General features: G+C 45.4%; 1 pseudogene; it reads left to right on the forward strand.

Annotated features, from left to right (window-relative positions):
- The first annotated feature begins 7,284 nt into the window (after positions 1 to 7,284).
- On the forward strand, positions 7,285 to 57,832 carry LOC148474641 (DNA repair and recombination protein RAD54-like; annotated as a pseudogene).
- The last annotated feature ends 86,347 nt before the right edge of the window (positions 57,833 to 144,179 follow it).

Genomic DNA, 144,179 nt, shown 5'->3' on the forward strand with positions numbered 1-144,179 from the left:
TTTATTAACCAAAATGCTGGATCAGTGGGGACAGGCGCGCCTAAAATTTGTTGTGAAACGGAAATGACCTCCAACCAATATTTAGATAGCTGTGGACAGTCCCACAATGACCCTGGAGCCCTAAGACATCTCCAGCAACAGTTGGATTTTGTTGGGAACATGGCATGTAATAGTGTAGGGTGTCTATACCATCTCATCAAAATTTTGTATTGCGTTTCCTTGATAATTGAGTAAGTTGAGCTGCAGTGTGCCTTGAGAAATATTGTTTGCCATTCTTGCTCTGTGAGGGTAATGCCTAAATCTAATTCCCATTTTTTAGCCCAAGGAGGTATGATACAGGAAGGGTTGTTAAGGAGTATCTGGTAGATAGCAGAAATTGTGTGGGATGGATCGGTTGGTGAAATGCAAAGTTTTTCGAAAGCAGTGAGATCTCGACTAGAAACATTCATTCTACCCGCAGAGGACAGGTAATGGCGAACTTGCAGGTATTTCCAAAAATCTGAATGAGGTATTGACCACCTTTCCTGGATATCAAGAAATGCTTTGATACCTGACTTAGTCACCAGCTGGCCAGTCCGAAAAAGACCTTCCCGCACCCAGTTAGGGAATTGATTAAAATCAATACCAGGGGGAAAATCCGGGTTAGCCAAAAAAGAAGTAAGAGGTCCAAAGCGTGAAGAAATATAAGGGAGATTTCTTAAAGAATTCCACACCGAAAGGGAAGGAGAAATTGTTGGATGATGGAAATCTAGTTTAGGAATGGAAGGAAGCCAAGGTGTTATTTCAGGGGGAAATTTCATGAAGCGACCTTCAAGGGCAACCCATTGCTTCACCTCTCTATATCTAGTCCACTCAAGAATTCTATTAAGGTGGATAGTGTGATAGTATGCTTTGATATCTGGGAGTTGGAGACCACCCAGTTGTTTTGGTCGAGTTAGAAGAGTACGTTTAATCCTAGGTTGTTTCCTAGACCAAATAAATTGCTGAATTAAGACATTTAGCGAACGGAACCAGGAATCTGGAATCTGAATGGGCAAAGACTGAAAGAGGTAAAGCAATTTAGGAAGCGTATTCATCTTCACCACGCTTATTCTACCCAGCCAAGAAAGTTGTTTCAAATGCCAATGGGAATAGTCCATTCGAATGGAGGAGAGGATGGGAGAAAAATTAATATTAAAGAGATGCGACATGTTTTTAGGAATTTTAACCCCTAGATAGGTAATATGAGAAGGGTGCCAAGGGAATGGGAAAGCCGACTGCAAACCCGAAACTACAGAAGCATGCGCAGACAGATTTAAGGCCCAAGATTTTGTGAAGTTAATTTTAAAGTTGGACAACTTTCCAAAACGGTCAAACTCATGCATCAAGTGAGGCAGAGACGTCACCGGGTGGGAAACAGTAGCCAATAGGTCATCCGCAAAAAGAGCCAGTTTGTGTTCCTGTTCACCTACCATAATCCCAGAAATAAGTGGATTGGCGCGTATAGATCCGGCCAGAGCCTCCATGCAAAGGATGAAAATCAATGGCGACAGAGGGCAGCCTTGTCGCGTGCCATTGTGTATGGAGAAAGATCCAGACAGCTCACCATTGACCCTCACCCTCGCCGAAGGACAGGAATAAAGGGCCAGAATTCTATGCAGTGTCACGGGACCCAATCCCATGTGTACCAGCACAGACCTCATAAAAGACCAATTAATTCTATCAAACGCTTTTTCAGCGTCGGTGGAGAGTAGGATAATAGGGATCTTTGATTGAGTAGTAGCAAAGTGTACCAAATTGAGGATTTTTGTGGTATTATCACGTGCCTCCCGTCCCTTAACAAATCCGACTTGGTCAGTATGTATCAGCTGAGGAATGAGGGGGTTTAGCCTATTAGCTATTAGCTTGGCATATAATTTAAGGTCCATATTTAATAATGAAATGGGTCTGTAGCTCGAACACAGGGAGGGGTCCTTACCAGCTTTGGGGATGACTGAGATGTGTGCCTCTAGGAATTGTTTAGAAAATTGCGATTCCACTGAGATATGGTTGAAAGCCTTCAACATCATAGGGATTAGTTTATTCTGGAAACTCTTGTAATAACCTATGGTTAAGCCGTCAGGGCCAGGGCACTTTCCCGTAGGTGAAGAGGCTAATGCTAACTCTAGCTCACGCACAGAGAATGGAACCTCCAACGCCAGCTTATCTAGAGGTGAGATAGTAGGAAAGGAAATGGAAGCCAAATAATCAAGAACGTTTTGTGAAGTAAGAGGATTAGAGGATACAGGATTAGTATTAGGTAGGTTATAAAGAGAAGAATAATATTGTTGGAAGCATTCTGCAAGTTTAGAGGTTTCAACTTGAGGCCTACCCCCACTATCCTTAAGTGTGTGTATGAATCCACATGCTCGCTGGGCTCTCAGCGCTCTAGCCAAAAGACGTCCCGGCTTATTACCCCAGTGATAAAAGCGACTTCTACACTTTTTAACGGACAACTGTATGTTGTTCGAAAGTAATTTGCTAAGAATATTACGAGATTCCATAAGCTTATGATAGTCCTCTTTAGACATGGTTTGTTTATGCGACGCCTCTAGTAATTTAATTTGTTGTAAAAGGGTCGAAATCTGTGCGGATTTTTGTTTTTTAATATAGGAGCCCAATTGTATAAGCTTACCACGGATAACGCACTTGTGTGCTTCCCATATTGAGATTGGGGAAGTTTCTGGTAAGTCGTTGTGGGTAATATAGTCAGATAGCGCAGTATCGATTTCGGCTTTACAGTATGTGTCCTGTAAGAGGGATTCATTTAATCGCCACGTCCATTGTTTAGAGGAAAAATGTGGAAGGATCAACGTCAATGAGACCGGAGCGTGATCTGACCATGTTATTGGCCCAATGTCAGCTTCAGCGAGCATGTGGAGGTGTCTATGGCTGAGGAATAGATAGTCCAGGCGAGAGTATGTGTTGTGAGGATGGGAATAAAAGGAGTAGTTACGGCCCGTGGGATATAATGTCCTCCAGGAGTCTGCCAGTTGGTAATTATGAAACAAAGTCTTGACTTTTTTGTACTTAGCAAGGGGATACCTAGGCGCATCCTTAGATATATCTAGTGAGGGGTCTAAGGACCAGTTAAGATCTCCTCCCAAAAGAACAATACCCTGAAGTAGGGGGTCAACCATATCCATTGCAGACCGGAGAAAATCATATTGGCCCTTGTTGGGGGCATAAATATTGATGAAAGTGAAGACCTGATTATATATGTGGCATGTAAGTAAGAGGAGTCTACCCGGAATCAATCTATGTATGTTTACATCAGAAATGGGGAGTTTGCGTGAGAAAATAATTGCGACGCCTTTCGACTTCCCCTCTGGGTTATTATTATAATAGGCAGCAGAATAATGTCTATCACACAAAGACTGAGGGCGCGCTGCAATTTTAAAATGTGTTTCCTGAACCAGTGCTACATCAACTCTATTTGCCCATAGAGCGCGCAACATTTGAGAACGCTTTTCTGGAGAATTTAATCCTCGGGCATTGACGGAGGAGATTAAAATTTTAGTAGGCAGGGACATTATGGATGGCAAAAAAATAATGGCATTCAAAGACCCAAGGGAAAAAAAAGAAAAAACAAATAAAGAAAAAAAAAAGAAAACAACATTGAAAAACAGACATTAACAAGATATGCAAGATAAACAATACTGAAAAACCCGCGACTGAAACCACGGAACAACAATTATGGTCCGAAGTCTCAGTAGTAATATACATTAAGCGGGTGAGGGGGCACAGGGGATTGGTGTCAACTTCAACCTCAAAAGGTTAGCAAGGTATAAAACTCTAGATATAAACATCAAGACATATTAAAGTTTAGTGAACATTACATTATGGGAAAATATAACACTGTCAATATTAAATATAAATTAGCTCTCTATAGTGAACACTATCCTAGAAAAGGGAAATGGAAATACACAATCAGGTAACTTCTGCTGCGGAATGATCTGGGGAAAACCTGTTTCGACGTTGAGGATTCCTGACCGTCTGCCAAGAGGAAGGCCGTGATTCAGTTGAGGGCAAGTCCCATTGAGCTAATGGTTCTTTCCAATCAGGAGTTTCAATTTTCGGAAGGCCCAGAGCAGAACAAAAGGATAATAGGTCAGAGGGGTTATAGAGAGTGTGCGATTTGCCCGAGAGAGTCACCTGCAGGTGGAAGGGGAATCCCCATCTGTACTTTAATTGGCGTTTGCGCAACTCATCAGTCAGTGGGCGTAGAGCTCGGCGCTGTTGCAGAGTGTGCCACGATAAGTCCTGAAAGATGTGAATAACATCGCCATTAAAATCCACACCATCTAGTTGCCTGACTTTCCGCATTATTTCCTCTTTTTGGGCAAAGTAGTGTAATCAGCAGATTACATCTCTCGGGCGGTCGGATGAGGAGCCACGCGGCCGCAAAGCTCGATGTACTCGGTCAAATTGTAGCTTGTCGTTTGGGTTATTGCCGAGAATTTCATTGAAAATCTTTGTTAAAGCATCGATTAAGTTTGAGGGGAGGACATCCTCAGGCAAGCCCCTGACGCGTATGTTGTTTCTTCGGCCACGATTGTCCAAGTCTTCCATTCTGGTTTTAAGCGAGAGTAGTTCCCTTGATTGTTGGGCAACTATTGTTGTCAACTTAGACAAAGAGGAATCTGTGTGTTCTTGACTATCTTCTAGGGACGTAAGGCGGTCCGACAGTAAAGAAAGATCTTGCTTAACAGACGCCAATTCCTGACGAAGAGTATTTTGGATGTCTGACTTTGTCGGTAATGTCTTGACGTATGTCAGAAGTTCTTGTATGTCATTGTTGGACTTCGCAGAGGATTGCATTGCTGGGGTCTCCATTGACATAGGGCTAGGAGGATTTGATGGATCTGGTGAAGATGCTATTGAGTCAGAGATAGAGTCTTGTTTAGCAGGAGTTGGCAAGAGAAATGGACGTAGGTCAGATTGAGATGGTTCTGTTCTAGGATGAGGAGTCTCTTTCTTGTGAGCAGATTTCCCGGTTTTCCCCATGGCATATAGGTAGCTGAAAATGTAGGTTAATGATAGGCAGTAAACGTTCGTTTAAATGTTACGATGTCATATGAAAAGTTGAGGCAGTCGATCACCAACCCCCAGAGGCCAGGGGATTATTATATAGCCATTATGGATGTATAACGCCTTGTTTCATGGTAGTATGTTAGAGACAGTCATTGTGGTTAAGAGCCTTTTTTACATAAATATCGCTCAAAAGTGTTGTCGACAAAGGTGAAAAATATAAATCTACTGCCAAGTGCTGTTATGGCATGCAATAAAAGCTATGACCACCGGGGGGAGCACCAGTATCACTGGATCAGAGAACACTGTAATGGAGAATAATTACTGAGTCCAGCACAAGTTAAACAGGATAACGGACACCACAGAGGGTTATACAGAGAAAGAAGGCCCAGTCATCTCTTCAGAATGTTCCTTAAGGCAGACGACTCCCTGGAGACAACAACCCACACTTATAGTGAGTATGGACTGGGAGGGGTGTTATAGGTTTCAGTTGGGGCTGGAGGCTGTGTACATGTAGCCAGGGGGACACATCCGTGCGGCCTGCAGGGCTTTGCAAGACCCCCTTAAATGGTCACCAAGGAGGGCGGTGGGGCAGAGCCCAGTGTTAAAGCCTCTTCAAAGGGGAAAGAGCTGTGGGCTGATGTGTCACCTCACGGGGCCCAGCAGGAGCCAGCGGCGGCGGCAGCCGCGATTAAAACAGCGCTCCTTAAAGCGGTGTCCAGGGGGCTTATAAGACGGAGTGGGAGAGGCACTCACCGGAGGATCCCCACGGAGGAAGGTAGCGGCACACCCCGGAAGATAGCTGGGGTCAGGAGCGGCAACGTTAGCGGAGGCACAACCCGCGGACCACGGAGGCTCCAAACTCGAGGCCGCGGCTTCAGGGGGAGAAGTAGGCCTCAATCGAGCAGGGGGCTCAAATCGCTCCAATAGTCCGGGCTATGGAGCCAGGGTGGTGTGGGCTCCCACAGGTGTCTGAGCAGCGATGTGTCAAGTGGGTAAGACGCAGGCTCTTCTCTATAAAGGACAGGTAAGGCAGGAGCTGTATAAAGCCACGTCTGTCCACTCTGCCAGTTAGGCCACGCCCCCCTTACTTTCTTATGTTTTCTGCACATGCTGTATAATTATAAGAAAGTGTTTATCTGCATATTTGAATTTGTTATGAGAAGCATCAGCCCTAATAATGTCTAGTACAGATAAAAGACGTTGCACATTACCCCCTAGTGGGCAATTTGAAAGATTACAAGATGTTTATAAAGAGCCTTAATGCAGAAACTTATTAATGAAGCGTCTTTTAAATACTAATGCTGCATACACACACAACGATTGCGTTAATGAACGATTTTAGTAAACTATTTTCTACCTTGACAAAATTAACTAAAATCGTTTACTAAAGTTGTTCATTTACTATGTTCATTTAAATGTAATGAACGAGTTTTATGAACTACAAACGATTTTTGCATATTAACTTAATGAAAATCGTTGAGTTGACAAGTCTGACTGAACTACACACTACAAACTACAAACGTGAACGCGCATGAATAATAATCATACATCGTTTGACTCAGAAAGTGAACGATTTTTTCAAACGATTATCGTTAAACCATATCGTTTAATGATAATCGTTCAAAAAATCGTTGTGTGTGTATGCACCTTAATGGTGGGTACACACTACACGATATGCTCCCTGAGCGATATCGTGTAGTGTTGTCCCCGGCAGGCTGTGCTCAATGTTGTTCATGACATTGAGCACAGCCGCTGAACGATATCATTAACGATATCGTTCAGTGCCGGGCACTCTCCCCCATTCCCTGACATGCAGCAACCTGACAAGATCGTCAGGTTGGCCTGCATGTCAGCCCGATGAACTATGATGACGAACGACCCGCGGGAACGCGCATCATCATCATCGTTCATCTTTTTGGTGTTAAAAATGGACGATAAAGTGGACGACTGAACGATAACGATATCGTTATCGTTCAGTTGTCCACTTTATCGCTCAGTGTGTACGCACCATATGGGGTAGATTTACTATCATGTGACCTATGGTTTTAAAACGCAATAGAAATAAATGCTAAATAAGCCTGGTCTATTATTTATTCCTATTGCTGTTTAAAAACTATCAATAAAAGCCGACAGACTGAGCTGAAGCTGCAGTGTGGCTCCGGGATTCCCCGGTGATGACGTCACGTGGCACACGCTCTATGTGTGCGGCTGTGCCAAAGGCTCGGGAAGAAAATGAAGAGCCGAATCCTTTTTACCAGGATTCCCCCTCAAAGAAAGAGGAGCAGTCCGGGTGCCAAAATGAAGGTAAATTGGGCCGGGGAGCGGGTTGGCTGTTGAGGTTACTCAGAGGGCTGGAGGCTGGAATGACAGGTGGCTGGAGGGCACTCAGGAGGCTGGCATGATAGTGGGCTGGAGGGGACATGGGGCTAAAGACTGGAATGAAAGGGGGCTGGAGAGGACACAGGGGACTGGTTGCTGGAATGACAGGGGCCTGGGGGAGACACAACTGGCTGGAGGCTGGAATGATGGGCTGGAGGCTAGAATGATGGGGGGGCTGGAGGCTGGAATGATGGGCTGGAGGCTAGAATGATGGGGGGGTGGCTGGCGGCTGGAAAGACAAGGGGCTGGAGGGGAAAGTGTTGGCTGGAATTACAGGGGGTTAAGGAAACACTGGGGGCTAAAGCCTAGAATAACGGCGGCTTCAGGCTGGAATGATGGGGGCTGGAGGGACACAGGGGGCTAAAGGGGACAAGGAGGCTAAAGGCTGGAATAACGGGGATGGAGGCTGGAATGATGGGGGCTGGAGGGGACACAGAGGGCTGCAATGACGGGGCTGGAGGGGATACAGGGTGCTGAAGGCTGGAATGACAAGGGGATAGAATGATGGGACTGGAGGGGCACAGGGGGCTAAAGGCCAGAATTAAGGGGGCTAGAGGGGACCGAGGGGACTGAAATGACAGGTGGATGAGGGGACACAGAGGGCTGGGGTCTGGCGAGGGGACAGGGCTGGAGGCTGGAATGATGGGGCTGGAGGGGACAGGGGGCTAAAGGCTGCAATGACAAGGGGCTGGATAGGGCAGGGGGGCTGAAATAACAGGGCTGGAGGGGATACAGAGGGCTGTGGGCTCGACGGGATACGGGGCTGAAATGACAGGGGGCTGGAGGGGATACAGGAGACTGGAATGACAGGGGGCTGGAGGGGACACAGGAGACTGGAATGACAGGGGGCTGGAGGGGACACAGGAGACTGGAATGACAGGGGGCTGGAGGGGACACAGGAGACTGGAATGACAGGGGGCTGGAGGGGACACAGGAGACTGGAATGACAGGAGGCTGGAGAGACACAGGGGAACAAGTCTGGGTGAACTTCTGTTGTATGATGACATTGGTCATATTCCTACACAAACAGGCATCTTCCGGACCATGTGATTTTCAATGTGAATAGTGACTACTGATTAAAGACACTGGGCCTGATTCAGACCCGTTGGCTAGCAAGCGATCGCCTCGGAGCGAGCAATGTTTTTCAATGTGTGCATGTGTACGCTTCGTATTGTGCATGCGCGAACTAGTACGAGCGATGGGGAAACTCTCGCTCACCAAGCATAGACAGCCCAGCTGAATGAGTGACAGGTCAAGCCGTCTGTAGGTGGTAACAGGGGCTGGCCACTGGAAATGGGGGAGTGGAGGTGCGAGCGCAGGCATACTTGAGAATTTTAACGCCATTTCAGAGGCGTGCATAATTAACAACCAGCGTCATATGACACGTCACTTGCTTGAAATATACACTGAAGAGCTCGCAGTACTTGCGGCAGGGTATAGTCAACCTTAAGCGCTGCGATCGCATCCGATGGTGCTCGATGTACCAATGGTTTCAAGCACTTCCAGGAGATGACGTGCGCAAGTGGGAATCTTAAGACAGGCTGGTGGGCGTCTTCAAATACAAAGTGATCTCTCTCCAAGACATAGTGGGAGTGCTTATGACTTGCCCTGCGAGCGGCTGTCTTCATGTCACGTAGTCAAATTTCCATACACTCAGAGCGAGCAATCGCATTTAGCGAACGGGTCTGAATCAGGCCCACTGTCTGCCCTGGGAGGATCGATTTCTTCAAAGGTCCCTGTTGCCAAGAATCCACCACATAGGTAAGGTGAACTTTTATTTAGTACACACAAAAGAACAGTATAGTTTTTTTTGTTTGCTTGTTTGTTTTATGGGGGCACCAAAGGAAATTTTCAGCCTTGTCTAGAGCTGGCCCATGATATAACTATATAGGCTTCCAGTTAACATCAGGTCAATTTTTTCAGACACAGTCCTGGTTTACGCACCAATTGATGCCCCCCTGCTGTAGCTCCACCCACTTTAGCCACGGCTCCGCCCACATATGCCTTCCCGACAGGAGTTCCTGAACCTATTTTTCTAGAAAAAAAGCACTTTATATATTCAGCATTCAGTTCAGCACTCTGGATAAATTCAATGGTAATCGTGAGGGTGCCCTCCTAAGTAAGGCATAATAAACAGATTCCCATACTGAGCTGAACAGCCCCTAAGGAAAGAAAACAGGCAGCAAAAAAGTGATATATTATTGTCACAAATCACATAGGTGCTGTTGACGTTTCTAGACCCTCAGGACATATCCTGATAAACAAAAACCAATGGGTCTTGAAACGATGACAGCACCTACTGAGCAGTGCCGTCTGTTTATTTTTTGAGGGGCTGTTCAGCTGGGTATGGAAATTTGGTGTGTGTGTCTGTGTGTCTGTGTGTGTGTGTGTCTGTGTGTGTGTCTGTCTGTGTGTGTCTGTGTGTGTGTGTGTTGGAATTATCTGCTAGGGGGCACCAGTCACAAATTTGCGTAGGGCACCAAATTGGCTAGGGCCGCCTCTGCACATTGTGGCCATGAACACTGCAAGTTTTGCCTCGCACAGTAAGAGGTTTGCAGGAAAAGCTGCAATGTACAGTGTATTGTAAATGGCTGACAAGTGCGCAGCTTTGCATCTCGGGAATGCTCAGCAGCACGCCGCATTGAGCTGAATTGACCCCTCAGGATGTTGATAATGTTGTACATTCAACCTCCACGTTCTCGTCTGCATTTATTACTCCAATGGTTTAACCATAAACATTTTAAATAGAGATACTCCCAGCAAAGTGTGTCCTTGCCTTAGATTGCTATTTATAAAATGTACCTCTCTACATACACATATAATATAATATATATATATATATATATATATATATAAATATATATATAAAATCCAATAAACTTGTCACTCTGGATAAACGGTTAAAGACGGGGTGCCCTCCTATACATAAATAGATCAAAACCCTCTTCTTAATGGTGCATAGCAACACCACCAATAAAAAGGAAAAGGAGGCACTCCCAGTAAAGGTAGAAAAAAAGTGTTTTAAATGAGCATAGATATCGGTACAGATATAATCAACATTTCAAGACCCTAAGGTCTTTTCATCAGGACTGTACATGCAAACAAATGTGAGCAAAATCGTGCTTACCTTATAAAGAAGTGATCAGGTGCTGAAATCAGGAAAGAGCAGCGTTGTCTGTTCCAGCAGCATGGCCAGCGAGACATCCGGCGGAAGCCATGGGCGTCACAAGCGTCTCCTAGCAACCGTAACGCCCGGCGGGCCGCATCATCGGGAAACACAATTCTGCAACAAAAAATGATACATGTTAAATAAACACATAAAGCCAATGTAAAAGACCGCACAAGCGGTGATTGAGTGAATAATGAAAGTTCTGAGATAAAAAAAACATATGTCAGGATCCCGAATACATTTAGCAAACAAGATATAACAAAAGGTTAAATAAATGATATGCTATTGAAAACATGACAAAGTATAATAGAACAGAAGGTAGCAATCAATATGATCCTTATATCTAAAACTGTAAACAAAAATAAAAACACTGAAAAAATGTGAACACTAAAAAAATAGAAAAAGATAACAAACAAATAGAAACAGATGCCGCACAGTCGAAAGAGGCCTCCCATAACTAACGGATTAGACCGACATCCAATGTAAAACAAGACCAAGATAACTTTAATTTACAAAAAAATGTTCCATGTACTGATGTGCCCAGCTATAACGTGGCATCACAGCGTTATCTCTCACGCCACGCATGGCACGCCACACACCACGCCATGAGTCGCGCCACAAAGAAAATTTAGTAATGAAAAAATTCATTACGTGTAATACAACATTTTGCCCACCAGATGTCACTTTTCCTAAACTACATAGCGCATGCGTCTGATTTCATTACGTGTAATACAATATTTTGCCCACCAGGTGTCACTTTTCCTAAACTACATAGTGCATGCGTGTGATTTCATTACGTGTAATACAAAATTTTGCCCACCAGGTGTCACTTTTCCTAAACTACATAGCGCATGCGTGTGATTTCCAATGCACCGTACGGTATGTTCTGTATCACCGCCCGATGATTGTTTGACAGAAGCGGTGATTCGGTACACTATACAGTATTACAGCGTTTTCCACATGGAATCAGGAATGTACGGTATAATAAAGCGGTAGAAGAATGTCTAATCCAGTTTGAAATCATTAAGCTCTGTATTACCCACTGACTGTGCGGTTGAAATCATACTGTGTTTGCGCAAATGTAAATACTGTCGGCACTGTCCCAGACTTAGACATTAGACTTTACAAAGTACAGAACTCTAGTAATGGGTGAAGCGTGTGGCCTAGCGGTCTAATGCCTAGTCTCACTGCTTCTCCCCTCTTCTTGTTCCGTGGGTTCGAGACCTTGAAAATACAGTATGTTTTTTTAATTTATTTTTAAAATCTTCACTTAAAATATTCAGTATTCAATACAGTACATGTGGAGCGCATGCCTGCCCAGTGCTTCGGGAGTCAAACAACGAAAATAGGATTTTTATTATTGTACATACAGTACTGTACCTTAGAACGCAAACTTGCGTCAATGCCGGCGCTGACATAAACGTGGACATTGTAGTGATTTATTATGACCATCAAGTGGCAATGGGCCCTGTTAAAGTGACTGGTTTCTGTATAACAAACTGACTGCGCGTTTAAACCGCAAAATTGCGTCAATGTCTGAGCATGCCCAGTGGTCGGGTTTCAATCACAATGGAATGTGTGCCGCATGTCCAGTGGAGCCAAGCCATACATTAAGTAGCGCTATGCCATGGCGCATGCCCAGTTGTCTGTATTGCTAAGTTTGCGATGCAACGCTATTTTGCGCTTCAAACGCACAGTCAGCTTTGAACACAGAGTGCTCTCTCACAGTCGGAAACCACTCTCAGACACAGTCGAAGGGACGTAGCCATAGTGCGCAAGGCTGAGACCGCATCTACGTTGTCGCATGTTTGCGTTTTGCGTTTTGGGCGCACAGTTTGTGATACAGAGCCCTGTCTCTCATTCTAGACAGTACATTCACTAGCAGTTTCTGCAGTTATAAAATCACTATTCTGTGGTGCTAAATTCCCAAAGGCACCGTTAGTTTTTAATATTCAGTACAGGCACATTCATAGCGGCACACTAGTTGCCCTAGCAGACGGGGGATGGTGTCCTTGGCAATGGTCACAATTCGTACCATTTTTCAGGACACTAGGGCAGAGCCCTCTCTTGGCACTACAGATCCCATTGTAAACCCTCCACTGGCCATGCGCATGAAATCCCATTGCAACCCCTCGAAGCAGACAGCCACCACAGCGCAGACATTGATGAAAGTTTTGCACTATTTAAACACACAATCAGTTTGTAATGTCTTACTTTTAAGCAGCCTTTTAAACAACAACACTACAGTATTACAGTACAGTACAACACTACTAAAGTAGTTTCACTATAGTGTCCAGAGCAGACAGTGACAATAAAAATGAATATACGGTACGGTATATTATTTTCCAGGGATCGAACCCGGGACCATAATTCTACCAAAGTGATCACCTAACCACTAGCCCACACAACAGCTACAGTGAACCGCACAGAGCGGCCTCATCCTTGTGCACTCCTCCCACTGCTGTTTTTAATAAAAAAAAAAAAAAAATTCATACTGTAATTCATCCTATCTCAGTGAAAGCTGTGCGTGCATCTCATTAATCTACAGTATCGGTTATACCGTGACAACAACTCGGGCAACTTCTCTACTATTCAGTTACTGCACCGTACCGTATGTACAATACAGTATGTGCAGTGATTTGCATCCTGTTATAAGATCTCACTGTACGGTACAGTACTATATATATGTATATTATGTGACATTAAAAATACAGTATGGGTTGTGCGTACATGCGAATGCTGTGAATGTGAGATCCATCCAATTTACTGTAAGTTTAACAGTATGGCATTCAGTACAAGGCATTCAGTACAAATTACAACAATGGAGCACTCGCCACCCAGCGGTTAAGCACTGTATTACATGCAATTACAAAAGTGGAGCACTCGCCACCCAGCGGTTAGAATTACATGCCGTAGCATATCCTTCGTTGAAGAATACCACGGTATTCTACAAGTCCATGGCGCGACTCAGAGGCCTGCACGCCACCCACAAGTCCATGGCGCAACTCACGCCACGCCATGAGAAACAAAATAGCTGGGCAGATCTGTATTCTTCTCGATTAATCCCCTTGGGACAATGGTGTCCAATTTGTGAATCCATTTCACGTTGACTTAGATTTTTGGCACGGTCACCACCACGAATGTCTATAGGGATGTGGTCCACAATCTTATATTTCAAAGTAGATAGTTGGGTAACTAGCAAGTTTAAAATGTCTCCCGACCGGTTGGTCCATTTCCTTACCACTTAAGGCTGCCCGAATGGCAGACCTATGGAGCGCCATGCGTTCGCGAAAAGTACGTGTAGTTTGGCCTACATAAAATAAACCGCAGGGGCAGATGATAATATGTATCACAAATTGTGATATACAAGAAAGTACATGATTAATGGAATTTTTGCCCTGTATGCGGATGTTTAAAGTAGTGTCCACTTTCCATGTAATTGCACGTAGTACACGATATACATTTGTAGCAGCCAGGTTTTATCTTCTGTAAATATATTGAAGGGTCTGATGAAGGAGACCGAATGTTGGTTTTAACTAACAAGTCCTTAAAATTTCTGCCTCTTGTATATGCAGGCATCAATTTCTTATTTTAAAAGATTGGTAGGTCCTTATCGCCCGAGACCAGGGCCGGATTAAGGGGGGGGTGACAGGGGCGGTTATCCCTGGGTCCCCACACACAGAGTGGCCCCCACACAGGGTCAATGTGACCCTGCCGAGAACAGGTGCCAGCGGCACCTGTTCCCGGGAGGGCGCTCTGCAGCTGCGGCTATTCTACTGCATGCAGCAGCACAGTCAGTGTTGCTGCTACAGCTTGGGGCAGGGCGGTAGTTTGGATGGCACATAAGAGCCGTCCGCACTACACAGCACAAACACATAGCCGCCGGCGCCGGCAGCTGTGTGTTTGTTTTAGCAGCTAATGAGAGTCAGACAGACTCTCATCGGCTGCTGCGCCCACTGCCGGAACCTCCGTCTTCCGGCTCCCGCAGTGGAGGTTTTTTTTTTCATGTGTGTGTCTGGCCCCTGGGGGGAGACTACTGCTTGGGGGTACTACTAAGGGCACTGCTGGGGTACTACTAGGGGGACTACTAGGGGCACTGCTGGGGGTACTACTAGGGGGACAGCTGGGGGAACTACTACTGGGGGCACTGCACACTGGTGGGACCACTACTGGGGGACACTGCATAGAGGGGGATCACTACTAGGGGTACTCCTGGGGGGACTACTGTTGAGGGGGGACTGCTACTGGGGACACTGCTGGGGCAGACTGCTACTGGGGGCACGGCTGTGCTGGGCTCGGCTTTGTGTGGCTTGATGGGGGCCCCTGCAACCTAGTTGCCCTGGGGTCCCCACAAACCCTAATCCGGCCCTGCCCGAGACAATGGGCCAAAATCCCTTACATGCTCTTGGTAATACTGGACTCTCTAAAGAATACTCTGTAATGAGGATGACCTTCTGTGCAGTGGCTTCCATGGAAGATGATGATATTAAGCACGATTTTGCTCACATTTGTTTGCATGTACAGTCCTGATGAAAAGACCTTAGGGTCTTGAAACGTCGATTATATCTGTACCGATATCTATGCTCATTTAAAACACTTTTTTTCTACCTTTACTGGGTAGAAAAATGGCAGAGAATGGAAAAGTGAGTCTCTTTTTACAGTGTTACTCCAACAGCCCATAAGCTCGCATACACTGAACATTCAAGCCCCAAAGAGGGATTCCTAAAGGGTATTAGGAGATCTCTGGTGGAGGACATACTACAGGCTATTAATTTAGCATTATCTGGTACGCAGCCTCTGTTTGTAATTACTGTACCATTTGTAAGGACATACTACACTATATATACTCTTTCTCCCATGAGCATATACAAGCTCTCTATAAGGTGATCCAGCTGATGACATCCCATTTAAACCTATCCAGTGTGGACTACTCATCCCTGGCGTTCAGATAAGCTAAAAAGTTTTTATTTTTGGTACGCACACCTATTCTTATGAGCACCCGTTAATATTTGATTTTAAATACTACACTATTAGGCGCATGTCTTCTTAAACCTCTTTTCCAGAACCACTTCACCCGTTCCAAAACGGACTACAAGAGGACTGCGGCCGCCTTTTAATTAAGGATTAGTGACGTAAAACAAATCTATCCACGAACCACATATTGCACTAGATGTACGTTTATTTATTCCAAGATTAAGGGAATTAATTTTTACTGTGAGCTGCCCTCACACTCCTTTCACCATATATATATATATATATATATATATATATATATATACACACACACATACAGTGCATCCGGAAAGTATTCTCAATGCTTCACTTTTTCCACATTTTGTTATGTTATAAACTTATTCCAAAATGGAATGAATTCATTCTTGTCCTCAAAATTCTACACAAAATACCCTACAATGACAACGTCGCTATTGTTCAAAAAAATCATTCAGTTTCGGAGTTATAACGATGAACGATTATCGTTCATGCGCTTACCCGTTGAAGTTTGTAGTTCATTCTGACTGACCAACTGAACGATTTTCATTAAGGAAAGTTATAAAAATCGTTTGTAGTTCAAAAAATCGTTCATTACATTTTTTAAAAATCTAACAGATAATCATTGGTAATCTGTGTGTGTGTATGCAGCTTAAGAAATCACATGTACATAAGTATTCACGGTCTTTGCCATGAAGCCCAAAATTGAGCTCAGGTGCATCCTGTTTCCACTAATCATCCTTGAGATGTTCCTACAGCTTAATTGGAGTCCACCTGTGGTAAATTCAGTTGATTGGACATGATTTTGAAAGGCATACACCTGTCTATAATCTATATAAGGTTCCACACTTGACAGTGCATGTCAGAGCACGAACCAAGCATGAAGTCCAAGGAATTGTCTGTAGACCTCCGAGACAGGATTGTTTCGAGGCACAAATCTGGGAAGGGTACAGAAAAATATCTGCTGCTTTGAAGGTCCCAATGAGCACAGTGGCCTCCATCATCCGTAAATGGAAGAAATTCGGAACCACCAGGACTCTTCCTAGAGTTGGCCAGCCATCTAAACTGAGCGATCAAGGGAGAAGGGCCCTAGTCGTGGAGCTGACCAAGAACCCGATGGTCACTCTGTCAGTGCTACAGCATTCCTCTGTGGATTGAGGAGAATCTTCCAGAAGGATAACCATCTCTGCAATAATCCACCAATCAGGCTTGTACATTAGAGTGGCTTCCTTTTTACTAAGGAAGCCACTCCTTAGTAAAAAGCACATGGCAGCCCACCTGGAGTTTGACAAAATGCACCTGAAGGACTCTCTGGTCTGATGAGACAAAGATTGAACTCTTTGGCGTGAATGCCAGGTGTTATGTTGGGAGGAAACAAGGCACTGCTCATCACCAGGCCAATACTATCCCTACAGTGAAGCATGGTGGTGGCAGCATCATGCTGTGGGGATGTTTTTCAGTGGCAGGAACTGGGAGACTAGTCAGGATAGAGGGAAAGATGAATGCAGCAATGTACAGAGATATCCTGGATGAAAACCTTCTCCAAAGCGCTCTTGACCTCAGACTGGGGCGACGGTTCATTTTTCAGCAGGACAACGACCCTAAGCACACAGTCACGATATCAAAGGAGTGGCTTCCGGACAACTCTGTGAATGTCCATAAAGGGCCCAACCAGAGCCCAGACTTGAATCCGATTGAACATCTCTGGAGAGATCTGAAAATGGCTGTGCACCAACGCTTCCCATCCAACCTGATGGAGCTTGAGAGGTGCTGCAAAGAGGAATGGGCGAAACTGCCCTAAGATAGTTGTGCCAAGCTTGTGGCATCATATTCAAAAAGACTTGAGGCTGTAATTGCTGCCAAAGGTTGTGAATACGTATGTACGTGTGATTTCTTAGTTTGTTTGTTTTTTTTAATTAAATTTAAAAAAAAAAATTTTTTTATACATTGTCATTATGGGGTATTGTGTGTAGAATTTTGAGGACAAAAATTCATTTATTCCATTTTTGAAATAAGGCTGTAACACAACAAAATGTGAAAAAAGTGAAGCGTTGTGAATACTTTCTGGATGCACTGTATTTATATATAAGGATGTGATTCAAAAGGTCAACAATGGTCAACACCACTTGGCCAACATCAGAGCCTGCCCTAACCAATTTGGTGCCCTAGGCAAGATTTTGGCTGGTGCCCCCTAGCATATAATCCCACCATACTACACTCTCCACCACCTATTCATACATGATACTCAGTTCACACTCACCTCTTAGGTGTTCCCCTCTGTTCTTTCTTCCTCTTCTTCCTTCCTTAAGGAGTCTGGCAGAGGACATAAAATTGTGATTCATTTGCCCCCATTTTTTAATATATCTATTACCTATCTCTCTCTATAGATAGATACATATATAGCTACATGTACACACATACAGCACACACACTGATCTAGTTGCTGCCCACCTCACAGCACCACATACTGCCCCCTTCACTGCCACCTCACAGCATAGCACCCTTCTCAGCACAACACCCCTGGCCTCATCTAGTACCACTTTCCCAGCACAGCACCCCTGGCCTCATCCAGCTCCCCACATCCAGAATGGTAATGTCTAAATCCCCTTCCTAGAGAGGACCCTGATGTCATCAGCCAGTGTCCAGCATCATTCCCTACCATCCAAGTGGGCATAGAGGGGGAATGTAACCTTGTGGCTAGTGCAGCGAGCCTGCGAGGGGACACCTTTCTTCTTTAGTTGGCCTTAATGGGCATGGAACTGCACTTCCGCCCTCACTCACGTCACTTCCAGGTCCCTAGCATGAAGGGGGAAAAATAAGCTCTACCGGTATAGCTTCCCTGGCCTCATTATGCACCCCTTATCCAGCAGTCAGCACCCCTCAATCATTATGCACTCCTTTCCCAGCACAGTTAGCACCCCTCATTCAGCACAGCACCCCTGGCCTCATTAATTATGCTCCCCTTTGCCAGCACAGCACCCCTTAGTCATCCTGCACCCCTGGCAAGGCTGACCTCTATGCACCCCTTTCCCAACACAGTCAGCACCTCTCAATTCATCCAGAAGCACCTCTCTACTATCTAAGAGCTCAGCTAACTTATTTAGGGCCCCTAAGGACTTCGCTGTACCTCACCAGAGGGTTATGTATTTATAAACACCAGTGGCATTTATGTTTGTCCATATAATGCAGAGAGCGTCACAGTGAGGGCCATGTAATGCAGAGTGCGTCACAGTGAGGGCCATATATTCTAGAGTGTGTCACAGTGAGGGCCATAATATTGCAGAGTGCATCACAGTGAGGGCCATGTAATGCAGAGTGTGTCACAGTGAGGGCCATGTAATGCAGAGAGCATCACAGTGAGGGCCATGTAATGCAGAGTGCGTCACAGTGAGGGCCATATATTGCAGAGAGCATCATAGTGAGGGCCATGTAATGCAGAGTGCATTGCAGTGAGGGCCATGTATTGCAGAGTGCATCTCTGTGAGGGCCATATATTGCAGAGTGCTTCTCAGTGAGGGCCATATATTGCAGAGTGCATCACAGTGAGGGCCATACAATACAGAGTACGTCACAGTGAGGGCCATATAATGTAGAGTGCGTCACAATGAGGGCCATATAATGTAGAGTGCGTCACAGTGAGGGCCATATAATGAAGAGTGCGTCACGGTGAGGGCATTATAATGCAGAGTGCGTCACAGTGAGGGCCATATAAGGCAGAGTGCGTCACAGTGAGGGCCATAAAATGCAGAGTGCGTCACAGTGAGGGCTATATAATGCAGAGTGCGTCGTAGTGAGGGCCATATAATGCAGAGTGCGTCGCAGTGAGGGCCATATAATGCAGAGTGCATCACAGTGGGGGCCATATAAGGCAGAGTGTGTCACAGTGAGGGCCATATAATGCAGAGTGCGTCGCAGTGAGGGCCATATAATGCATAGTGCGTCGCAGTGAGGGCCATATAATGCAGAGTGCGTTGCAGTGATGGCCATATAAGGCAGAGTGCGTCACAGTGAGGGCCATATAATGCAGAGTGCGTCACAGTGAGGGCTATATAATGCAGAGTGCGTCACAGTGGGGGCTATAGATTGCAGAGTGCGTCACAGTGAGGGCCATATAAGGCAGAGTGTGTCACAGTGAGGGCCATATAAGGCAGAGTGTGTCACAGTGAGGGCCATATAAGGCAGAGTGCGTCACAGTGAGGGCTATATAATACAGAGTGTGTCACAGTTAGGATCATGTAAAGCAGAGAGCAGCGCAGTGAGCACCATATAACACAGAGAACAGTGATTAGTGACTCACATATAACTTATAACACAGATAATATAAACACACCCCTAACACACATACACATAAAGTGAAAACACCCCCCCACACACACACCACATTAATACACCACGAGTCCACTACCACCCCACCACACAGAAGTAAAATACACTCCAACTCCCCCCCTTCCCAGAAAAAAATCAAATACACCCCTCCCCATTACATACAGATACCACCCCCCTAGATGACACTGGCACTTATCTGTCCTGGAAGAGGATGTGTGGTCCCTGCTGGGGCTGGGCTCCATGGCACAGGAAGGAGAGGAGTCAAGAGACCCTGTGAGATGACAGGGGTTAGGGGGCGGAATCCCGTGCAGGGAAAGGAGTGTGCATGTAGAATAGACAGGAGGCGGAGACCCGAGGTTAGGGGGTGTGGTCTTGGGCAGGGAAACGAGTGTTCCTGTATTATAGACAGAGTGAGAGGAGGGGACAGGGACTCGGTGGAAGGGGATGGTCTCAGGTACAGTGACAGCCTGGTCAGAGTGAGCATAAGGGGAGGGCCCCCTCCAGGGGCTGGCTGGCAACTTTTGGCCTGGGGGGCAGACACAAGTGTGGCCCGATTTCTCCACCAGCGCATTGCAATGGAGAAAAGACACATGATAATAGTCTCTATAAGTAAGGTGTGCCTAATGTGGGTGTGCTTTAAATAATGTAGAGAGGTTTGCAGTGACAGCCAGGTTAGGGAGCATCGCAGTGACTGCCATATAATGTAGAGAGGTTCACAGGGACCATCAGATCAGGGAGTGTCGCAGATACATTATAATGCAGAGAGGTCGCAGTGAGCGTCAGATCAGCGAGAGTCGCAGTGATGTGCCATATAATGCAGAGAGGTCGCAGTGAGTGTCAGATCAGGGAGAGTCGCAGTGATGTGCTATATAATGCAGAGAGGTCGCAGTGACTGCCATATAATGCAGAGAGGTTCGCAGGGACCATCAGATCAGGGAGTTTCGCAGTGACATTATAATGCAGAGAGGTCGCAGTGAGCGTCAGATCAGGGAGAGTCGCAGTGACTGCCATATAATGCAGAGAGGTTGGCAGTAACCATCAGATCAAGGAGCGTTGCAGTGACTGCCATATAATGCAGAGAGGTTGCAGTGAGTATCAGATCAGGGAGAGTCGCAGTGATGTGCCATATAATACAGAGAGGCCCGCAGTGACCGTCAGATCAGGGAGAGTCGCAGTGATGTGCCATATAATACAGAGAGGCCCGCAGTGAGCATCAGATCAGGGAGAGTCGCAGTGATGTGCCATATAATACAGAGAGGTTTGCAGTGAGCATCAGATCAGGGAGAGTCCTTTAACGGACAAGCCAGCCGGCCTTTTACTTAAGGGACACAGGCGCACGCTTGTTCGCTGCTCCTTCGTTGATGCACATGCAGCCACAGTGCACACAATTCACAAACAGAAAAATATATATTTTTATTTTGTTTGGAGTGCCCTTTGGGGGTTACAGCACCCTTTAACGGACAAGCCAGCCGGCCTTTTACTTATGGGACACAGGCGCACGCTTGGCGCTGCTCCTTCGTTGATGCACGTGCAGCCACAGTGCTCACAATTCACAAACACAGAAAAAAATTTTTTTTTATTTTGTTTGTAGTGCCCTTTGGGGGTTACAGCACCCTTTAATGGACAAGCCAGCCGGCCTTTTACTTATGGGACACAGGTGCACGCTTGGCGCTGCTCCTTCATTGATGCACGTGCAGCCACAGTGCACACAATTCACAAACACAGAAAAATATATTTTTTTATTTTGTTTGGAGTGCCCTTTTTTAGGGGTTACAGCACCCTTTAGCAGTCAATCCAGCCGGCCCTTTATTTATGGGACACAGGCGCACACTTGGCACTACTTTGTTGATGCACGTGCGGCTACTACGCACACAATTCACAAACACAGAAAATATTTTTTTATTTTGTTTGGAGTGTACTTTGGGGGTTACAGCACCCTTTAGCGGTCAATCCAGCCGGCCCTTTATTTATGGGAAACAGGCGCACGCTTGGCACTACTTTGTTGATGCACGTGCGGCTACTGCGCACACAATTCACAAACACAGAAAATATTTTTTTATTTTGTTTGGAGTGTACTTTGGGGGTTACAGCACCCTTTAACGGACAAGCCAGCCGGCCCTTTACTTATGACACAGGCGCACGTTTGGCACTACTTTGTTGATGCACGTGCGGCTACTGCGCACACAATTCACAAACACAGAAAATATTTTTTTACTTTGTTTGGAGTGTACTTTGGGGGTTACAGCACCCTTTAGCAGTCAATCCAGCCGGCCCTTTATTTATGGGACACAGGCGCACGCTTGGCACTACTTTGTTGATGCACGTGCGGCTACTGCGCACACAATTCACAAACACAGAAAATATTTTTTTATTTTGTTTGGAGTGTACTTTGGGGGTTACAGCACCCTTTAACGGACAAGCCAGCTGGCCCTTTACTTATGACACAGGCGCACGCTTGGCACTACTTTGTTGATGCACGTGCGGCTACTGCGCGCACAATTCACAAACAAAAAAATATATTTTTTGATTTTGTTTGGAGTGCCCTTTGGGGGTTACAGCACCCATTAACGGACAAGCCAACCGGCCTTTTACTTATGGGACACAGGCGCACGCTTGGCACTACTTTGTTGATGCACGTGCGGCTACTGCGCACACAATTCACAAACACAAAAAAATATATTTTTTTATTTTGTTTGGAGTGCCCTTTGGGGGTTACAGCACCCTTTAGCGGTCAATCCAGCCGGTCCTTCATTTATGGGACACAGGCGCACGCTTGGCACTACTTTGTTGATGCACGTGCAGCTACTGCGCACATAATTCACAAACACAAAAAAATATATGTTTTTATTTTGTTTGGAGTGCCCTTTGGGGGTTACAGCTCCCTTTAACGGACAAGCCAGCCGGCCTTTTACTTATGGGACACAGGCGCACGCTTGGCGCTGCTCCTTTGTTGATGCACGTGCAGCCCACACACAATTCACAAACACAGAAAAAATATTTATTTTTTTACCACTTGGGGGGACACTGCACAGGACTTTGGAGTGGACACAGCCGCTATGGACAACTGACTGCACAACACAGTCCAGCCAGCCCCTATGGACTTTGAAGTAGTGGACACAGCCCCTATGGACAACAGCAGCACAGCGCAGCACAACACTACACTGCACTACACTACACAGCCCAGCCAGCCCTAACTCCCACCCTCCCTCTTCACTGTCCACAGCTGAGTGAGAAAATGGCGCCGACGCGGGTACCTTATATAGGATCCAAAACCCGCGAGACCCGGAAGGCAGGATGATGACGTTTTGCCTCAATTTCAGATCCGAGTCAGGCGGGAAAAGTCGAGCCTGACTCGGATCGGCCTCGGATCGGGGGGGCTCGGATTTCAGAAATCCGAACCCGCTCACCCCTAGTTGTAATATATGGTTGTTGCTAGAAACCTGTTTAAAATTCCTACTGATAAGTTATTACAGAGTCTGTAGATATTGTTCTCAATTATTACTGAGATTATAAAGTACAGTCCTCTTTATGGTGAGATGGCCCCTGAAGTATATCAGATTGCACATCTCTAAAAAGAGAGAAAGAAAAGGTGTATATTGCCAGTGGCGTAAAACTTTAGGTTCACATTAACAGTATAAATAAGTCCATAAACAACATTAAAAAGAGATAAAGGGGTCACACAGTGCAATTGTAAAAGTGTCTAACTATAACATACTTGCAAAAATGGATAAAGATTTAAATTAATTCCAGAAAATAACTGACAGTGTTGCCCCACAAATACTTTCAAGTGGACCTTTTTACATATAGCTGATTTATTCTTCTGTAGTAACGGACGTTACCCCTGACACCCCTAGTGGCATACCTCCCAACATGACCCTCTCCAGGAGGGACACGATGCTCTGGTCCTGGACTTCCCTGGTAAGAGGCGGGGCTGCAGCACAGTTCAAAATTCAAATAGGGGAACCGCACCAACTGTCATTTCACAGACTGCCAAACATCACTGGCTGGGACTCACTGGCAGTTGGGGTGACTCCCCTATTTGAATTTTGGACTGTACTGTAGCCCCACCTCTGGAGCCTCCACCAATCATAAATCACCAGGGAAGTCCAGGACCAGAGCATTGTGTCCCTCCTGGAGAGGGTCATGTTGGGAGCTATGCTAGTGGTACAGTAGGCACTGAACTCTGAACATTAGTGTAGCCAAGTATACTGTATGGCTAATAAAGAGGGATATATATAGTTATCTACCTAATTATCATTCACACTGCTTAAAAGTATAGGAGGATGTAGTAATTGTTTATTTAGTTATGTATGTGTATTGTTTAATACTATGTACTATGTAAAGTGTTATTTATTCATTTTATGAGGTAAACTTTATTAAATAAATGTATTTAATTTGTATGTAATACAGGGATAGTGTTTATACACTAAGCAGAAGCCATGGCAGGACTTATAAGCATACACGGTATGGGGTTGAGTAGGTTTAGAAGCCAGCCAATGGTGACAGGGGAGCAGGGAGAAATTTCTGGAAGCAGCATGAGCCAGCTGAGCAGGGGCTCATGCTCAGAGCTGGAAGGAGAGAGGGTGTGGCCTCCCGGGAAGGGCTATATAAGGAGAGAGGGTGTGGCCTCCCGGGAAGGGCTATATAAGGAGAGAGGGTGTGGCCTCCCGGGAAGGGCTATATAAGGAGAGAGGGTGTGGCCTCCCGGGAAGGGCTATATAAGGAGGGAGATCTGGCACTATCAGCTGACTGCTGTTCCCCCACGAGAGCTACACACTAGGGACTTGCCAGCACTGCCTAGTCTTAGAGAGGTAGTGGCAGTAGCTGGGAGCCCTGGGTGATTGAGGCCAGGGTGGGCTGTACCTATGGGAAGTGGCAGTGAGCAGCACTGGTGGGAGATTCAGTGTTGCTGTCACTGAGTCCCAGCAGAGGAAGCAGCATCAGAGGTGGGCTGATCCGGAAGTCCTGGCTCCCATCCAAGTGACAGGCAGAGCGAGGGAGAGAGAGAGCTGCAGCTACGGGGGTGTGGCTTAAGGCTGTCATTCCCCTGGTAACAGGCTAAGTGTCTGTGTGCACACAGAGCCTGCCCCAGCGGTGTCTGGATGGAGCTGACACTGAACACTGACAGGTGACTGATGACCCTGTCCCCCTCCCTGCAAGGCAACGTTATCTGGCAGCTGTGAGTAACTTAACTCCTGCACCAACACACTGAGGGCTAATTGTTAAGCAGTTAGCCCTGTACATTAACTAGCTGTAAGCCAAAGAGGGGAATTTACCCCTTAGGTACTGGACAGATACACTACTATAAAGGGAGTCTAAACACTATACCCTTCTATTCAGCATAGCGCTAAGGAGGAAGTCGGGGGAGCAATATTGTCAACTAATAAAAGGAAGGACTTGAAAGGTGTAGAGAACAGGCAACATAACACCCAGGACTGCCTTTATATACCTATAAGCCAAACACAAGTGATAGCGCATCAGCTGCAGTATAAGTCTCAGCAGCCAATGAGACCTGTAATACCATAAGGCTGGTGTTGGGAAATAGTAACTAAGGACCTCATTCACAGCCAGACGCTATTTGCACTCGCTCGTTCAGAAAAAGGGGCCGGATATTTAAATTGAGCGCTCGCTCTTTGCGGTCTGTTGACGCCTCTATGTCTGAGCGAGCGAACGAAATATGCGCTCGCTATTTTGTAAAGACGCCCCCTGGCCGTTCGCATTATACGTCATCTCCGCTATTTATTAGATTCATCGAGTACATCGAAAGGCGTCTGAACTGCTTGCCGTGCTTGTGGTTGGATTTTCCTACCGCAATCACTGCGAGCAGTTCAGGCTAAAAGACAACCAAGTGACGTGGTCAATGACGCTGCTTGGTTAATTATGCACACCCTTAAAATGCCCGTTTTGACCGTTAGGCACGCCTGCGTTCGGATCTCCACTCCCCGTTTTCAAGCACCTTCCCATGTTACCACCCACAAACGCCTCATTCTGTCACTCAAATTAGCAGGCATTCGCTATTTTGCGAACACACGATTTCCGACCGCACTGACTGGTTGGCGCATGCGCATTATGACCCATACGCATGCGCAGATGTGCGAACATCGCTCGGAGCGAACGAGCGGCCGCTTACGAGCGGCTCTGAATCAGGCCCTAAGTCCATATACATAACGTCCTGCTCTGGCTTCTGCCTTATGAACTAGCAGTAAAGTATTAACCCCTACAGCTTTGAAAGAACCCCTAAGTCAAAGTCCACTATAATTTATATGAACAACAAGCTTCAGGCCAAGAGATACAATTTAAAGGAACTTATATCTCTATCCACATATTAACCGGAGGTCAAGATAGCTACTAATAAACTTCAACTAACAAACTTTTCTCAAAGCCAGAAGACCTAGGGACTTACTTGGACTTTTCACTCTAATAGGGCCCATACACCTAAACGACCAGCATAAGATCAGATGAATGATACGTTTTCCCTACGATTCTCCCGGAGCTCCCTGGCAGTCCCTGCAGCATGTTTGTGGTTTTTCTATCACAGGATCAGTCGTAAGATCGATCCTTTGTCTCACGGGCTCATCAGGGGCTCATCAGGGAAACAGTCACTGAAATGACTTGAAATGCCACACGATGGATCGCATGAACAAAATAAACGGCACGATCCTCATATGGATACGATGGGCAAGATGTGCTGCACATATGATCAGCAGACACGATCGTACGAACAGCGGGAGCGCGCATCGGATCGTAAGTTACTAAAAAAAGACACAATTTTCACAAGATCCATCTTATGATTGCATGAAAATCGTGTAATCGTCCAGAAATCGTGTAGGTGTATGGGGGCCTTAAGGACACAAGTCTATTGGATGGCAATATAGGATAAAGTATAAAAGTATAGGTTCCATCTACTAGTTAATAACAATTGTATGTATTAAAGTGTATTGTGTAATGCATTGTATTGAGTGACCTTTATGTGTAATATATGAGAACTAACTACATTTGCTTAGGATAAAGAGAGGAAAACATATCTATGTATTTGTGAAGTTTATTTACCAGGAGGAGTGTCAGTAGAAATCCCGTGTGGTCCGGACCTGTGGAGAGAAGGAAGAAAGTTGGTAAACAAATAAAAAGGTGTAAGAATATATGTACACATAAGCATTGGTGCATAACATAACATCATAGTTGTGTAATATATTATTACCAATTATAGGAATATCAGTATGTTAGGCTTACCCAAGCAAGCCTGACTGAGTAACACTGCACACATAGCTTGGGTGGAGGCACTATTATATTAAACCCTGAATCAGGGTTACATTAGCGTCAGTATACAAAGTAATGGAGTACCGAAGGGTGTTTATATGAACGCATCCCTACTATGAACATATCCCTACAGATGTATCCTCATACACTGTAGCTCAAGTCGCGGCAAATAGCCCCCCTCTCTCACTCAAAATGTACATTTTATTCGTACAAATGAAGCAACTGGTAGCAACAAAAGCATTTTGCTAGCTTTTACTGATCAATGTGATGTGCGACATTTGTACCTCTGTGTGCGGCTGAGTCTGAATCTCTGTACAAAGTGCTACGATGCAGCGGCCGCAGCTTATTCTCACGCCGAGTCCTGTTCTGCTTCATCTGCCACTTTGTGTTTTAAAACTAATTCCTGTGCGGATAAAGTCGCAGCCAGCGTCACTAGTACACTTAGGTGTTTCCCTGCATATGCGAAGCGAATATGAAACACAGTTTAGCGTATAGACTCTTGGTGTATGAGGACACATCTGTATTTTCGGGGGGCCATCAGCGCGCGGATGGATTCGGATTGCATGGGATACTCTTCCCTTTTGGCCTGTCACATGCTCTGTAGGCTGTCACCAAGTTCACAGTGACTCTGGTCTCTCCCACCATTCATGATCATTCTGTACACAACTTCTCCATCTCCTCAATTCTACTTACCAAATCCACTGGGGGATCCCCTAACACCTCAGCATAGTGCCAAGGAATGGAGACGTGGCTTATTTCCAGGAAACATTTATCTGCCAGCTGTTTAAGCTGCCATTTATGCTGTATTTATTCTATAAAAGACAAAGCAATTGAGGCCTGTGCCATGGTTACATTCTATCTGAACTTTCCTTTGCTATGTTGTTGGTGAAGCTGAAGAACCTAATGTGACTGTTGCAGGGTCATTGACTGAAGAACTCCGAAAACCAAACATATCAAGCCCTAAACAGCCTCAAGACCTCTCGGCGAGTCCTCATCTCCGTAACCCCCATTCAGAATGACCTACTGGAATACTTCAGCTTAGTTCACTTTGTCAACGCCGGGATTCAACGCCGGGATCCTTGGTAAGAGATTCCGCAGTCTTACTACAACATTTTCATTGTGTCCTAATACTAAGCACAGTGGACACTGAAATGACACATGCGCTTTGCTGTGGCACGAAATGGACAGGAGGCATCACCCGGTATGCAGTCGGGAAGCCGGCGGACCTAATCCCGACAGCCGGCTTCCCGTCTGTCATATCCCGGCAAGGGTCTAAAGACAGGCGTCGATATGACGACGCCTGTCATTAGACATACGCCGGGAGCCCGACGCCCGGCATCCTGATCGAAGGGACGCCAAGTGCGGATAGCCGAGGGGAGGGTTAGGTTTAGGGTTCCCGGGGGAAGACTTAGGGTTAGGCAGCCCCCCTGGGAGGCAAGGTTTAGGCTAGGGGAAGGAGGGGGTTAGGGTTAGGCACCCCCCGGGGGACTTAGGTTTAGGCAGCGGGGAAGGGGAGGTTAGGCTTAGGCACTTAGAGGGGGGAGGTTAGGGTTAGGCACCCCTAAGGGTGGGTTAAGGGGGGGAATTAGGTTAGCTAATACTTACCTGAGGACGATCAGGATTTCCGCTGGTGTCGAGATTCCAACCGCTGGACATGCATCCAGCGGTAAATCATACTGATTCCCATCACCCTCCCTCTTGGCTAATGCCATTGTTTATACCCTGTCAACAGGGACAGCCCAGGAGTTTAAGAAATGTTTTGAAGTCCCCATCCTGAAAGGCAGAGATGCTGACTGCAGCGATGCCGACCGAGAAAAAGGCGAAGAGAAGCTGATAGAGCTGATTGGTGTTGTAAACAGCTTCGTTATTGTCTATATTCTGATGAAGGTCAGCTTCTTTCCTGATGGCTCTGATCAGGATCGGAGGGTTCTAGGCTCCCACCAGAAATGATAGGTCCCTTCTTTATCTAACCCTCGCTTCCCTATTTCTTGATTTCCCCCAGACAGTATTAGTTCCCTACCCTACCTTCCTCACTTTATTACTGTAATATGTAGTGTGAAGAAAATGTTTTATATACAGCTTCATGCACGTCCTAAAGCCAAGTGTGTGTGTGTATATATATATATACAGTCAGGTCCATAAATATTGGGACATTGACAGAATTTTCAGATTTTGGCCTCTATTCACCACCACAATGGTTTTAAAATGAAACAAACAAGATGTACTTTAACTGCAGACTTTCAGATTTAATTTGAGGGTAATTACATCCAAATCGGGTGAACGGTGTAGGAATTACAACAGTTTCAATATGTGCCTCCCACTTTTTAAGGGGCCAAAAGTAATGGGACTATCAACTCAAAAGCTATTTCATGGACAGGTGTGGGCTAGTCCCTCGTTATTTCATTATCAATTAAGCAGGTAAAAGGTCTGGAGTTGATTCTAGGTGTGACATTTGCATTTGGAATCAGTTGCTGTCAACTCTGAATATGAGATCCAAAGAGCTGTCACTATCAGTGAAGCAAGCCATCATTAGGCTGAAAAATCAAAACAAACCCATCAGAGAGATAGCAAAAACATTAGGTGTGGCCAAATCAACTGTTTGGAACATTCTTAAAAAGAAAGAACGCACCGGAGAGCTCGGCAACACCAAAAGACCCGGAACACCACGGAAAACAACTGTGGTGGATGACAAAATAATTATTTCCCTGGTGAAGAAAAACCCCTTCACAACAGTTGGCCAAATCAAGAACACTCTCCAGGAGGTAGATGTATATGTATCAAAGTCAACAATCAAGAGAAGACTTCACAAGAGTGAATATAGAGGGTTCACCACAAGATGAAAACCATTGGTGAGCCACAAAAACAGGAAGACCAGATTAGAGTTTGCCAAACATCATCTAAAAAAGCCATTACAGTTCTGGAACAACATTCTATTGACAGATGGGACAAAGATCAACTTGTACCAGAGTGATGTGAAGAGAAGAGTATGGAGAAGGAAAGGAACTGCTCATGATCCAAAACATACCACCTCATCAGTGAAGCATGGTGGTGGTAGTGTCATGGCGTGGGCATGTATGGCTGCCAATGGAACTGGTTCCCTTGTATTTATTGATGATGTGACTGCTGACAAAAGCAGCAGAATGAATTCTGAAGTGTTTCAAGCAATATTATATGCTCATATTCAGTCAAATGCTTCAGAATTCATTGGACAGCGCTTCACAGTGCAGATGGACAATGACCCGAAGCATACTGCAAAAGCAACCAAAGAGTTTTTTAAGGCTAAAAAGTGGAATGTTATGCAATGGCCAAGTCAATCCTCTGACCTGAATCTGATTGAGCATGCATTTCACTTGATGAAGACAAAACTGAAGGGAAAATGCCCCAAGAACAAGCAGGAACTGAAGGCATTTGCAGCAGAGGCCTGGCAGAGCATCACCAGGGATGAAACCCAGCGTCTGGTGATGTCTATGCGTTCCAGACTTCAGGCTGTAATTGCCTGCAAAGGATTTGCAACAAAGTATTAAAAAGTGAAAGTTAGATTTAGGATTGTTTAGTTTGTCCCATTACTTTTGGCCCCTTAAAAAGTGGGAGGCACATATAGAAACCGTTGTAATTCCTACAACGTTCACCTGATTTGCATGTAATTACCCTCAAATTAAATCTGAAAGTCTGCAGTTAAATCACATCTTGTTTGTTTCATTTCAAAGCCATTGTGGTGGTGAATAGAGGACAAAATATGAAAATTCTGTCAATGTCCCAATATTTATGGACCTGACTGTATATATATATATATATATATATATATATATATATATATAATATATGACAAGAGCTATATTAAACCCTAGGGCACATGCAAATCACTGAAATATGAAAGAGCATTGTAGCTTTAAAATAGAATGTGTGTAGATTACAAGTTAAAGGGGCAGTGCTACAGTTTATGGCTTACTTGAGCAATGAGCAGCTGAACAATACAGTAACTATGCAAATGAACATTAACTATGTTAATTATTGCTTGGTGACTAGGCTGCGGTCTCTTGTGCCAGGGGGGATACGTTTAGGAAGCCGGTGGCCGCAATACCAACCGCCGGCTTCCCGAATCCTCAATCCCGGCTAGGGTTAAATGACAGGCGTCTAAAATCTAGACGCCTGTAATTTTTCCGATGCCGGGAGACAGGCGCCTGGCATCTCGATCGAAGAGATGCCGGGTGCCGTGAGCGGGAGGGCTAAGTTTTTATCGCACCCAGGGGGGATTTAGGATTAGGCACCCCCCCGGGAGGGTTAGGCTAGGGGGAGGGAGGGTTAGGCACCCCCGGGGGGGACTTAGGGTTAGGCACCCCCCCAGGGGACTTAGGTTTAGGCAGCGGGGAAGGGGGGGTTAGGGTTAGGCACTTAGAGGGGGGAGGTTAGGGTTAGGCACTTGGGGGGGGGGTGTTAGGGTTAGGCACCCCTAAGGAGGGTTAGGGGGGTAGGTTAGGTTAGTTTTTACTTACTTTAGGAACGATCAGGATTTCCAGCGCTGTCGGCCTTCCGCTGCCGGGCTCTGCTCTTTTGTCAGGCTGCCGCTGCCAGGAATCGAACTGCCGGCCATGCGGCAGCCGGTATTTCATACTGAATGCGTGCCAGGGCCTCCAGTCTATGTGTCACTGCCGCTACTTCCTCACCATAGAGATGCCCAAACATTCCTGGGGAGGTGCCGCATAACATGCCAATTTCTGGCTCCGCCTCTAGTGTGTCTGAGCCTCTATCTTTATACAGTCTGGGGTGTTTGCTGTCTGCGTTATATTTGTTGTATCCTATATGATTGGAACATAGATTATTACATGTTCTAGGTGTCTCATAAGAAGAACATCCGATATCCTCTCCAAGTACCTGCCTGTCAAGATAGGGTTTGCTGCAGATAAATATTTCCATGTATAAATCTATCTCTTGTGCCAGGGCCTCCAGTCTATGTGGCACTGCCGCTACTTCCTCACCATAGAGATGCCCAAACATTCCTGGGGTGGTGCCGCATAACCTGCCTGTCAAGATAGAATACGGTAAGTGGTTTGCTGCAGGTAAATATTTCCATGTATAAATCTATCTCTAGGGACAGGCCCCAGTGGGGGTCTGTTCCTGCACACTAGGCAAGGCTCTTGTACGCTCATACAGGGTTGACGACTTTGTGTGTTCCAGGTTGACGCCGCTGCAATCCGAACTATACAAACTATTCCTAAAATAAGCAAAACCAGCAGAGGAGCTGACATCAGGCAAAATGAGCGTCCTCCATCACCTCTCTGAAAAAGCTTTGTAATCGTAAGTACCGCACATAAGAATACACTGTCAGGTGCTTTGTGCAGGAACTGTATACTCCATGTGCAATTCCAGAATAACACACATAGAAAAGTGAGTCTCCGTGTCAAGTGCTTTGTGCAGGAACTGTATTACTCTACACAGCCAGAGGGCCTGATTCTGAGTTGCACGCACTGGTGATGTCGGCCGTAGCTGCGCATGTGTCTTAAGTGGCACCGTGCATATGTCTAGATTGCGTTTGTAAAGAGTCACAGTTGCAGTCAGATGCATACACACAGAAGTGTATTGGACATTCCTGGACGGTGACTGGGAGGTGGCAATATAGACGCACAGGGGTGGTCCGTCCGATGGACATGTTATGGGAGTGTCACGGGTGTATTGGTGGGTTGTGTGCACCAATCGGTATTCAGCATCTACAGACGCGGATAGTGGGTCCTTGCACGTTCGTACACACTGATGTACACTAGGGAAGGGCTTTGTATCGGCCTTTGCATAGTCGCAGACGGGCGACCAGCAAAAGACACGGACGCAGCTGCGTCTGACTCAGACTGGACCCCAGAATTAGTACCACACAAAGAGGATACACTCAGTGTAAGGTGCTGTGTGCAGGAACTGTATATCCCTATTCACAAAGCCAGAATATAAGAACTGCACTTAGAGAATACATTCAGGGGCTGACTTGGAATTGCATGTAAATCTGTTTTGGGGATGGATCTTAGCAATCCTACGTACTGTGCGTGCTCCATAGCTGAGCATACATAACGCCGAGCAGCTACAGGCCATTCAGGGTCATGCGCATCTCCACTTGTGGGTGAAACTGGACAGCAATTGGGCATTCGCATGTAGGCTAATTGTTCCCAGCGAGTGCTGTGAGCGTATAGGCAGAACTGCAGGCTTTTCAGAACTAAGCGTATATCAGACGGCTCTCTAGCCACAGATATAGGACTGGTGCAATTGCGCTGATGGTGATGATGGCGACTCTCACAGGCCGATGGATAGGAACGATGCGGCTAAGTCTGAATGCGCACATTTATTTCTGGGCATGCAGTGTGGCCACATCTATCCGGAGTATCGCACATTAAGAACACACTTAGGGGTATATTTACTAAAGGGAGAGTTTTTAGAAGTGGAGATGTTGCCCATAGCAACCAATCAGATTCTAGCTATTCTCTTTTAGAAGGTGATAGTTAAATGTTAAGTAGAATCTGATTGGTTACTATGGGCAGAAGCAAAGGGAGTGTCTCCGAACAGGCAATTGAATATAATCATAGCCAGAGTATAATATTTCATCACAAAAACGATAGATGAGTCGTCCTATATGTCCAACGTGTGAATACCAGCAACATATAAAGCTGGTGGTGCTCCCCTAGAGTTTGGTAACGATATGGCACAAAGGGGAAAAGAGAACTCTCTCTTTTCTGGGGGCACAAACTTAGTTTCATCTGTTAAAAACCGTTTTTGTTATGTTGCATTATTAAAACAAAACCTATATTTTCAAAATCCCAGGGATGATTGCCCTGGGGAACTGTTATGATCAATTTTTGACGTCCTTTATCATTTTCCTTTTGTGATTCTCTGTATGTGCTTTACATTTTGAAAATATATGTTTTTTTTAATAATGCAACATAACTGTTTTTAACAGATGAAACTAATGGTGCATACACACGGTCAGATCAAACAACGATAAAGATATTGTTTTCTGATCGTTATCGAACATCCAGGACAGCACCAACCCCTAAATGACTAAACGGTTGATCGCGGGTCCCTATAGTAACCTGGTCGATATAGCCCAGGTTGGACTGCATGCACGGGCGATGGTCGCTATCGTCCATCCGTGCCCGCGTATCGTCCGTCGTTTGGGGGTTGGTAGGGGCTAAAATATGGACGATATAAACGATCAAACCATAACCTATTTTGTTATCGTTTATATCGACCAGCTAAATATGACCGTGTTTGTGCCCCCAGAAAAAACGTTTTCTTTTTCCGCCTTTGTACAATATGGTTACTATGGGCAACCTCTCCATTTCTCAAACCTCTCACTTTAGTAATTATACCTCTTAGTGTAAGCTGCTGGGTGCAGGAACTGTTTCCCCCATCTGCAGTGACAGGACGTGAGTACTGCACATAGGTAATACTCGCAGTATCGGGTGCTGTGTGCGTGGGAATTGTACCCTCCATCTTTACCTCCTCATCTGCGTGCCCAGAATGTGATTCTTGCATATAGAGAGTACACCTGGGGGCTGGTGCATGGGCACAAATTATTCCTTTAAACAGTGCAAGTAGAGAGATCGTATTTCCACCCATATGCAGAGTTCAGGATGAGTTCAGGTCGATAAAAGTAGCATATGCGTTTGGATTACGCCAGGAAAACAACACAGACCCGAACGTTCCACTTATGCCCAGGTCATAAACCTTTTTCTTTTATGTGGAACATATGCACTTACTATTAGATATCAATGAAACTGCTGAAATCTCTCTAATACAGCAGAAACCAGTCCCTATCTAGAGAAAAACAAATATGCTTAAATGCCCTCATATGCAATATCCATGCTCTAGTGACGAAGAAAGCACCAATCAGTGTTAGAGGAGTGTTTCCTAACAGCCAATCATGAGTGTTGTGCTAGAGCCAATGACCATCATCATCGGGTAATAGCACCTGACCCCCCGCAAATGACCCGGCTTCTCCAGGAACCATATGTTCAGATTTATGTGAGCACGCCCTTACTGTACGTGGCTTATGTTAGAGCGCATATCCAGGAGCAGGCCACCGCAGGCAGGCATATGAACGTCATGGGTGCATGCACATTAGCACGTGCAGAGGGATTCCATGCAAGATACGCTACGATGGTATAGTACTCTGGGCCTGATTCAGACCTGCTCACAAGCGCATTGTGCTCGCAAGCGGGTCGATGGTGGCCCAGTGCGCACGCACGGCATGTGAACTGCGCGTGCGCGAGCCCCGGAGCGAGCGCAAAAAGTGTCTCGCTCCGGGACTCACTACAAAAGGGGCGGCTGTCGATGTTGATCGACAGCTTGCCCCATTTTGTAGGCGTGGCGGGGGGATGGCTTCACAGACGGAGTCGTTCCCATGCGAACGCCTGCCGTTTGTGGGCGGCCCCACTGACATCACCAGTGATGTCAGTGAGAGAGCTTCCAGCTCTATTTGAGCCAGAAACTCTCTGGGGCTTGTGGCCACGAGACCCTACCACAAGGGTCTCGTCGCAAGCCTGATGGTCGCAATGGTCAAGACCATCGCGACCATCATCGTGGCCGCTTGCAATAGCTGTGGGTGTTAACCCACAGCTATGCGAGCGGCCAAGAGACCACAACTAAAAAAACCTGCGCCCGCCCTGATTCAGAGCGAGCGCTCGCTTTTTGCGAGCGCCTCTGAATCAGGCCCTCTGTTTAAGCTCCTTGGTGTCAGATGCTGTGTGGAGGAACGGTCTACCCCCATCTGCAGCAGCAGCATTTTCAATGGGGGTTTGTCCACAAATGATCGTTGTGTTTACTTTGCAGACCCCGCTCTGATCTATGACAAGTGTGTGGAGGAAGAGGACGGCTTTCAGGGGGCTCTGAACTTCTTCCCCCCTGGATACAGCACAAAGGCTGTGGAGCCTCAGCTATCAGGTGAGCTGAAGGTTTGCTTCCGCCTTCTTCCATGTGAGCAGCGCCGCTCAGAGGTTGTACATTCATACTGGAATCAGGCAGAGTAAATCTAATTATCTTATTATCAGACCCAGTAACTCAGGTAAGTGTTTTATTTCCAGGTAAAATGCTGGTGTTGGATTATATCCTGGCTGTAACCCGGAGTACAAGCAGCGACAAGGTTGTCCTGGTCTCTAACTACACGCAGACACTGGACTTGTTTGAGAAACTCTGCAGAACGAGGAGGTAATAAAATGCCACCCACTCTCCTCCTTTTCCCTGCTAGCATCCGTTAGTGGACTGCACCTCTGACAACTGTCAGTTCGAAGGGAAAGATGCAAAATGTGTGTGCACAGTCTGTCTGTACTATGGCCCTCATTCAGAGCCGTACGCTCTGAGCAGAGCGCACGCTCTGAATGAGGGCCATCCTCCATAACTATGGAGCGTCCTCCTGGACGCTCGTATAGCTGTGGGTCACCACCCACAGCCTATACGAGCGTGCAGTTTGATGGCCGCGATGGTCTTGACCATCGCAACCATCGAAACTGCGAGCCGGAGCCTGCGGTTGAGGTTTTCAACCGCAAGGCCCCGAGTGATTTTGGCTCTATCAGAGCCAAAATCACTCCCACTGACATCACTAGTGATGTTAGTGGGCCGGCTTCTGGCGGTAGGCGTTCCCTTAGGAACGCCCCCGTCAGGGAGGCACGCCCACCAAACGGGGCGTGCTGTCAATCAACATCGACAGCATGCCCCCTTTGATCAGACACAACGAGCGAAGGAAAGTCCTTCGCTCGTCGCGTCTGGCGCATGCGCACGACGGAGCTCCCTCCGTCGTGCGCATGCTCAGTGCAGAACATCGACCCACTTGCGAGCGGACAGCCGCTCGCGAGTGGGTCTGAATCAGGCCCTATGTGTGTACAGTCTCTGTGCCGTGTGTTTTTGTAAAGTCGCTCTATGGTGCGTGTGAGTGTGTGTACAGATGCCCTGGGCCAGGTGTATGTACAGTTAGTCTGTGCCGCCAGCGCACTGCAGTTCACACTCTCTGCCCCAGGAACTGTCTGATCGAAGGGAAAGATGCAAAATGTGTGTGAGTCGCTGTGTGTGTACAGTCTCTGTACAGTGTATACAGCCTGTCTGTTCCGTGTGTACAGTCACTCTATGCCATGTGTGTGTATAATCGCTCTGTGCTTTGTGTGTGTGTATGTATGTGCAGTCACTCTTGTGTATGTGTACAGTCGAGCTGTGCAGTTTGTGTACAATCTGGAGGGCCTGTGTGTACAATTGCTCTGGGACACCTGTGTGTACAGTCTCTGTGATGCCGGTGTGTGTACAGTTGCTCTGTGATGCCCTACGTACAGTCTCTGTGATGTGTCTGTACAGTCACTCTGGGACACCTGTGTTTACAGTCTCTGATGCCAGTGTGTGTACAGTTGCTCTGTGACGTGTGTGTACAGTCTCTCTGTGATGCCTGTGTGTACAGTCGCTCCTATGAAGTGTGTGTACAGTATCACTGTGACGCGCGTGTGTACAGTCTCTTTGTGACGCGCGTGTTTACAGTCTCTGTGACGCCGGTGTGTGTACAGTCTCTGTGACGTGTGTGTACAGTCGCTCTGTGATGTGTGTGTACAGTCGCTCTGTGCCATGTCTGTGGAACAGTGAGCACATTGAGGGACACATGCCAAATACTTTGAACTTGTTTTATTTGGAGTTATCCTTCTGTGAATTAACTTTAAGCGATATCTCTGCTGTCCAGGTATTTGTACTTACGTCTGGATGGAACAATGTCTATTAAGAAGCGAGCAAAGATAGTGGAGAAATTTAACAACCCCTCGGTATGTCCTGTGTGTGATATTTGGGTTGTGGCGCTAGAGATAAATTCAGGCCCTTTGACTGATTCATAGATGTTTGTAAAATATTTGGGCACTGGCTACGTTCTCTGACTTGTGGGTCAACAGGGGGCGGTCTCCCTAGTAAGAACTAATAATCAGGTGACCCACATGTCATGACTTATTTGTGTCACAATATCAGGCTGGATGTGTCTCAGAATATACAACTGTGATTATTGTGGTATATGGGACCCTGTGGGTGTCTGTCACCCAATCTGATGCACTGAGGCCCTGATTCAGAGCCAGACGGTCTGACAGAGCGCTCACTCTGAATCAGGGCCGTCCCTCTGAATTTAAGAGCGGCCTCCTGGCCGCTCGCATAGCTCTGGGTGACCACCCACAGCTATAGCGAGCGGCCAAAATGATGGCTTGCGACGAGACCCTTGTGGTAGCGTCTCGTCTGCTGCAAGCCCTGGAGTGTTTTTGGCTCTATCAGAGCCAAAAGCACTCCCACTGACATCACTAGTGATGTCAGTGGGGCCGGCCCCAGACGGTAGGCATTCCCATGGGCAATCACCATCGACAGCACACCCCCTTTGGTGAGAGACCTATAACGACGGCTTGGCCGTCGTTATTCGGGTCTCGCGCATGCGCACGATGGAGCCGCCTCCGTCGTGCACATCGCACTTGGCCAACATCGACCCGCTTGCCAGCGCTCAACGCTCGCGAGCGGGTCTGAATCAGGCCCTGAATCCAGTATTCTCCCCTCCTGTGTTACTTAGTGTAAGCACTGTATTCTCCCCTCCTGTATCATTTAGCGTAAGCACAGTATTCTCCCCTCCTGTGTCTCTTAGCGTAAGTACAGTATTCTCCCCTCCTGTGTCACTGAGTGTAAGTACGGTATTCTCCCCTCCTGTGTCACTTAGTGTAAGTACGGTATTCTCCCCTCCTGTGTCACTTAGTGTAAGCACGGTATTCTCCCCTCCTGTGTCACTTAGTGTAAGTACGGTATTCTCCCCTCCTGTGTCACTTAGTGTAAGTACGGTATTCTCCCCTCCTGTGTCACTTAGTGTAAGCACGGTATTCTCCCCTCCTGTGTCACTTAGTGTAAGTACGGTATTCTCCCCTCCTGTGTCACTTAGTGTAAGCACAGTATTCTCCCCTCCTGTGTCACTTAGTGTAAGTACGGTATTCTCCCCTCCTGTGTCACTTAGTGTAAGAACGGTATTCTCCCCTCCTGTGTCACTTAGTGTAAGCACGGTATTCTCCCCTCCTGTGTCACTTAGTGTAAGCACTGTATTCTCCCCTCCTGTGTCACTTAGTGTAAGCACGGTATTCTCCCCTCCTGTGTCACTTAGTGTAAGCACGGTATTCTCCCCTCCTGTGTCACTTAGTGTAAGTACGGTATTCTCCCCTCCTGTGTCACTTAGTGTAAGCACGGTATTCTCCCCTCCTGTGTCACTTAGTGTAAGCACTGTATTCTCCCCTCGTGTGTCACTTAGTGTAAGCACTGTATTCTCCCCTCCTGTGTCACTTAGTGTAAGTACGGTATTCTCCCCTCCTGTGTCACTTAGTGTAAGTACGGTATTCTCCCCTCCTGTGTCACTTAGTGTAAGTACGGTATTCTCCCCTCCTGTGTCACTTAGTGTAAGCACGGTATTCTCCCCTCCTGTGTCACTTAGTGTAAGTACGGTATTCTCCCCTCCTGTGTCACTTAGTGTAAGTACGGTATTCTCCCTTCCTGTGTCACTTAGTGTAAGTACGGTATTCTCCCCTCCTGTGTCACTTAGTGTAAGCACTGTATTCTCCCCTCCTGTGTCACTTAGTGTAAGCACTGTATTCTCCCCTCCTGTGTCGCTTAGTGTAAGTACAGTATTCTCCCCTCTTGTGTCACTTAGTGTAAGTACGGTATTTTCCCCTCCTGTGTCACTTAGTGTAAGTACGGTATTCTCCCCTCCTGTGTCACTTAGTGTAAGCACGGTATTCTCCCCTCCTGTGTCATTTAGTGTAAGTACGGTATTCTCCCCTCCTGTGTCACTTAGTGTAAGCACAGTATTCTTCCCTCCTGTGTCACTTAGTGTAAGTACGGTATGAATATGTGGTGAATAGGTCCTATGCTATTGCTTATTTGCACTGGTATTTATTGTAATCCATCTATTGTGCCAGCTTGTCCTGTCTGCCAGGGTACATGTACTATAATTGAGAATGAGTCCGGCTCTGATCCCATAACTTTATGTGATTTGTTTTTGCCAGAGCCCGGAGTTTGTCTTCATGCTGAGCAGTAAGGCCGGGGGTTGCAGTCTCAATGTGATTGGAGCCAACAGACTGGTGATGTTTGACCCAGACTGGAACCTGGATAATGATGAGCAGGCAATGGCGCAGGTGTGGCGAGATGGGCAGAAAAAGACCTGTTATATCTACCGGCTGCTCTCGGTAACATCACTGTCTCCTATATCTGATTTACAGCTTATACACTGATCCTTCAGACAACTAGATACTAAAATAAAAAAACTCTTGTGAATAAAATTTGCCTCATTGGAGTTGGGCTGAAGATTATTGCACATTTCTCCAGCCGAGTTGACTTAAGTGTTCCCAGTCCTACCATAAATGCACCATACAAGAGAATGAATTTGCCTGTTCCATAAAGTCAGCAAAATGTGAATTCACAAATAATGCAGAACGGTAAAAGCTGGGAACTAATAACCGTGACCCACATGTCAGAGCTTATTTGTGTCACAACATCAGGCTGGATGTGTCTAAGAATATACAACTATGATTATTGTGGTATATGGGACCCTGCGGGTGTCTGTCACCCAATCTGATGTGCTGGATCCAGCTCTGATTCCACATTACAGTAGGATTGGCATAAGCTGTGGCACCATGTTCCTAAGGATGGCGGCAGCATAAGCTTTGGCACCAGTGCTCATACTTAATAATATATATATAAAGCTAATTTTAAGAGTGTAGTAATGATAAATGGTCCTAAGTACTATCGATACCTAATTAAAACCTCTATGCAGTCCTGTCTATACCTTCTAAAATTGTTGCTATTTAGCGTAATGAGTCATACAGTAAATAAATGCTTTCAGACTTTGAATGTGGTTCCAAAGCACAGAAAGTTATTATTCAATATAAAAACAGATGGTTACATGCTGTGATCTAAAGACAATTAGCGCAAATAAATCATACAGACCCAAGGTACAGTTGTTATATACACACGCGCTGTGGGCCCAGATACCGGCATCAGCATTAGAAACCTCCGTCAACAGCACAGCAAGAAGACTCAAGACTGGGGTCAGAGAGCGCACATATATACTCTTACAGGGATAGGCAATACAATAGACAAGTTTGACATGATTCCATTGGTTCTTCTTAAAGGTGCTTCTGTTACAGGATAGTTCATAGGTCAATTCGAATGGACACAAACAGCCTCTAACAACCCTTTGTGTCCTTTTTCCCCGCTGCATGCTAATCTAAGCTGCTAACATTACAGAGTACATTTTAATGTTTTAACTCTCTACAGTCCATAGTTTGCAGACGCATGTTGCGATCTTCTCACCGATGATACCGGAAATCTGTGGAGACACAGTGGATCAGTACAACACCAAACACGGTCTGCTTACCATGTACTAAACCTTAGATATCAAATAACCTTTATTACACAACATTAATAATTACTGCATAAACCTTGGATATTACACTTTAATGCTAGGGAACCTTTTATGTAAGTGTGCAGTGTTTAAGTATCGGGGAATTGGGAAAAGACGCTAGTTAGCGTTGTGAGATGTGTTTTGTGGAGTACACCGTGGTACGTGTTTTGCAGGGATAATCATTTTATATGTTTTAATGACTGTCTGTATTTACATGGTGAGGACTTTTAACTTCTTTCTATTGCGTGGGAATCACACAACGCTAAATAATAGCATCGTTGTATGTACTTATAATGGCGAGTTTCACTAAAATGGCGCTGGGCGGCCAGTCGCAAAATGGCGTCACCCCGATCTAATTTTAAACCGATCCTGTCTCAGCCAATTATCCGGCTTCGACAGTCCACCCTTTGATAGCAAACAACATGCTATCATACTCTGATCTTAAAATTAATTTAGGCTTACATTTAGACATATTATTTAATGTTATATTATGGGATGGCACAAGGTGGTTCTTAATCCATCAATAATGTGTCTCTAGGAGGGGACATAAAAGTACCCCTCTACGCACACTGCGGATCTTGGGGGACCATGGGAAAGATGTGGGGATGCACCAATCCTATAAAGGAAGTCTTGAGTGGGAATAGGAACTTACATTATTTAAAATAACATTTTAATAACACATTTTATGCATGTCTATATATTATACATATATACGATGGTACCTTCTAGTTCAGGGTTGTATAACCTTAGCACAGTACCCTTCTGATATTCTACCAATCATTTCTTTGGTGTTACTCAGTGTATATTTATACCGGAAGTGTCTTCCACCTGACCTAATTTTGCGTAACAGTTCATAATTCACGGTCAGCTCTTTATGAGAAGGTCATCGTGTGGTTATTCCCAGTCACTTCCCAACTTCCTGGTTCATTGCAGTTGGTGATGTTTAAACATATAAGTGTTTTATCTGCCTGGTACTGGTGGAGTTTAAAATGGGGTGGTTTGGTATTAAGAAATTTTCCATCCAGTGTCTTCCCTTTTTGCAATTCTAAAATTTCAGAGATATTTAATGGGAATGGCACTAATCCTACATTATGTTGTCCTTGGAGCACGTGAGAGCACACCCAACAGTCGGTTTGGTTCAAAATTTAGCCCACCATGGTGTGATAATCCTCTAAAGGATACCCACCCCAATACTGGTTATATTTAGGTTGACACTGTTGGATGCATCTCTTGTTGACTACGGACCCACAGAACTCACACATACAATAATCCTCAGATGATAGACCTTCACACTGTCTCTGAGTATCCAAAATAGCAGATCTCTTTATAATTACAGTACTAAGATTGGTCAGACACTCCCCTGATTGGCATAGCACTCCTCCTCTCGACTCCACTCCATCAATTCTGCCATTAGCTCCCATCTCCTCTATCGGTCCCCCGTCACAGAAACCAGAGATCCCTGAACAAACCAGGATGATGGAAACTCTGGAAGAGAATACAAATGAACACAGCAGACCAGTCCATTGCCGTAGCAAGGGCCTGCAAATTTCTTTAGTTCAGATATCTCACTGCAACCTTTTAACCATCCCGGAACAAGCTCACGATTGACAGCTCCATGCTATCAGCCTCGTCCCCACCTTGTTTCTCCACCGGTTGGTTGGCCTTCTTGCACTGAGTTGACTGGACCCAGGTATCTCTCTCGGCCACCTTTAAAGATGTGGTACTCGTCAGCAACACCTTATACGTACCTTCCCAATGATCAGTCAAACAACCTGAACGCAATAAATTTCTGATCATAACATATTCTCCAGGTGCAACATCATGACAGTTTGTTTAACAAGGGACAATTTCAGTTTCTGCTGTTGCTGTTTTAACTGTTTACTCATTGATATAAGATACCTTACAGTTACCTCGTTGTTACCTTTCAAATCTTCCTGCGGAATTATAATCAAATGAGGTTGTCTACCAAACAGTATTTCAAAAGGGGACAGATTTAGAGGGGGTCTAGGAGTGGTCTTTATGCTATGTAGGACTAACGGTAATGCCTCTGACCATCCTACTCCAGTTTCTGCCATGATCTTACTTAATTTATTTTTAATAGTGCCGTTCATCCTCTCCACCTTGGCACTCACTTGCGGTCGGTAGGGGGTATGAAGTCGACTATTAATACCCATCAGTTTACACATATTTTGAAAAACATCACCTGTGAAATGAGTACCCCTATCACTCTCGATAATTTTAGGGATACCGTATCTGCATACAAATTCCTGAACAATTTACTTGGCAGTAAATGCAGCAGTATTAATGGCAGCTGGGTATGCCTCAACCCAATTGGAAAACACATCAGTGCACACTAATACATACTTGAGATTCCTGCAGGGTGGTAATTGGATGAAATCAATTTGTATTACCTGGAAAGGTCCGTCAGTCGGAGGAATGTGGGATGGTTCGGTAGGGATCGTTTTCCCAATGTTTTTCCTCAAGCAGGTCAGACAGGACATTGCTCTCTTTTCCACTTGAGAAGAAAAACCTGGTGCGCACCAATATGCTCTCACCAATTTACACATACCTTGCTTTCCCAGATGAGTCAGACCGTGCGCTGCCTCAGCCAGGCTTGGGTAGTATGCCTTGGGAGCCACTGGCTTACCTTGTCCGTCTCTCCAGAGTCCAGAGGACTCTTGCCCACATCCCTTGGACCTCCAGACTGACTTTTCCTGGATAGAACACAAATTTTGCATCTCAATTAATTTCAGCATATCAATTGTTTGAAAAGTAATGATTTGTTCAGTTGGTACATTCATTTATATCCCTGCTTCCCATTTTGCAGCTTCGTCTGCCCTGTTGTTGCCCAGTGACACCGGATCATCCTCACATGTATGGGCTTTACACTTAATTACTGCCACTGCCTTTGGCAATTGGATTGCTGTTAGTAGTCCTTTTATATGTTTGGAATGTGCAATTGGTGTGCCTGCTGCTGTCATAAATTTTCTCAGACCCCATAAGGCACCGAAATCGTGTACTACCCCGAAGGCGTACCTAGAGTCAGTGTAGATATTAGCAGATTTACCTTCCGCTAATTCACATGCTCTCTTTAGTGCCACCAGTTCCGCCACTTGGGCCCGAGTGTGGTGGGCCTAAAGGTTCGGCTTCTATAACATCCTCATCATTTACCACAGCATAACCTGTACCTAACTCTCCAGTGTCAGTTTGTCTATGACAACTCCCATCCGTGTAAAATGTCACAACTACATTTTCTAAAGGTGTATCCCGTATGTCAAGTCTTGCAGTAAAGGTTTGATTCAGATATTCCATACAATAAAGTGCATCAATATACCTGCAGAACACACCTGTTGCCAGCGGCTCACCTCTCTCCACCCTTTGTGCATCATGTTGCACATATGGTAAATACGTAGCTGGATTTAACGTACTGCATCTTTTGATGGTGATGTTTGCAGGTGCTATTAAGGCTAGTTCCCATTTTGTGAACCTAGCTGAGGAGACATGTCTGGTTTGGGCAGAGTTTAGCAAAGCAGATACAGCATGGGGAGTATAGACAATCATATCATGGCCTAGTACCACATCCTCACTCTTATTGACCAATAGAGCAGTTGCTGCTACACTTCTTAAACATGTTGGGAGTGATCTTACCACAGTGTCCAATTGTGCACTGTAGTATGCTACGGGCCTACTGGCTTCACCATGTTTTTGTGTGAGGACACCTGCTGCACAACCATTGGCTTCCGTACAATACAAATCAAAAGGTTTTTCATAATCAGGTATTCCCAATGCAGGTGCTCTTGTCAGACTATCCTTAAGATTAAGGAAAGCCTGCTCTGATTCCTCTGTGTTTATGACACGATCGGGCTTTGAGGAAGAGACTAAGGACCTCATTCAGAGTCAGTCATATGGGAAAATGATGCACTCGCAAGTTGCGTCCTTATTATTGGATCGGTAGCTGGCCGACCAAGGGGAGGAAGCGGTCGGAAGTCCAAAAAATACGCCCCCTTCTCGTATGCATTACATGTCATCTCCGGGCATATAAGGATTAATCGAGACCATCGGGAACCATCGGAACTGGTCGTAGAGCTTAAGGTTGACCATACACTCTCTTAAGCACTGCGATCAGGTCAGTGTGCAAACCACCCATGTCACGTGTGCCATGACACTACTTTGTTAATTATGCACTCCCATAAAACGTCGTTCGCATAATTAGGCATGCCTGCGTTCGGATCTCCACTCCCCCATTTTCAAGCACCTTCCCCTGTTACCACCCACAAACGCCTCAATCTGTCACTCAAACTACCGACCTGGCTGTGTTCAAGTAGAGAGAAATTTCTGATCGTAGCAGCTAGTTTGCGCATGCGCATTGCGAACTTTACGCATGCGCAGTTTAGCGAACATCGGTGGCATACGACCTTGCGCCTGCAACGACCGACTCTGAATGAGGTCCTAAGTCCTGTAATGGCATGGCCAAAATAGAAAAACCTGGGATCCACATTCTGCAGTATCCACACATTCCCAAGAAGGTACGAATTTGCTATTGGTTCTGCGGCAGTGTCATGTTCTGTATGGCCTGGATTCTGTCATTTGTGAGATGTCATAACCCCTGAGTTAGGCAGTTTCCCAAATATTTAACCCTGGACTGGCATGGCTGTAGTTTGTCCTTGGCAACCTTGTGTCCTGTTTGCGAGAGATGAAGCAACAAAAGTTTAGTATCATTTAAACATGACATAAACGAATCAGAACATAACAATAAATCGTCCACATATTGTATTAGAACAGATCCATTGGCAGGTTGAAAAGATTGTAAACAGTCGTGTAAGGCCTGGGAGAAGATACTGGGGCTGTCTATGAAACCCTGGGGCAATCGTGTCCATGTGTATTGTACACCCCTGTATGTGAATTCGAATAGGTACTGACAGTCAGGATGAAGAGGTACAGAGAAGAAAGCAGAACAGAGGTCAATGACAGTGAAATGGGTTGCATTGGGTGGGATCTGCATAAGAATGACAGCTGGATTTGGCGCTACGGGAAATTGGCTCTCTACCACCTTATTAACCCCTCTAAGGTCTTGTACCAGCCTATAACCCCTCCCACCACTCTTCTTTACAAGAAAGGTGGGACTGTTGGCTACACTAGCTGTATGAACTAAAATTCCCTGCTGTAATAATCGCTCAATTATGGGATAAACCCCTAATTCTACCTCCTGTTTTAATGGGTACTGGGGAATTTTAGGAGCTTGCTTACCAATTTTTAGATTTACCATTACGGGACTTACGTTTGCCATTAATCCAGTGTCCTGTCCATCCTTGGTCCACAGTGAATCTGGAATTTGGGATAACATTTGATCTACCTGAGATGAATTTTTACTTAAACCAGTAGAGTGATACATTATCCTTTGTGGAGTGTCCAACATATCCCTCACCTCGTGCGCAACTCTCTCTGGGATATCTAGAAATACACCATCAGGGGTACAATATATGACACATCCCATCTTACATAACAAATTCCTTCCCAGTAGGTTAGTAGGAGCCGCTGCTGCCAGGAGGAAAGAATGCCTGGTATGCAATGGCCTGATAGTGACCTCTGTGGATTTTGTTACAGGATAATGTTACACTTTACCCGTTACACCCATTGCTGGTACTGTCTCGCTAGTCACCTGTAAGCTAGCAGGAGATTTTATCACTGGCCTGGTCGTCCCTGTGTCTACAAGAAAAAGATATTTAGTACCAACTGCATCAACCATCATCACTGGTTCTTCCCTAGTACTTCACATTAACCTGACTATCTGTAGACTACAGGTATGACCTGACCCCTAGCATTGACTCTCACTCTCCAATACAGCATTTACGGCCACAATTGGAGCTGGTGACTTTTGTGGGTTTCCTGTACTCTGTGTATATCCCGTATGGGGATATCCAGGTACTCCCTGGTTAGGGGGTCCTACCTTCTTCACCCTGCAGTTCCTACTTACATGTCCCACTTGGTTGCAGTTAAAGCACCTTCGTGGGTGGGGTGGGTGAAAGGATTGCTGTGTGGGTAGAGCAGAAGGGAAAGATGGTGGGTGTGGGTAAGGATATTGAGGGAAATATGGTGGTTGTGGATAGTATGGGTTTTGTGGCTGTGTGTGATAAGTGGGGTGGGGTTGTGTTTGAGGTGGTGCAGGATTGGTGAGAACATGTAGCTGTGCAGGTGCATGTGTGTCTGTTGGCTGTGATGTTATAGTCATTCCTTCTACAGCTTGAATACTAACAGCCATTAGCTTCTCGCTCTGGGTCTCTCTCTTTTTAAGGATGTTCTTATCGTGTTCAATAGCGGATTCTATGAGGGTGTCTACAGTGACTCCCCTCCAGCCAGGTAGTGAGGTCTGAACTCGGGTCTTTAGATTCTCTTTTAGACCATCCATAAGTACAGTGATGATCATTACCCTGTGATGTGTGCTATCTTTACTATCCTCTAACCCAGTGTACTGGGTGATAGCCTGCAGAGCTCGGTTACAATAATCCTCTGCAGATTCACTCGGGTAATGTTACCTTGATTACTTTCGTCTCTTATGGGAACATCTCCATCCAATACGCAATCCGTGATAAACTTTTTCACGTCGGTATTGTGTGGAAGACAAGCCCTTAACACCACTCGCCAATCTTTATTGGTTGGCTTGTGAGCACTACCCAAATTCTTTAAAAATCTTTGGCATTTGGCTAATTCCTTCTTAGGGTCAGTGAAATCATTCATTATGGAATTTAGCTCCGCTCTTATCCAGGGACAATGCATTGCTACTTCCCTTGTGGGCACTACACCGTTCGCATCCGCATTCCCATTCAGAACAGTTATTGTCCGGATGGGATGCAGACCGGCCGCACTGCTACTTTTGACCTTGTTACCTGGCTGGGGATTTAGTCTACTACTGCTACATATGTGGTTACCAACTTTCTCTACGGGTGCAGTGGATGTTAACACTTCCTGTACTATCACTGATGAAGATGGTGGCACCACTTGTGCTTGTTGTGGTGGAGCTTTTAAAATGTGTACAGCATGGGAAATGGCAGATATAACAATAGGCTCATCATCCGCATCATAAACATTTTCTTTATGATTACTTAAGAGAGGGTACAAGTTACTTGTTTCATTTTTATGGGTTTTTTCAACAACTGTACCTGCACCCCCATCTGCATAGGGCGGCGGTGGTGCGCGTGAACCACTGGCAATACCTTCCGCAATGCTACTTTGCTGTATGTGCACGCTATCTCGCATTCTGGGAGAAGCTTAAGCTTTTCAATGGAGATTTAAACTGGCGAAAGACAATCAAGATACTTTCACTTACCTGTGGACGTCTTAACAGGATGCGCCCACAAACCTCTGGAAGACTAACCAGGCTGCTTCCACGCACCTAATCCCTTTTTGACTACCTTTCAACTGCTAGCATGTAGGCATTCTAATAACACCTACCCTTTTCAGTGATTTCGTCCACCCTCTACCCAGTTCACAATCACAATTTAGCCAAAACTGTGCGGTTCAATTACAATGCTCAAATAACCCTAACTGATCACTGAATACTGTAATCACAATGGGAGCCAAACCTTCAACAAAGACAACAACTACACCTGCTTATGTGTTAGAACAGTATCTACTACCAAGCTACTAGGTCGACCCTTGCGCCTAGTCCTTAAGGGTCCTACGATACCCTTAATTAGGGAACTGTTGTCCCTACCAACAAATACTCACTGTTACTCTTTTCCTGTGCAGAAAACTACATGTTTTCCCAGACTATGGCAATACTGATCAATGTATTTACAACAATGCTATCTATCAATATCACCGTGCACTCTCAACGGCTTTGTTTAAAACACGTGGCAGCAATACAGGAAATACATATACGCTATTGTGTGACTAGTCGCATACACAATAATGCGACTTCCCCTTTTTAACACAAAAATAACTATCGATGAAGGAAAACAAACTTTTTCCTCCCTCATCCCTGGATTCTCAATCAGCGCTCCTAAAGCCACAATAACAGGGCGGACTCTCAGCAACAAAGTGGTAGCAGATTTCGAAGGCACAATGCGTTCTCCTGCTAGGCGCCTCCACCCTTTTGCTGAGAGATCGCTACCGAGTGTTACCTAGTGACCGGTAGCATGATTTCACACTGCGAGCCCCCAACTATCGATACCTAATTAAAACCTCTATGCAATCCTGTCTATACCTTCTAAAATTGTCGCTATTTAGCGTAATGAGTCGCACAGTAAATAAATGCTTTCAGACTTTGAATGTGGTTCCAAAGCACAAAAAGTTATTATTCAATATAAAAACAGATGGTTACACACTGTGATCTAAAGACAATTAGCGCAAATAACTCATACAGACCCAAGGTACAGTTGTTATATACTCACGTGCTCTGGCCCAGATACCGGCATCAGCATTAGAAACCTCCGTCAACAGCACATCAAGAAGACTCAAGACTGGGGTCAGAGAGCGCACATATATACTCTTACAGGGATAGGCAATACAATAGACAAGTTTGACATGATTCCATTGGTTCTTCTTAAAGGTGCTTCTGTTACAGGATAGTTCATAGGTCAATTCGAATGGACACAAACAGCCTCTAACAACCCTTTGTGCCCTTTTTCCCGCTGCATGCTAATCTAAGCTGCTAACATTACAGAATACATTTTAATGTATTAACTCTCTATAGTCCATAGTTTGCAGACGCATGTTGCGATCTTCTCACCGATGATACTTGAAATCTGTTGAGACACAGTAGATCAGTACAACACCAAACACGGTCTGCTTACCATGTACTAAATCTTAGATATCAAATAACCTTTATTACACAACATTAATAATTACTGCATAAATCTTGGATATTACAGTTTAATGCTAAGGAAACTTTTATGTAAGTGTGCAGTGTGTAAGTATTGTGGAATTTGGAAAAGACGCTAGTTAGCGTTGTCCGACTATGTGTTTTGTGGAGTACACCATGGTACATGTTTTGCAGGGATAATCATTTTATATGTTTTAATGACTGTATTTACATGGTGAGGGCTTTTAACTTCTTTCTATTGCGTGGGAATCACACGACGCTAAAATAATAGCATCGCCGTATGTACTTATAATGGTGAGTTTCACTAAAATGGCGCTGGGCGGCCAGTTGCAAAATGACGTCTCATTGCCATTTGCAAAATGGCGTCGCCCCAATCTAATTTTAAACCAATCCTGTCTCAGCCAATTATCCTGCTTCGACAGTAAAGATGGATAGGGTTCATCATAGATGGAGGCTGTGTAAGATGTACATTAAAGCAGCGAGACCTCATTAGTCGGCCACCCTCTGAGTCCACAGCCAAATAAGACAAGGGCAGCACAGCGTCCGTATTTATAGAGCTCTATTGACACAGTGGGGTAAAATAGTCGTATGTTTTAGCTTTCCCTCCCTAAGATATGACAGCTTCTAAAAACAGGTGCTGAGAAATTATTTGGTTTATGATTGATGTGAATACAGTATAGTGGAGCTTAGACTGTAAATTGTACAGTCTATGGAACCTGTCACAGAGATTGTCATAAACAGCCATTGTCTAAGGAGAGCCCATCTTATTGGACAGGACTACCTACCATTACTGCACTGAGTGAGGCCTCTTCCTCACTCCCTAGACCTGGGGAACCACATTGAGGTACATCAGGTACTGCTGAGTGTGAGTGAGCTGCAGTGAACATGAAGGTTTTGGTTATATATCCATGGTTTTCCTTTTCCAGACTGGGACCATTGAAGAAAAGATCTTCCAGCGCCAGACACACAAAAAGGCACTAAGGAGTTGTGTGGTGGATGAGGAGCAGGACGTGGAGAGACATTTCTCTGTGGGAGAGCTCAAGGAACTCTTCACGCTCAACGAGGACACGACGAGTGACACACACGACAAGTGAGTGCTAGGCCCATTGGGCTATAGACAGCTTTTTGAACAGTGCATTGCATTCAGCCTTTCATACATTCTCATACCGTTCATCCCCCCTTCCTGATGGTGACACCATTGGTCTTCTGCTCACGGCTGATAACCAGTCATTCTCTTTACGGTCCCTGGCAGAAAATGTCATTTACACTCATCTTTGTATTGATAACCAGAAATAATTATAAGTTATCATTAGGTCCCCTCCAAAGTCAGCAATTCTAGTTTTCTAACTCCTTTTATAATGTATTCCTTCCAGTACCTTTATTCTTGTAGCTTCTTCACATTTATTCTTTGTGCTTCTTCCAGTCATGTGCCCAAAGCTGTGCCCCATATTTAGGGTATAACTAGTATCTTCCACAACAGTATTACTATGTTTGCCCAGACATTTATCTCCCTATTAAATGTATCCAGGATTTTATGCTCCTTTTGCATTTCACATCTCCAGTTTCCAATAATATCACACTGAGGGCCGGATTCAAAGTTGGGAATAAACACATTTCCTTAATTCGCATGCAATTAAAATGCATCCCTCGCTAGATTCTTAGAATTGTGGCCCCTTGGGGCAAGCGTTATCAGCAGGAGGGGTGTGTACAGGCAGGTGTAGCTCTATGACTGAATATGCAATCTAATGAAATCTGACTATGTCCCTGATTCGATCAGACTGATTTATCTGAGATAAATGGAGATTGTACTTGTGCACACATTATACAATCCTCTATCAGATCATACAATTCTCAGATCTGACAGATTTGTACAATGTGTACCCAGCTAGGAGCGATATGTTTTACTAATATCTTTTGCCGGTACCTAGGGAACTGATGTAAAGATATGTGAATGATGATACCAGTAGTACTATCTAGCCTCTGATTGCATAATGATCCCTCTGTCTATTTATGTTTCCATTTTGATTAATGCAATAAAGACTGAGAACGTGAACCCATCTTGAAATTTCTTTTTCTGGCTGCTGGGGACTCCTTAGACCTATTCTGTCTTCGGCCTGGGTTAAAAAGTTGTTAAATGGTCAGAACTGCTTTCTGAGCGCCTTCCCTCTGGCAGATCAAGGACAGAACATTCGACCATTGCGGATAATGGAGGCATCCCGGCACTTAGGTGATTCAGCCTTGGATGCTGGCCTTAGGGGGTCACTCAGACCCGCTCACGAGCGGCAGTACGCTCGCAAGTGGGTCGATGTTCCACACTGCGCATGCGCACGACGGAGGGAGCTCCGTCACGCGCATGCGCGAGACCTGGTGAGCGACTGGCTTTCCATCGCTCCGGGTCTCGCACCAAAGGGGGCGTGCTGTCGATGTTGATTGACAGCACGTCCCCTTTGGTGGGCGTGCCGGGGGCGTGCCTGCCAGACGGAGGCGTTCCCATGGGAATGCCTACCGTCTGAAGCCGGCCCCACTGACATCATTAGTGATGTCAGTGGGAGTGATTTTGGCTCTGATAGAGCCAAAATCACTCCAGGGCTTGTGGCAGGGAGACCCTACCGCAGGGTCTCCGTCGCAAGTCTGATGGTCACGATGGTCAAGACCATCGCGACCATCTTTTTGGCCGCTCGCATATGCTGTGTGTGGTCACCCACAGCTATATGAGCGTCCAGGAGGACGCTCCATTTTCATGGAGGAGGGCCCTGATTCAGAGCGAGCATTCTGCTCAGAGCATTCAGCATTCAGCTCTGAATCAGGCCCTTAGTGCGGCCAATATTTTCACATCAATTGTAGCAGCCCGATGGACTCTCTGGCTCAAGGCAAGGAAAGCTACCCCACAATACAAGATAATTCTAAAGTACAGTCTGTACACAGACAATGTCCTCTTTTTGACCCGAACCTGGAAAAAATTATCAGTCATGCCACTTAATGGTCCAAAATTGAAAGGTCCTAGGTTTTGGTGTCTTTATCCTTCCAGTAAATCCAGATTGGTTTCTCTTATTAATTAATTCTCCACTCCCTGTGGAGGTCATCAAAAGGGATAACAGGCTTGTTCAGATAAAAGAATAGAAGCCAAATCTCCGGATAAACACTTGCCATGAGGGACATTCTATTTCAACCATTTCTTAGTCCAGAAATCAAGTTTTCTGCCAATTTTTAACATCAAACGCCTGAACTTTCATCTTCGAGGCAGTACTTTTTAAGATAGTCTCTTAGATCAGTAATAAACAGCATGAAAGTGAATAGATTTCTGGTGTCCATAGATATAAGGAATGCATATTCATATGTCCCAATCTGGAAAGGCCAATAGTGCTTTCTCCAATTTGCTGCCCAATCTCTGCATTATCAATTTTGTGTCCTTTCTTTCAGGCTAGCAGCAATGTCAAGGGGCTTTAAGAAAAATGATGGTGGTTCTCTTAAGAACCAGAGGTGTTAGTCATCCCTTATCTCTGTCTGTTCTCTGGGTTCCATATACAGTTGACTTCCCAGATTTTACAGTCTCATAGTTGGCTCGCTTGGAGGGAACTCTAAGGAATTATTGGAAGATTATAGTCAATGCACACACACAGGGCCGGATTAACGGGGGGCGACAGGGGCGATCGTCCCTGGGCCCCAACACGTTAAGGGCCCCCACACCAATCGGGGTTAAAGAGGACCGGAGGAAACGGAACCAGTTCCGCCTCCTCTGGCCAACTTAACCCCGGTGCCGCATAGAGGCTCCATTTACCAGGTGCCCGCTGTAAACAGCGGGCGCCCAGCTCCCTCCCCTCAGCGGCAGATGGAGTTGGAGGCTTGAGCTCAAGTGAGCTCCAGCTTCTGGCTCACGCAGTGCACTATCGTCTCTGCCATAGTGCAGAGGAGCAGTCGAGCGGACTGCAGCGGACACGGTAAGTATGAGATTTATTTTATTTTTTTTAGTGCAAGGGCCTACTGGGGGCATTACTGGTGGGGGGCATTACTACAGGGGACATTACTCGGAGGGGAGTATTACTACTGGGGCATTACTCGGGGAAGGGGGAGGCATTACTACTGGGGGCATTATTGGTGGGGGGGCATTACTACTGGGGGCTTAACTCAGGGGGGAGCATTACTACTGGGGCATTACTCGGGAAGGGGGAAGGCATTACTACTGGGGGCATTACTGGGGGGGCATTACTACTGGAGGCATTACTCGGGGGGGAAGCATTACTACTGGGGGCATTAATCAGGGGGCATTACTATTGGGGTCTCTACTCAAAAGGGAGCATTAGTATTGGGGGCACTAATAGAGGGGCATTACTACTGGGGGTATTTCTACAGAGGGCTCTACTAAAGGGGCAATGACTACTGGGGGAATTACTATTGGGGGCACAACTACATGGGTATTACTACTGGGGGATTTATACAGGGGGCATTACTACTAGGGCATTACTATTTGGCACACGCCCAATTACTACTGGGGGGCATTACTATTTGGGGCACAACTACAGGGGTATTACTACTGGGGGCATTTATACAGAGGGCATTACTACAGTGGGCATTACTAATGGGAGTATTGCATAGGGGGCACTACTACTGGGTGCACTGCATATGGGCACTACCACTGTGGGCACTGACACTACTGGGGGCTCTGCATAAGGTCCCCATTGCGCATACCCCCAGTTTGTCACATTTAATAGGGGCCCCCACAGACCTTAATCCGGCCCTGCACACACCCACTATGGATATGTAAGATAATTCAAACCAATGGCACTGCACTTGGAGCAGCAAAGGTAGTATACTAATAAGTCACCAAACTTATAACAAATGATATAATCAAAAGAAAAAACAAGCAACCTCTCTTGCGCTCCAAACTTGTTCAACTTCAATTATATGGCAGTTTTCTTCTCTTCATCATTGACTAATGCACACACACTGGTTGGGAGATTGAGGCCGAGATTTTCTTTCTTGACTGTTCGGATAATCGAAAGAATGCATTTGTGGGCTTTTTTTTAACAGATTTATCTACAAAATGCCAAAATGATCGTTTATATACGCTATGCAATAAATCAGACAATTACCTGATTATTGGCAAAACTGCCCATTAATTGTACAGTGTGTACCTAGTTTAACTGAAAGACAAGATTCTCTAATTACAGCGAATAATGAGGTCTTTGTTGGCTTTCAGATAGATCTCTGTGCTTCTAAGCATAAAAGTCCTAGGAAAGATGGTATCAGTCTTTCGAGGCGGTTTAATGTGTTCATGATGACTCTAGGAGGTTCCAGATATAACAAATCGCACTTTAGGCTATCTAGACCATTTCATCAGGTTGCAATTGTCATTTCTTTGGTGGCTGAGGACCAACAACCTCAGTAGAGGTAGTCTGTTCACTTTAGGGATTATGGCAAAGTCAAAGATAAAATTAATGTTCTGGATTTAAACCCTTTTGCAAAAGTGGAGCTTTTTTCTAACAGGAAAGCCAATAAAGATTAAATACGACAGTGCCACAACGTTGGCACACATCAACTACCGGGAAAGCACATAGAACTCACTGGCGATGAAGAAAGTTCAAAGAGATCATGCTCTGGTTGCAACTAAACGTTCCGCCCAGCTTAGTGGTGGTCTTCACATTGGATACTTGAGTCAGACTTTCTCAGCAGGAATGTTCTACATCCAGGATAATGGTGCCTTCATCGAGAGGTATTGGCCCCTACACACTAGACAATATTTTGAACGATATGGTTGTTTCCGACGCATCATAATGACTAATCGTTCAAATAGTCAAGTGTATGCAATATGCGTGCTCCCGCGGCGTCGTTTTGTCGCATCTTCAGATCTTTTGTACATGCAGGAAGATCTGTCAATCCCGGATTAATTGGCCAAGAGCGGTATTTAGAAGCCACACCGACACCACCACAGTACACCTTGAAAAAGATCCTGGGCCGGGATCGAAACGCTTTGGTGGAGTGGAGGCCAGTCCATGATACAGGAGTGTTGTTTGGATTACAAGAATACTCACTTACCTGTAAGTGCTATTGTCCAGACTTTCCATTCTGGCACCAGGTTGTGATTACTCTTCCAATGAGACGTTTTCTGGGACTTTAGCATTCTATTTTTATATTTTTTTATTTCTGACACATGTCTTTTTTGTATGATTAAATTATTTATGATATTCACCGGGAATTCTCTGTGTCTACATTTACTTGCTCCGTTGGAGAGACTGGTGATAGGATATCCCACAAAGAAACGTTTATGAGATTTCCTACGTCTTATCCCTTGTGAGTAAGGGTACGCCCCACATTGTATTTACCTGATGACGCTAGTACTTGTGCACACTTATGTGTAAAAGATACCTTTATACACGGATACTTTGTGCCCTTATTGTGAGTTGGGTATGACGTATTTCTTCAGTGCATGCCTGTATGTCGGTGTTAAACACTTCTATGGATTAGTGACAACTTGCTATCGCGTGAAATATGTCCTCCTGCATGTGAAGGGCAGAGATATTATTCACACTATTGTTTCCACACCCTGAGAGTGTACATCAAGTATCATATATACTACACTATCAATATTTTTCTGTTTCCTTTCTATACATACGGCGAATAATTGAAAGAAGAAACAGAGAAAGAACAAGAAAAATTCTGAATACAGAGACACATGATAAATGTAAGTATTTTTATTTGAAGCGCCGTTATCCACTGTCCATATTTTTGTATGTATTGTATTATCAAGCCTATTAGATGGTGCTTGTTGAGAGTGTGATTTAGGCTGCATCACGTGCGCATATTTGAGTGTCATATTTCTATATTGATGTATTAAACCTTGTAATGACGAAGTGGAGCTGTTTCCCATAGCAACCAATCAGATTCCAGCTATCATTTTATAGATTATACCTGATAAATGATAGGTAGAATTTGTTGCTGTAGGAAACACCTCCCACCTGTCCTCTTTAGACGCTTGATACATCTCCCCCTTTATCTGTAATGTGTCTGAGCACGGCATTGTGGGCCCTTATGCCTGGTGATGTGACTTATTGAATCTGATCCCCTTTCATTCTTTTCCCATTTAGGTTCAGATATCGTTGCTGCGTGAATAGGCGTCAGGTCCGCCCTCCCCCCGATAACACTGACTGCACGTCTGATCTCTCTCAGTGGAACGATAAGCGCGGCTTACAGGACCAGGTGCTGAACGCGGCTTGGGATGCTGCGGTTACGTTTACATTTCACCACCGCTCCCATGAAGAACAGAGGGGGGTCCTATAGCTGTTCAGTAACTGTTAGAAGGGATCAGGGAGCCACGTGACAAGAAAATAACATCTCCGTCTTTGGAGGTGGGAGGACAAAGTGATAACACAGGACGGCAGGAAACCAGCTGCTAATCTCCAGCTGCCACCTAGTGGAAATATTTCCGTGCTTGTATGACGGATTTGTGGGTTACCAGGAATATTTGCTGCTGTGTGAGATGTTTACGTCCAATTCTCCTCAGTGATCTGATACTAAAGACATTGATGATGGAGGATATAACTGTGCTGCCTCATGTTATAATGTGGACACTAAGTAACCTGCTTCCTGCAGTGTGGTCACATGTTCTGAGTGTGACAAATGGTGGAAGATACTGAAGGGAGTTTGTACATAAAACGTCTGCATCTTGGTGACCAGAGCCAGTCACTCACTGTGATTATTCTATGAGGTGGGAGGAAGATCCCGTCACATCCCGCTTCTGGTGTCAGGTGCCCGGACCTGGTGAGATCTGGGGAGCCTCTCAGTTTCCAGAGCTATGGTGATGCTGGATTATTAATATAATATAGGATATCCTGACACCCTGGAGTGTTTGCATAATTTTCTGCATGAGAAAATACTGATATTGCTGCGGCAAAGACTGTTTTGTTTTCTAATTCCAAACCCTAAATTAAAATTCCCCTTAAAAAAAATAAATCTACAAATATGTATGTTGTGTGTGTGATTTACTAAGCATGCTAAAGGTGGTCCTGTGTAATCCTGCAAGCCTACAATGGGAGGTCAACCGAGGACCCTACACCACATTTAGGGCCTGATTCAGACCTGCTTGCTCCCAGAATATGCAAATTCAGCTAAGTGACGTCAAGGCAGGCGATCACACGGCAAGGCATAAGCACGCCCACTATGTCTTGGCGTGCGACTACTTTGTGTATGCAGATGCCCAACAGCCTGTCTTTAGCCGCCCACTAGCGTACGTCATCTCCAGGAAGGATATACAACCATCGGTATATCGGGTACCATCGAAACTGACAGCAGCGACTGCGGTTGACTGTACCCTAACGCAAGCACTGCGAGCACTTCAGTGTATCATTCATCCAGGTGATGTGTACTATGACGCTGCCTGATAATTATGCACGCCTCTGAGACGGCGTTGAAACACTCAGGCACCCTCGTTCGCACCTCCACTCCCCCATTACTACTGTCCTGCCCCTGTTAACACCCACAAACGGCCTCTCCTGTCACTCATTCCACTGGGCTGTCTTTGCTGGGCGAGCGAGCGTTTCCCGATCACTCGGACTAGTTTGCGCACTGTGATGCATGCGCAATTGCATAACATCGGCCAGGAACGATCAAGCGGCTGCTTGCGAACGGGTCTGAATCAGGCCCTTAGTCCATAAGCCAGTAGATGGAAGAGATGGCATACCATATATGCCATGTGTCCCTAAGTCCAAAAGTCTAAGCTACAGACCAGTCCTGGGTACAACTGTCCAACAAGTGACCCCCTAGGCTTGTGAGATGGGTGCAGTAGGCAGTCATTTCTCCATTTCTTTGGGTGACGGTGACCGCAGGGTTCAGTAGCGCAAAGCGTATGTATCGGCCGTACTATTTTCATTGCTTTTTATTCTAATTGTTAAAGCTTTCCCTGTTTACATAAATAACTTTTGTGCTTTGGAACCACACGATTGGACTGGAAAGCGACTAGCAGCGCTAAATAGCGACTATTAGGTATCAATAGGGGTAAAAAAAAAAATATAGGGAACACACTTCTAAAATAGCCAAATTAAATTTAGAGGGGTTCCCAAGTATGCGGCAGGTGTTTTCTTCATTGTGGGAGTAGTGGCAGGTGCATTTTTGCTGAATTTTTAAAAATACTTTTAGGGACTAAAAAAAATGCTTACCCCCCATTTTCATGTACCCCAAATTTGACAGATTTTTTTTTTTGTAAAAATAACCATTGCTAAGTGCTATTCCTCACCCCTTCTTCCTAGCCGCAAACCCCAACTTCCTTCAGCAGGTAAAAATGGGGGTACCCTCAGTGATCCTCCATGTCTAGACATCTTTAGGGGTTCCCTTGAATATTTCCCCAAAAATCCAGTTTTTTGGCGATACCTTTCCGCTGGCTCCTGTTTACGTTGATTTCTAATTGAATACTGGGATAAAGCAGGCACGCGCCCGATACTTTATCCCCGGAAAACCTGCGATGTCCAGCACAGACTTTTCGCTCCCGAATTGAATATGGCCCTTAGTCCCAGAATATGCAGCAAACCTGATTGTGTTGATATACAGTAACTGACATAGGTTAAACATGTAATTTTCTCTTTGTAAGTCTGTAACCACATTTTACAGCAACCAAAGATTTAGATTAAACGTTTGTTTATTTTACAGAGATCTGGAATAATTGTATTTCTAGAACACGCATTTATGGACTCTGGATTTGTGCCAGATGCCTCTGTACAGTATCTAGATTTGTGACACCCTCATATGCCTGAGCAGGTGGAGCGAGGGTGGGCAAGCATAAGAAGAGTACATGTAAGTTTCCTTTTGGACTTATATAGCAGTATATGGTCAGAGTGTAACGTGCATTACACAGTAAATGAGACTCTTTATGTGCATGTTTACAATTCAGTATGATTTACCGCCGGCCGCATGGCCTGTGGTTCAAATCCCAACAGCGTGAGCCCGGCAGGGGTGAAAATCCCGATTGTCCTAGGTTGGTATTTACTAACCTAATTTTACCCCCTAATCCTCCCTTAGGGGTGCCTAACCCTAACCTCCCCCCAAGTGCCTAACCCTAACCTTCCCCCCAAGTGCCTAACCCTAACCCCCCCATCCCTGCCGCCTAAACCCGGGGTGGGCGCCTAACCTTAACCTCCCCCCGGGAGTGCCTAACCTTGACCCCCTTCACCTAGCCTAAATCTAACCCCCTGTCCTTGCCCTGTGCCCGGCTTACCTTCGATCGGTAAGCCGGGTGTCGGGCTCCCAGCGTAGGGAAAATGACAGGCGGTGGGATTTCGACGCCTGTCATTTAACCCTTGCCGAGATTAGACATGCTTCCCGCATGTTTATGTGTATGTTATATTTGCTTTCAGAATGAATACACGGATGGCGTTACCAGGAAATGAGGAGTCAGCACATCCCCATGTGAATCTTGGTCTCCAGTTGAGTCCTTACAGCTGTGGGACTAAGGATAGGAGATCGGAGCATATGTGCATCTGCACTGTGGTTCCAACTATGGGAGGAACCCCAGTTACAAGGACACATGACTAAGTTACTTCTTAACAAAAGACGAGTTGCAGACCAGCAAATACCGTGGCCCGTATTAAATTTGAAGCGAAAAGCCGAGATCGGCGAAAAAGTTTCACCGATGACGTCATTTCACCAGGCGGAAAAGTATTTCCCGTATTCAATTTGAAAGACTTTCCACCTAGGCGGAAAGTCAATGCAATGTAATAGGCGAAAAAGTTTCTCCTATGAATGGCAGGCTGAAAAAAAGGGCAGCATTGGGGTTTTGGGGTACAACATTGCGGTAACCCCCGTGCAGCCTTAAGACAGTCCCCCAAAGGTAAACTACATCAAAAAATAAAAAAAAAAACACTTAAGAACACCCAAAAAAATCACTTTCATTTTGGGGGCGAAAAAAAATAATTTGGGGGACAAAGTTAAAAACCAGCGAACTAGACTACAGGGGTGTCCCCAAGTATGCCCCAGGTGCTTTTTTCATTGCAGGTGCTTGTGGCAGGTGGATTTTTCATGTTTTTTAAAACTTAACTTTAGCAACTTTTAAATATGCTGTCCCCCATTTCCAAGTACCCCAAATTTGCTGGGATAACTCATTTTCTGCAGAAAAAACTCCTGAATACTATTCTTCACCACTTATGCAAAAACACAATGTTACAGCTATTGAGCGCGTTTAAAAACACCAAATACCTTCAGCAAGCCAAATTGGGGGGTACCATAAGGAACCCCCATGTCCGAGCATCTTTTGGGTGGTTTCAGGCTGATTTCCCCAAATCTGACAGTACTGTCCGTTTGTTTCAGTTTTGCCGGGTCCCATTTTCAGGTACTTTCAAATTGAATACGGGGATACACGGGCACGTGTGCGATACTTTTCCGCATGCAAAACAGGCGAAGTAGGTGGAGAGTCTGGGGAGTCGAAAAAGTATCGCTGGTCTGCTCAAATTGAATACGGCTCTATGTGTCAGGACATACAAGCTCTTCTATTATGCTTTGTCTAATCATCATGACTACAGATGCACCACGCAAGCTACTGTACTTATTGCCAATCAGTGGCGTAACTACTGCCCCCGCAGCCCCCACGGTGGCTTGGAGGCGCTGGATAGCTTGGGGGCGACGGGGGCAGTAGTTACACCACTCAGTGGCGTAACTCCCATAACTATGGAGGGTGCAGGGGTTGTGGTCGTACCCCCTGCACCCTCCAGATGCCGGGCGCCCGCTGAGTGTGTTGCCATATCATATTCAAACCCCCGGCGGCAGGTGGAGGATGGAGCTCCCTCCATCTTCTGGGTCCCGCAGGGCACTATGGGAGTGACGTCACTCCCATAGTGCCGAGGGAGTGAGCTCCGTCTTCCGGGTCCCGCAGAGCACTATGGGAGTGACATCATGACATCACTCCCATAGTGCCAAGGAGCGGACGCCGGGGTATGGACGGCAGCAGCACTGGAGCGGGGATAAAGGTAAGTGTTTTGTTTTTATTTGTGTGTGTGTTTGTGTGCGCAAGGGGAGCAACTACAGGGGGCTAACTACTGGGGGCAACTACAGGGGGCTCACTACTGGGGGCAACTACAGGGGGCTCACTATTGGAATCAACTAGGTGCAACTACTGGGGGCTCACTACAGGTAGCTCACTACAGGGGCAACTACAGGGGGCTCACTACTGGGGCAGCTACAGGGGGCTCACTACTGGGGGCAACTACTGGGGGCTCACTACTGGGGGCAACTACTGGGTGCAACTACAGGGGGCTCACTACTGAGGGCAACTACAGGGGGGCAACTACTAGGCACAACTACAGGGGGCACTACTAAAATGGGCACTACAGGGGACACTACTAGAAGGAGCACAACTACAGGGGGCACTACTTGAAGGGGCACAACTACAAGGGGCACTGCATATGGGCACAACTACAGGGGGCACTACTTCAATGGGCACAATTACAGGGGGCCCTGCATAATTGGCACTACTTCAGGGGGCATTGCATAAGGGGCACTATTACAGGGGGCATTGCATAAGGGGCACTAGTATAGGGGGCATTGCATATGGGGCACAACTACAGGGGGCACTACTTTAATGGGCACAACTACAGAGGGCCCTGCATAATGGGCACTACTACAGGGGACATTGCATAAGGGGCACTATTACAGGGGGCATTGCATAAGGGGCACTAGTATAGGGGGCATTGCATTTTGGGGCACAACTACAGGGGGCACTGTATAAGGGGCACTAACTTGATATACACAGTTTACAGGTTATAAACTATGGCCCTCATTCAGAGCCGTACGCTCTGAGCAGAGCGCACGCTCTGAATGAGGGCCGGCCTCCATGAAAATGGAGCGTCCTCCTGGACGCTCGTATAGCTGTGGGTCACCACCCACAGGCTATACGAGCGTGCATTTTGATGGCCGCGATGGTCGTGACCATCGAAACTGCGAGCCGGAGCGTGCGGTTGAGGTTTTCAACCGCATGCTCCGGAGTGATTTTGGCTCTATCAGAGCCAAAATCACTCCCACTGACATCACTAGTGATGTCAGTGGGCCGGCTTCTGACGCCCCCGGCACGCCTACCAAAGGAACTTGAGAGGCCTCTTTGTATTATAGTCTAATAAACATCCAACTGATCCAAGTCCGTTTGACGCCCATGTGGTAAATGGGTGGCCAGCCTGACCTCGTTGAAACTCAGGATTAATCACAAAAGAGTTAAAAGTTGATCTGTTAGCATTTAAATTTGATTTGAGCTCCTATTCTTTTATCCGCTGTTTCTGGTGTGTATTCACTCCAACATGGATATTCCAGCATAATATTCAACAGATCTCACAGTGTATCATTAGCTATTTGATGTTTGACATTTAAAAATAATCACAAAGAAATCGCTACAAAAGTGTAATCTCAGGAGAGGATGTCACTTCTGGTGAGCGCTTGTGTCACTATGCCTCTGAGGAAGGTCCTGTATGAAATGCATTAGGTGTGTGACAAAGATTCCCTATGGTAACACTGCTGGAAGGACGCTTTACACCTATCTTCTCTGTGCAGTACAGTGGCCGGTACCAAGACCACGCTATCCATTACCATCGGTGGGGACAGGTGAAGTAGGACGGCCCAGCAGGGATCCTTAAAGGGATAATAACCAGGATTAAGCAGTTATATGTCTGTTTTTATATTATGAAATGTGAGTGTAATGTTGAAATAAATTGTCAACATTTTTCCTTTCGAGATTACACTATTGTGGTGATTTCTTTGTGTTTATTTAATTTTAAGTGTCAAACATCCTATCAAAATGGCTAAAGAAACACTATGAGATCTTTACAATATTATGCTGGAATATCCATGTTGGAGTGAATACACACCAGAAACATTTCCAGGTCTAATCCAGAATTTCAGGATTATGTTACTTAATTCCCCATTATTTCCCAGTTTACATTTGTTCTTTGTTGCACACGGTCCCTGCATCTAACACCCGTCACACTGTCTTACACCCACAAACCTGTTTATTGTTCTTTATTTTGTAGATGTATGCTGTATGTGGATGGCAGAAGTTACATCATTGCCATCCACTTTGTTATACAGGAACTGCCTCCAAAGCTATTGTTCAGCATTACCTCAGCTAGTAAAGACGCTCTTCTGCTGCTCTCCATAGTCCACTGGCGATTTGCACACAGACCACGTTACAATGCCTTACATTTCTATCATTGGGAACTATACCAGTAACACCTGCTAGATGAAAGCACAGTAGCCATCAGAAGTTGGGTGCAGACAGCTGAAGAAGACAGAAGTGGAAGCAGCACTGTAACAGGATGGCAGTGTTCTCTGTGCCTTCCCACACCCCCTAAACCTATGACATAATGACGTCATGCCTACGGGGGTGGAGAAGCCGGCTCTGGAAAGTAGAGCACTGACTACAGGCTGCATGCCGGAGGTTCCCTTGGATGCCCTGGCCGGCACTGCGGAAGTACTAATGGCTGCACAGAGGCCATTCCAAGCACCCTGCAAGTCAAATGCAGGTGCCGTGTAGCAGAGATTGTGCTGCCTCCAGGGCCCTGCACCCTGTGCCCCAGCACTGCTCACACATCCCTAGTTATGGCACAGAGTGAACTTTAGGGCCATCCTAAGTTGGGAACCCCGGAATGCTCTCCATGGAAAGTGATCCTTAGATATCTCTATTTGAGATTCACTCTACTTCTCTGTGACTGCAACATTTTACTACTACAGATTTATTGTTATATAATATGATATATTGTTATATATTGTTTCCCCAGTCTGTCTCTTGTATGCTATGAGCTATATACAGGGAATAGATATAGCATGCACTTTTTGCTCTTGTTTGTACATACATGGATTATATACAGTAAGTCACCAATACAAACACTGGTTGATATAGCTTTAAATAAAATAACTATTGTTAACATTTGAGAAGTGTCTTTTTAGGAAAGTATTAGCTATGATATGTTTCTGTTATATTATGTCTGAATGTTTTTATTGTATAATAAATTGTTAATATAAATGTAATTTTTTAGATTTTATGAGCTTCATATAATCAAGTGTAGCGATATCAGTTCATTTATCCTCTAATAGTATAGTCTAATGGTGCATGCACACGGTCAGATGTGTCAGATGAGTGATTGAACGATGAACGATTGAACAATTTTTCCAATGATTTGAACGATATCAGATAGTATTAAAATGAATGAAATCGACCAAATCTGTCTGCAAACACATCAGATGTCAGATATAATTATCTGACAAACGGGAACGCGCATCGCTCATCGTTCTAGGGACACATGTCAGATTTTCTTTAAGATATGAATAATTGAACGATTTTTAAAATCGTTATCGGTCAAATCTGAAGGAAAATCTGACCGTGTGTATGCACCATAAGGGCTGCTTAGTGTCTTTGTGTATGAAATATCAGTCTCAATGGCTGCTGTGGTCTATATTATTTATTGTATTTATTGTATTCTTTTCATACACATTTCTCTATATTCAATTTGCTGTTATCTTACATTGGTAGGATTATATTGTTTATTACACACACACATAATTAAAGTCACAAGATTTACCATTGTAATAGCTAAACAGTATTTAATAAAATAAGTTTCTTATAAATACCTAAACTAAAAGCTTTCATAATTAAGCAGAATGAAAGTGATGACAAGAGAATGAACTACTTAATAAAAAGCTTCTGAACATCTACTGTATGTAGTTTAAGAATGAAACACTTGTCATTGCTGGTGCCATCAGATGATCATACAAACTATAGGTCCAGGGGTAAATGCAGGATTTGCAAGGGGAGGTTTAGATATAGATATATAGCACACATAAATATAAATAACACACATACACACACACACATAAATATATATATACAGGCCCGCCAAGAGCCGCGGCAGGCCCGAGTAACAGGAGGCGTGGCCTAATCGTGGGAGGTGTGGCCACGCCCCCTTCCCGAAAAGAAAAAAGTTTTGCAGCGCCGTGAATATGTGCTGCGCGTTAGTGAGGGGGGGCGCTCTGAGCCCCCTCAGCCCTGCTCAAAGCCAGGGGGGCTCGGACAGTATGATTGCTCCAACCCACTGCAGCTCAGCACACGCTGTGTGCTGGGCTGCTGTGAGGAAGGGGGGGTGGCACCGGACCCGGGCCCCCACCGGGCCCCTCAGGGAGCCCGGGCCCGGGTAATCTATACCCACTCCCCCCCCTCTCGGCACCCCTGTATATATATCTATATATAGATATATATATATATCATAATAACCAAGGAAAGATGAAGCAGCTCTTGATGGGGACATGACTGGGTACATTCCCTCATTAGGCCCCGCACCCTCTCGGCATAATGCCATTTCCCAGGTGTATAGGAAATAGTAGAAATCAAAATGATATGATTAAAAGCATCCAATTACAGTTCATGGGGGGGATGGACTGAATAAAGCGAGATCTTTCCATGTAATTGAGGACGCTGGGACATCAGCTCCGATAGTATCCTATGATTAAAAATTCAGAAAGTTCCAGTAGCCCATAGACTACAATGGGTTAAAAGTAACATTATCTCACAGGGCCAAGCTTCAAAAAGCTAAACTATTGTGAGCTTGATAAATTGGGCTTTTTTGTAGTCCTCAGGAAAACCCCCTATGGTGACTACTCTTTCAATAGTAAAGAGGGGACCGGAGCTTATGTCTCCAATATCTACTGCCAACCCATAACCCCTTGTTACATCGCCCAGTGTGTGCCACTGAGGTCATATAGTATTCACTTACCAACTCCAAATGTGGTGTTACTCAGTAAGTAGTCCATCTGGCTAGTTCTAATAAGCTACTTGGGTGCCTTTTTTATTCATTTTAATGTGCTCTTTTATTTCTAACAGGGTTATAAGTACATCTGAGGAAATAACTAATGGATGGGCTCATTTATTCCAGTGCTTCTACATGACAAATAGTCTAACTACATTTCAGTGTCTGAGTAGAGTGAAATAGTATTGCTAATTTATAAGATTAACTATCTTAATCTTTCACAGATTTCATAGATTCACCAGAGAAATTGGTGATTTCCATCAGTTTGGGATGTCTGGCAACACAATTTGGTTGATTTGGAAAACTGGTGATTTAAAAGTCAATTTCTCTAATAGATGCAAAGATTATGAAAAATATTGATCTTCAAAATGAACCTTAATGTTTATGGTGCATATGTATCAAACCTTGGAGAAAGATAAAGTACTAACCAATCAGATCCTGTCATTTTTCAAACACAGCCTGTACAATGGCAGTTAGAAGCTGATTGGTTACTTTATCTCTCTCTTCTTTATCTCTCTCCAAGTTTTGATACATCTCCCCCTATGTCCTTTAACTTTTGCCCTCTCCATTTTCTCCATCTTCCAACTGAAAATAAGCATAACATTATATGAATGTCTCCTGAGTCTCTGCATCAGGTAATGGCAGTTGGTGATGTCACAGTCAGTTAGCAAACACATTATGACATCACACACGTGATATACACGGCTGCTGCCTTGGTAACCTCACTTCTCAATACGAGTTGCTTTCCTGAGGTAGGTTTTATTTGTGGCTCTAATAATGTCTATTATTTGTTTCTGTGTACTCCAAATTTCATCCTCAATTGGGCCTATACTGTATCTACTTTCTCTTCCTAAATACATTATCCCATTTCCCTTTTATAATTCTTTAATATTATCAGCAAAATTATAGGTAAATTAAGCAATTGGCTGTATCATTATTTATCCCAGGTAGGACAATCTTGAAATGATGGCTTGCTGGAGGAAGTAGTATGGAAAATGTTCTGTTATCTCCATTTCTCTGCCAAAAGCTGTTTGTGCTCATATTTTATATAAATACTGTATAACCATTTCACTGGTTTATGTGTAAATACTATGAGATTAAGTGATTGGAAATAATGACTGATATTCTAATTTGTGGCTGGAAAAATAATGTTTAGATAAGACATATTTTATGCTATATTTATGTTCTTTTTGTAAATATCCCATTTATATTACAGGAGACTTATAGCAAGTTGTTGTAATACACCAGCATATTTTGGAAATCCAGATTTAATGAATATACTGGATCTAGAGTACATCTCTATATCTAGATTGTTACATTATGGTGGGTAATTTGTCATGCTGGGTCTGTATCAGACCTGGTAACACTATGAGCATTGTATAAAGGAATAGTCTTATCAGAAATGAATCTTCTTACTCAAAGCTGCCATCAGAAATTGTGGGGCCCAGGACTGACAGAATAAGCAGGGTCCCTGGAAAGCCAGAGTCAGTCATTAGTGTTACTATCCATATGTCAGCTACAGCCAGCTCTCACCAACCATAACACATGTTGCTTTGAGTTCCCCCATGAGGATACCTAGGCAATATAATCTCTCTCATACAATGTTTCTAATGCCTCCATGGTACCCCCTCATTGGGTGCCAGCAGCTGAGACCAGAGGAAACAGCTGGCAGCTTCCTGTTAAGCTCTCATCTGCTAGACAACAATCAGGGGCACTGAGAGGTGGTACAAAATACCTGGGCCCAGGCATATCTAGGGGCCCAAGAGTGGCATTACTACCCCCTCCCATAAAGCTGCGACAATGGCCGCTCTGTCAGTGGCATGCACCATAGGGATATTCCATGATGGGACTTAGAGATACCACCTCTAGCAGCCATTTCCACCCAAGTACCCAGGCCCGCTCCCTCAGCCACCCAATTCACAAGGTCAGTTTTCTACTCATCGACCAGACTCCACGCCCGCATTTTATTTTTAGACTCTCAGGACTTACTTTGCTCCCGGTACGGTGCCTGCCATGGTTAGCAGACTCCTCAGGTCCAGGACTCCAATGGCCGCTGCAGGGTCCAGTCAGCAGCCAGCCTCAGCCTTCTTTGAACAATACAATACAAGTGCGAAAGAAAATCATGACATCACGTCTCCCGGTCCATACAAACCAAAGTAGCCGTGTCTAGCCATAGCACAAAATGCAGGGCGTCCATATATGTTATATGTAATATGTCATGTGAACGTCTGTATTTTATAACATTTTATATTTTCTACTTGTAGAAATGTCTCAAGAATACTACGCGATGTCTGATGAACCAGAGATGTGGTAATTATATTATTGTAAAACTTGTATAATCCATGTCTGATAAAACCACATTAATATAAGGCACATATATACTAGCTGATTTTTCTGATATATTATTATGTGATTATTTTACTTGAATAACCTCTGTAAGCTCAGTGACAATGTTCCCACATTTTGGGCCTTATTATAAACTGTGGGACCTCTCACAGCCAGATTTGTATATTTGGTCTCCCCATGGCCCAGGCCAGACAAGAACTAATCCCCCAACTGTGTCTCAATGTCAGTGGGCAAACAAGGCCATGGCCTTATGTAAAAGGGAGCGTCATAGGTAGATTAGGGTGATGTCTGCACGGATAGGGGGCAATGACTAATGTGTCCAAATTTGTCATGTAGGGAGGGAGCCATTTTGTCATTGTAAAGACAATGGTGGGGAAGATAATGCCCATCAGTTACTGTTTATACAACTCTCCACTTTCCTTAATAGTGTTAATCACTTTAATTTGGTTTCATATCTTTAAGACAAATGGAAATTTGATTCAATTCTAATGACTTTATTCTTACAGTCAGTGATTATAGGTCTGTGCTGTAGTATATGAAGTCTTATGACTGTTTGTAGAGGGTGGCACAGTAGTCAGCATTACTGTGTCACATTGCTTGGTTCTTTGGGTATGATTCCAACCTGGACACAATATGTGTGGAGTTTGTATGATCTCACTGTTCTCCGTTGGGACGCCTCTAGGTTCTCTTGTTTTCTCCCCACATTGAAAAGGTATAGGGGCCCAATTATCATGAACTATTTGTGGCATATTCCCTGAAAAACACCCGCTTTCAGGGGATATCCTCAAATACTTAGTATCCCTGCAATGTATTATGGAGGGACCACAGCAGATATCTCTGAGGTTCCTCTCCTGTGTCGGTCTCTAGGTTTCTATGGGGGATGCGATGCTGTCAGATTTACCAAGTGTATTCCAGAGCTTGGCCCTAGCAGCTACCACCAACTAAAGATGGCGCTGTGCTTCTGTAACCTATGGACTACACATCACATGCATGGTCTGAGCCCAGCACAGGAGTGAAGAGATGGTCTCTGCACTCTGACCATCTTGTAGGGACCGGCCCCTTTCTGAGCCACTGTCCCTGCGGGGGCTCTTTAATACATGCCGGTGCTAAGATCGCATCTTGCAATGCGATCACGGGGTGCTAGTAATGCGTCCAAATCACTTTGCAAAAGCGATTGTTAATAAATGGGCCCCATGGTGGTAGGTTACTTAGTGACCCTACAGCAGTGTGTAAGAGAATACAGACTTATGGTGCATACACACGGTCAGATTTTTCCTTCAGATATGAACGATAACGATTTAAAAATTGTTCAGTCGTTCATATCTGAAGGAAAATCTGACATGCCTGAATGATGGACGATCAACGATGCGCGTTCCCGTTTGTCAGATAACGATATCTGACATCTGATATGTTTGCAGTCAGACTTGGACGATTCCATTCATTTTAATGCAGTCAAAAATCGTTCAAATCGTTCAAAACTTTGGTAAAATCGTTCAATCGTTCATCTGACAAATCTGACAAGTCTGACAAAACTGACCTTGTGTTTGCTCCATAAGGGCGAAAAGCCTCAAATTGAATATGACGTAATTTTCGCCTATTTTAATTATCCCTGTATTCAATTACAAAGACTTTTCGCCGATGCAAAAATTCTTTAAAAAAAAATGGGGATAAGTTTTCACCACAGAATAGGTGGTGAAAAAAAGTGCAGAATTGGGTTTATTCGGTGCAGGCTTTAAAAAAATAGCTTGAACCCCTGGGAATGGCCCCTAAAAATGATCTGTGTCAAGAGAAGTAAAAAAATAATAATAGGGACACCCCAAAAAAATAAGTGAAATTTTGGAGTAAAAAAAAAAAATTATGGGGAACAAAGCCTAATGAAATTAATTCAGGGGGGGTCCCCATGTATGCGGCAGGTGTTTTAAAGAATGCGGGTAGTAGCGGAAGGTGCGTTTTTGAAGAATTTTAAAAATGCACTTTAGGGACTTAAAAATAGGCTTGCACCCATTTTCATGTACCCCAAGTTTGATGCACCTAGTTTTTGTTTGTAAAAAAAAAACCTAAGTGCTCTTCTTCACCCCTTCGTCCCAGGCAGAAAAAAAAACCTGCCACGGCGATTTAACACAATGCTTACCTTCCATAGGCCAAAACAGGGGTACCCATTGTGATCCCCCATGTCAGGACATCATTAGGGGGGTCCCTGGATGATATCCTGAAAAATCCCTATTTTTTCCCGATACTTTCCTTTCCGCTGGGTCCCGTTTTTGCTGCTTTCTAATTGAATGCGGAGCTAAAGCTAATCCCTGCAAAACCTCCGATGTGGAGCAAATGTCCAGCATGGGCTTTTCCCTCCAATATTGAATACGGGCCTAAGTTAGACAAAAAGCTGCAGCTTGCAAAATCCACCACTTCATAAATATACCCCCTGGTGTTTTCTACCTAAATCGATAAAATCTTATAGGTGCCCATTACATTTACCGACATGTGTTTATACACCAGTATTTCCCAACCTCCATCCCCAAGGCACACTATGGGGTATATTTACTAAAGTGAGAGTTTTTAGAAGTGGAGATGTTACCCATAGCAACAAACCAGATTCTAGCTATTATCTTTTAGATTGGTTGCTATGAGCAACAACGCCACTTCTAAATCCTCTCACTTTAGTAAATATGCCCCTAACAGTCCAAGTTTTAGTTATAGCCACGCTTGAGCACAGATGGTTAAAGCAAAATAACTTAGGGACTAATTAAGATACTTGTGCTCAATTATGGCTATCCTTAAAACCTGGACTGATAATGTGCCTTAAGGACCATGGTTGGGAACCTCTGGATTATGCTGTATACTCAGGGGGCGATTCAATTGTTTTTTTAAGGCATGATAAGTAATGAGTGCCCAGTGTTGCAATTCAATTGTTCTGGGCGCTCATTAATTATCGCCCACTTTGCCCCAGGTTTAGCGATGTAAAATGGCTAAACCAGTTCTGGTTAGGGCGCACTAACTGCGGTTAGCGCGCCCTAACCAGGGGATTTCTCACACATTTCAGCTTGCCCCCTCCTGAGGGTGCGAGCAGAAATACCGGCGGCGGCAGCTATCGCGCCCTAATAGAGCAACAATTGAATTGCTCCGTTGGGCGTCTTAGAAAAAAAGCTGCCGGCTAAACAATTGAATTCCCCCCCTCAGCGTTTTATGTCATTGCTCAATACTGCTCTGTTATACTCTGTGCATTGGATACATTTGTATCCCAATCACAGCTTTGCCGTGTATAGCAGCAAAACTACACAGCTCTGCCGGATAATATAATGATATGGCTAAAAACGACAGAATATATGCAGAAATATAAAGCAATGTATGTATGTACCTATAGTAATATATGCAGAAAGAAAAGCAAGTAATCTAACACATTATGAAGGTGAAAACTCCTTTAATATTTATTGTTTAACTGTTTATTTTTCTAACAGCCTTGAAATGGATGATTACATGAGGTACATCCGATACCAGTAAGTACCTACATGCTTTATTACTCATTTATTTGTATAACAGATCAGTCACATATGATCCTATAGCTCTGATTACTTATCTACTACTAGATAGAGAGAGAGAGAGACTTCCTAGCATTATACTGTACATATAATAAGCCGCCCTATAGAAGTTGCAGGCTGATTGTATGTTCCAACCAGAGGTGTAGCTAGGAGCCATGGTGCCCGGAGCAAGAATATGTTGCGGCACCCCCGTCACCTGTACTGGATTGCGGACGTGGCCACATGTGGGGGCATGTGAGCATTTGTAAGAAAGAAAAAAAAAATGAACAACAGAGGCTGATTTAGCTTGGATCGCAATTCTGCGTACGTACACAGTTCAACTGTAATAGCAAGCCAAACCTCTGCGATTACAATGCAATCTCATCACCACATAAGGACGCCCACTGTACCATACACACATCCGTAATACTTAGCAGAATAGTGAAACCATCGCTGCAATCGAGTACCATCGGAGCCATGTGCACACTTGCATGAGCCGTGACCTTACTCAGGAATTGCTAACAGCCACTCACGCTAGGAGACCTCACACTGCGTATATGGGATCGCAGGGGATAATTTATGCACGCCCCTGCAACGGTGTTGAAACGCACTGGCACGCCTGCGTTCGGCTGACCACCCCCCGTTACCACCCACAAATGGCACTTCACGTCAATCACTATGCAATGGGTCTGAGTGGAGATTGCAGTCCCCATTGAAGTTGCCGGTTCACGCACGCGCACTGTGATGCATCCACATGCGCAGAATGCAACAATCAGCCGGTTGCATGCGTATTAGCAACTGCGATCCAAGCTGAGTCAGGCCCAGAGCCCATTCTGTTGTATTATTCATAAATAGATAGTGAGGCGTTGTAGTATATATATAAATATAATCCTCAAAAGCCGGCACTCCAATAACAGGAAACTAGCAGCCACGGTGCTCCACTCAGTAGGTATGTCACAAGGGCACAGATAGTGGCACTCAAATATAAAATACAAAGTACGCGGCTCTCCTTATCGATACAGTGCTCGAAGTGGGAATGTTGAAGTGGGGGTATGTACATTTTAATTAAACCCCCCTCCCCAAGCTTTAGGGATTTTGATAATAAGATTCAGCCTCTGCTTCTATCTCAACCCCTGCACCTCTCACTGGATACTATTTTCTCCCACACCCTGTACCCCACACTACCTACTCCCCACTCTCACATCCTGCACCCCTCTCTCACACCCTGTACCCCACACTACCTACTCCCCACTCTCACATCCTGCACCCGTCTCTCACACCCTGTACCCCACACTACCTACTCCCCACTCTCACATCCTGCACCCCTCTCACACCCTGTACCCCACACTACCTACTCCCCACTTGCACATCCTGCACCCCTCTCCCACACCCTGTACCCCACACTACCTACTCCCCACTCGCACATCCTGCACCCCTCACTCACACCCTGCACATGGCATTGCCTACTTCCCTCTCCCACCCCCTGCATCTCACACTGCCTTAGTCCTCCTCTCACCCCCTATACCTCTATTTCTTTGTCCGGAGTCGGTGCTGGCAGAGACCGGCTTCTCCTCCCTGTCCCCCGGCTGGCAGAGGGCTCTCGCAGGTGGCGCATCACTAGGCAGGGACACTGACTGCTTTGAGTAATGCTGGGATGGAGAGCCGAGGAAGTAGCTAGCGGCCAGTGCCAAATGTAAAAGGCCACCACCTTCAACTTTTTATTTGTCCGCCAGTCTGTGATTGGCTCACTACTGGGGTCGGGGTTGTGTACTGCTGCCGGAACCGCATCTGTCCTACCGCCAGCCCACTGGGAGCTGTCACCCGATGCTCAGCGCTGATTAGAGATGTGTCCTTCATACACACAGGTATATATAATATATATATATATAGATATATATATATATTAGTATGTGCATGCATACAATGCATATATTTTCATATATGCATATATATATCTGGAAAATGGGGTGGAAAGGACAAGCGCCAAATAGTGTGATAAATTAATGAATAATGGTGCCCGTGCTCAAATAATAATGTGCGTACCAAAATATAATTCTTTAAAGCTTATCTGTAAATCATGTTGGTGGATGACATAGAGCTGGACCCGGGTTACTGGTGCCAATTAGGACCTTGATAAGAAGAGGCTCTTTGCAGAGCCAAGTGGAGAAGAAAAATAATATAGTGTAGTATTTTCAGAATAGTGAATCTCGTGATAAATGGTTATGCGTACCCAATAATTTCTCTCTCTCCTCCTCCGGGGGGAAGTGGTGACCGCTGCTGTGTAACGGGCTGACCATCACCACAATATGTGGGTACTTTCTGGGGCTGAAAAATAAAGAAGAAACTTGGATAAAGCTACCAAGGTTATCAATACATGCATTTACACAAGAAATTATTGGGTACGCATAACCATTTATCACGAGATTCACTATTCTGAAAATACTACACTATATTATTTTTCTTCTCCACTTGGCTAAGCAAAGAGCCTCTTCTTATCAAGGTCCTAATTGGCACCAGTAACCCGGGTCCAGCTCTATGTCATCCACCAACAAGATTTACAGATAAGCTTTAAAGAATTATCTTTTGGTACGCACATTATTATTTGAGCACGGGCACCATTATTCATTAATTTATCACACTATTTGGCGCTTGTCCTTTCCACCCCATTTTCCAGATCACTAATTCGTCTGACTGCCATACAGACCTACGGAAGGGACTGCTGCCTCCTTTTATTTGAAGGATTTAAGTGGCCGATTAACTATTCATATGTATGATACCAGCACTTCAATATTACAATCAGGATAATACACTGTGCGCGATCCAAGAACTACTATTTCCATGCATATATATATATATATATATATATATATACACACACAATTATATAGCAAGAGCAGTCAGCACTTACCTCATTTCTTTCTTTTTTTTAATTGTGGGCACCGGAACAACCATGGCACCTCTCTTAATTCAAGTACAGTACTTGGCATCGGCGGCTTTGGTCTTAAGCCCCACCCCCAGACTTAAGCTCTGCCTCACTTTACCGCTGATTTAAGCCCCGCCTCCTTATGATGTAAATCTCTGGGAAGATAGGGAGAGGGCTCGATAGGTGGAGAGGGAGTGACGCTAGTTAGTAGCGTCACTACAAGGGGGCGTGGCTTTGTGGCTTGCGTGATCGCACTCCATCCATGCCGCGGAGCTGCCGGCCCCAGAATCAGGCTTAAAGCCAGCTCCTTCTAACCTCTTCGGTGCCTGGAGCTTTTGCTCCATCGTCACCACCCTCCCTACGCCCCTGGTTCCAACTAACATGATACACATGGAACAGTGAGGACCACGGGCACAATCTGGAGTTTGTAAGTTCTCATTGTCCTACTATGAGACTCCTCCAAGTTCTCTTGTTTTCTCTCCACATTAAAAAGACATATAGGGGTATTCAATATGGGAGCGAAAACATCGTTTTTGCGTTAATATCGCACCTATGACGTCATTATCGCAGGTTTTAGTTTTACACCGTATTCAATTTCAAAGACTTTTTGCAGGTTCGAAAAGTCTTTGAATAAAAACGGGGATAACATTTCACCACTGAATAGGTGGCGAAAAAAAGTGCAGAATTGGGGTTTAGGGGTGCAGGCTTAAAAAAAAGTAGCCTGCACCCCTGGGAATGACATTTAAAAGATAACTGTGTCAAAAAAAGTTTTTTAAAAAAAATAGGGACACCCCAAAAAATAATTTTAAAAATTGGGGTGAAAAAAAAAAATGGGAAAAAATTGTTTAACAATAGGGAAATAGGTTCAGGGCTATTCTGCAAGTATGCGGCAGGTGTTTTCTAGAATAGATTTATAGCGGGAGGTGCACAAATGCAGAATTTTAAAAAACTTACTTTAGGGACATCAAAATATGCTAGTACCCATTTTCATGTACCCCAAATTTGAGGGGACCACTTAAAAACACAAAAAAAATAACTTAAGTGCTCTTCTGCAACACTTCTTCAATGTTGGGAAAAAAACACCTGCTGCGGCTATTTAAATCCCCGACTTTCATTTGCAGGCTAAAACGGGGGTACCCATAGTGATCCCCCATGTTTTTACAACTTTAGGGGGTCCTACAATTTTTTTAAGGGAAATTTCGTAACTTTACGCAAACCCCACTTCGCCAGGTCCCGTTTTCGTTAGTTTCATATTGAATACGGGGATAAGCGGGCGCGCACCAGATACTTTATCCCAGGTAAAATCTCCGATATGAAACGTAAACTTCGACAGCGAAGTTTACGTTTCATATTGAATTCCCCTCATAGTGGTAGGTTACTTAGTTTTGGAACAAAGTGATCCTAGTGTGTAAGAGAACATGGGAGCTCATTCAGACCTGCTCACTAAGATGCATACTCTCGCTGCTGCCAATGGTATGCAATGTGTATGCATTGTGCGCCTGTGTATACATCGCAATGTGCGCATACCTTAGCGAAAGTTCACAATGCATTCGCTCACTGCGCATAGACAGCCCAGCAGAGTGAGTGACAGGGGAAGCCATTTCTAGGTGATAACATTATAAATTGAGGAGTGGAGGTGCAAACGCAGGCGTGCCTGAGCATCTCAACAGCGTCTTAGAGGTGTGTATAATTATAGGACAGCATCATAGTACACATCACCTGGCTAGTTTTTACACTGAAGTGCTCGCAGTGCATGTGGCAGGGTATGGTCAACCTCAAGCGCTGCGATAGCATCCGATGTACCGATGGATGCATACACTTCCTGGACATGATGTGCACAAGTGGGTGTCTTAAAACAGGCTGGTGGGCGTCTGCATACACTATGTGAGCGCTCTTAAACAAATACTGGGTGTGCTAATGCATTGCTGTGCGGAAGCGCTGCCTACGTAATTTGCATACACATCGTGCGAGCGATCACATCTAGCAAGCGGCTCTGAATCAGGCCCATGGTCTGTAAGTCAGCCAAGAAGCTGCAGCTTAGAAATTATACCTCTTCATAAATATACCCCCTGGTGTGTTCCCCCAAAATTGATAAAATCTTACAGGTGCCTCACAGGATATTACATTACTGACGTGTTTATACTGTATAGCCAGGCAGTGTTGTTTTATTTTGTTGCTGTAGAATACAATACTGCTCTGATGTGCTCTGTGCATTGGATACAGTTGTATTCAAATCACAGCTTTGCCTTGTATCACAGAGCAGCAAATATACACAGCACTGCCGGATAATATAACGATATGGCTCAAAAATACAGTATAAATGCAAAAAACAAAACAAAACAAGGTTTGTAGTAACAGATGCATAAATGTAATGCAAGTAATCTAACGCACACTGAGGTGGAAAACCATTGTAACTTTTACTGTTTAACTTTCATTTTATAACAGTACTAAAACCTTTAATGGACTCTTCAGTTCCGAGTAAGTACCTATATTCTTTTTACTTATTTAACAGATTAGTCAAATATAATCCTATAGCTCTATTCACTTATGCACAATGTATATACATATTTCCCAGCATTACACATATAGAATCTGACTCAGAGATGTGCGCTAATGTAATCGCAACTGCATTATCTCACGGATCGCTGCTGCTAAAATATGCTAATGACTTTCCAAAGTAGAGCCGAGCAAAGGGACGCCCACTGCTAGCGTCTGATATCCATCTGACGATGTACAACAGCATAAACATCGGTAACATTGATGTAGATCAGACAGCCATGCAGCTAGTCTCACCATGCAGCTCTCTTGACACGCTGTGTGCTCTCATGTTGCAAAGGAGAGAGCAATGGCTAATTTATGCACGCCCATTAAAAGGCAGACGCCTGCATTTTTCGAGCCACCCCTGTTACCTCCCCCAAACGCCAACTACCTGTCACTCACTTTGCGAATGGATCCTCTGTGCGGGTGTAATCGCAAAACAATCGATGCACATGTGCAATGTGGCTTACATTCATTTACAATGGAAAACGTTCGCTGGATCTGCATAAAAATCAGTATTGTGTATATCTCTGAATCAGACCCAAAGTCTCCTTACAGAATGATACAGATAGTGGCGTTACTACTTTCCCTTCAGCCCCCGTAATGGTTTAGGGGTGGCACTGAATGAGGGCAGCGCTGGCAACAAAGAAGTGAGGGGAGAGAGGCAGCCGCACTGACTGCTGTACCTGCACTGGAGTCACTGTCAGGCGGGCCGCAGGTGCGTGGGAGCCGCGAGCTGGCAGTGATACAGGGGCTGCTCCTGGCTGTGTGTCAGTCACAGTATGTGACTGTGAAGACAGTCAGTGCTGCTAATCCTGAGGTGAGTACCGCGGGCGGCCTGCGGGGGCGGCGGAGCCGTGAACCGGTTAATCACCGGTGGTGATACAGGGCTGGGCAGCTGTTGTGAGATACCTCTGAGGAAACGACCAGATCACCAGTGCCGAGAAACGCGTTAGGTGCTCTCATCTACATACATTTTTCTGCTCAAGGTCCCACTGATCATGGCTGAGAAGCTTGCTTACCAAGAAGCGGTTATAATACCAGCGGTTACAATACCAGCCAGCGGCTTTTCTCAATATATGCTCCGCTCTAACCTTACTGATTCCGGCTCCTCATGCTGCGGCTGACTAAGAGGTGACTCCGGATGGTCAGCAACAGCTAAGCGAGACGTCGCTAGCTGTAAGAGTTACATACTCACCAGCCGCTCGGTGTCACAGAGCCGCACCGCCAGTCCACACTGTGGGACTCCGCTGTCAGCTGCTCTCCTTGCCGGGACTCACGAGCAGAGACTCTGTCCAGATCCTTTGCCACCGATTGCCCACATCACTAACTGTATTGAACGGGTAAGCCACTGGAAATATCCAGCACGTTTATTTGGCTTTATTTTTATATCAATATCTGGCTATTGGATTCTGGACTAATACTAACATCATCTCCTTTTTTTCTAAATCTCCACTGCACACAGTTCTCTCCTTTTTTTGTCCATTTTAGGACCTACTGACTTATTTCATCGTTTGGTTTTCTATTCATCAGGATATCCTCTTTCAATAAGGACATATATGCGCATTTTTTATTTTTTTATTTTTTATTTATTATTTTTTGCCACATGTCACAATTGTTTTAACATTATTTCATGTCTATTTTACAATCTCATGTTTATGAACAGATTCTTTTCTGATTTATATTTGTGTATCTGCATTAATAAATGTGTTATTATCCATCCATCACATTTTATTAGATTCATTTAATGATACATTGTTAGCGCTCCCACACCTGTTTTTTTTCTGTTGTGAAATGGGGCTGGGCAGCGGCTGTGAGACAGGGCTGGGCATTAAATACTGTTTCATGGACGTGCATAAATTAGTCATTGCTCTCTCCTTTGCAGCATGAGAGCACACAGTGTGTCAAGAGAGTTATTTTGTCAGACTTGCTGCATGGCTGTCCGATCTGCATCGATGTTGCCGATATTTATGCTGTTGTACATCATCGGGGGCACTGCATTAGGGGCACTACTACAAGTGGCATTGCATAAGGGGCACTGCTACAGGGGGCAATGCATTATGGGCACTACTACAGGGGGCACTGCTACAGGGGGTATTGCATAAGGGTCACTGCTACAGGGGACATTGCATAAGGGGCCCTGCTACAGGGGGCAATGCATTAGGTGCACTGCTACAGGGTGCATAAGGGGCACTGCTACAGGGGGTATTGCAGAAGGGTCACTGCTACAGGGGGCATTGCATAAGGGGCCCAGCTACAGGGGGTATTGCATAAGTGTCACTGCTACAGGGGGCATTGCATAAGGGTCACTAGTACAGGGGGCATTGCATAAGGGACACTACTACAGGAGGCACTGAATAAGGGGCACAACTATAGAGGGCCTACTACAGTGGGCACTGTATGAGGGGCACTAACTTGATACACACAGTTTACAAGTCCCGGCTGTGAGGGACCGCTGTTCAATATCTGACTACAGCAGAACAATAAATTCAAAATGATCAGGAAATGTATCTTACTATGCAGGGACCCAATGGCATCACTACGGAGTGCGGGGGGTTGTGGGCTGCACTGGATGACACCATCCAAGGGGGTGACACCAAAATAGCAGAGCTGCTCTATTTTCATGTCATCCCCTTGGACAGTGTCACCGAATAGTGCAGCAGTGGGGTGATGGATGACACCCATGTGCATATCTCATCCTCACTGTACTGAGGGAGGCTGGGGGCTTACCAGCAGTTCCCTGAAAACTGGGCAAGCCCCCACCAGGGGCCCCCTTTGGACACGCACGTGAGTGACCCACAGGGTATCACCACACCCATTGAAGCCTCTGCAGGGACCTCAAATCAGCAGTCAGCATCCCGCCACATACCCCAAGATCAAGTAATGACCCTCAGTCCAGATTAGTTCATGGCTACCCCCAGTCACTGCATGCCCTGAACTCATACTTACCAACTCTTATAGTCCCATCTCCAGGAGAAGCTCAGAGCAAAGATGCAGGGTGGCACCTGATGGGAGTGGGGCCTTTAGGGTCCTCACTATTCATCTCCTCTCAGCAAAATGCTATGAATCATGCATTAAGAAGAGGAGGTGGGGCCAAATGATGCGATCATTGTAGAACCATGCCCACACTATGGGCCTAATTCAGAGCCGCTCGCTCTGACCAGAGCGCTCGCTCTGAATCAGGGCCCTCCTCCATTAAAATGGAGCGTCCTCCTGGACGATCGTATAGCTGTGGGTGACCACCCACAGCATATACGAGCGTCCAAAAAGATGGTCGCGATGGTCCTGACCATCACGACCATCGGACTTGCAACGGAAACCCTGCGGTAGTGTTTCCCAGCCACAAGTCCTGGAGTGAAAATCACTCCCACTAACATCACTAGTGATGTCAGTGGGGCCGGCTTCAGACGGTAGGCGTTCCCATGGGAACGCCTCCGTCTGGCAGCCACGCCCCCAGCACGCCCACCAAAGGTCACCATCGACAGCACGCCCCCTTTGGTGCGAGACCCAGAGCGACAGCTTGGCTGTCGCAGTCCGGGTCTCGCACATGCGCACGATGGAGCTCCCTCCGTTGTGCGCATGCGCAGTGGGGACCATTGACCCACTTGCAAGCGTACTGCCGCTTGCGAGTGGGTCTGAATGACCCCCTATAATCGCCAACATACAAGTGTCAAGGACCTTTTGGGCTCCCAGAATGTGATGGATATGGGTCATCAGTACATACTGTGAGAAGGGTATAGATGAACCCTCATCTGGTGGATAGCCGCCCTACCCCCATAACCCGGGGGGCTCTCCACACACCTATATTTGTATATTCATATGTAGATGGATGCTCCCCATCTTCTTTTAGCAAATTTGGGGGTGCCAAATAAAGATACAGTTAGGTAATGTCAATGTAGCTTGTAAAAAAGACCTGCATGCTCCAATCATGATAGAAATTAAATAAGTTTAATCAATGTTTCAGTCACCTGATACTATTTTCAATGGCACAGGGTAACAACCCCTTGTAGGATTACAAATACCCATAGCTAATTATCCTCATAACACCTACACCACTTCCATTGTGACTACCAATAAAATCGTGTAACAAGCATAAATAAATATACCTATAAAGACACACAAACATAACAGTATATGACATGTAACAGATAGTTTTATTGCAAATCTTTCATAGTATTATGATTAATTTCAGTATATAACAATAACAATTAGCTGAATAGTGCAATTATGTTATAGATCCTATATGTGTAATGCTGTATAGCTCACTGTAATATTATCCACTCACTACTATAGCCATTGGGGATTGGAGAGGAAAATAATTTTGCACATGTTTAACCATGTTTTACTAGTCACCATACAGCCGGGATTTCATCCATCGGCATGCCATACCACACCCCTTCAGAGCTGTGGAAGATATTCACCAACAAACAAACAAACTTCTTTTATATATTTAGTAGATATGACCTAAAAGTACATAATAAAGGCAGAAGAATAAAACATTGTATGTAATAAAAGATGTAGAAAGTTATGTAAGTTACCTAAAGCAAACTGAATGTGGAAAACCCTTTACATTTTCTGTTTAACTTTTTATGTTTCTAACAGTGATCAGACCGTCCAATATTAGTAAGTACCTACATTCATGTTTACTACTTTACTTTTGTAACAGATCAGTCACATATGATTCTGTAGCTCTATTCACTTATGCACCATGAATATATATATTTCCTAGCATTATACATACAGATGTGTCCATGTACATTTATCCTCTGTGCGCTATAAGTTGCGTTACACATAACACATGAGCGCCGTATGACTCGGTAGCGCAGAGCATCTTTTAGTGAGACTTTGTCCCTTCAAATACGCCTTAGTCACACAGTGATGTAAATAGGATGCACAAGCAGCTTCTGACGAGTAAAATGATATACAGCCTATATTCTGAGTGCGCCTGCGGGTGTCTCTGCATGTAGAATGATATGGGGTAAATTTACCAAGATTGAATGAATTTGAATTCGGCAAAATCGCACGGAAAATGCATATTCGCAATTTACTAAATGCTAAAATCGGCCGAGTTTGTTCCATTCGAACAGGAAAACTCGGTCGAGAAATGCAAGTAATAAATTGTAATACAAAACAAACAGAGCCTAAACAGCATCCCATGTATCTAGGAGTTTATATATAGTCAGACGTTAAGTCACTGTATTATATACTGTATGAGGGGTGTAGCTGCTCCTTTATCTATCGAAATGCCTTCTCCCCCCATAACCCGGGCCCAACACAACTCTGGGCAGTTCCGCACACACTTATATAAGTATATATGTAGGTACATGGCTGAACATCCCCTTCTCTTTATTCCCTAGCAATTTAGGGGTGCCAACTGAATATCATGTTATCTTACTGCAATGTAGCTCATAAAACAAGACCAGAACGCTCCATTTATGCTAGAAATGAACCCGGCATAATCAACATTTCAGTCTCCTGACACTATTTTAAAGCCACACAGGGTAACAACCTAGTAAAGAACTACAAGTACCGACAGCTAATTATCCTCTTAACACCTGAAACCACTCCCATTGTGTCTACCCATAGAATGGCGTAATAAGCATACATAATTACACCTATACAAAACAAATATATATATCCCTGTAGTCTGGAAAGGTCCTGGCTATGAGGGACCGCTGTCCAATATCTGACAGGAACAGGATACGGAATGGTATTGAAATGCTGGCGGCTGTTTAGTACTATTACCCTCCCTTGTCCTCCCTAACCCTCCCCCTAAGGGGTGCCTAACCCTAAAACTCCTGGGGTGGTGGCTAACCCTAAGTCCCCCAGGACAATGCCTAATCCTAACCCCCCTTCCTATACCCTAAACCTAACCCTCCCGGGGTGGTGCCGATCGGACATATCATCTAATGTGTACCCGGCTTAAGTTTAAAATAATCAGGGAATGTATCTCGGTGAGCAGAACCTCTTAACTTGCAGAGACAGTAGCCCACCCCTGTGATGCGCTATCCTCAGGCCCGGCGCTACCATTAGGCAACTTTAGGCAGCTGCCTAAGGGCGACGGTCCTTGGAGGGAGCCGCTGAGTCTAGCAAACCAAAAAGAAGGATGTCTCTGAAAGCGAGACATCCTTCTCTTACACTGCACTGGTGTGGCTGCTGGTCTAATCATCCGACAGCCACCGATACCTGTCCTCCTGCACTGACTCCAGGCTGCCAGTCTCTCTGTCGTGGCCCCTGGGCTGTCAGTATGTGTGTGTGCTGTCTGTGTCACTGTGTGCTGAGAGGGAAGGGGTGGCCACCACACTGCCTGTATGTTCCCAGTCACTGACTGCAGAGAGTGCAGGGCAGGTTTGTGTCGGGGGGAGGGTGGGTGGGAGTTACGAGGGGTGATATCAGAACTACTTTCCTGTCTGTCATGTATCTGAATTCAGTGGAACATGCAGGCAGTGTGATGGCCACCCCCTCCTTCTCCTCGGGTCTTCTCCTAACCTGGGAGTTCCTGCCTGTCAATCACAGAAGGAGCTCCGCCCCTCCAGACTACACGAGGAGCGGCTGTCACATTACTTGGTGAGGAAAATGTATATGTATGTGTGTGTGTGTCTGTCTATGTATGTGTGTGTCTGTATATAGGTGTGTGTGTGTATAGGTGTGTGTCTGTATATAGGTGTGTGTCTGTCTATGTGTGTGTGTATAGGTGTGTGTCTGTATATAGGTGTGTGTCTGTGTATATATACAGTAGGGGGTATATTTACTAAAGTGAGAGTTTTTAGAAGTGTTTTAGAAGAGATGTTGCCCATAGCAACCAATCAGATTCTACATAACATTTAACTAGCACCTTCTAGAAGATATTAGCTAGAATCTGATTGATTGCTATGGGCAACATCTCTTCTAAAACTCACTTCTAAAAACTCTCACTTTAGTAAATTTACCCCTAGGTGTGAGTGTGTATATGTATATAGGTGTGTACCTGTGTGTGTGTGTAAGTGTGTGTATATAGGTGTGTGTCCCTGTGTATGTATGTGTGTATGCTATGTATGTATGTATGTGTGTGGATATAGGTGTGTGTATCTGTATGTGTGTCCCTGTGTATGTATGTATGTATATAGGTGGGTGTATGTATGTATATATGTACTAGAAATGTGCGCCGAACCTCGTGTTTTGGTTTTGGATCTGGATCTCCCCTGGTTTTGGATATGAATCTGGTTTTGGATTTTTTGTTCCTTGGTGTTTTGTTTTCGTGTTTTGGTTTTGGATCTGGATTTTTTTCTTAAAAAAACTTAAAAACAGCTAAAATCACATAAAATGCGCCTGTTTTTGTTCCTACAGTATAATTAATCTCAATAACATTTATTTCCAGTAATTTACAATCAATTTTGACCACTTCACAATATTACTTGCTTCATCTATTTAAGGCCAAAAGGTTGCATCCAGCTAGCTGGCTGACTAAGCTAAGTGACACAGTGGGCGGCACTAACATGTGGCAGTTCAGCTTCTAATTTCCAACACAGATACTGGGTCTCATTCAGACCCACTCGCAAGCACTAAGCGCTCGCAAGTGGGTCGATGGTTGTGCATTGCGCACGCACGCAATGCGCGTTCGCAACCACGTAGTGAGTGAGAAATGAACTCGCTCCGGGGCTCACTACAAACGGGGTGGCTGTCGATGTTGATCGACAGCTCGCCCCGTTTTGTGGCTGGACAAACGGAGGCGTTCTATTAGAGCCGGAAGCTCACTGGGGCTTGCGGCAGATGAGACCCTAACATAAGGGTCTCGTCACAAGCCCGATGGTCGTGACCATCGCGAACATCACCTAGCCACTCGCAAAAGCTGTGGGTGGTCACCCACAGCTTAGCGAGCGGCCAGGAGGCCGGCTTTTAAAAAACAAAGCAGCCGTCCTCATTCAGAGCGAGCTCTTGCTTTTTGCTAGTGGCTCTGAATGAGGTCCACAGTGTGTTATACAGTGTGGGTTGGATACACCAATAGTGCACTTACTGTGATAGCAGTGTCGGCAGAGCGGGATTGCTGACGGTGTCCTCCGTACATGGAATGGCAGTCCTATGGTGCTGGTAGTGCCCTCAGTGAAGGGTACCAGTGATGTCGGCAGTGTGGGGGTGCCAGCGGTGTTTTTAGTGCAGGTTTTCTGGCTGTGTCGGCAGGGCGGAGGTGCCAGCGGTGTCTTTAGTGCAGATTTGCTGGCTGTGTTGGCAGTGCGGGGGTTGCTTGTGGTGTCCTCAGTACATGGAATGGCAGTGCAGGGGTGCCAGCAGTGTCTTTAGTGCAGGTTTACTGGCTGTGTCAGCAGAGCCGGGGTGCCAGCAGTGTCCTCAGTGCAGGTTTGCTGACTGTGTTGGCAGTGCAGGGGTGTTGTCAATGCAGGGTGTCAGGAGAGTGGGGGTGCCAGCTGTGTCCTCAGTGCATGTGTGCTGACAGTGTCGGCAGTGCTGGGGTGCTGGTGGTGTCCTCAGTGTGGGAGTGTTGGCAGTGTGGGGGTCGCTGATGGTGTCCTCAGTACGTGGGGTAGCAGTGCACTAGTGTCGGTAGCTGTGGTGTCGGTAGCAGGGAATGCTGCCAGTGGGGGTGCCGGCGGTGTCGGCGATGAGAGTGCCGGCGGTATCAGGCGGCGGGTGATGGCGGGCGGCATTTTTTTCTCTCAACTAGTGCATTTTCAATGGGCTTAACGCTGATTGGCTGAGAGCCATGACAGGATGGCTCTCTCAGCCAATCAGCGTTAAGCCCGCTCAAAACAAAACCTTGCGACCCGACAGCGGGGTCGAGAGGTTTTGCCTCGGGTGAGGGATCCGGGGTTGGGCAGGGAGATCCGAGCTACGCTCGGATCGCCCTGGATCCCCAAAATTTGGATGGGTTTGGATTTCTGAGATCCAAACGCGCTCATCTCTAATATGTATGTATATATGTGTGTGTATATGTTTATGTATGCATGTGTGTATATAGGTGTCTGTCTGTGTATGTATGTATGTGTATGTATGTGTATATATAGGTGTTAGTGTATGTATATGTGTATATAGGTGTCAGTCTGTCTATGTATGTGTGTGTGTGTATATACTGTAGGTGTGTCTGTGTATGTATGTGTTTGTGTATATAGGTGTGAGTCTATGTATGTATTTGTGTATATATACTGTAGGTGTGAGTCTGTGTATGTATCTGTTTGTGCATATAGGTGTGAGTCTGTATGTGTGTATATAGGTGTGAGTCTATGTATGTATGTGTATATAGGTGTCAGTCTGTATGTATGTGTGTTGTGTATATAGGTGTGAGTCTATGTATATATGTATGTATGTGTGGGTATATACTGTAGGTGTGAGTCTGTATGTATGTGTTTGTGTATGTAGGTGTGAGTCTGTGTGTATAGGTGTGTCTGTGTATGTGTTTGTGTATATAGGTGTGTCTATGTATGTGTGTATATAGGTGTGAGTCTGTATGTATGTATGTGTATATAGGTGTTAGTCTGTGTATGTATGTGTCTGTATATATAGGTGTGAGTCTGTATATGTATGTGTGTATATAAGTGTTAGTCTGTGTATGTATGTGTGTGTATATATAGGTGTGAGTCTGTGTATGTATGTGTGTGTATATATGTAGGTGTGAGTCTGTGTGTGTGTGTATAGGTGTGAGTCTGTTTACATATGTAACCCCACACCCTAAACCTAACCCTCCTGGGGGGGTACATATCCCTAAAGTCCCCCCAGTGGTGCCTAATGCTAACCCCCCTCTCCCACCCCTAACCCTAACCTTCCCTGGGGGGGTCCTAACCCTAAGTCCCCATAGGACATGCCTAACCCCCCCCTGCACAATTGCTGTGGGTAGCAGTGGTGGTAAGGTCAATCTTTGCCTAGGGCCCCCAGATACCTTGCACTGGCCCTGTCTATCCTATGGTCATATGGGATGGGTGGTGTCTCACAGTATAGCATAGTGACTATTCATGCCCTTCCACATCAATTCTTGTCCATCTCTAAGGTCAAAACCAATAACCCCAATACCAAGTAATGACCATTAGTCCAGATCAGGTCATGGCTACCCCCAGTCACTGCATGCCCTGTGCTCATACCAACTCTTATAATGTCTCCTCTGGGAGAACCCCAGAGAAGAGGTGCAGGCAGTATCGGTTGGTGGTGGGATCTGACCATTTGTATCATTAGAAGTGATAAAGAATAAGTATGCAAAATCCTGCACAGCAGCCTGGGGCAATAATACTGGGGGTATCCCCGGATCCCCTAATAAATAGATATACAGTAAGAAAATCATAGTATAGAGCCCTGGGCACTAGGACAGGGGGAGGAGAGACACAAATAGGAAAATAAACAGTATACATCTCTTTAGATATCATTATTTTTTCTAGTAATGAAGCGTTTCTCAGCATAGAAAAAGTGGAAACACAAAACAGTATAATCCTGTAAGTGGTAACACTTGATTTAAAATATAGTTACTGTGATATAGATCATTAAAAAAAGAGCATTTTATTATACAAATACGTAATTGAGTCCAACTTTAGAAACCGGTGAACCAAAAAATAAAATATACATTTTAAAACCTTTTATAATCCATGCATTGCCAGCAAAACTGAACTCAAAGTAACAGAAAATAACTGTATTACAAAGAGATATTGTAGATATAATGTAATTTTGATTTTTTTTTTTTACTCTGTGTGTAACAGTAATGGAGATGAAGAGGAGGAAGAGGAGGTGATGGCGGAGGAGGAAGAGATGGCGGAGGAGGAAGAGGAGGAGATGGTGGAGGAGGAAGGGATGGCGGAGGAGGAAGAGGGGGAGATGGTGGTCGAGGAAGGAATGGCAGAGGAGGAGAAGGAGTTGATGGAGGAGGAAGAGATGGCGGAAGAGGAGGAGATGATGGAGGAGGAAGGGATGGCGGAGGAGGAAGAGGAGATGGTGGAGGAAGGGATGGCGGAGGAGGAAGAGGAGATGGTGGAGGAGGAAGGGAAGATGGAGGAGGAAGGGAAGGAGATGGTGGAGGAGGAAGGGATGCTGGAGGAGGAAGAGGAGGAGATGGCGGAAAAGGAAGAGGAGATGATGGAGGAAGAGATGGCAGAGGAGGAAGAGGAGATGGTGGAGGAGGAAGGGATGGTGGAGGAGGAAGAGATGGTGGAGGAGGAACAGGAGGAGATGGTGGAGAAGGAACAGATGTTGGAGGAGGACGAGGAGGAGATGGCGGAGGAAGGGATGGCGGAGGAGGAAGAGGAGGCGATGGTGGAGGAGGAAGGGATGGTGGAGGAAGAGGCGGAGATGGTGGAGAAGGAAGAGATGGTGGAGGAGGAAGAGGAGGAGATGGCGGAGGAGGAAGAGGAGATGATGGCGGAGGAGGAAGGGATGGTGGAGGAGGAAGAGGCGGAGATGGTGGAGGAGGAAGGAATAGCGGAGGAGGAAGAGATAACAGAGGAGAAAGAGATGGTGGAGGAGGAAGAGGAGGAGATGGTGGAGAAGGAAGAGATGGCAGAGGAGGAAGATGTGGAGATGGTGGAGGAGGAAGGGATGGCGGACAAGGAAGAAATTCCAGAGGAGGAAAAGATGGCGGAGGAGGTGGAAGAGGAGATGGCAGAGGAGGAAGGGATGGCGGTGGAGGAAGAGATGGTGGAGGAGGAAGAGGAGATACCAGAAGAAGAGGAGAATATGGCAGAGGAAGAAGAGAAAAAGTATGTATATCATTGTAAAGTATTATATTATTGAATAACATCTTGTACTGTAGGACTCTAGTCACAGTAATCATTACACCTCCATCCAACCTTCTATCAAAAAGGCTGTACAAATATCCCATTCCCCTGCTTGTCACCCCAAAATCTCCTAACAGATAAAAACACATTATCTATCTGTCTACCTACACAGAGTGCTACACATGTACTATGAAGAAAAGACCAATGAGGCGCTTAATAACAGCAGCTATAATAACAGCAGCTATATATATGTGAGAGAATAGCACTATTGGGAATCAATCACTATTCATTTAAAAACAAATTAGTGGATGACCGATTTAATAAACATTAAGATATACCAGTATTTATAGTGTATATATATATATATATATATATATAAATGTAATGTGCGGGTACAGTTTTATTCAGTTCTTATCACCAAATTAGAGCAAGTTTGTATTTATTTTATTGACTATCCAAAACACATGAGAGCTGGATATAATGCTGTCTTGAAATGCGAACATGTCAGAGTAAAACCGGATCCGCACAACACTAATATATTATATATATATATATATATATATATATATATATATATATATTACACACACAATATATATATTGTAACAGGGCTGGGAAATTGGTAACATCCCATGGGGTAGATGGCAATGTGCAGCAGCTGAGAGATCACACAAAGTTCATTGATCTGGTACAACTGACCTTGGCCAGTTTTATTATAAGGCAAAAACAAATTAACAAAAATAAACACCTTGCCATCCAGCACTAACTAAACACAGAATGGTCCTAGCTCACTAATAAAAATACAAGGATTTTTACCAGGCATAGTTCACTTTGTTTCAGCAGCATGTTTTCTCTCATAGAGACACCATAACACACAAACACAGCAATTATAATTATAGAGTAAAGTGTATGTCCTGGATCTCCTGTAGGAACCTTTCATGGTCTCCAATAAATTGGCAGAAAAGAGGAAACAATAAATAGTGTTGTACCGTATGTGATGAATAAATGCAGTAATATATGTTAGATTTTGTATTATAAGGATAATAAATTGATGCTTACCTGTGTGTATTATAGGCATCATCTCCCCTGATGAAGTCTATGCAGAGACTGAAACGCTTAATGTACAACACTACACTTTGTTGTTTGCTCTTGTCTCCATATTTCTTGTCATCCAAGAAAGGTCCCCACAGTCCCTCTGTAATAGAGGAGCTTCATTTACATTTTCTCTTTGCCATGTTATTAAATTCACTGAATTGTATTTACACACTATTAGGCTCCTGTCTTTTTATACCTTCCACAGAATTCTTCATATGACACCATTCACAATCCCAAACATACTGCAGACACCTTATATGAATTAAGGGTGGGTATATTTGGACAAAGCTATCCCCCTGTGGCATTATCCAAGCACTCCTGTAGCCATTGATCACTCCCGTAGATAATATCACCCTGTAGCATTATTCACTCCTGTACAAACTGGGAAAGGGAGAGGAAACCAGTTCTTCATATCGGTGTTTAAATTAAAGAAAATCCTGGGGTCAGAGGGGAAGCTGAAAATATTAGGTTGTGATTGATGGTGCAAACTTCTACCACATGCCATTGACTTAGCACTCAGACCTCCCCACATTCCACTTAGTCCTCTACATATCCCCCACATGCCACTCAGACCTCCCCACATTCCACTTAGTCCTCTACATATCCCCCACATGCCACTCAGACCTCCCCACATTCCACTTAATCCTCTACATATCCCTCACATGCCACTCAGACCTCCCCACATTCCACTTAGTCCTCTACATATCCCCCACATGCCACTCAGACCTCCCCACATTCCACTTAGTCCTCTACATATCCCCCAAATGCCACTCAGACCTCCCCACATTCCACTTAGTCCTCTACATATCCCCCACATGCCACTCAGACCTCCCCACATTCCACTTAGTCCTCTACATATCCCCCACATGCCACTCAGACCTCCCCACATTCCACTTAATCCTCTACATATCCCTCACATGCCACTCAGACCTCCCCACATTCCACTTAGTCCTCTACATATCCCCCACATGCCACTCAGACCTCCCCACATTCCACTTAGTCCTCTACATATCCCCCAAATGCCACTCAGACCTCCCCACATTCCACTTAGTCCTCTACATATCCCCCACATGCCACTCAGACCTCCCCACATTCCACTTAGTCCTCTACATATCCTCCACATGCAACTCAGACCTCCCCACATTCCACTTAGTCCTCTACATATCCTCCACATTCCACTCAGACCTCCTCACATTCCACAGTCCTCCACACATGCCCCACAAGCCTTTGCACATGCCTCACCTCCCCATAGGCTACATTGCTGGATTTACTCTGATCACAACAACGTTCCTATTCCAGGTTCTCTATATTATAAAACAGACAGAACAGTAGTTTCTGCCAAGCACATCTGGGTCCCCTTTATTAACTTCATCAACTATTTATATGTGAAACACATACACAGTAACTTACACACAAAGGAAAATGCTGCTGTTCTATAGAAAAAAAACTTTAATATCATCTGTGTAGAACCAAAACCCTGCCCCATGCACTAACATATGTTGTTGGGGGGTTTTTTTGCAGAAAGAAGCCAAACAAATTTTTAAGGTGGCTACGGTCCTTATGCTGCTGCTGGTCGGCAAAGTAAGTAATTATACTTTCTAATCCATTATATATTACAGTATTGAGGGAAATGTAATAGGGTTCATTCTTGCAAAGTACTGATTTGTAGAGTCTGTGGGGAGAAAAAGAGCAAAAGTGTGTGTGTGGGGGGGCACTATATATATATATGCAGCTTAGCATAAACTAATTATGAAATATACAAAAGTCATATAATTGGGAGAATGCTGGCAGCTTGGCAATGAGGTCTGTGTCCCCAAAGTTTATCAGTAAAACAAGAAAGTACTTAGAACACTCCTCAATTACTTACTTTTGACATTAGATAGTATATATTTCTTTAATAAAAAATATTCAAATACATACTGTACATTTCAATGACAGACACCCCGTATACATGTAGTAAATACAAAATGGGACTTATTCCCAGGAGAGCCAAGAAGGGGGGGAGCGAGTACTAGTTACCTGGGCCCGAGCTTGCTTGAAGGGCCTGGCAGGGGCCCAGACTCTTACATCACATCAGCCCATCACACGCTGCTGTGTGCTGGGCTGCACTGGGAGACTGCTCTCAGCTGCTAAGTAGCAGCCACAGCAGTCTCCTATGCCTATGGGGGGAGCGATCACACTGGTAGTGCCCCCCATTGGCTACACAGTGAGCTGAGGGGCTCACAGAGCCCCCCTTAGGGCACTGCAAAATATGTTTTGTTTTTTTCCTCCCAAGAGAGCATGGTCATGCCTCCCACAATTAGGCCATGCCCACTTTACCCCGGCCTGGCGTGGTTATTGGCACACTTGCTTACCCCAGATTATAAGAGATGGGGCCTGTGTGCAGTCTCTGTGTCCCTCAACGCCCCTTCTTGCCAGTGGAGTAGTCTCTGGCACTATGCTAAAGGCTACCATGCATGGACAGGTCCCCATGAGCATGGCGTCCCTGCCATATTCCTGGTGATTTCTCTACTATGCATTCACAAATCTTTGGGAAAATTACAGCTATAGTCAGGGGCATTGCAAATTTTCACATTTGTGAGGTGGCAAAATGGGCTTCTATCCATCACCCACCCACATCAATTCTTGTCCATCTCTAAGGTCAAAACCAATAACCCCAATACCAAGTAATGACCATTAGTCCAGATCAGGTCATGGCTACCCCCAGTCACTGCATGTCCTGTGCTCATACCACCTCTTATAATGTCTCCTCCGGGAGAACCCCAGAGAAGAGGTGCAGGCAGCATCGGTTGGTGGTGGGGTCTGACTATTTGTATCATTAGAAGTGATAAAGAATAAGTATGCAAAATCCTGGGACAATAATACTAGGGGCATCCCCGGATCCCCTAATAAATAGATATACAGTAAGAAAATTATAGTATAGAGCCCTGGGCACTAGGACAGAGGGAGGAGAGACACAAATGGGAAAATAAACAGTATACGTCTCTTTAGATATCATTATTGTTTCTAAGTAATGGAGCGTTTCTCAGCATAGAAAAGGTGGAAACACAAAACAGTGTAATCCTGTAAGGGGTAACACTTGATTGAAAATATAGTTACTGTGATATAGATAATTGAAAAAAAGAGCAATTTATTATATAAATACGTAATTGAATCCAACTTTAGAAACTGGTGAACCCAAAAATAAAATATACAGTTTTAAATAGGCTCCATACTATGGGCCGGGATGTAGTCGGTTTCCCGGCGTGCGGGATGCCGATGGTCCTAATACCTGCGCTGAAATCCCGACAGGTCAGGACACCAGTATCTCGTACCGTCAGCATCCCATAGATAAGTATTGGGGTGCACGGGGAGGGAAGGGTTACATAGCGGGGTTAGGGTTAGGCACTAGGGGGAGGGTTAGGGTTAGGCATTGGGAGGGGAAGGTTAAGTTTAGGCACTAGGGGGAGGGTTAGGGTTAGACAACGGGGAGGGGAAGGTTAGGGTTAGGCACTGGGGGGGAGGGTAAGGGCTAGGCTCAGAGAAGGGTGGGTTAGGGTTAGAGTAGGGGTTAGAAAAATACTTACTACTCACTTCAATGGATGTCAGGAATCTGCCTGTCAGGATGCTGCTCTTGGTATTCTGACTTGTGGCATCCTGACAGCCGTACCCAGCCCCTATGGCCCAATAGGAATATACAGAATATAATCTGCAATGCAGCTATAAAGCAAAAAACATATGCACACGTGTATAGTCAATAGTATATAATTCTGAAAGAGACAAACAGATATAGCCAAATAGGCCCCGTGCCAGATACTGTAGGAACTTAATGTCCAGCGTTGGTTATCACACAGTGTAAATTGGGACTTTGTCTGTCTGGTGTAGTCCTTACTGGAAACCAGTTTGTAGATAGCTGGCATAAGCACTGACAGTCCAGCCTGTTTAAAAACTATGTATATTTTATTTTTTGGTTCACCAGTTTCTCAAATTGGAGCTAATTACATATTTGTATAATAAAATACTTGTGTTCTAATCACCTACATCTCAGTTGCTATATTATAAAAGTAGTGTGTTACCACTTACAGGATTACACTATTTTCTGTGTTTTTCCTGTGTCTTTTCTGTGTTGAGAAATACTCCATTACTTATAAGATAATAACATCTGACAAGAAGTATACTGTTTATTTTCCTATTTGTGTCTCTCATCCCCCTGTCCTAGCACCCAGGACTCTATCCTATCATTTTCTTACTGTTTAGTTGAATCATTAGTCCCCACAATTATCACAGACTTATGTCCCATTGCCCCACCCACTCCCGACAGCCTGGATTCCCGACATTATAATTAACATTGCTACATCACATTGGTGGGGCCGTGGGTTTCATTCCAACCAGGGCACAGCCACTATCTGTGTGGAGTTTGTATGATCTAATTCTCTTCTTATGGGACACCTACAGGGTCTCTTCTTTCCTACTAAAGTTCAAAATATATAGTGGTAGGTTCTGGAACACAGTGACCTTAGTTTGTTTGATATAGATTTTAGATGAAGTGATGTCTATGAGCTAATATTCTATATAAGGTGCAATATATTAGCACTATTTAAATATAGATTAATAAAAATTAACAAGCAATAATTCAGCCAACTGAGATACATTACAACCAACCTGAATGTTTTACATTTTAAAACCTTTAATAATCCATGCATTGCCAGCAAAACTGAACTCAAAGTAACAGAAAATAACTGTATTACAAAGAGATATTGTAGATATAATGTAATTTAGATTTTTTTTTTACTCTGTGTGTGACAGTAATGGAGATGAAGAGGAGGAAGAGGAGGTGATGGCGGAGGAGGAAGAGGAGGAGATGGTGGAGGAGGAAGGGATGGCGGAGGAGGAAGAGGAGGAGATGGATGAGGAGGAAGGGATGGCAGAGGAGGAGAAGGAGATGATGGAGGAGGAAGAGATGGCGGAAGAGGAAGAGATGATGGAGGAGGAAGGGATGGCGAAGGAGGAAGAAGAGATGGTGGAGGAGGAAAGAATGGTGGAGGAGGAACAGGAGGAGATGGCAGAGAAGGAAGAGATGGCAGAGGAGGAAGAGATGGTGGAGGAGGAAGAGGAGGAGATGGTAGAGGAGGAAGGGATGGCGGTGGAGGAAAAGATGGTGGAGAAGGAAGAGGTGACAGAGGAGGAAGAGATGGTGGAGGAGAGGAGATACCAGAAGAAGAGGAGAATATGGCAGAGGAAGAAGAGAAAAAGTATGTATATCATTGTAAAGTATTATATTATTGAATAACATCTTGTACTGTAGGACTCTAGTCACAGTAATCATTACACCTCCATCCAACCTTCTATCAAAAAGGCTGTACAAATATCCCATTGCCCTGCTTGTCACCCCAAAATCTCCTAATAACATCAGCTATATATATTTGAGAGAATAGCACTATTGGGAATCAATCACTATTCATTTAAAAACAAATTAGTGGATGACCGATTTAATAAACATTAAGATATTCCAGTATTTATAGTGTGTGTGTATATATATATATATATATATATATATAATGTGCGGGTACAGTTTTATTCGGTTCTTATCGCCAAATTAGAGCAAGTTTGGATTTATTTTATTGGCTATCCAAAACTCGTGAGAGACGGATATAATGCCGTTTTGAAATGCGAACATATCAGAGTAAAACTGGACCTGCACAACTCTAATATATTTATATATATAATATATATATATATATATATATATATATATTACACACACAATATATATATTGTAACAGGGCTGGGAAATTGGTAACATCCCATGGGGTAGATGGCAATATGCAGCTGCTGAGAGATCACACAAAGTCCATTGGTCTGGTACAACTGACCTTGGCCAGTTTTATTATAAGGCAAAAACAAATTAACAAAAATAAACAGCTTGCCATCCAGCACTAACTGAACACAGAATGGTCCTAGCTCACTAATAAAAATACAAGGATTTTTACCAGGCATAGTTCACTTTGTTTCAGCAGCATGTTTTCTCTCATAGAGACACCATAACACACAAACACAGCAATTATAATTATAGAGTAAAGTGTATGTCCTGGATCTCCTGTAGGAACCTTTCATGGTCTCCAATAAATTGGCAGAAAAGAGGAAACAATAAATAGTGTTGTACCGTATGTGATGAATAGATGCAGTAATATATGTTAGATTTTGTATTATAAGGATAATAAATTGATGCTTACCTGTGTGTATTATAGGCATCATCTCCCCTGATGAAGTCTATGCAGAGACTGAAACGCTTAATGTACAACACTACACTATTTGTTGTTTGCTCTTGTCTCGATATTTCTTGTCATCCAAGAAAGGTCCCCACAGTCCCTCTGTAACAGAGGAGATTCATTTACATTTTCCCTTTGCCACTTTATTAAATTCACTGAATTGTATTTACACCACACTATTAGGCTCCTGTCTTTTTATACCTTCCACAGAATTCTTCATATGACACCATTCACAATCCCAAACAGACTGCAGCCACCTTATATGAATTAAGGGTGGGTATATTTGGACAAAGCTATCCCTCTGTGGCATTATCCACGCACTCCTGTAGCCATTGATCACTTCTGTATATATCAACCCATTCCAGTAGTCATTGATCAGTCCTGTAGCATTATCCACCCAATTCAGTAGCCATTGATCACCCCTGTAGCATTATGCACAACTGGAGAATGGAGAGGAAATCAGTTCTTCAGATCTGTGTTTAAATTAGAGAAAATCCCGGGGCCAGAGGGGAGGCTACAAACATTAGGTTGTGATTGGTGGTGCACTAAAAATTCTACCATGCCACTGACTTAGCACTCAGACCTCCCCACATTCCACTTAGTCCTCTACATATCCTCCCACACGCTGCTCAGTCCTCCACATATGGCCCCCCCCTCCACATTGCAGGCAGACCTGGGCGATCACACAGTGCCACCCCATAGAGGGCGCACCCCTCCCAACCATTCCTGATTTCAGTGGGACAGTCACGTTTTTCGGGCTATGCCCCGCTGTTCCATCCACGGGCCGAAGTTTCCTGTGGGCGGTCGTGAGGTTGGGCACAACAGATGTGGCAGTGCCGGACCCTGGAGAAGAGAATGGATGCCGCGTACATTCGTGTGTGCAGGAACTGATGGAGTGCTGGTCTTGGCCCCAGCCTGACGTTAAACGGGAGGCGTGCCATATGGGCACCCCCCCAAATTATGTCATTTATGGGGTATGGCCTATGGTAATTAGGAAGCAACCCAATTTTCAGACGTGCGCAGGTGCCAATCGCTAGGTCCCGTTCTGCGCAGGGTGCGGCTCCTCCTGGAGCCGGCCCCGACTCAAACCTCCCCACATTCTATTTAGTCCTCCACACATGCCACTCAGGCTTTTGCACATGCCCACTATATACATCCTGCACCTCCCCATATGCTACACTGCTGGATTTCTCTGATCACCACAATGTTCCTCTTCCAGGTTCTCTATATTCTCAAACAGGCAGAACAGTAGTTACTGCCAAGCACATCTGGGTCCCCTTTATTAACTCCATCAACTATTTATATGTGAAACACATACACAGTAACTTACATACAAAGCTTCTGTTCTTCTGAGTGAAAATGCTGCTGTTCTATAGAAAACAACGTTAATATCTGCGCAGAACTAAACTCTGCCCCATGCACTAACATATGTGTTTTATTTGCAGAAACAGATTCTTAAGATTTCTTTGCTGCCTTTGCTGCCTAAGATCGGCAACGTAAGTTACTATACCTTACAATCCATTATATATTACAGAAATTGAGGAAAATGTAATTATTATTATTATTATTATTATCCTTTATTTATATAGTGCCACAAAGGTTCCGCAGCACCTTACACAGTACATAAATGAGCACACAAGAAAAAACAGTAATAGTAGTACAAAACAATACAGGACAAGGACATGGTTTATAAACATTGATGCATACCACAAGCAGCAGGGCATAAACAACCAAGTGTTAGGTGACAATTGGGGAGTTAGGAGTACATGATAGTATAAGTAAGGGAGGAATAGCACATGAGGGATGAGGGCCCTGGCTCGTTAGAGCTTACATTCTAAAGAATAGGGTTCATTCTAGCAAAAGTACCAATCTGTAGAGTCTGTAGGGAGAGTTGCCATGCACAAGTTTAATAAGGAAAATATATGGTTATATAGTTTAACTAGAATTAAACTATCCCGAATGTATATGCCAGGAACTAGGAACAGGTGATCTGGTGGTGCTCCCCTTGAGATTGCATAGAGCAGGGGTTTCCAACCATGGTCCTCAAGGCACACTAACAGTCCAGGTTTTAGGGATAGTCATACTTGAGCACAAGTAACTTAATTAGTGCCTCAGTTATTTTGATGAAAGCATCTGTGCACAATCATGGATATCACTAAAACCAGGACTGTTAGTGTGCCTTGAGGACAGAGGTTGGGAATCACTGGCATAGAGGAACAGAATGAGAAGAAAAAGAAACTTTGTGTGGGGGCCACTACTTATCAATGGCTGCTGCTAAAGTACAATTTTATTATAAAATCACAAAAAATGTAAACAAAGGACATACACACACAGAAACAAGATCCCAGATGAGTCTTTATCTACACACAAATATAAATTTGAAACATCAAACCCGGAGCGTTATTTTGTTTATTACCAGTTATTTATATAGCGCACACATATTCCGCAGCGCTTTACAGAGAATATTTGTCCATTCACATCAGTCCCTGCCCCAGTGGATTTTATGTAGCATCCTCTGTGAGGGCGTCAGCGAGGACTTCTTCCAGTTGATCAATCAACCGTGGCTTTGTAGCACTGCTATTGTCAGCTGTAGATGCAGAAGAAGTCATTCCAGAGACCTGGCTAGCAATAGTAGGTCAGGTAGGGCAACAGACGGACCCCCTGCAGCCACAGTTGGGCCGCCATTACTGACGTAAGTTTGGTGAACACCCTGGCTGCCGTGGACAGTCCAAACGGCAGGGCCTGAAACTGGAAGTGTTGTTGCAACACTGCGAACCTGAGGTACCTCTGGTGAGACGAAGCTGTCAGGACATGCAGGTAGGCATCCTGAATGTCCAGAGACACCATAAAATCCCCAGGTTCCATAGCCAGTATAATTGACCGCAGGGTTTCCATTTTGAACCGAGGCACTTGGAGAAACTTGTTTAGGGACTTGAGGTTTAGTATAGTCCTGTATACACCATTCATTTTTGGACCCAAAAAGAGTGGAATAATAGCCCATTCCCCTCTGGGGAGTAGGTACCGGAACTATAACTCCATGTAGGAGCATAGAGTGTATAACTTTCTGCAGTTTCAATGCCTTTTCCTGATCCATCTGAAGTCCCGTAGAGAAGAATTGATGAGGAGGTCTGGAAGGAAAGGACATACCCTTGAGAGACCACTTCCTTACCCAAGTGTCTGTTGTTTTATGCCACCAACACTGGGCGAACTGAAGAAGTTGGCCTCCCACCTTGGGGTCCCCCAAGGAGAGGCCCACCCAGTCAGGCTGAGGGTTTAGCATCGGGCTTGGCAGCTGGACGCATGGTACTCCAAGCCTGCTTCTTGGGCTTTGTGACCTTCTTAGCTCCTGAAGGTCTGGGAAAGGACTGAACCTTGGCCTTACCCTGAGGATGGAAAGTCCAAAAGGACTGAGCTCCAGATCCTGATGGCATTGGGGCCGAAGCTAAACAGGCAGACTTGGCAGCAGCCAAAGTGTCCACAATTTTGTCCAAATCTGGCCCAAATAAGACCTGGCCATTAGAGGATAAACCTTCTAACCCTTTCTTGGAATCAGCATCAGCTTTCCAAGATCGCAACCAGAGAGAGCGCCTAGCTGACACTGCAGCCAATGAAATGCGAGATGTTAGGAGACTAACATCCAAAGCAGCCTCATTCACATATGTAGCCGAGTCTCTGAGGTAACCTACCAGTTCAATTTGTTCACTGGTAGCCTCTACAGACAAGAACGCTTCCAAGGTATTTGCCCAATGTTCCATGGCCCTGGCCACCCAGCATATAGCCATAGATGACCTAGCGACCCCCCCCTGAGAGGGAATAAATGGACTTTAGGCACACCTCCACTTTTCTGTCCATAACATCCTTTACTGATGACATGGACAGCATAGGAAGTGTCGCACTTTTGACAAGGCGTGTAATATGAGAATCCACCTGAGGAGGAGTTTCCCATTTAGAGAAATACTTCTTCTCGAATGGATAAGTGGCTTCCAACCATTTATGCGGTTGAAACCTCCTGCCTGGAGTTTTCCAGGCTTCTTCCAGATGTTCAACTAACTGATCCAACAGGGGAAAAGCCATCGCTGAACTTTTCACTTCCCTAAAGAAAGCATGTTTGGATTTGGCTGTTGGGGTATCCTCATCAACAATATCCATAGCCACACGGACTGTACGAATGAGGCTGTGTACATAAATTTTGGACTTAAACTCCGCCTCCTTTTGAGGGAGCTCTGTATCAGATAAGTCCTGAATTTCCCCATCATCAGTCGACACATCATCTTGATAATACATGGACTGGGAAGACAGTACCTCCTTCCTAGCAGGGTGCTGGAAAGACTCCCCCTGTAAAACCTCCATCAGGTTTTGCACCATATTGGAGAGAGTATTAACCCAAACAGGATCAGTCTGGTAGGGAGTAGGTTGTAAGGGCATATTATGAGCCACAACCAACTGTAGGCGAATCCCCTGTGACGTAATGGCATAGCAACCTGCGGAGCGTACCTTAAGTGTGGGGCCACTGGAGGTGCAGCAAGCCGACCCATCAGGGTAGTTAGTGCTTGTGCAAAACAAGCTCAGGGTGGCTCTTGAGAAGAGCTGGGCCCAGCAGGTAATCCTGCATTTCTGGTACACAGGGTACACAGGACCTTATTCAGAGTCGGTCGCGAGCGCCGATGCGCTCCTAACCGACTCGATGGTTAGGCCTGCGTATATGCAGCGGCCACACTGCGCGTGCGCAAGCCCCGGAGCGACAGAGAAACTCAGGGCCTGATTCAGACCCGCTCGGGAGCGCAGGCCGCTCGCAAGCGGGTCGATGGTGCCCTGATGCGCATGCGCACGACAGAGGGAGCTCCGTCGTGCGCATGCGCGAGACCCGAATAACGATGGCAAAGCCGTCTTTATGAGTCTCGCACCAAAGGGGGCGTGCTGTCGATGGTGACTGACAGCACGCCCCCTTTGGTGGGCGTGCCGGGGGCGTGGCTGCCAGATGGAGGTGTTCCCATGGGAACGCCTACCGTCTGGGTCCGGCCCCACTGACATCACTAGTGATGTCAGTGGGAGTGATTTTGGCTCTGATAGAGCCAAAATCACTCCTGGGCTTGCGGCAGCGAGACCCTACTGCAGGGTCTCGTCGCAAGCCCGATGGTCGGGATGGTCTTGACCATCGCGACCATCATCATGGACGCTCACTATAGCTGTGGGTGGTAACCCACAGCTATGCGAGCGTCCATGAGGCCGCTCCATTTGCAGGTAGGAGGGCCCTGATTCAGAGCGAGCGCTCTGGTCCGGCTCTGAATCAGGCCCTTTGTCGCTCCGGAGCTCGCTACCAAAGGGGCGGCTGTCGATGTTGATCGACAGCTGCCCCCATTTGGTAGGTGGGCTGGGGGGGTGGTTTCCAAAATGGAGGCGTTCCTTTACAAACGCCTACCATTTTGTGGGCAGCCGCACTGACATCATCAGTGATGTCAGTGGGGAGGTTCCTGCTCCATCAGAACAGAAAGCTCCCTGGGGCTTACGAGTGCCCAGACCAAACTTTAAGGTCTGGTCGGAAGCCCCGATGGTGATCACCATCGCAACCATCAACCTGGTCGGTCGTTAAGCTGTGGGTGGTAACCCACAGCTTAATGATCGACAAGGAGGCGGCCGTTCAGGATGCAAGCGGCCGCCCTGATTCAGTGTGACCGCTTGCATCTAACAACCGCCTCTGAATGAGGGCCACAATCCTCCCACAATAATCTCTCCCTCCTTTTGTCCAGCAAAGCACCTGTTGCAGGACTGTGTAAGGGGGATATCAGCCTGAGCAGAATCACTGCCAGACATAATGAATGTATGTGTCAAACTCTTCAGCTCAACTTAGGCTCCGCCTTCACCACTGAACTGTGAAGGAAATTTGAACCCTCAGCAGTACTGTCACTGCAAGGGCTAGTGAAAGAGAAAGTACAGGGATAGCTAAAATGGCTGACAGAGAAAAAGAGTTTTACAGACAGACAGCGCTAGCAACAGACACATACAATGCCAGGAAAACCTGCACTATTATCAACTAACTAGACCTTGTGTCTAGTAGGAATAGTGCTACATACACCGACCTGCTTAGAGGAGGGATATGTAGGGGGACCAAAGCTCCGCAGCTCCCTGTGAGACTAGCGTTTTATGCACATTAAAATGGCCACCGGAGGACTCACAGGGGGCATGCCTGAGGGAGGAGAGCTGCTTGCAACTGCCAAACCGCTGTGGAGAGGCGCGCAGTGCAACGGGGGAGGGGGCTGCTGTGCCATACAGGGAAGGCCCGCTCCCCTGGCGTACTATTAACCCCTGGGATGCCACAACATCCACACGTTGTGGCCCCCTCTCCCTGGTGGTCTAGTGACAGCGCAGGCGCTGTGCCTGGTGCCACACGCAGCCTCTTCCCAGGGACCCCCCCAGCCCTGGGAAGTAAATGAACTGTGTTATCAGCAGGCACCCGCCGCTTACCTGAATGTCCCCCGTGACATCCAGCCACAGTCCTGGGTGTCTGGGGGTTTTTGCTAGCCAAAACCCCAGACACCAGGTGCGATCCCTAGCACAGTGCCAGCGTCTCGCGCCGGCGGGGTGTCGGAGTGGCAGCATGGGCGTCCGCTGGACAGCCCATGCTGACCACTCTGCAGTAAAAAACAACTATTTTCTGGGCTGTCAACGCAGCCCCTCTTGAAATGACCCGACTCGCACTTATATATTTATTAGAGATGAGCGGGTTCGGTTCCCTGAGCACCAAACCCACGCGAACTTCGGGGATCCGGCCCCGGATCCCTAATCGAGGCAAAACCTCTCAATCCTCTGTGTCGGATCTCGAGGTTTTGCCTCAAGCGGCCATTTTTAAAAATGCCTTTGCCTTCAATGGGTACAGCGCTGATTGACTGACAGAGCCGTCTGTTACGGCTCGCAGCCAATCAGCGTTATGGTGCTCTTTTGCATATAGCACGGACTCGGGAGATCCATGCTACATGCATCTGTGTGATTGACACAGAGCACTGATGGGTCCCCCCCAAAAAAAGAGCAACCAGCCCCGGGAATTAGTGACCCAGTGCTGGGTGTGCTTAAATACAGGGGACAAACGATTTCCAGAACTCGGACCGGATCAGAGCCCAGTGCTGATTGCGCAGAATACGGGGGACCCCTACGTCGTTTGTCCCCCATATTTTGGCAACCAGGGATGGTTCTGACTAGCCCGGTGCTGGTTGTGTTTAAGTACAGGGGACCCCTACGTCATTTGTTCCCTGTATTTAAGCACACCCAGCACTGGGTTACTAATGCCCGGGGCTGGTTGCTCTTTTTTTGGGGGGAGTGGGAGGGGCACGCCATTTTTTTTTTTTTACACAGGTTTTTTTTTACCGCAGCAGCACAGAAGGGTCTCACGGACCCGTCAGTGCTCTATGTCAATGACACATAGATGCAAGTAGGAGGGATCTCCTGAGCCATGCGTGCATCTGTGTAATTGAAATACACAGCAGCACAGACAGGTCTCACTGACCCATCCGAGGTCTGTGTCAATCACACAGATGCGTGTAGCACGGATCTCCCGGGTCCGTGCTACATGCAAATGGGGACCATAACGCTGATTGGCTTCCTCTCTGCCACTGCAGTGCCACTCCTTGATGGGCCAGGTGTTTGTGCTTCCCACTTATGTCGCTTAGCATAGTCATCCAGCTACCTCGGTGCAACCTTTTGGCCTAAAAACAATATTGTGAGGTGTTCAGAATAGACTGGAAATGAGTGGAAATGAATGTTATTGAGATTATTAATAGCGTAGGAACAAAAATAGGCCCATTTTATGTGATTTTAGATTTTTTTTTATTTTTTAAGAAAAAATCCAGATCCAAAACCAAAACCCGAAAACAAAACACGGAGGTGAGGTTTTGGCAAAACCAATCTAGATCCAAAACCAGGGGAGATCCAGATCCAAAACACGAGGGTTGGCGCACATCTCTTATATATACACCCCACCGCACAAAATACTACTGCACAAACCCCTTAATACAACAACCCACCTCACGCCCCCAAATATTATTAGCATGCAAAACCCCACAATACATTGCTACAGCCCCCAACCTACCTCACCTACCAAATAATATGTATAATATGTTTACACCCCTTAATAATTTACATCTCTCAACCCACCTGATTCACTTACCCCAGCTAGTATAAGTATACACCCCCCATAGTATGAATACAGAGCTATTCGTAGACACCTATGTTTGCAGCATTGTAGGAGGCTCTGGGGGTCATTCAGACCCGCTCGCGAGCAAAGTTCGCTCGCTAGCAGGTCGATCTTGTGAGAATGCGCATGCGCACGACTGAGGGAGCTCCGTCGTGCGCATGCGCGAGACCCGGCGAGCGACAACAAATACGTCGCTCGGGGTCTCGCACCAAAGGGGGCGTGCTGTCGGTGACTGACAGCACGCCCCCTTTGGTGGGCGTGCCGGGGGCGTGGCGGCCAGACCGAGACGTTCCCATGGGAACGCCTACCGTCTGAGTCCGGCCCCACTGACATCAGTAATGATGTCAGTGGGAGTGACTTTGGCTCTGATAGAGCCAAAATCACTCCTGGGCTTGCGGAAGCGAGACCCTACTGCAGGGTCTCGTCGCAAGCCCGATAGTCTTTGACCATCGCGACCATCATCATGGACGCTCGCATAAGCTGTGGGTGGTAACCCACAGCTATGCGAGCGTCCATGAGGACGCTCCTTAAACAGGTAGGAGGGCCCTGATTCAGAGCGAGCGCTCTGGTCAGAGCGTTCAGCTCTGAATCAGGCCCTCTGTCTTGTCTGTCTTCCCTCACACACTGGAACCTGTCTGCAGGCCAGGAAGAAGAAAAGGAAGGGCAGTCCTGGCAGAGAAGGAAATGGGCGGGGCCTCGGGGTAGGAACTGGAAAGGGGCAGGGAGATGGGACTTCACACTCTGCTTTCTCGGGAGGATGGGCAAAGCAGTAGGGGACAGGGCCAGGGGGGGCGGGGAGGGGGGATTTAACTGCTCATCTCCCCTGCAGATGAGAAATATGGCTGGCCATGTCTGGCAGGCAGAGACACTGTACAGTTGTGGAGTTCTGCAGCTTCTGCTTTACCCCACACTGAGAAGGGGCCTCGCATCTGCCACTTGGCAGTAGTCTTAACAGTGACAGGAGGGCCCGCAGCGTACTGCTGATCCTAACAGCAATCAGCTTTTTTACTCACAGGCAGACAATTCAAAGGCAGGATCATCTGCTCTCTGAGGGCCCCTACTGAGCCTACGCCCGGTACATTAGTGCCAGCTGTACCATACCCTCCAACATTTTAGAGTATGAACCCGGTACATGGGGGCGTGGCCACAGATAAAGGGGCGTGTCCACGGGGCTGGAGGCATCGGCGCTGGCTGGTTTAAAACTTGCTGTATAAGTGTTATACTGCAACTTCTATATACAGGCGCTAGCGACGGTCAGGGCAAGCTTTAGAGGAGGAAGGAGGACTGAGAATAGCCGGCTGTCACTCAGCAGCGCTGCGGGAGTCCTGTGTCCCAGCAGCGCTGCTTAAGAAATCGGGTGATTGTACCAACCCAGTACAAAACGGTACAGCCCCTGTTGCCGGTACAGACCATTAAAAAACGGTACTGTACCGGCTGAAACGGTACAGTTGGAGGGTATGCTGTACCCCCCTGATGGCGCCCGGCGCTTGTCCTCAGAAAACAGAGGATAGACCCAGCACATAAAGGGGGTGGGGCCACGAGTCTAGACTCTGCACTATTCCTCTGGCAAAAGCTCACCCATTCTGCAAGGACTAGCGGCCGGCCCAAAGTGCTGAAAAGGGACCAGCCCGGGGGGACATCTGTCATCCTGCCCCCAGGCCCAGACCTCCTCTATGCAGCTCCCTGGTGGTCACTACTCGTACGGGTCGGTAGTGCAGCTCCCCGCGGCACGGTCACTCTGCTCTTCTCCCCTCCCCTCTCTCACCTCAGCGGTCTGCAGCACTGGTTCTCCTGCTCCGGCAGCGCCCAGCTCCCCACCCGCAACTTACTACACTCCACGGTCTCCTCTATCCCTGCATTGTGGTCTCCATGCTTGTGAATGGGTTCCTCCGCTTTACAGCCCCCACAGGGAGAAGAGCGGCGGCTTGGCTCAGCCGTTAAACCTCTGAGGTCTTCTTAAAGCTGGGGGAGTAGCTGGGGAGCAGCGCGGACATGGCAGTGGCTGCGGACTACTGCCACTGTGCCCTCGATAACTCCGCCCCCCCCGCACAGAAGTCCTGCTCTGCTACATCAGTGAGACGCCATCACCGTTATAAGCAGAGCGCGCCGTGACTTTGTAGGACATGTTTAAAAGGGCCGCCGGCAAGGGATTGGCTATAGTGGTGCGCATCCCCGGGGAACCACCCATTTCTAAAAACATGAGTCCCCAATCCTCAAAAGTGGGTAAAATACGCGCTATAGCACGTATTTGCGAACACTGTTGATTACTATTATATAAGGGAATCAATAAAAAGAGGAAAAGTGTGTGTGTGGCATTATATATGCAGATTAGCATATACTAATTATGAAATATACTAGAGTCATATAATTGGGAGTGTGCTGGCACAGCTTGGCCATGAAGTCCGTGTCCCCAAAGTTTATCATTAAAACAAGAAAGTGCTTAGAACACTCCTCAATTATGTACTTTAGACATTAGAAAGAGAGTATATATGTATATAACAATAAATATTCAAATAAATACAGTGACAGACATCCCATATACATGTAGTAAATACAAGATGGGACTTATAATCAGGGGTGGATTTAGAGACCGGGCCTGTGTGCAGTCCCTGTGCGCCCCACCACTCCCTTCTTGCCGGTGGAGTAGACTCTGGTACTATGCCAGAGGTTACTATGCATGGACAGGTCCCCAGGAGCATGGCGTATTCCCGGCGATTTCTCTACGACGTATGCACAAATCTTTGGGAAAATGACAGCTGTAGTCAGGGGCATTGCTAGACATATGGGGGCCTATTAGCACATTTTCTATCCTCCTCCATAGTCACTGTGGGCCCCATAGCAACTGCACCCTCTGCACCTACACGGGGGAGGTTAGGGTTGGCTGTGGTGAAGGGGGGTTGGGGTTCAGACACCAGGGAGTGGGCCCTGCAACAAGCCGGGTAATTAGTACTCACCTCCCCTCTCGGCACCCCTGGAGGTAACAGACCACCCAAAAAGAGTTTGTTGACAGATCATTATATCAATATATCATCCAAGTAGACATAATGAATGTTGACATGGTTGTTAACATGCCGACATGCTGCATGGAACAAAGGTCTTGACTTCTGGATTCTCTCCCTTATAAGCGGACGCTGGACCCAAGAGTCCCTATGAAAGCATTAGTAGTTCTGGAGCAGGGTGAGGCAATCTGTGGCACTCCAGCTGCTGTGGAACTACACATGCCAGCCACAGCTGTAGCATGGCCTCACAGCAAGACTGTGGCATGTTGGTATGTGTAGTTACACAGCATCTGGGGTGCCACAGATTACCTATACCTCTTCTAGTAGCAGTGCTCAAATTAGAGGATTGTACCTTATCTTTAGAATTGGTTTGTGAAGGCTCCTGCAGGGGCGCTTGAGTCATCTAGAGATAATGATTGCCCAACTTTCTACAGTAAGTCTACAGCTGGAGCTTTCCACACACATGTCTACCTGATGGCTACAGTATTATACACCACACTTTCCTGTTCTGCTGTCTGAGGGAGCCCGATCCCCAGATGTTCTAGATGTTATGACAATTAGATCTGTCTATAGGCGATCACAGTCTTGAGGTGGCAAATGGGCTTCTGTTCATCAAAACACCCACCCTATATAATGTATTTTTATTGCAGTTAAAGCAGTGTTTCCCAAACTCGATGCTCAAGGCACACTTAAGGTGCCCATCCACTTAAAGATCTGAAAACAACTGCTAAATTACAACATTGTAATCGTGCAGTCGTTTGCCAGTCTGTGATGAGTCTGCACTGAACAAGCAGTCGTTCAGTGCAGGCACAATCAATCATCTGGTAACACGTTATCGTCAGGTTGACCAGCATGTTTGTAAGATGATAGATGTCTAAATGACCAGCGGGCACGTGCATCGCCGGTCGTTTTAGACACTTTTGCAAACGACTGAACGATCGTTATTGTTCAATCGCTCAACTTAATCGTCTACTGGATGGGCACCTTAACAGTCCAGGTTTTAAAGATATCCATGCATAAGCACAGATGGTTAAAACAATAACTGAGGTACTAATTAAGTCATATGTGCTCAAGCATGGCTGTCTTTAAAACCTGAACTGTTAGTGGGCCTTGAGAACTTAGGTTAGTCAAGCTAGCTTGTACAAACTAGACTATATATTGGACGATTTGATAAAAGTACAATTCTGAAGTAGAATTTGAAATTACATTTCAAAGATGTCCAAGGTTTTAATTTTCTCATTAAATAAAAGGGATGAGCTATAAAGACACATGGAAGACTACAAACTTGGCTTATTTTATCTTCTGTTATTTCAGGTGTTAATATTAATAAGAAAAAATCAACCTGAAAAAAAAAACAACAACTTCAACAAAAGCAACTTTAACCAAACAACTTCAACAAACCAACCAACTTCAACCGCAACTTCAACCAACCAACCAACTTCAACCACAACAACTTCAACCACATTAACTTCAACCACAACAACTTCAACCAACCAACTTCAACCAACCAACTTCAACCACAACAACTTCAACCACAACAACTTCAACCACAACAACTTCAACCAGGCAACTTCAACCACAACAACTTTAACCAGCCAACTTCAACCAACCAACTTCAACCACAACAACTTCAACCAGCCAACTTCAACCAGCCAACTTCAACCACAACAACTTCTACCACAACAACTTCTACCACAACAACTTCTACCACAACACTTCAACCAACCAACTTCAACCGCAACAACTTCAACCGCGACAACTTCAGCCACAACTTCAGCCACAACAACTTCAACAACCAAAAACTACCTCAACAACACAAAACAACTTCAACAACTTCAACAAAAAACAACCTCAACAACCAAAAACTACTTCAACAACCAAGAACTACCTCAAAAAAAAAAACTACCTTAAACAACAAAAAAAACTACCTCAACAAAAAAACTACCTCAACAACCAAAACCGACCTCAACAACCAAAAACAACTTCAACCACAATAACTTCAACCACACCAACTTCAACCACACCAACTTCAGCCACAACAACTTCAGCCACAACAACTTCAGCCACAACAACTTCAACAACCAAAAACTACCTCAACAACCAAAAACTACATCAACAACACAAAACAACTTCAACAAAAAACAACCTCAACAACCAAAAACTACTTCAACAACCAAGAACTACCTCAACAAAAAAAACTACTTTAAACAACAAAAAAAACTACCTCAACAAAAAAAACAACCTCAACAACCAAAAACGACCTCAACAACCAAAAACAACTTCAACCACAACAACTTCAACCAGCCAACTTCAACCAGCCAACTTCAACCAACCAACTTCAACCACAACAACTTCAAATAGCCAACTTCAACCACAACAACTTCAACCAGCCAACTTCAACCAACCAACTTCAACCACAACAACTTTAACCACAACAACTTTAACCACAACAACTTCTACCACAACTTCAACCAACCAACTTCAACCACAACAACTTCAACAACCAAAATCTACCTCAACAACACAAAACAACTTCAACAACTTCAACAAAAAACAACCTCAACAACCAAAAACTACTTCAACAACCAAGAACTACCTCAACAAAAAAAACAACCTCAACAACCAAAAAACGACCTCAACAACCAAAAACAACTTCAACTAGCCAGCTTCAACCAGCCAACTTCAACCAACCAACTTCAACCACAACAACTTCAAATAGCCAACTTCAACCACAACAACTTCAACCAGCCAACTTCAACCACAACAACTTCAACCAACCAACTTCAACCACAACAACTTTAACCACAACAACTTCTACCACAACTTCAACCACAACAACTTCAACCAACCAACTTCAACCACAACAACTTCAACCACTACAACTTCAACAACCAAAAACTACCTTAACAACCAAAAACTACCTCAACAACACAAAACAACTGCAACAACTTCAACAAAAAACAACCTCAACAACCTCAACAACCAAAAACTACTTCAACAACCAAGAACTACCTCAACAAAAAAAACTACCTTAAACAACAAAAAAAACTACCTCAACAACCAAAAATGACCTCAACAACCAAAAACAACTTCAACCACAACAACTTCAACCACAACAACTTCAACCAACCAACTTCAACCAACCAACTTCAACCAACCAACTTCAACCACAACAACTTCAGCCACAACAACTTCAGCCACAACAACTTCGGCCACAACAACTTCAACAACCAAAAACTATCTCAACAACAAAAAACTACCTCAACAACACAAAACAACTTCAACAACAACTTCAACAAAAAACGACCTCAACAACCAAAAACAACTTCAACAACTTCAACCAACCAACTTCAATCACAACAACTTCAACAACCAAATACTACCTCAACAACCAAAAACTACTTCAACAAAAAAAACTACCTTAAACAAAAAAAACTACCTCAACAACCAAAAACTTCCTCAACAACCAAAAACTTCCTCAACAACCAAAAACTACCTCAACAACCAAAAACTACCTCAACAACCAAAAACTACCTCAACAATAAAAAACGACCTCAACAACAAAAAACGACCTCAACAACCAAAAACTACCACAACAAACAAAAATTACCTCAACAAAAACTTCCTCAACAACCAAGAACTACCTCAACAACCAAAAACTACCTCAACATCAAAAAACTACCTTAACAACAAAAAACTACCTAAAAAAAAAAAAACTTGAACAATTACTGTAAATTAATAAACACATTGAAATATCTAAAATTGTCATTTACAATGTATCAAATTTATTTTTTATTGAATTGAATTATTCAAATAATAGTAGGGCGGTGGATTAAAAGAAAGAAAAAAAAAACAATACAATCACTTGCATACAACTAAGGGCCGTATTCAATTAGACGCAATAAGTCCAAATTTTGCGATAAATTAGTTTTCACGATACTTTTGAAATTGTGCAATTATTGCATGTGCGATAATTGCATAGACAGAAACATCATTTCAGAGCAGGTGAAAAAAAAAAGCAAAATGCATATTTTTGGCTAAAAATGTGGGGATTTGTTCCATAACCCTATGGCTAGCCCTCCTTAATGATAAATTAGCCAAAAAGTTTTTTTAAATTAGCGTAATTTGGTAAAAAATTACATATCAATTTTGGATAAAAAAAATATATAAAAGTAGTGGAAAATGGTCAGGTATGTTTGTTGGGGGAGTGTATGGATGGGACAGGAGTTTTAAACATTGCAGGTAGCTGAAGCAGGTGTATTTAAAAAAAAAAAATTAAAGTGCATTTTATAGACACAAATATACTTGCACCGATTTTAATGCACCCCCAATTTAATCTAGCAGTTATTTTCTTAAAAAATATTGCTTATCATTTTTCAATAGTACTTATGCAATAAGCATATAACAGCTAATTGATGCAATTTTAGTAGCTAAAATACTTTTATTAAGCCCATTAATACACTTCCATATTGATTTTTTTTCCTATGTAATTTAGGCTTGTTTTTGGGGTACAGACTGATTTTCCAAACTGTGAAGATATTTTAGCTGGTTTTGCCATGAAAAATTATTGCATGTATGCTTTTTCACCTACCTGTTCGGCAAAAAACGGGAGCACACATTGCCGGAATAGGCAAAAATATCACAACAAAACCGGCGGTAAGTGTGATAAATTCACCGGCGATGATTTATCGCTTTATCACAGCTAATTGAATCCAGCCCTAAATGTTAGGACTCACTAATTTAGGAGTCATTTCAGACTACCCTTGCAAGTGTGTTTCAACAGAAGCAAATGCACAAATTAAATGAAAACAGCAGATTTCACACTTCTGGGAGAGACAGACCAGATTACACTGGATATACTTTAGTTCAGGATTCAAACAGAGGGCCTGATTCAGACCCGCTCGCGAGCGCTGAGTGCTCGCAAGCGGGCCGATGTTGCCCAAGTGCGCATGCGCACGACGGAGGCAGCTCCGTTGTGCGCATGCGCGAGACCTGAATAACGACGGCCAAGCCGTCGTTATGGGTCTCACACCAAAGGGGGCGTGCTGTCGATGGTAATTGACAGCACCACCCTTTGGTGGGCGTGGCTGCTCAGACGGAGGCGTTCCCATGGGAACGCCTACCGTCTGGGGCTGGCCCCACTGACATCACTAGTGATGTCAGTGGGAGTGCTTTTGGCTCTGATAGAGCCAAAAGCACTCCAGGACTTGCGGCAGCGAGACCCTACCGCAAGGGTCTCGACGCAAGCCCGATTCGCGATGGTCTTGACCATCGGGACCATCATTTTGGCCGCTCGCTATAGCTGTGGGTGGTCACCCACAGGTATGCGAGCGGCCAGAGGCCGCTCCAAAAAGGAGGAGGGACGGCCCTGATTCAGAGCGAGCGCTCTGTCAGAGCGTCTGGCTCTGAATCAGGGCCAGAATCAGGATACTGATCACACAATATAACAGAGTCAAGATTTGGCTTGTAGAGCAGGATAACTAGGTAGCAGGTTTGGCTGACAGTGTAGGATAACAACTTTGGCTTGCAGTTCAATATGACAAGATAACAGACTTGGGTTATAGGGGGGTATTCAATTTGGAGCGAAAAGTCTGTGCTGGACTTTTCACTCCACATCGGAGGTTTCACGGGGATAAAGTAATGGGCGCGTGCCCGCTTTTTCCTCGTATTCAATTAGGAATCAGCAAACACTGGAGCCGGCAGAGAGGTAAGTATCGCAAAAAAACAGGAATTTTCGGGAAATGTTCCTGGGACCCCCCTAAAGATGTCCAGACATGGGGGATCACTATGGGTACCCCCGTTTTGGCTGCTCAAGGGAAGTCGGATTTTAATTAGCCGCGGCAGGTGCATAAGTGCGCCTGTGAAGAAGTGATGAAGAAGAGCATTTAGGAATTTTTTTGGGGAAAAATAACTATGGCTATCAAATTTGGGTACATGAAAATGGGTGCAAAAACTGCAAACATATTTTTAAGTCCCTAAAATTATTTTAAAAATTTGTTAAAAATGCACCTGCCGCTACTAGCCGCAATGAAGAAAACACCTGCTGCATACTGGGGAACCCCTCTGGAACCTGTTTTGCTACTTTAGGATTTTGTCCTCCATATTATTATTGTTTACCCCAAAATTCAAGTTCATTTTTTCGGGTACCCCGAATTATTTTTAAAACTTTTTTTGACATAGATTATTTTTAGGGGACACTCCCAGGGGTGCAGACTATTTTTTTTTAAGCCTGCACCCCTAAACCCCAATTCTGCCCTTGTTTTCGCCATGTAAAACATGGTGAAAAGTTATCCTCGTTTTTTAACAAAGACTTTTTTGCACCGGCGAAAAGTCTTTGAAATTGAATACGGGAATAATGCAGAGGCGGAAATGACGTCATCATTGATAAATTATCACCGATAACGAGTTTTCGCTTCAATTTGAATATGGCCCTTAAGGCCCCCATACATCAGCAATTGATTGCAGCAATCGTGCAATTTGCAATCGATTGTGTATAAAAATCTTTCCCTTTTTCAATCGATTGTGGCAATTCTGCAATCGATTGAAAAAGGGATAGACTTTTATACACAATAGATTCCAAATTGCACGATTGCTGCAATCAATTGCTGATGTATGGAGGCCTTTATGATGATTAGTGCTATGTAATAAGCGGGAGTCACAGATGCATCTCACTAACCAATTGCCTCCAGCTGCAGAGAGACAACACATGGAGTCATGGAGCACCAGCAAAAGTGTTACTGCAGGAATCAAGACTTGAATAGCACCAACACTGGAGGAAGAGTGGTATTGCCACAGATCATAACACTAAATCACAGGTTCTCAAACTCGGTCCTCAGGAACCCAAACCATTAGCGGATTTACCGCTAGGCAATACAAGCATCCGCTTAGGGCCCGGTGGGTCCCAGTGGGCCCACCTACAGCAGACCCTCCAACATGACCCATTCCATTAGGTACAAATTGCTCTGCTCCTGGACTTCCCTCTTAATTTATGATTGCAGCCACCTGTGTTGAAACACCTGTCTCATCAATTACCTAGCTCAACACAGGTGACTGTAACCATACATTAGGTGGGAAGTCCAGGAACAGAGCATTTTGTACCTAATGGAATGGGTCATGTTGGAGGGTAGGCTACAGGGCTATATAGTGGAGGCTTTTTATACAGTTTCAGCTCCGGCAGACTGTCAGCACATTGATTGGACAGCTGCCGGGTGCCACTGTGTCTCACAGAACTCCTCTCCCTGCTCTGTGTTGTGCTGCGTGTAACCAGTGCCCAGTAACATCACATGCACAGAGAGAGGAGCCTAGAAAAAGTTGAGGGGCCCCCCATGTACAACAGAGTCAGGGCCGGTGCTAGGGTGTTCAGCGCCCCCCTGCAAACTATACATTTGTGTCCTTTCACCCATATTCTATAAAGATACAGCACGCCCAAAGAGGTGTGGTCTCAGAAGGAGCTTGACAATAAATTTGGGCTTCCAATTTAAATTACGCCACACAGCGCACGTAGTGCCCAATTCACATTACACCATATAGTAGTATCCCTTATTCACATTATGACACATAGTAGTGCCCCTTATTCACGTTACACTACACAGTAGTGCCCCTTATTCACGTTACGCTACACAGTAGGGCCCCTTATTCACGTTACGCTACACAGCAGTATCCCTTATACACATAATGCCACAGTAGCAGTGCCCCTTATACACATGCCACAGTAATAGTACCCCTTATACACATAATGCAACAGTAGCAGTGCCCCTTATACACATAATGCCACAGTAGCAGTGCCTCTTATACACATGCCACAGTAATAGTACCCCTTATACACATAATGCCACAGTAGCAGTGCCCCTTATGCACATAATGCCACAGTAGCAGTGCCCCTTATACACATCTCACAGTAGCAGTGCCCCTTATACACATCTCACAGTAGCAGTGCCCCTTATACACATATCACAGTAGCAGTGCCCCTTATACACATCTCACAGTAGCAGTGTCCCTTATACACATCTCACAGTAATAGTGCCCCTTATACACATGCCACAGTAATAGTGCCCCTTATACACGTGAGTGGTCAGTGGTGACAGACAGGGTGGGAGAGAGTGGGCAGAGACTCCAGGTGAAGGACAGAAGAATACAGTCACAGAACAGGGTAGTGACAGGGTATGATAGGAGGGGTGGAGACTCGGGGGGTCTCAGGTGAGAGGATCACTGGGACATCGCACTGAGCATGAACTGGCAGCTGTATGCAGAGCCAGCCCTAGCCAATTTGGTGCCCTAGGCAAGATTTTGGCTAGTTCCCCCTAGTAGGTAATCCCACCACCAATCTTAAAGCCCCTACTTTCTAGATGATTTTGTTAATGATTTGGCCGATTCCGATACATCAGAATGACAAATTGTTAATATTGTCCAGTGTTTATGCACTAAATCATGTAGTGCGCGCTCCGGTGGGGTCGTCAGGCGCATCGCCTTATCTTTTGTACATGTAGTCCAATCAGGCGATGCAGCTGACGATTCCATGCAGTGCTATGCAGTGGGAGCCGGCATTTTGGGTCATAGGGCACCGGATCGCCCAGTGTGTACAGACCACACGATATGTCGGCCCATTAGCAGGGGGGTCATGTGTCGCATCGCTGGGTACACACGTCAATTAGTGTGTACCCAGCTTTAGTGCTTATACATGGACAGCAGGGATATTATATAAACAGGTAACAAAACTGCTCAGTCAAGGCAGTGTCATTAGACACAATTTAGTAATCTTTTGCATTCATGAGTGCTAGATCCCTACAGATATATATATATATCTATATATTTCATCAGCATTGGGGTTCACAACAACGGACCACCACAGTAACCCAGTATTTACAAAATCCCAAAAAACACTATTTGGAAAAGAAGGCACTCACCAAAAAAGTTTAAGAATTTTCTTATACTTCATCATAAGAACAGATTCTGTCATACATTCAATTGGTCGATGTTTTGAGTCTGACAAATCATTCTCAAGACCAGCACAGCTACAAGCATCAGGGCAACAGATTCACATACACCAGGCTGTATGTAAATCGGAATGTAGTGATATTGCTGGCGGACGGGAAGCCGGCCGTCGATATACAGAGGCCCGAATCCCAGCGCCCAGCATAATGCCGATATTCCAAATAAGATCAGGATACCGGTGTCGAAATCCCAAACATCTGCAGCTGGGTATATATTGGCTTGCCCCTGGGGAAGGGGGGGGGGTTTGGTTTAAGCATTCCCCCGGGGAAATTAAGGTTAGGCACCCCCCGGTATTGTTAGTCTGCAGACAGGGGGGTTAGGCACCGTTAGGGGAATTAGGCACCCCCCTGGGTGACTTAGGTTTAGTAGGGTGCGGGTTAGGCACCACGGGGGGGGAGGATAGGGTTAGGAACCCCCCCAGGAAGGTTAGTGTTAGGCACCACAAAGAGAGGGTACTCTGTGCTGGTCTTGAGCATGATTAATCTGAATAGAAGGGGTCTCTCTCCCTCTCCGCCCACGGCTAGATGTCGCAATTCACACTGAATAGTCTAGAGCACAGGTTCTCAAACTCGGTCCTCAGGACCCCAAACAGTGCATGTTTTCCAGGTCTCCTCACAGATCACATGTGAAATAATTAGCTCCACCTGTGGATCTTTTAAAATGTGTCAGTGAGTAATGAATACACCTGTGCACCTGCTGGGTGACATGCAAAACATGAACTGTGTGGGGTCCTGAGGACCGAGTTTGAGAACCACTGTCTAGAGGAGCTCACAGACAGCAACTCTTGTTGTTGGGCATAATACAATCAAAATTGTTCTCCCGCACCGACGGAGTCCAATTTTCAGATCGGGACAATAAAGACCATAATACATCATTATCAATCGTGGAGAGGGCGCACCCCGCTGATATAAAATATCCCATTCACAATTAAAATTATGTTCTTTTCTCCAAAGCAAAGAGATATACCGCTGCACCACCACCACCACCCCCAAAACAGCGATCGCAAATACACACTACAGCACATATTTTACCCAATATATAGGACCAGGGACTCCCTGCTGCGGCCAATCCCTGACAGGCTGTTGGTCTGCGAGCTCCGATTGGCTTGTGATCGGCACCAGAGGTGAATGAAAGCGGCGCTCGGCTGAAGTGGCAGTGTGGCAGCAGCTGGCTGCTGATGCAGGCGTGGGGTGAGACAGCCTGAGAGTGTGCTAGATAAAAGGCTGCTTGGGAGGGGATAAGGGGCATTACTGTGTAGCATAATGTAGGGGGGGAGCATAATGTATAAGGGGCATTACTGTTTGGCATAACTTTGTAAAGGTCATTACTATGTGGCATAAATGTGTAAAGGGCAGTACTGCATGGCATCAGTGCTCGAAGCATGTCGATATAAAATGGTGTCATATCGCCTCTCCACTTCAGCACCCGGCTGGCGGTGGGACTGTCACTGTCAACAAGCGACTGTTGCCAGTTTAAGTTTGGCTCCGACTGTGATTGGCTCGCAGACCGCCAGCCAATCATGGGCGGCCATGTGGCCGCCTCTAATTGGCTGCCGGTCTGTGAGCTGTCATTAGTTTGCGACCAGCACTAAAGTCAAAATGCCACCGAGGAGTGAGGGGAAGGGAGCACCACGGTCACCGGAGCAGAGCAAAGCAAGGTGAGGTGGGGTGCAATGCTATGAGGGGAGTAAGTGGGGGTATGGAGATATCAGGGGGGCTCAGGATTTGGGCATACCTAAGCAAAGCCCCCCTGATATATAAATGGGTAAAGGGCAAAACTGTGTGGCATAAATGTGTAAAAGGCATTACTGGTACTTCTGGTTCCGGCATGTGAGCAGCAGACGGGATCAGCTCCGCTACCGCCGATCCACGCACCCTATTTCACGGCCCCACCTGGCCTCCATAAATCACCAGGAGTGCAGAGCAGCCTCCCATGACCACAGTGAGGTTTATGGAGAGGTATTTCCTGCCTCTCATGCCCCGCAGAAATAATAGGCAAAGCCGGAGGGAGGAATCCATGACGGCGCCGGACGCTGGGGAACACAGCAATACACCTTCCTCATCCCCTGATCGTGCCTCCGCAGATAGTGGGCTGAGAGAAGCAGATATTGGAAATCCTGACAGTGCTCCGTTTACCACGTCCATACCAAATCAGGTACTCCCTACCTCCGACACACCAGTCACATATGGGGACATGACAACAGCTATAAGGGATGCTATGGGTCCTTTACTGAAAGCACAGACTGCTAGCATAGTAGGATACAGGGCCGGATGAAGGACTGTGGGGGCCCCTGGGCAACAAATGTGTGGGGGCCCCTATCGATAAAAGTTGTGTGTGTGTGTATATATATATATATATATATATGTATATATTTTAACACACACATATATATATATATATATATATATATATATATATATACACACACATACAGTATATATATACATGCATACATACACCCACACACAGACATTAACACAGATACACATACTGTACACTATATACATTACTGCTACTTACTTCTGTGGCAGCAGAATGAGGGGGCGGAGCCAAATGCAGGGAGCGGGGACAGAGGGGCTCCCTATGTGTGGGGGCCCCAGGTCGGCCGCCCCTGTCGCCCTCCCTATAATCCGGCCCTGGCAGGACAGATCTCACAGCTTACAAAGCAGTTGCAGCACACTGAACACAGAGTGGGGGAATTATTTGCTGATGTTTCCCAACTGAAACATTTCAAGCCACCCAAATTAAATCACAATATCAGATCTGGAACAAACTGGATGACCTGGAAAATAGGTCAAGAAGGAATAATCTTAAGGTGCCCACACACATAGCGACATTTTACACGATTTGGCCGATTTCGACGAATCTTGACGACAAATCAGGTAAAAAAAAGTACAAATCGTGAGTTTATACTCACGAGCACGATGCCGATGTGCGTCCCCGCTAATCGTATATATCGCATCTTCTGATCTGCCGAGCTGTAGGGCAGATTAGCCAACCATGAACCCGATGGACGCCGATCGTGAGGGTTTTTTTTCCTCACGATGAATCATACGATTCATCACACAATGCGGAATTTGACTGACAGAAGCCTGGACACGCCCCATCGCCATCTTCTGCAGCATCGTGTATGGAGCAAGACAGTCGCACTTTGGGAGCCTGCACACTGAAGTCTTGTTTTGTTGGATATTTGGTGAGTATTTGTACAGTTTGCAACCACACTGACCACCAATATGTGCTCCCCACTGCCCACCAATGTATGCCCCCAGGCAATAAATGCATGACCCAGCCACCGCCCGCCGTATTGAGGCGGGCGGTGGCTGGGTCATGCATTAAGCTCCCCCACTGCCCACCAATGTGTGCCCCCAGGCAATAAATGCATGACCCAGCCACCGCCCGCCTTATTGAGGCGGGCGGTGGCTGGGTCATGCATTAAGCTCTCCCACTGCCCACCAATGTGTGCCTCCAGGCAATAAATGCATGACCCAGCCACCGCCCGCCGTATTGAGGTGGGTGGTGGCTGGGTCATGCATTAAGCTCCCCCGCTGCCCACCAATGTGTGTAATAGCTCAAATAAATAAATAAACACATTTTTACAAAAAAAAACACCATACATTACATTTAAAAACACACATTATTTCAAGCTGGGGGTCTTCTACCTTTCGGTCTCCAGCTGTTGTGGAACTACAGATCCCAGGATGACCTGCCACCCACCTTTGAAACTGTTTTTAGGGCATCCTGGGATCTGTAGTTCTACCACAACGAGAGGCCCAAAGGTGGAAAACAAAGAAAAACATTATATTACCAAGCAATAAACACATAATATTCCTGTAAAAGAAAACATGATTAGAATACCATAACAAACCTTTAAAAACCTGTAAAAAAGAAAATATTAAAACATTAAAAATGTGAACTATAACAACATTACATTTTACAAAACTATATACACAAATATTTAAATGTCCTTTTTTTTTCTTATTCATAGATAATGTCCATGGATTCAGAACGTGAATTCGTTACAGGATTCATTGAAATCCTGCACTCGAAAGACTGTCTGTGGAAGATCAGTTCTCGGAAGTACCACAATAAGTCGCAGAAGTTGGCCGCACTCGAGGAAATGTTGGTGTATACAAAAAAATACATATCTGATGCAGACCTGAAAACTGCACGGCAAAAGATACAAAATCTCAGGACAGTATACATCAAAGAAAAAAAGAAAGAGGATGACTCCAAAAAATCAGGAGCGGCTACAGATGAAATATATACTCCTGCGCTGTGGTACTACCAAATGATGTCATTCATCAGTGAACAAGAGCCTCAAAGGGAATCAATCATCTTGATGTCTGAGCGTGAGGGAGATGAGGAGGTTGCAGAAGTCTTGGTAAGTAGTGACACAGTTTAAACCAAAGTCCTTAATGTTTTTGTTGTTAAATCCCAAATGTCCAATTTAGTCAGTAGTTCACAGACAGTCCTCCTGCCATGGTACAGCACCTGGTCCATTGAAATAGGTCATGTACTCCTCCCTCACTTCTTCGGCACGTGCGGTGGATGTTGTTGTAGTTGTTGGTGCAGACACAGATGTCAAATGTCCAATGTCCTCCAGGGGTCCTACATCTTCTGGTCTAGCTGGGACTGGTCCTCGTTGAGTAGATTTTCTTTGCAGAAAGTTGTGCAGCACACAGCACGCCATCACGACCCAGTCTATCTTCTCCACATGTAGATTGATGGTGGTGTGGAAAATGCGGAAGCTGTTTCTCATTATTCCAAACGCATTTTCCACAATGCGACGTGGCCGGGATAGACGGTAGTTGTATATCCTTTTCTCTCTGGTCAGGCCCCTGTGTGCAAATGGCTTCATCACATGTTCATGTAATTCAAAAGCCTCCTCTGCAACAAAAACGTAATTTAGGCCGTGCTTTGTCTGGTCCAGTAAGGGCAGGTTGAGGGTTTTGTTGGCGAGTCTCTGGTAGAAAGCCGTCTTTTTGAAGGACCCACCATCCGAAGCACGCCCATTCTTGCCGAAATCCACAAACAGAAATTCGTAGTTGGCATTCACCACTGCCATGAGAACGATGCTGAAGAATCCTTTGTAGTTGTAGTAATATGATCCGGTGTTGGCAGGTGGGTTGATGCGGATGTGTTTCCCATCGATGGCTCCTCCACAGTCAGGGAAATTCCAACGTTGTTCAAAATCTTCCGCGATGCTGGTCCACTCCTCCACGGTGTTAGGAAACTGTAAAAATAGGAAAAAAGATGTTAAAACATGACTATAATATTTTTTATATCTTTTTTCCCTATATAGACTCCCACCCAAGACCCTGATTTAACATCAACACCGGACCTCAGTCTGCTCGGCGGCGACAGTGATCCGGAGAATAGCACACAAGTGGAAAGTCAAGTTCTACCTGGACCCTCATCTTCGCAACAACCCCAAAAAAAGAAAAAAAAAGGCAGAAAGGAGAATTTTACAGAACGAGAGGACCATTTTTTACAAAACGTAGAACGGCTGCTGCAGAACCCCCCAGATGCAATTGATGATTTCACAGCTCATGTGAACAGCACATTGAGAAATCTGGATACAGATATCCAACAAATTTTTTAAGGTTAAACTACGACCTCTTGAGTCGCTGTATGAGCAAAAATATCTCAAATTCGACATACATTGCAGATCCAATGCTATTTTCCCCTGCCCCAAATAGGTATGTCCGCCCCCCCCTGCCCAGTTAGATATTACTCCCCCACCAAGCACCAGCACCACCTTGTATAATGCTCTGCTGGATGCAGCAGATGAGTCGCCCCAATATACACAGATGTAAATTTTTTCTATATTGTAATATCACCAAATTTTATGAATTCCAATCGGTGCTTGCTGCATGGGATAGGGTGGTGATGACGCCATTTGAACAAGGTCACTACGCACATGGCACAAGTACACATTGCTGGAAGCCGGGGCCACAATGTATACTTGTGCCATGTGTGTATTCGCCTGTTCAAACTGGCGTCTGACCCACCCTATCACATACAGCCGGCTACCTATTGGGATTCATAAAATTTGGTGATAATGTTCTTTTGTAAAGTTGTAATAAAAAAGTATTTTGCACACAATTTAGTGCACACTTTCAGTTGCCTGCAGGTCAGTGCACATTGTACTTAATGAAGGCTATTTTTTTCTTTGTTTTAGAAAAAAAAAAATAATAATTTTTCTTTACACAAGAAACCAATGTGTGGTGTTTTTTTTTTAACTTACCTTGCAATACTGGTACTGTAGCACTTTTACGATGGCTTTGCAGGTCTCCGGAATGATGACGCCCAAGGACTGAGGTGAGATGAGTGTCCCAAACTTCAGGTCTTCCAGTGACCTTCCTGTAAGCCAGGTACCTCAGGGTAGCCACCAGTCTCTCTTCAGCAGGGATTGCCCTCCGCCACCTTGTGTCCTATCTCTTGATGTGGGGGGTCACCAGATGCAGCAATTCTTGGAAGCTGGCGTCATCCATGCGCAGGTAGTTCCGATAGTCCTCCGGGTTGTTCTCCTTGATCTCTATCAGCAGGGACATGTGAGAGCGGGTATCCCTTTGTAGCAGCCACTCCATGGTCCAGCATGCTCTCGTCCTTCTTCGCTGGGCCCTCTTCCTAACCTCCCGGACCCCGGCTTCAGCGACCAACACTTTATACTGATAGGGACGCATCAGTACAGAATTCAGAAACAGGATAGAATGCAGGTAGGTAGCACACACTTGCAGGTAGAATAAACTTTGTATAAGGCAAGCCAAATACAAAGAGCACAGTAGCAATGTACAGGATTCAGCAGGAATACACCTAGACTCATCTAGTAGCAGAGCAGAATGTACACAGAGTTTAGGGTGTCTGCTTTTTTTATACTCCCAAGCTAGCCCCTCCCATTGTTATGACTATTTAAATTTCCCTCCAATAGTCAAGAGCCTGTTTTAATTTTTTTTTCAACTCACGATTTGTTATGTCCAATCTCACGATGCGTACGATCCGATAGATCGTGAGATCGTAAGACAGATTGGGTGTCTTTTTTCCAAAATCGTGATCACGACGGCAAGGGAGCTCCCGTGAAAGTTCATGAGGAAATTGGCCATAAAATCGTATCGTGAGCACATCGGTATATGTGTGGGCACCTTTAGACTTGTCGGTCTTCCTGAGTCAGTGAAAGGTCCTGAGTTACTTGACTTTATTGGTAACACGTTGCCAGCACTGTTACAAATCCAAGAGGCTTGCAAGGACTTAGTAATAGAACGTGCGCACAGAATTAGGCCGCAGCGCACGCAGGTAAATGTCAGACCCCGGGCGGTGTTGTTCAGATGTATGAACTATTTACATAAGGAGACTTTCTGGAGTGCCTCTCGCAGACAACGCACCCTTACATGGGATAGTAATAAATTATTCTTATTCCAACATTATTCTGCGGAACTAACAAAGGCGAGGAAGAACGTCTCTCCTATCTGTACACAGCTTATTGAACGTGGAAGAAAATTTGCATTACTCTACCCTGCTCGATTACGTATCTATAATGGATCCTCATTTATAGATTGTACGACCATGGAAGACGCAAAAGTGTTCCTAGAGGAAGAAGAAGCTGCAGCTGTATTGTGCTACTTCTAATGTGCCCTAATATACATGCTACATATTATCATAGTAACCAATCCTATGCTATATTTACTGTGATACAGTGTTTATTGCCGTGTTATTCTCATATAACCACATGCTGGGATTTGTGTCTCAGTTGCTGTTTTGTGTGTTCAACTCTTCCTGTTATATTGAGGAGATCTTGCTGCCTCCAATAATGTTTTTTCCTATCTCAATTGTGATGCTATTCAGTTGTATGTTTCTATGCTACTGGATCGGTGTAGTTCTGGGGTATGTGCCGATTTGTTTTGAGAGAATTTGATAGCTAGATAAGTTATATTCCGGAAGTACTTACTTACTACAGTATAGCGATATTTAAGTTTGATTCTAAATTTAAATTTCTTTGATTCTAAGGGCTCGATCCAATAAGGTGCGATTGCAAGTAGCGAGTTTGTTTCTTTAAACTCGCACACATCGCGGTGAAGCGCGCTCCCGAGAATTCTCCAATCCAATTAAAAATGCCTATTTGCACTACTCGCAGCGGAGGGGTACGAATTGAATTCCAAATGAGATTTGCGAGAAATGCATGAAAATGTGGGGACACCATCCGGGACCCCCCAAAATGGATAATTCGTTAGCAGGACTGTATAGACGGCTGTTTGTGGCCATTAGGAAGTTAATGTAGGTTTTTAAATTGTGTCAAATGGCTGAATTGTGCTTTTTTTTTTAAATGCAAGAAAATTATAAAAAATAAACTTTTCGTTTAATCTCAAACGAATTAAACGAAAAATGGAAAAAAAAATAGGAAAAAGGGTGATTTTGGTTTACTTTGAGGGCACCTTGAAAAATGGAAAAAAATTATAAAAACAATTATTTTTCAGCTAAAAAATTATTGTAATTAACTTTGGGGTGCCTAAACTAACAAAAAAGTTGATTGTGGGGTAATTGGAGGAGGTTTTTTTTCCTAAAAAAATGACATGTAATTATTGGGCTAAATAAGCTAATTAGAAACTTCCAATTGCCTAATTGGTCATTAGGGGGGGTGTCCAAGGGGTTCAGCACAGTGTCCCCACATTTTAACCTTAAAATAAAGATTTTCCTTTCCATCTCTCACCCTCAGGGAGGTGCAAGTGGAAAGTTGCGAATTCAGTCTGACTGTTCAGTGCGAGTTGCTAATTGGTTTGCAAAATGAATTCGCTATGCGAATTTGAAGTGAAAATCGCAACTCGCACCTCACAACCCGCAATTCACACCTATATGTATTTTTGTTTTGTGTTATTCACCTTTGACCCTCCTGACCATGTTTTCCCTTTCCCCGTTCTCTGCTCTAACTGCGTGGGTAATTCTTGGAGACACCTCCTTTTGCTTCTTATAGTGATGTTCAATGTTACGGTTTGGTACCTCCTTTATCGAATTAGATGACTAATCTAAAAATTGGATCTTGGAATGTTGGAGGTATAAACTCCCCTCACAAATGCAAAAAAGTTTAGCTGTATATTACAAAGCTGAAGTTGAATGTGGTTTACCTGCAGGAAACTCACTTATTGCAAAATGAGATCCTAACAATTAATATGATGCAGTGGAAAGTTTTAGCCTCAGCACCATTTAACTATAAAAAAAAAGAGGTGTAGTTATCTTAGTCAGACGTACTGTACCAATGGAATTATTGTCCACGATTGAAGGCAGATATGTATTGTGTGAAGTCCAATTATCTCACCAACACCTTTTATTATGTAATGTATATTATGCACCTAATCTGTATTCAAAAATGAATAGCGACATTGCAACCTCATGTTAACTTACCTATTATTGTTTGTGTTGATTTCACTTTAATTACTTCTACTCAATTAGACAAACAATTCCCAAATAAAGGAAAGGGAATCCTCCTAAGTTCGGGATATCTATGTTCCTGAGAAGACAGCAATTGTTAGATGTATGGAGGACTCTCCACCCAGTAGACAAGGAATTTACTCAGCTGCCCATGGATCAACGTCTAGAATAGACATTTATTCACATCAGCTACTTTATTCCCTAGAATCTCGGAGGCTGAGATAGAGACTATTAGCATGTCAGACCATGCCATCTTACGCTTTACTTTCCATACCGACTTAGATACGGGACCTTATAAAATATGGCGTTACCCGTCTAGTCTGTCCCATTCACTCCAATTCCGAAACAGGGTGGAAGCAGCATGGGAGGACTGCAGAATAAACAATTAATCGTCTCGAAGAAAATCCATCGATATTCTGTCAGGCATCTAAGGCTGCTGTTAGGGGTGCGGTTATTTCGTATGTTGTAGCTAATAGAAAAAAAGATATCTGCAGACTATTTAGCTCCTCAGCAGCAACACAATTACTAAAAGTGTCCAGAAGTAATTCCACTAGTGTACACAGGAAACATAAACGAATTATAATTTAAATGGATTTCTTTTCCAATTTTTTTAACTTTCTTATGTTTTCTGCACATGCTGTATAATTATAAGAAAGTGTTTATCTGCATATTTGAATTTGTTATGAGAAGCATCAGCCCTAATAATGTCTAGTACAGATAAAAGACGTTGCACATTACCCCCTAGTGGGCAATTTGAAAGATTACAGGATGTTTATAAAGAGCCTTAATGCAGAAACGTATTAATGAAGCGTCTTTTAAATACTAAGGGGTAGATTTACTATCATGTTACCAATAGTTTTAAAACGCAATAGAAATAAATGCTAAACAAGCCTGGTCTATTATTTATTCCTATTGCTGTTTAAAAACTATCAATAAAAGCCGACAGACTGAACTGAAGCTGCAGTGTGGCTCCGGGATTCCCCGGTGATGACGTCACGTGGCACACGCTCTATGTGTGCGGCTGTGCCAAAGGCTCGGGAAGAAAATGAAGAGCTGAATCCTTTTTACCAGGATTCCCCCTCAAAGGAAGAGGAGCAGTCCGGGTGCCAAAATGAAGGTAAATTGGGCAGGGGAGCGGGTTGGCTGTAGAGATTACTCAGAGGGCTGAAGGCTGGAATGACAGGTGGCTGGAGGGGACTCAGGAGGCTGGCATGATAGTGGGCTGGAGGGGACATGGGGCTAGAGACTGGAATGAAAGGGGGCTGGAGAGGACACAGGGGACTGGTTGCTGGAATGACAGGGGCCTGGAGGAGACACAGCTGGCTGGAGGCTGGAATGATGGGCTGGAGGCTAGAATGATGGGGGAGGGGGGTCTGGTGGCTGGAATGACAAGGGGCTGGAATTACAGGGGGCTAAGGGGACACTGGGGGCTAAAGGCTAGAATAACGGGGCTTGAGGCTGGAATGATGGGGCTGGAGGGGACACAGGGGGCTAAAGGCTGGAATGACAAGGGGCTGGAGGGGGCACATGGGGCTGGAATGACAAGGGTCTTAAGGGGACACAGGAGGCTAAAGGATGGAATAACGGGGATGGAGGCTGGAATGATGGGGGCTGGAGGGGACACAGAGGGCTGCAATGATGGGGCTGGACGGGATACAGGGTGCTGAAGGCTGGAATGACAAGGGGATAGAATGACGGGACTGGAGGGGCACAGGGGGCTAAAGGCTGGAATTAAGGGGGATAGAGGGGACTGAAATGACAGGTGGATGAGGGGACACAGAGGGCTGGAATGACAGGAGGCTGGAGAGGACACAGGAGACTGGAATGACAGGAGGCAGGAGAGGACACAGGAGACTGGAATGACAGGGGGCTGGAGGGGACACAGGAGACTGGAATGACAGGGGGCTGGAGGGGACACAGGAGACTGGAATGACAGGGGGCTGGAGGGGACACAGGAGACTGGAATGACAGGGGGCTGGAGGGGACACAGGAGACTGGAATGACAGGGGGCTGGAGGGGACACAGGAGACTGGAATGACAGGGGGCTGGAGGGGACACAGGAGACTGGAATGACAGGGGGCTGGAGGGGACACAGGAGACTGGAATGACAGGAGGCTGGAGGGGACACAGGAGACTGGAATGACAGGGGCTGGAGAGGACACAGGAGACTGGAATGACAGGAGGCTGGAGGGGACACAGTGGAACAAGTCTGGGTGAACTTCTGTTGTATGATGACATTGGTCATATTCCTACGCAAACAGGCATCTTCCGGACCATGTGATTTTCAATGTGAATAGTGACTACTGATTAAAGACACTGGGCCTGATTCAGACCCGTTGGCTAGCAAGCGATCGCTCGGAGCGAGCAATGTTTTTCAATGTGCGCATGTGTACGCTTCGTATTGTGATTGCGCGAACTAGTACGAGCGATGGGGAAACTCTCGCTCACCAAGCATAAACAGCCCAGCTGAATGAGTGACAGGTCAAGCCGTCTGTAGGTGGTAACAGGGGCAGGCCACTGGAAACAGGGGAGTGGAGGTGCGAGCGCAGACGTGCTTGAGAATTTTAACGCCATTTCAGAGGCGTGCATAATTAACAGTCAGCGTCATATGACACGTCACTTGCTTGAAATATACACTGAAGAGCTCGCAGTGCTTGCGGCAGGGTATAGTCAACCTTAAGCGCTGCGATCGCATCCGATGGTGCTCGATGTACCAATGGTTTCAAGCACTTCCGGGAGATGACGTGCGCAAGTGGGCATCTTAAGACAGGCTGGTGGGCGTCTACAAACACAAAGTGATCTCTCTCCAAGACACAGTGGGAGTGCTTATGACTTGCCCTGCGAGCGGCTGCCTTGATGTCACGTAGTCGAATTTCCATACGCTCAGAGCGAGCGATCGCATTTAGCGAACGGGCCTGAATCAGGCCCACTGTCTGCCCTGGGAGGATCGATTTCTTCAGAGGTTCCCTGTTGCCAAGAAACCACCAAATAGGTAAAGTGAACTTTTATTTAGTACACACAAAAGAACAGTATAGTTTTTTTTGCTTGTTTGTTTTAAGGGGGCACCAAAGGAAATTTTCAGCCTGGTCTAGAGCTGGCCCATGATATAACTATATAGGCTTCCAGTTAACATCAGGTCAATTTTTTCAGACACAGCCCTGGTTTACGCACCAATTGATGCCCCCCTGCTGTAGCTCCACCCACTTTAGCCACAGCTCTGCCCACATATGCCTTCCCGACAGGAGTTCCTGAACCTATTTTTCTAGAAAAAAAGCACTTTATATATTCAGCATTCAGTTCAGCACTCTGGATAAATTCAATGGTAATCTCGAGGGTGCCCTCCTAAGTAAGGCATAATAAACAGATTCCCATACTGAGCTGAATAGCCCCTAAGGAAAGAAAACAGGCGGCAAAAAAGTTATATATTATTGTCACAAATTACATAGGTGCTGTTGACGTTTCTAGACCCTCAGGACATATCCTGATAAACAAAGACCAATGGGTCTTGAAACGATGACAGCACCTACTGAGGAGTGCCGACTGTTTATTTTTTTTGAGGGGCTGTTCAGCTGGGTATGGAAATTTGGTGTGTGTGTGTGTGTGTGTGTCTGTGTGTGTCTCTGTGTGTGTCTGTGTGTGTGTCTGTGTGTGTGTGTGTCTGTTGGGATTATCTGCTAGGGGGCACCAGTCACAAATTTGCCTAGTGCACCAAATTGGCTAGGGCCGCCTCTGCACATTGTGGCCATGAACACTGCAAGTTTTGCCTCGCACAGTAAGAGGTGAGCAGGAAAAGCTGCAATGTACAGTGTATTGTAAATGGCTGACAAGTGCGCAGCTTTGCATCTCGGAAATGCTCAGCAGCACGCCGCATTGAGCTGAATTGACCCCTAAGGATGTTGATAATGTTGTACATTCAACCTCCACGTTCTCGTCTGCATTTATTACTCCAATGGTTTAACCATGAACATTTTAAATAGAGATACTCCCAGCAAAGTGTGTCCTTGCCTTAGATTGCTATTTATAAAGTGTACCTCTCTACATACACATATAATATATATATATATATATATATATATATATAATCCAATAAACTTGTCACTCTGGATAAACTGTTAAAGACGGGGTGCCCTCCTATACATAAATAGATCAAAACCCTCTTCTTAATGGTGCATAGCAACACCACCAATAAAAAGGAAAAGGCGGATCTCCCAGTAAAGGTAGAAAAAAAGTGTTTTAAATGAGCATAGACATCGGTACAGATATAATCAACATTTCAAGACCCTAAGGTCTTTTCATCAGGACTGTACATGCAAACAATGTGAGCAAAATCGTGCTTACCTTATAAAGAAGTGATCAGGTGCTTAAATCAGGAAAGAGCAGCGTTGTATGTTCCAGCAGCACGGCCAGCGAGACATCCGGCGGAAGCCATGGGCGTCACAAGCGTCTCCTAGCAACTGCAACGCCCGGCGGGCCGCATCATCGGGAGACACAACTCTGCAACAAAAAATGATACATGTTAAATAAACACATAAAGCCAATGTAAAAGACCGCACAAGCGGTGAGTGAGTGAGTGAGTGAGTGAAAAATGAAAGTTCTGAGATAAAAAACTTATGTCAGGATCCCGAATACATTTAGCAAACAAGATATAACAAAAGATGAAATAAATGATATGCTATTGAAAACATGACAAAGTATAATAGAACAGAAGGTAGCAATCAATATGATCCTTATATCTAAAACTGTAAACAAAAATAAAACCACTGAAAAAATGTGAACACTAAAAAAATAGAAAAAGATAACAAACAAATAGAAAAAGATTCCGCACAGTCGAAAGAGGCCTCCCATAACTAACGGATTAGACCGACATCCAATGTAAAACAAGACCAAGATAACTGGAATTTACAAAAAAAAGTTCCATGTATTCTTCTCGATTAATCCTCTTGGGACAATGGTGTCCAATTTGTGAATCCATTTTGCGTTGACTTAGATTTTTGGCACGGTCACCACCACGAATAGTTGGGTAACTAGCAAGTTTAAAATGTCTCCCGACCGGTTGGTCCATTTCCTTACCACATAAGGCTGCCCGAATGGCAGACCTATGGAGCGCCATGCGTTCGCGAAAAGTAAGTGTAGTTTGGCCTACATAAAATAAACCGCAGGGGCAGATGATAATATGTATCACAAATTGTGATGTACAAGAAAGTACATGATTAATGGAATTTTTGCCCTGTATGCGGATGTTTAAAGTAGTGTTCACTTTCCATGTAATTGCACGTAGTACACGATATACATTTGTAGCAGTCAGGTTTTATCTTCTGTAAATATATGGAAGGGTCTGATGAAGGAGACCGAATGTTGGTTTTAACTAACAAGTCCTTAAAATTTCTGCCTCTTGTATATGCAGGCATCAATTTCTTATTTTAAAAGATTGGTAGGTCCTTATCACCCGAGACAAGGGCCGGATTAAGGGGGGGGTGACTGGGTCGGTCGTCCCTGGGCCCCCACACAGGGTCAATGTGACCCTGCCGAGAACAGGTGCCAACGGCACCTGTTCCCGGGAGGAGGGCGCTCTGCAGCTGTGGCTATTCTACTGCATGCAGCAGCACAGTTAGTGTTGCTGCTGCAGCTTGGGGCAGTGCGGTAGTTTGGATGGCACATAAGAGCCGTCCGCACTACACAGCACAAACACACAGCCACCGGTGCCGGCAGTTGTGTGTTTGTTTTAGCAGCCGATGAGAGTCAGACAGACTCTCATCGGCTGCTGCGCCCACTGCCGAAACCTCCGTCTTCCGGCTCCCGCAGTGGAGGTTTTTTTTTTTCATGTGTGTGTCTGGCCGCTGGGGGGACAGACTACTGCTGGGGGTACTACTAGGGGCACTGCTGGGGGTACTACTAGGGGGACTACTAGGGGCACTGCTGGGGGTACTACTAGGGGGACTACTACTGGGGGCACTGCACACTGATGGGACCACTACTGGGGGACACTGCATAGAGGAGGATTACTACTAGGGGTACTCCTGGGGGGACTACTGTTGAGGGGGGACTGCTACTGGGGTCACTGCTGGGGCAGACTGATACTGGGGGCACGGCTGTGCTGGGCTCGGCTCTGTGTGGCTTGAAGGGGGCCCCCGCAACCTAGTTCCCCTGGGGTCCCCACAAACCCTAATCCAGCCCTGCCCGAGACAATGGGCCAAAATGCCTTACATGCTCTTGGTAATACTGGACTCTCTAAAGAATACTCTGTAATGAGGATGACCTTCTGTGTAGTGGCTTCCATGGAAGATGATGATATTAAGCATGATTTTGCTCACATTTGTTTGAATGTACAGTCCTGATGAAAAGACCTTACGGTCTTGAAACGTCGATTATATCTGTACCGATATCTATGCTCATTTAAAACACTTTTTTTCTACCATTACTGGGTAGAAAAATGGCAGAGAATGGAAAAGTGAGTCTCTTTTTACAGTGTTACTCCAACAGCCCATAAGCTCGCATACACTGAACATTCAAGCCCCAAAGAGGGATTCCTAAAGGGTATTAGGCGATCTCTGGTGGAGGACATACTACAGGCTATTAATTTAGCATTATCTGGTACGCAGCCTCTGTTTGTAATTACTGTACCATTTGTAAGGACATACTACACTATATATACTCTTTCTCCCATGAGCATATACAAGCTCTCTATAAGGTGATCCAGCTGATGACATCCCATTTAAACCTATCCAGTGTGGACTACTCATCCCTGGCGTTCAGATAAGCTAAAAAGTTTTTATTTTTGGTACGCACACCTATTCTTATGAGCACCCGTTAATATTTGATTTTAAATACTACACTATTAGGCGCATGTCTTCTTAAACCTCTTTTCCAGAACCACTTCACCTGTTCCAAAACGGACTACAAGAGGACTGCGGCCGCCTTTTAATTAAGGATTAGTGACGTTAAACAAATCTATCCACGAACCACATATTGCACTAGATGTACGTTTATTTATTCCAATATTAAGGGAATTAATTTTTACTGTGCGCTGTCCTCACACTCCTTTCACCATATATATATATATACACACACACACATACAGTGCATCCGGAAAGTATTCACAACGCTTCACTTTTCCCACATTTTGTTATGTTACAAACTTATTCCAAAATGGAATGAATTCATTTTTGTCCTCAAAATTCTACACAAAATACCCTACAATGACAACGTGTAAAAAAATCTTTTTAGATTTTTGCAAATTTAACTAGAAAAAACCCACTAAAGGTGCATACACACGTAACGATTTTTTGAACGTTTTAACTATAACGACGTCGCTATTGTTCAAAAAATCATTCAGTTTCTGAGTTATAACGATGAACTATTATCGTTCATGCGCTTACCCATTGTAGTTTGTAGTTCATTCTGACTGACCAACTGAACGATTTTCATTAAGGAAAGTTACAAAAATCGTTCATTACATTTTTTAAAAATCTGACAGAAAATCATTGGTAACAAAATCTGTGTGTGTGTATGCAGCTTAAGAAATCACATGTACATAAGTATTCACGGTCTTTGCCATGAAGCTCAAAATTGAGCTCAGGTGCATCCTGTTTCCACTAATCATCCTTGAGATGTTCCTACAGCTTAATTGGAGTCCACCTGTGGTAAATTCAGTTGATTGGACATGATTTTGAAAGGCATACACTTGTCTATAATCTATATAAGGTTCCACACTTGACAGTGCATGTCAGAGCACAAACCAAGCATGAAGTCCAAGGAATTGTCTGTAGACCTCCGAGATAGGATTGTTTCGAGGCACAAATCTGGGAAGGGTACAGAAAAATATCTGCTGCTTTGAAGATCCCAATGAGCACAGTGGCCTCCATCATCCGTAAATGGAAGAAGTTCGGAACCACAAGGACTCTTCCTAGAGTTGGCCGGCCATCTAAACTGAGCGATCAAGGGAGAAGGGCCCTAGTCGTGGAGGTGACCAAGAACCCGATGGTCACTCTGTCAGTGCTACAGCATTCCTCTGTGGATTGAGGAGAATTTTCCAGAAGGATAAACATCTCTGCAATAATCCACCAATCAGGCTTCTACATTAGAGTGGCCAGACGGAAGCCACGTTTTAGTAAAAAGCACATGGCAGCCCACCTGGAATTTGACAAAATGCACCTGAAGGACTCTCTGATCTGATGAGACAAAGATTGAACTCTTTGACGTGAATGCCAGGCGTTATGTTGGAAGGAAACAAGGCACTGCTCATCACCAGGCCAATACCATCCCTACAGTGAAGCATGGTGGTGGCAGCATCATGCTGTGGGGATGTTTTTCAGTGGCAGGAACTGGGAGACTAGTCAGGATAGAGGGAAAGATGAATGCAGCAATGTACAGAGATATCCTGGATGAAAACCTTCTCCAAAGCGCTCTTGATCTCAGACTGGGGCGACGGTTCATTTTTCAGCAGGACAACGACCCTAAGCACACAGTCAAGATATCAAAGGAGTGGCTTCAGGACAACTCTGTGAATGTCCGTAAAGGGCCCAACCAGAGCCCAGACTTGAATCCAATTGAACATCTCTGGAGAGATCTGAAAATGGCTGTGCACCAACGCTTCCCATTCAACCTGATGGAGCTTGAGAGGTGCTGCAAAGAGGAATGGGCGAAACTGCCCAAAGATAGTTGTGCCAAGCTTGTGGCATCATATTCAAAAAGACTTGAGGCTGTAATTGCTGCCAAAGGTCGTGAATACGTATGTACGTGTGATTTCTTAGTTTGTTTGTTTTTTTTAATTAAATTTGCAAAAAAAATTTTTTACACGTTGTCATTATGGGGTATTGTGAGTAGAATTTTGAGGACAAAAATGAATTTATTCCATTTTTGAAATAAGGCTGTAACACAACAAAATGTGAAAAAAGTGAAGCATTGTGAATACTTTCTGGATGCACTATATTTATATATAAGGATGTGATTGAAAAGGTCAACAATGGTCAACACCACTTGGCCAACATCAGAGCCCGCCCTAACCAATTTGGTGCCCTAGGCAAGATTATGGCTGGTGCCCCTAGCATATAATCCCACCATACTACACTCTGCAGACACTCTCCACCACCTATTCATACATGATACTCAGTTCTCACTTACCTCTTAGGTGTTCCCCTCTGTTCTTTCTTCCTCTTCTTCCTTCCTTAAGGAGTCTGGCAGAGGACATAAAATTGTGATTCATTTGCCCCCATTTTAATATATCTATTACATATCTCTCTCTATAGATAGATACATATATAGCTAGATGTACACACACTGATCCAGTTGCTGCCAACCTCACAGCACCACATACTGCCCCCTTCACTGCCCACCTCACAGAATAGCACCCCTCTCAGCACAGCACCCCTGGCCTCATTAATTATGCTCCCCTTTGCCAGCACAGCACCCCTTAGTCATCCAGCACCCCTTGCCAGGCTGGCCTCTATGCACCCCTTTCCCAACACAGCACCTCTCAATTCATCCAGTAGCACCCCTCTACCATCTAAGAGCTCAGCTAACTTATTTAGGGCCCCTAAGGACTTCGCTGTACCACACCAGAGGGTTATGTATTTATAAACACCAGTGGCATTTATGTTTGTCCATATAATGCAGAGAGCGTCACAGTGAGGGTCATATATTGCAGAGTGCATCACAGTGAGGGCCATGTAATGCAGAGTGCGTCGCAGTGAGGGCCATATATTGCAGAGTGCATCACAGTGAGGGCCATATATTGCAGAGTGCGTCACAGTGAGAGCCATATATAGCAGAGTGCGTCGCAGTGAGGGCCATATATTGCAGAGTGCATCTCAGTGAGGGCCATATATTGCAGAGTGCCTCACAGTGAGGGCCATACAATGTAGAGTGCGTCACAGTGAGGGCCATATAATGCAGAGTGCGTTGCAGTGAGGGCTATATAAGGCAGAGTGCATTGCAGTGAGGGCTATATAAGGCAGAGTGCATCACAGTGGGGTCATATAGTGCAGAGTGCGTCACAGTGAGGGCCATATAATGCAGAGTGCGTCGCAGTGAGGGCTATATAAGGCAGAGTGCATCACAGTGAGGGCTATATAATACAGAGTGTGTCACAGTGAGGGCCATATAATGCAGAGTGCGTCACAGTGAGGGCTATATAATGCAGAGTGCGTCACAGTGAGGGCTATATAATACAGAGTGCGTCACAGTGAGGGCTATATAATACAAAGTGTGTCACAGTGAGGGCCATATAATGCAGAGTGCGTCGCAGTGAGGGCTATATAAGGCAGAGTGCGTCACAGTGAGGGCCATATAATACAGAGTGTGTCACAGTGAGGGCTATATAATGCAGAGTGCGTCACAGTGAGGGCTATATAATACAGAGTGTGTCACAGTGAGGATCATGTAAAGCAGAGAGCACCATATAACGCAGAGGACAGTGAATAGTGACTCACATATAACTTATAACACAGATAATATAAACACACCCCTTACACACATACACATAAAGTGAAAACACCCCCCCCACACACACACACATTACAGTAATTCACCACGAGTCCACTACCACCCCACCACACAGAAGTAAAATACACTCCAACTCCCCCCCTTCCCAGAAAAAAATCAAATACACCCCTCCCCATTACTTACAGATACCACCCCCCTAGATGACACTGGCACTTACCTGTCCTGGAAGAGGATGTGTGGTCCCTGCTGGGGCTGGGCTCCATGGCACAGGAAGGAGAGGAGTCAAGAGAGCCTGTGAGATGACAGAGGATAGACTTGAGTCTGAGGAAGGGGCGGGGACCAGGGGTTAGGGGGCAGGATCCCGTGCAGGGAAAGGAGTGTGCATGTAGAACAGACAGGGGGCGGAGACCCGAGGTTAGGGGGTGTGGTCTCGGGCAGGGAAACGAGTGTGCCTGTATTATAGACAGAGTGAGAGGAGGGGACAGGGACTCGGTGGAAGGGGATGGTCTCAGGCACAGTTACAGCCTGGTCAGAGTGAGCATAAGGGGAGGGCCCCCTCCTCCTCCAGCCATAGTCAGACTGCCCGCTGCAGCGCAGTGGCTATTCAATAGTCAGCATCCATCTCACCCTTTGCACCTCTCACTCCCCCCTCTCTTTGTAACATCCTGCATCCCTCACTCCTTACTTCTTCATCTCACCCCCTGTACCTCTTACTCCCTGCACCTCACTCCCTATATATTGTCATGGAATACTACAGACACAGGCACATAGAGGTAATGAGGCACACAGGGAGGTGGGGGTACACAGACTTGGTAAGGGACACAGAGGGAGACAATCTTACAGACATTATGGTTTATTCAACCACTTCGCGGCCCGGTGGAGTAACTATTTGTTTGAGTTTTGGGCTTTAGAGAACAAATTCAACATTTTGCAAGACAAAATTATGACTTAAGAGAGTATATTGGAATTTCTGACTTGCTTTAGTCCCTCATATTAAAAATAGCAAACATCAGGAAATGTGACATATTTGTTAAGCAGCTAATGGGCAGAATATCCCACAGCTATATTTCCTGTAGTGATGCCCCTAGTCTGTATATTTCCTATAGTGATGCCCCTTGTCTGTATATTCCCTATAGTGCCCCCCCTTGTCTGTATATTCCCTATAGTGACCCCCCCTAGTCTGTATATTCCCTATAGTGACCTCATTGTCTGTATATTCCCTAAAGTGACCCCTTTGTCTGTATATTCCCTATAGTGAACCCCTTGTCTGTATATTCCCTATAGTGACCCCCCTAGTCTGTATATTCCCTATAGTGATCTCATTGTCTGTGTATTTCCTATAGTGACCCCCTTGTCTGTATATTCCTTATAGTGACCCCTCCTGTCTGTATATTCCCTATAGTGACCCTCCTTGTCTGTATATTTCCTATAATGACCTCATTGTCTGTATATTCCCTATAGTGACCCCCCTAGTCTGTATATTCCCTATAGTAACTCCCCTTGTCTGTGTATTTCCTATAGTGACCTCATTTTCTGTATATTTCCTATAGTGACACCCCTAGTCTGTATATTCCCTATAGTAACTCCAATTGTCTGTATATTTCCTATAGTGACCTCCTAGTCTGTATATTCCCTATAGTGACCCCCCTAGTCTGTATATTCCCTATAGTGACCCCCTTGTCTGTATATTCCCTATAGTGTCCCCCTTGTCTGTATATTACCTATAGTGACGCCCCTTGTCTGTATATTCCCTATAGTGACGCGACTTGTCTGTATATTCCCTATAGTGACCCCCCTTGTCTGTATATTCCCTATAGTGAGGACCCTTGTCTGTATATTCCCTATAGTGACCCCCCCTTCTCTGTATTATGTTAACTGACCTCCTGAAACATGCCCTTTCCCCTATCCATATAGTCCATTAGTGCTCCCCCCAGGGCCAATAGTGTACTTACCAAAGAAGATGGTCCTCTCCTTTGTTCCTTCCATGAGTGTGAGCCTCTGACAGCTCCTCAGGTCCTCCTCTCTGGCCGGCTGCATGGTTATGACTAGAATAGAGGGATGCAGGGGACCTGTGACGTCACACCCACGTGACCCGGCATGTAAGGGGGCGGGGCGTGGATGCTATGTACTGTGACTGTCCCGTGTGTTAGCGGTGGAGATGATTCGGGACCAGAAGCAGATGGGAGCCGGGTAAAGAGGAGTAGGTGGGGTTAGGAGAAGGAGGTGGGTGCCGGGTGTTAGAGGTGAGGAGGGGCCGGGGACAGGAGGAAACGTGAGCCCGGCATTAAAGGCAGTGAGGTTACTGCTGGGGCCAGTCGCGCTGCGGTGCTGGGTGCTAGCATATCCTCCCTGGGGCAGGCTCAGAAAGCAGGCAGGGGAGGAGAGAGATACAGAAAGGGGTTGGGGCCACACGCAGGGGCGGAACTAGCGGCGGTGCAGCTGGTGCCTTGCATCAGGCCCACTGTGGTGCAGGGGCCCATGGCCGCCTGCATCAGACAGCACCGCTGCCTGCCGACCTGGTCCCCATTAAGTAAATGGAGGTGAAAGAGGCTGAGACACGCTGAGGCTGGAGGGGAAAGAGGCTGAGACACACGCTGGGGCTGGAGGGGAAAGAGGCTGAGACACATGCTGGGGCTGGAGGGGAATGAGGCTAAGACACTGGGGGGGGAAGAACGAGGCAGAGACACGCTCTGGATGGAGGGAGAATGAGGCTGACATGCTGCGGCAGGCACACACGCTAGGGGGGGAGAATGAGGCAGAGACACGCTGGGGATGGGGGGGGATGAGGCTGACACTCTGGGACTGGGTGGGAGAACGAGGTAGAGACACGCTGGGGCTGGGGGGGAGAACGAGGCTGACATGCTGGGGCACACGCTGGGGCTGGGGGATGAGGCTGACACGCTGGGGCTGGGGGATGAGGCTGACATGCTGGGGGGGGAGGAATGAGGCTGACACACTGGGGCTGGACAGACTGGATTTACTGACTTGGGGGGCAGTGAGAGGTGGTGAAAAAACAGGGCTGGGCAGCAGGACAGACCCTGGATTTGATTACTGGGGGGGGTGAAGGGTGGTGAAAAAATGTTGGGGTGCAGGGTGCCAGGAATGGGCGGGGGCCCAAAGCATATTCTTGCTCCTAGGCCCAACACTCTCTAGTTCCGCCAGTGGCCACGCATCTGCATTATTCCTACTGAACGGACACTGCCATCTGCAGTGACCAGCGGGAGGCCCAAAGTGCTGAGAATGGGACCGGTCCAGTTGGTGACTGGCTGTGAGGGTATCAGGGAGGGGGATCTAGCTGTAACAATCGGCGAGGGAGGGGCGGCTCAGCAGGGCTCCGCAGTGTGTCTGAGTAACCTGTCACTCTGCAGTGCACTCTCAGGCCACAACTCCGCATTCAGCTCTGTGTAAAAAAAAAAAACAATGACTAGTGTTTGAAGTGCCGGTATGTCATACCTTTGCATACTGATACACTTCGAGCACAGCTTTACAGGCATACCAGTAGATGGCGCTGCATGCTTATGTATGCAGTGATATACAGACCACACCAACAGTGATACGATTTTGAATGTATATGTGTTGCTGATTTTTAAAACGGAGCTCAAACCTGGCGACAGAATAACTCATAAGGCCCGTACACACGGTACGATTAAACTTGACGATTTGAACGATAATGATATCGTTCATATCGTTATCGTTCAAATAGTCAAGTTTTTGACCCCTTCCAAAAAAATGGAGGCATGGCCACTTTAATAGGGTGTGTATTCTTACAACGTGCCCCTTTTTCATCAGTATAGTGTTCCACACCATAGTACCCCTTTTCAACATTATGCCACACAATAGTAGTGCCCCCTATACAATGCCCACTGTAGTGCCCCTTATGCAATGCCCACAATAGTTGTTCACCTTATACAATGCCCACAGTAGTAGTGCCCCTTATACAATGTACACAGTATTAGTGCCCCCTATGGAATGCCCATGGTAGTAGTGCCCCCTATACACTGCCCACAGCAGTAGTGCCCTTTATACATTACCCACAGTAGAAATGCCCCTTGTAGTAGTGCCCCTTGTAGTAGTGCCCCTAAATATTGCCCACAGTAATAGTGCCCCTTGAATTAGTCCCCCCTATATATTGCCCACAGTAGTAGTGCCCCCTATAGATTGCCCCCCTATACATTGACCACAGTAGTGCCCCTTGTAGTGGTGCCCCCTATACATTGCCCACAGTAGTAATGCCCCTTGTAGTAGTGCCCCCTATACATTGCCCCCCTATACATTGCCCACAGTAGTGCCCCTTGTAGTGGTGCCCCCTATAGATTGTCCCCCTATACATTGCCCACAGTAGTAATGCCCCTTGTAGTAGTGCCCCCTATACATTGCCCCCCTATACATTGCCCACAGTAGTAGTGCCCCCTATAGATTGCCCCCCTATACATTGCCCACAGTAGTAGTGCCCCTTGTAGTGGTGCCCCATACAATGCCTACAATAGTAGTGCCCCTATATATTGCCCACAGTAGTAGTGCCCCTTGTATTAGTCCCCCTATACATTGCCTACAGTAGTAGTGCCCCTTGTATTAGTCCCCCCTATACATTGCCTACAGTAGTAGTGCCCCTTGTAGTAGCGCCCCATATTCATTGCCCACAGGAGTAATAGTGCCCCCAATACATTGGCCACAATAATAATAGTGCCCCTTGTAGTAGTAGCCCACAGTAGTAGTATCCATAGTAGAAGTGCACCTTACATACAGATAAAGACACACAAAGACAATCACACAAAAAATACTTACCTTTAGCCCTGCTCCTGCGCCCGCTGCCATCTGACAGCTCCTCGCTCTGCACTGTGGGAGAGACGTCATGACATCTCTCCCAACACCCACTGAGGGAGGCGGAGCTCAAGAGTGAGGCTGCAGGGAGGGAGCCACGCGTCGGGTGCCCACTGGTAACACAATCTCAGCGGGTGCCCGGCATATGGAGTAAGCAGCGCCGTTGCCTTCTCCGTATGCCTCTCGGTGGCAGAAGTGCCGGTATGCCATACCGTTGTATACCGGCACACTTCAAGCACTGGTTAGCACCGATCTACAAGTATCGGTATGCTAATCCTGTCGGGATGCCGGTGTTGGGACTCTTACTGCTGGGATCCCGACTGCCGTCATCCCGTACCCAACCCGTTAATACGATAATGACCTAATACATTACATAACTTATAGCATAGCGGATTACATATACGTTTATTTCTATGACAGAAATAATCATGTAGTGGCTAGTAACATCACTATACAGGTTACTGAGACATGTAACAGTAACACAGATTATTTTATACTAGTCTTTAAAGGGATTTTCTGTCCCTGTCTGCAGCAAGCAATTATATTTCACCGTATGCGGAATCCTAGAGGCTGCTGCAAACAATTACTAAAGGTGCATACACACACAACGATTTTTTGAACGATTATCGTTAAACTATATCGTTTAACGATAATCGTTTGAAACAATCGTTCACTTTCAGGGTCAAACGATGAACGATTATTGTTCATGCGCGTTCACGTTTGTAGTTTGTAGTTCAGTCAGACTTGTCAACTCAACGATTTTCATTAAGTTAATATGCAAAAATCGTTTGTAGTTCATAAAAATCGTTCATTACATTTAAATGAACATAGTAAATGAACAACTTTAGTAAACGATTTTAGTTCATTTTTTCAAGGTAGAAAATCGTCTAATAAAATCGTTCATTAACTAAATCGTTGTGTGTGTATGCACCTTTAGTATTTAGTTCCATAATACCCCTTTCACATTGCAATGCCGGGTCGCACCTGGGATTTTGTACACAGGTCCATCGATACATGAGGGGGAGACAAAGGGCCTGATTCAGAGCCGCTCGTAAGCGGCTGCTCGTTCGTTCCGAGCGATGTTTGCCCAACTGCGCATGCGTACGGATCATAATACGCATGCGCGAACCAGTTAGTGCGGCCGAAAATCGTTTGTTCGCTAAATAGCGAATGCCTGCTAATATGAGTGACAGGAGGAGGCGTATGTGGGTGGTAACAGGGTTACGGTGCTTGAAAACTGGGAGTGGAGATCAGAACGCAGGCGTGCATAAAGGTCAAAACGAGCGTTTTATGGGTGTGCATAATTAATACAGCAGCGTCATTGACCACGTCACTGGGTTATTTTATAGTCAGAACTGCTCGCAAGATTGTGGTAGGAAAAACCAACCACAAGAATATCGAGCAGTTCATACGCTGGTCGATGTACTCGATTCATCTAATAAATAGCGGACATGACGTAGGATGCGAGCGGCCAGGGGGCGTAGATATCCAAAAAACGACAGCAAGTTTTGTTCGCTCGTTCAGACATAGAGGCGTGAACAGACCGCAAAGAGCGAACGGTTCATTTGAATAGCCACCCCCTTTTCCTGAATGACCGTCCGCAAATTGCGTCCGGCTCTGAATCAGGCCCAATGTATTTTCTCTTGTTCAGGACGGAGCTAAGTCCCGCCTACCCGTGGCCATTAAGCCCGACTCCCATTTTTGATTGCTTGGCGGCCCGCCGTGCCACCAGCAGCTGTGGCCATCCAGGGGATGCAAACCATTGATGTTCACAATAGATGTTTTTTGTGCCATTGATGGTAATCACC

The sequence above is a fragment of the Taudactylus pleione genome, unplaced genomic scaffold (genome assembly GCF_031769625.1).
Source record: "Taudactylus pleione unplaced genomic scaffold, aTauple2 ptg000824l, whole genome shotgun sequence".
Classification (NCBI taxonomy): Eukaryota; Metazoa; Chordata; class Amphibia; order Anura; family Myobatrachidae; genus Taudactylus; species Taudactylus pleione.